The 130,005-nt window shown below is 52.7% G+C and overlaps 1 protein-coding gene across 6 annotated transcripts; it reads left to right on the plus strand.

Annotated features, from left to right (window-relative positions):
- Positions 1 to 35,452: 35,452 nt before the first annotated feature.
- TMEM63C (transmembrane protein 63C) lies at positions 35,453 to 116,981 on the plus strand. 6 transcript variants are annotated; one of them, XM_075330852.1, is made up of 24 exons: positions 35,453 to 35,544; positions 53,092 to 53,270; positions 53,356 to 53,435; positions 53,515 to 53,547; positions 54,028 to 54,115; positions 84,627 to 84,664; positions 89,789 to 89,931; positions 90,004 to 90,055; positions 90,301 to 90,409; positions 90,905 to 90,978; positions 91,285 to 91,365; positions 92,060 to 92,180; positions 94,441 to 94,574; positions 112,342 to 112,464; positions 112,534 to 112,687; positions 112,765 to 112,871; positions 114,404 to 114,490; positions 114,563 to 114,628; positions 114,736 to 114,898; positions 115,105 to 115,210; positions 115,278 to 115,445; positions 115,516 to 115,631; positions 116,262 to 116,333; positions 116,411 to 116,981. In XM_075330852.1, the coding sequence occupies exons 2-24, from the start codon at positions 53,130 to 53,132 to the stop codon at positions 116,585 to 116,587; spliced, it is 2,433 nt and encodes an 810-aa protein (XP_075186967.1). In that variant the 5' UTR covers positions 35,453 to 35,544; positions 53,092 to 53,129; the 3' UTR covers positions 116,588 to 116,981. The 6 variants fall into 6 exon arrangements, with proteins under 6 accessions (XP_075186967.1, XP_075186964.1, XP_075186965.1 ...); XM_075330849.1 differs by lacking the exon at positions 35,453 to 35,544 and adding an exon at positions 35,556 to 35,745; XM_075330851.1 differs by lacking the exon at positions 35,453 to 35,544 and adding an exon at positions 35,598 to 35,684.
- The last annotated feature ends 13,024 nt before the right edge of the window (positions 116,982 to 130,005 follow it).

The following is a 130,005-nucleotide window of genomic DNA, read 5'->3' on the forward strand; positions in this document are numbered from 1 at the left end:
AAAGCATAGATGAGTTTCAGTTCCTGGCGTAAGTGTATAACACAACTCTTATTGTCTTAGACTAGACACAGGTGTTATCGCTCTGTCCTTGGGTCCTGGAATGCGCTCTCAGAGTCTGTTACGTGCTCTTTGCAAAGAAGAATGAATTTCTATGATTTTTCTAACCATTAAAAAAAAGTTAACTTTTTCCTCACAATCCCCCCCTTTTGGCGTGAGTGATGGACGGGGGCCCATCGAGAAGCTGTATAGCAGGCTAGTCACCAGATACTATCCAATCCGCGGGTTGCTCGGGGAGTGTCGTCCACATCCGTCCTCCAGAAACTGCCTGCATACCTCCCGACAAGAGTCACATCATAATACGCCAAGGTGATTTCTAGAGGTAACAGCAGAGAAAAAAGGCATATTAGTGATTTCATACGGGTGCTGAATAATCATTGTATCTGCATTTCTTCAAGCAGCAGGAAAACAGCCATTAGCAACTTAAACACTAAATAGGCCACTAAGGCTACTTTCACACTTGCGTTGAACGGTATCCGTTGCATTGCGTTGTGTAACGGATGCAACGGATGTGTTGCATATAGTGGCACTATGGATGCAACGGATGCTGCAAAACAACGCAATTCGTTTTGATTTTTTTTTTTTTTTACAGTTTTACCAGCGGCAGACTATTGTAAACGATCAACTGATCGCTCCCAGTAGCCGGCCGCCGGGTGATCAGCTGATCGCTCCCAGTAGCCGGCCGCCGGGTGATCAGCTGATCGCTCCCAGTAGCCGGCTGCCGGGTGATCAGCTGATCGCTCCCAGTAGCCGGCCGCCGGGTGATCAGCTGATCGCTCCCTGCAGCCAACCGCCGGGTGATCAGCTGATCGCTCCCTGCAGCCGGCCGCCGGGTGATCAGCTGATCGCTCCCTGCAGCCGGCCGCCGGGTGATCAGCTGAGCGCTGTCACTTGCCGGCACCCGGGCATGCCGGCGGGCGGGCGCTCAGCTGAGCGCTGTCACTTGCCGGCGCCCGGACATGCCGGCGGGCGGGCGCTCAGCTGAGCGCTGTCACTTGCCGGTGCCCGGACATGCCGGCGGGCGGGCGCTCAGCTGAGCGCTGTGACTTGCCGGCGCCCGGACATGCCGGCGGGCGGGCGCTCAGCTGAGCGCTGTCGCTTGCCGGCGCCCGGACATGCCGGTGGCCGGTCGCTCAGCTGAGCGCTGTCGCTTGCCGACGGCCGGGCGCTCAGCTGAACGTTCGGCCACCGCGAGCCAAAATAAAGTTTGATTTAAAAAAAAAAAAAAAAGAGCATGCGCAGTGGAATCCAGAGGATTCCGCTGCTCAAAATAACGTTACATGCTGCGTTCCTCCCGCTGGGTGGAAGCAACGGAGCATCGCCCAGCGGAAGCAACGCAGGTCCTTTTGGTACAATCCGTCACCCATACAAGTCTATGGGAAACAGCGGAATCCGTTAACGGATTCCGCTGTTTTCCAAAAGGGCGGATTGTAACGGAAGGAAATAAACGCAAGTGTGAAAGTACCCTAAAAGAGTAACACTTGGAATACTGATTGCAGTATCCCCATGAACCATCCTCCTATTCCCTTAAACCAGTTTGCAGGGTTGAACATCGAGAAGGTATTGCTCCACCAAGCATCTGAGCTCCTGAGTACCTCCTCATCATGTTTTTTCCTCAGCTTTTGTATCTCAGTTAAACTGGCTTGGGCTTTTAAGGTTCCTTTTGGATCTATGTAGTGACAACAGCTGGGGCCTATTATTTGGCACATTCCCCCTTGGGCCGCAGTGAGGTAATCCAGTACCAAAGTATGTTGGTTGGTTACAATGATTAATTGTCTCTGTATGGCAATGGTACTATTTACTGCTTGGAGAACCTCAAAAATTTGATCATCAAGATAGTCGGTGCTGTCCACCAACTTATCATACATCTGCATTATCATGGGATAGAGGAAAAGAGAGCTGAAAAATTTGTTGACATGGCTCATTTGAACCACATGGGGTCGGCCACTAGGCCTGTCTTTGTTGTCTGCCGCTCTGTTTACCAGTAGGTGGAGAGGCATTTTCCCTGCCGGTATGTCAGTGGTATTGATAATGAAGGTGGCAGGAGTCACACGGGCCAAGGTGCAGGTGCCATTTACTCCTACTGGTAGCCATTTGTAGGCGTTGTAGCCACAGACCCAGTAGGTTTGCGGCGGGAGATCCCAGATGGCTGAATGTTGTAATATGAGTCTATGTACTATATCTATAAAGGCCGATATGTTTCTGAGTATACACCATCCGGGAAGTTGGCCTAGGGGACTACAATACCCTGCGGACGGTTCACCACAGGTTTCTCGGCCAGGCACATACGGGTCTGAATCATTGCACCATAAATTTCCGGGTTGGGAGTAACAAGTATCATTTGTGCCTTCTGGAAACAATGAATTGTATACCCACCCATGGTCATGCAGATGTCTCTCTAACAGCAAGGGTTTAAATGCATCTGTACTGTCAGAGGTTCGCCCAAAACTTATTTTGATTCCTTCTGTTGGAATCTTGCCCATAGTAGGTGTTTTTGTGTAATTACGGGGTACCCAGCTGCTTCCTTCAAAGGCTAAATATTGTTGGGTTCCGGAAAGGCCGGTAGTAAGGTTGCCTTGCCACCAGGGGAAATCTACCCACCCTACTATTATGGCCATCCCCTTATGGCAATACTATCATCTATATATGTTTATATTGATTGCATATTCCATTTTTTTGTTCTATTTTCATCTTCCTGATACATGAGGAGACTATATGTCTCCCTTTATATTCTGTCTTCATTCTGGTACTCACATATGATGATGGGCACTTGCTCTATGACTATGGACCAATTATTGGTCTATGCAATCTATATTTGGATAAGCCTAGGTCCATTGTCCTTATGATATCTAACTTATATTAACTACTTGGCCCCCCGATTCTGGTGTTCGTGACCAGGATGAATGTATTTGACTTATTTAGTGATTTTTTTGTTTTCGTTATACTAATCTGGGAATTGTGATAAACCTTGGGGATTTCCCATTATCTTTCATGGGGTTCCCCACTGGGGGCAGCTCCGTATGTATTGGCTGAATTTACCAACATCTAAGATGTCCGCGATGCTTCTGTCACCTGACCTTGACGCGATGTCTCCTTTATGTTATGGGCAAATCCTGCATTTACCTTTGGGGCGTTACCAGCATTTAAGATGGCCGCACGTGTTTCGCATGCCCTGTGCTGCCTGCGATCTCGCGCGCACTGAGGAGCTCCGTCCGACGGGAGATGACGTTCCCCTTGTGAGCGTCACTTCCGCCGGGAGACCCGGAAGTGACGCGCGGGACGCGAGCATTGCCACAGCGCATGCGGCGTTCAAACAGCGGCAATTACAAATTAATCACTGTGGGTATATATACATGGGGTACGCCATGCTGGGTCACACCGCCCCCCGAGGAAGCACTACAAGCGAAACGCGTCGTGGCTTCCCCCTTTTCTCACCGGACCTTTGACACGGCGATTGCACAGGCATCTAATATGGGTAAGCACTTGTCCTAATTTACACACAGCTAATGGCTTTTGTCCGTGATATACAATTTGGGCTCTACCATGTTACCTAACCTTGTAGACTGTGTACCAAGCTTTGCCTATATATACTTTTTATATATGCGCTGTTGAGGTCCTTAGATAGGAGATCTCTGATTGTTCTGTAACCAATCACTGTTTTTTTTATAATCTATCTTCATAACAGTACCCCTATCTGTATGTGATTTTGTCATAATAAATATTTATATACAATTTTGGGTGTACTAGCCATTCCTTTAATACTATGTTTGGCCATATGAAACTCAGTCTCTTCTATTTTTGTATTGCCTTATTGAGAGGCCTTTTATACTATACTGAATATCCATCTGTTACCCTGTTTAATCATCCACCCTACTATTGGTATGGGCACACTAGTGTTCCACAATTTTTGGTACTTGGTGTCATTGACTGATAGTCTATTGTAACAGCCTCCCCATTGGAACACTTTGTTTATTGGGACTGGTATGGCTAAGTATGGCATGGAAGAGGCTGTCACAGGTGCATGTGTACATATCCAGCAGTCTGAGATCCCAAGTTTTTCAGCTAACACTTCATGATGGGTCTCAAATGAATTCTGCCGTGGTGTAGAAGGCCCCAAAAAGGGAGTACACATAGAAATACTTATCAGCAGTATTAGGCCTTCTTGCAGCGGCTGGCATGGACCCATGTCGATCTCCCCTCTAATTTGACGGAGGTTGGAGTGGTCAGCTGGACAGTCAAAGGTCCTTCAAATCGTGGCTCGAGGGTCTTTCTCACGTGCTTCTTTAGGTAGACCTGGTCACCAGGCTTTAGGGAGTGGGTTCCTGGAACGGCATCAGGATCAGGTAGAGAAGAGTAGACCCTTTGGTGGGTTTCAGTTAGTCTCTTCTGCAGGGAGACAACATAAGACGTTAGGCTATCACATTGCAGGTGTAACTCCTGCGGGAAGTAGCATCCTAATCTGGGTGCACTTCCAAAAAGTATTTCAAAGGCTGAGAGCCTGTGCTTTCCCTGCGGGGTGGTCCTTACAGAGTAAAGAGCTATGGGGAGACATTCTGTCCATGGTCTACCAGTCTCCTCCACTGCCTTGGCTAGTTTGAGCTTTAGAGTGCTGTGAGGTAGCGCGGTCGGCTGCGCAGCAGAAGACACGGGATCCAGGCATCAAGGTTCACAGCACACGGTGTTTAATGTCCAAACAAAAAAGTCCATAACAAAATACATGTGCCTCTCCAGCAGAGGGCTCAGGAAGTTCTGGTCACTTCCCCCACACCCGGCACACCTGCCCTCGTTCCTGTTTCCTTTTAACCCTTCCTTAAGCCTGTAGGGAAACAGCATTAACCCTATAGTGGATTTACTTTCTATCATGGAGTGAGCACAACCTGGGCGAGACATACCGGCCGTCATAGATAACCCCGGTCACAGTCTCACATACCCCCCCCCTCAGTTCAAGCGTGCGGGGTTGAACTCCAGCCATCAAGCACGGGCCGCGGGACAAGGCATCGGCGTTGCCCTGCAACCTACCGGCCCGGTGTTCAACCGTAAACCGGAAGTTCCGCAGAGAAAGGAACCACCGGGTAACCCGGGCATTCCGTTCCTTGGCGGACCTCATCCAGACCAGTGGAGAGTGATCCGTCACCAAGCGAAACTGCCGTCCCAGCAGGTAATAGCGTAGGGACTCCAAGGCCCACTTGATCGCCAGGCACTCCTTCTCCACTACGCTATAATTCCGCTCGGGAGGGGTGAGCTTCCTACTCAAGAAGGTGACGGGGTGTTCCTCCCCCTGAACCACCTGAGACAGCACTGCCCCCAGGCCAACCTCCGAGGCGTCAGTCTGTACTATGAACTCCTTCCGGAAATCAGGGTTGACCAGAACGGGCTGTCCGCACAGGACCCCCTTCAGGGCCCGGAAGGAGTCCTCGGCCTGCGGAGTCCACCGCACCATGACGGACTTCTTGCCTTTGAGAAGGTCCGTCAAGGGGGCTGATAGTCCCGCAAAATCCTTTACAAACCTCCTGTAGTACCCCACGATACCCAGGAAGGCCCTAACCTGCTTCGTGGTCAGGGGTCTAGGCCACTTCTGGATCGCCTCAACCTTGTTAATTTGGGGCTTAATCACTCCTTGGCCTATCACGTAGCCCAAGTAGCGGGCTTCCGTGAGTCCCAATGCACATTTCTTGGGATTGGCTGTCAATCCGGCTGTTCGAAGCGCGTCCACCACCGCTTGTACCTGTTCCAAGTGGGTCTGCCAATCGGAGCTGTAAATAATGATGTCATCCAGGTACGCTGATGCATACGCCTGGTGGGGTTCCAGCACTAAGTCCATCAACCTCTGGAACGTGGCCGGAGCGCCATGTAACCCAAAAGGCAAGACAACATAGTGGAAGAGACCCTCCGGCGTAACAAAAGCTGTTTTCTCCTTGGCGGACTCCGTTAGTGGCACCTGCCAGTACCCTTTGGTCAGGTCGAGCGTGGTAAAATATCGCGCCTGTCCCAGCCTATCAATCAGCTCATCCACCCGGGGCATGGGGTAGAGATCGAACTTGGATATTTCGTTCAATCTCCTAAAGTCATTGCAGAACCTTAAGGAGCCATCGGGTTTTGGTATTAGGACAATCGGACTAGCCCATTCACTCCGGGATTTTTCGATGACCCCCAGGCGTAACATTGTCTTTACTTCCTCCGATATGGCTTGTCGTCGAGCCTCCGGCACCCGGTATGACTTCAGGCGTACCTTCAGGTGGGGCTCGGTGACAATATCATGTCGTATCAGACTGGTCCTACCGGGCAGCTCGGAGAAGACATCGGGGTTCTGCTGAACCAACCGTCTGGCCTCTCGCCTCTGTTGCTTGGTGAGGGCTTCTCCAATCCTTACTTCCGGTTCGTCCTCTCCGGAGGTCGCTGGAGCCGGATGTGAACGACCCGAAGAGGAGGGAGGTGGGGAAAAAACAGCCATCAGGCTTTCCCGTTCCTGCCAAGGTTTTAATAGGTTGACATGGTATATTTGTTCAGGTTTCCGCCTACCGGGCTGCAATACTTTATAGTTGACCACCCCGACTCTTTCCTTTATCTCGTAGGGGCCTTGCCACTGAGCCAGGAATTTACTCTCCGCCGTGGGGATTAATACCAACACCCGATCCCCGGGTTTAAAGGTCCGCACGGTGGCTTGTCTATTGTAGCGGCCGCTTTGCGCGGCCTGAGCCTCCTGTAAGTGCTCCTTCACAATTGGCATGACCGCGCTTATGCGGTTCTGCATACCCAAAATGTGTTCAATCACACTTTTATGGGGGGTGGGCTCTTGTTCCCATGTTTCCTTTGCCAGGTCCAACAATCCCCGGGGATGTCGCCCGTATAACAATTCAAAAGGCGAAAACCCCGTGGATGCCTGTGGCACCTCTCGTATGGCAAACATCAAATAGGGAAGCATCATATCCCAGTCTTTCCCGTCTTTTGAAATCACCCTTCTTAGCATGGTTTTCAGGGTTTTATTGAAACGCTCGACTAAACCATCCGTTTGCGGATGATACACAGACGTACGCAACTGCTTGATCTGGAGTAGCCGGCATAGCTCTTTGGTCACTTTAGACATGAATGGGGTCCCCTGATCCGTAAGGATCTCCTTGGGCAATCCCACCCGGCAGAACACAGCAAACAACTCCCGAGCTATAAGCTTTGCTGCAGTATGTCTGAGAGGTATCGCCTCGGGATACCGGGTGGCATAGTCAACGATCACTAGGATGTGTTGGTGCCCTCGAGCGGACTTTACGAGGGGCCCCACCAGATCCATCCCTATCCGTTCAAAAGGGACTTCTATAATGGGTAACGGTACCAACGGACTGCGAAAATGGGTCAGGGGTGCAGTAAGCTGACACTCCGGGCAGGTTTCGCAGAACCGTTTTACCTCCCCAAAGACCCCGGGCCAATAGAACCTTTGCAATATTCTCTCCTGCGTTTTCTTGACCCCTAGGTGGCCACTCATCAGGTGTTTATGAGCCAAGTCGAGGACCCGCCGGCGATGCGGCTGGGGCACCACCAACTGTTCTACCCCTACGCCCCGTATTTCATCTACCCGGTAGAGTAAATCCTGCTTAAGAGCGAAATGGGGGTACCTTACCTGGGCACCGGGCAGCTGTGCCACCCCGTCAACTACTGTCACCCGACTCCGGGCATGTATTAACGTAGGGTCCTGGAGTTGGGCTGTCCCAAACGTATCCGGGGACGCCTCCAACTCCGGGATGGGCTCGACCGTCTCAGCCTCTCCTGCCAATACCTCTAGGGGTGACCTATCGGGTTCACACTCTGTCCCTATCATCGTGACCCCTACGGCAGGTGTCCCGGATTCAGGATTGTAGGGCTCAGGTCCCGGACCGACCAATATCTGAGGGGACTTAGGGGGTCCCCTCCATAAAGTCCAAAAATAGGGCAGATCCCTTCCTAGGATCACGTCATAAGGAAGAGTGTTAAGAAGTCCCACCTCATGTTGCACCTGACCGCAAGGTGCTGTGATGGTGACAATCCCCGTGGGATAGTCGTGGCGGTCCCCATGTATGCAAACCACCCCCACAGTGCGTCCTGTGGCCTTTACTTTAGCTCTCAAGGTGGATCGCACAAGGGTCACTAAGCTTCCGGAATCCAACAATCCTGTAACCGGACATCCATTCACCTGTATTTGGCACAAGTGGGGCTCTGTCTCTGGGGAGACCAGGTCAGCGGTACACACCACCTGAGCATACATTGAACCCCGCCGGGTAACCCCACAATCCATGGGCTCCGTGGTGAGTGGACACTGGGCTTCCATATGTCCCACCCGCTGGCACCGCCAACATCTAATAGGGAAGGAAACCCCCTTGACAAGTTGTCGTTTAGGGTACATGGCCTTCCGGACCTCAGGAACGGCGGGCGCGGCCTCAGCCAGGATGGTAGCGGACTCCTGTACCGGTGTCGGCGGTGGGTCCTTGGCCCTAGGCTTGGAGGGGCCGGACCGACGGGCGGTACGCAAAGTCTCAGTGTCCCGTATCAAGTCCTGCGTAGCCACATGCCGCTCTACCAGGGACACTAATTGGTCCAGGGTACTCGGGTCACCCTGTCCTACCCACCGTTGAACGGTGACGGGTAAAGTGCGCACAAAACGATCCACTACTACCCTTTCCACCATTTGCGCCGGGCTCAGAGTGTCAGGCTGCAACCACTTTTTTACAAGATGTAATAAGTCATAGGCCTGGGAGCGTACGGGTTTGGCTTCCTCATAGAACCACTGATTTACCCGCTGAGCCCGTACATAGGTATTCACCCCCAACCGAGCCAGTATTTCGGCTTTCAGGGTCACATAGTCAATGGCGTCCTCGGTACCGAGGTCCAGGTACGCTTTTTGGGGTTCCCCCGTCAGATAGGGTGACAATACCTCAGCCCACTGCGGGGTCGGCAGCTTTTCCCGCTCGGCCACCCGCTCAAACACCGCCAGGAACGCTTCCACATCATCACCCGGGGTCATCTTTTGCAACGCTTGTCTCACCGCTTTCCGGACGCTGCCGTCGTCACCCGGTCCCGGGGTTGTTGCTGCCGGTCCGGCACGGATCGACTTGGCCAGGAGAACCATCTGTTCTTGGTGCCTTTTTTCCTGCAATTGTAAGGCTTGCTGCTGACGTGCATTGGCCTGCTCCATCTGTTCTTGGTGCCTTTTGTCCTGCACTTGCAAGGATTGCTGCTGACGTGCATTGGCCTGCTCCATCTGTTCTTGGTGCATTTTGACCTGCACTTGCAAGGATTGCTGCTGACGTGCATTGGCCTGATCCAACTGTTCTTGGAGTTTTTTTTCCTGCACTTGCAAGGATTGGAGCAGGTGTGCATTGGTTTGTAGCTGCTGTGCATTAGCCTGTTGCTGCTGTGCATTAGCCTGAGCCAAATGCTTTAGTATGTCCTCCATGGCGTCGCCGGGTTTGGGCTGTAGTATAGCCGCTCGAATCCAGGACATGCGCAGCTGGGTCACCAGGGATGGATGCTACACCTCACCGGCTGTCATGCCCGCCGATTCTCCACCATATGTGAGGTAGCGCGGTCGGCTGCGCAGCAGAAGACACGGGATCCAGGCATCAAGGTTCACAGCACACGGTGTTTAATGTCCAAACAAAAAAGTCCATAACAAAATACATGTGCCTCTCCAGCAGAGGGCTCAGGAAGTTCTGGTCACTTCCCCCACACCCGGCACACCTGCCCTCGTTCCTGTTTCCTTTTAACCCTTCCTTAAGCCTGTAGGGAAACAGCATTAACCCTATAGTGGATTTACTTTCTATCATGGAGTGAGCACAACCTGGGCGAGACATACCGGCCGTCATAGATAACCCCGGTCACAGTCTCACAGTGCCATTTAACCTTTCACTTTCCCTGATGACTGTGGGTGGTAAGGCGTGTGTAAGGCTGACTGAATGCCTAACAGGGCACAGGTGTTCTGGAAATCTTGTCCAGTGAAATGAGTACCTCGGTCTGACTCTATGACTTCAGGGAGTCCAAACCGAGGCACCAGCTCACAGGCCAATTTCTTTGCTGTGATTTTGGCCGTGGCTGAGCTTACAGGGTAGGCCTCTGGCCATCCTGAGAAGAGGTCTACACAGACAAGTACAAACTCGTAGATGCCATGTCTTGGCAGCTGAATATAGTCTATTTGTACTCTTTGAAATGGGGCAAACGTCTTTGGCATGTGTCTTTGCGGGGTTTTAGTTAGCTGGCCTGGATTATGCTGTTGACAGATGTAACAAGCTTTTATTCTCTGGGAGGCGTATTGTCTGAAGCCGGGGGCTACCCAATGAGGTTGCATCTGGTTCATGATTAAATTTGTGCTACCGTGCGTAGGGTAGTGGAGTATTTGGCAAATGGCAGGGAACCAACTGCGTGGCAGGACGGAAAGTCCGTTTAGGCGCCAGATCCCCTCCCCTTTTTGTGCCCCCTTGGCCCGCCATCCGGCCTTTTCTTCCTCAGAGGCGTTTTCCTGTGTCTCAGAGATGTTCTGCGTCTTTTCCTCCGTCGTTGACACTGTTTCCGTCTCCTTCAAAGGAAGTAGGGCTGCTTGTTTTGCTGTTTGGTCGGCCAAGCGATTTCCCCTTGCCTCGGGTGTTTGAGCCTTGGTGTGGGCAGCAACCTTTATGATTGCTAGCTGCTTTGGCTTCAAGGCTACTTCCATTAGTTTCTTCACTGAGGCTCCATGCCTGATGGGATTTCCTGTCACTGTGAGGAATCCTCTAGTCTGCCAGATAGTGCCAAAATCGTGCACAATGCCGTATGCATAGGCTGAGTCCATGTAGATGTTCGCTGTTCGGTCTTCCAGAAACTCAATTGCCCAGATAAGGTCGAGAAGTTCTGCTTCTTGGGCAGATATGTGCGGGGGTAGCGGTTGCTTGGTTATGACTTCATGTAGGGTTACTACCGCAAATCCAGTGTGGAACTTGCCTGTGTCATCGGCATATCTGCTACCATCCACAAAAAGTTCAAAGTCTGGATTTGTAAGCGGTGTTGCCTGAATATTGTGCAGGGGCTTTGCCTCATGTTGGATGAGTTCTTGACAATCGTGGTCAAATTGTGCGCTGGTACGTTTGTCACTCTCTTCCTCTGTCCCCCTTTCTAAACTTGTGAAGATCAGAAAGGTTTAGATTTGTAACTCGAGCGAATGAGATATTTGGGGGTAGCAGCAGCGCACATTGAAACCTGACTTGTCTTGCCATGGAGCGGTGTTTCAACTGCACTTGGTTGAGAACTGCATAGATGTCATGGCTGGTAAGGATGGTGGTCGGGAAATCCAGTGAGATTTCGGATGCTTTCTGTAGTATGTTCGAGACTGCTGTGACTGCACGGACATAGGTTGGTGCTGCTTTGGTGACATTGTCAAGTTGAGAGGAGTAGTACCCAATTATGTGATGTTTGCCCGTCTTCTGGGTGAGTACTCCCACGGCAAATCCTTGAAGCTCTGCTACGAACAGATAGAAGGTGAGATCATAGTTTGGTAGTGACGTATTGGGAATCCATTGTCTGCAGAATGATATTAGTCCCAAAAATCCTCTGAGCTGCTTGAGGTTTCTAGGAATGCTTGTTTTCCTGATAACTTCTTGTCTGTTCGGGCTGAGATGTTTTTGTCCTGCAGAGAGACAGTGACCCAGGAACGTGACCTTTGTCTTGCAGAATTGTAGCTTGTCTTTACTTGCTTTGCATCCTGATTCTGCAAGGAAGATAAGAAGACTTATTGAAGCCGTTTTACATTCTTCTTCGCTTGGGCAGCACAGTAGTAGATCATCCACGTACTGGAGAAGGACACAGCTGTCAGGGGGCTGCCAGCCTTGAAGAACGCTACTCATAGCCTGAGTTTACAGTGTAGGGGAATGCTGCATCCCTTGTGGCAGCCTTGTCCACGTGTATTGATTTTGCTTGTGCGTGAATGCAAAGAGATCTTGACATGCTGGGTCCAGTGGTACCGAGAAAAAAGGCATTAGCAAGATCTATGACCGTGTAATGGGTATATGTAGCCGGTACCTGTGTGAGCAGTGTATGTGGATTGGGAACAATGGGGGCTCCAGTATTGAGTTTACTGCCTTTAGATCCTTGTTGCCAATTTGAAGGGGGACGTGTATAAATGTACCTCTGGCATCCCTATCCCGTGCTGCCGCAAGTCAGGCAGTCTTTTCCTCCTGACTCTCGGGTTGGTTTTGAGTTTCCCTCTTTTTTTTTCTACAGTCTCTGATCACATGTCCTCTGACTCCACAATAGTAGCAGGTCGGTGCCTTCCTTCTTGTACCTTCTGGCTGACCGTCCACTGCCGCTATGACGACTTTCTTGGTCCTTTTATCCTTTGCATCGGTTTCTAAGCCACTTGCTTTGTTGACTAGAAGATCTATGTCTTCCATGTTTCTCCATTCGGGGCAGCACGCTTTTAACCTATCTGCCAGAGGTGCATGTATTCCATCCATGAAGGATCTTACCATGAGGCGACGTATTGCGCCTTCTTGTAAGTCCAGCCCTCCATCTGCGAATGACTGCATCAATCTGTAGTAAAATGAGCTGACATTCTCCACAGGACCTTGATGCACTGGAACCATTGTGCCCTTAGTTCTTTGCTCCTGGGCGCAGAAGAGATTGAGTGTTCTCATGAAGGCTTGGCCGGATGCCACAGTCCATGATCTATCTGCTATTACTCCTGCTCTGGTAGTTATTATTTTGTCCCATTTGTTGGGGTCTATGTTATGGAACCATGGAAGATCACTACAAATCATTGGCAAAAAGGTGACAAGAGCATTGGCAACTAATCTGGCCGCCATCCCCTTACTAACCAACACAACTAGAAGTAGCCGAGGGGTGAACTAACATCCTGTGCACCGCGAACCCAGCCGGAGAACTAACTATCCTAAAGGTAGGAAAGATGAATAACTCTCTGCCTCAGAAAATAGACAAGAATAGCAAGCCCCCCACATTCAAAGACTGTGGTGATATAGGAAAACACAATACACAGGTAGATGACAGGATTAGCAAAAGGTGATGCCCCACTGACTAACATAGGAAAAGACAGGAAAGGGACTGATGGTGGCCAGAGAAAAACCCTGCAAAATACCAACTTCCTGATAGTACAAAAAGGCCCTCAGATCGCTCGATCTGAACTCCGTCCTATACCAGGTGCCCTTGTCATACCAATGAACAGAAAACAAGAATTATAACAAATTCAACAAGCCATAAACACATGGACCCAAAGGAGCTATACTCCACACAGAACTGGAGGGAGTTCCTCAACAATCCACTGAGGGGGAAAATCCCTGGAAGGAAATAAACTGAAACCAACCACAACAAATGACAAACCCAGATAAGCAAAAGAACCAGACAATAAATAAAGAGCAAGCACTTATCTGGAGTGGATGTGATGTAGAGCAGGATTAAGCAGGCTGGAGATACAAAGGACAACTGACATCCGGCAACAGCCTGCAATCAGACCAGGACTTAAATAAGCAGAGAATTAGGAAAGGAAACACACACTGCACAACACACCTGGTCTCTATCCAAACCCTTCCTGGCCACCAGAGGGAGCCTCCCAGCAGCCAAGACATAACTAACATTCACAACAGGTCTAGTTGATCCTTTCCCTTCAATCCAAATGTCTTAAAAACTTCATTGGACTGACAGGCTGTTCTTTTTCCATGGTAACAAGTAATGAGATGCTGCAAGGTGCATCCAGCTCTGTCCTTTGATATTCCTTGCCCCATTCTTCGTCTATTTTCTTCAGCTTTTAGACCCTTGAACGTCCCTTGGACTAGCCCCACCTATCCTGGAAGTACCCGGAGACTGACTCCTTATCTGTATTCCTACTTTAAGGTGGTGTCCTAACTTTGTTCAGAGGCGGCTGAGTACGTTGAATGGTGGTGGGTTACCCTTCTTGTACCAGAGATATAATCTATATCCAAGAAAAATAGCAAACAGGGCACCTCCAACTAACACTAGGGCAGTGAATATCACATCCATTTAGACAGGACAGACCACAGAGGCAAAACGCAGAAAAGCAGACACACGGAGACAAAGCACAGAAAAAACATCTACTGGCAAAAGTTCTCTCAGAGTTCAGTGGTGACCCACCAATTACCCAGTTTCTACTCACAGTGTCCCTCTTGCAGCGGTGAGGAGAGAGAAGAACAGAGATGGGGAGCAAAAGAGCAGAAGAAGGTTCAGCTCTTACCTGGCCAGGTATTTTTGGTCCCCACGTCTGGTCCCCTCCTCCTCGGTATGGCAAGATGGTCCACTGGATGCTGGGCTAGACACGGGTCCCTGTTTGGGCGCCAGAAATGTTAGATTGACCAATAGGTCACAACAGTTGCCAGCGATGACCAAATGCGGAGGGAGTCCCGGGCCCCCCCCCTCAGCTTCCCTCAGCCCCAATGAGATACAGACAGACCCTGATATCTACACAGAAGGCAAGGGGCTGTGCGCTCCAAAGAAGACTAATTTATTTTCACACAGATGGGGTTTATCAACTTAATAGGGGCGTAACTGTGTCGTGTACAAAGGCATTTGTTTTGTTTCTCGTCATAAACATAAGTTTCCATTTTTCAGTAAAAGCATAGATGAGTTTCAGTTCCTGGCATAAGCGTAAAACACAACTCTTATTGTCTTAGACTAGGCACAGGTGTTATCGCTCTGTCCTTGGGTCCTGGAATGCGCTCTCAGAGTCTGTTACGTGCTCTTTGCAAAGAAGAATGAATTTCTAAGATTTTTCTAACCATTAAAAAATAGTTAACTCTTTCCTCACACTACCTGAATACACATAATTATATCACAACACTAACGGATCTCTTCTTGTCCCGTTTCCGTATCCTACGAGCAGAAGTTCTCTGACAGGATTCCCCTTACACATGGACCTCATTACATTTTTATATAACATAGAGTAGTACTTTTACGGCTACAAATACCAACAAACAGAACAATACCAGTTACATACAAGTGTGAGTTATCCATGAAAATCGCCCACTTATACTCTAAAACTAACTGGTTGGTTCAGGACGGAGAATGTTTCTCCCACCATGACTCCTTGTTTGCGTCGTGTTCCTGTAACCATTGTTCCCGTTATTTCCCATATATCAGCCCCAATCTGGATATTTCCCATAAGGTCCTATGTGAGATAGTCCAGCACTATGTGTGTTGTGACTCTCATGACTCTTTACAGTGACTGCTGTGTATCCAGATGGGTGTCCCTCGAGCTTCATGGACGTTTCTGTGGTCAGGAGAAGCTGGATCGGCCAATCTAGTCTTGGCTCTTGGCTCTTTCTCGCTCGTCTTTTTAGGATCAAGCTCCTGACACTGATTTAGGATCTGGAATTGGAGAATACACCTGCTCATCACACTATTTAGTCAATCATATAAGACTCATCACTGGTCACTATATCCTGCTGAATCTGAAGTATCTGTGGGAAATATAACCATGTTCTAGGACCTAAACCAAAAAATATCTTATATAGAGACCTATTTATGAACCCCTTCACGACCTCGGGCAGTAAAATTACGTCCTATTTTTACGTGACTTAACGACCAGGGACGTAACTTTACTGCCTAAAATTATTTTGATTGCCGCAGTCATAGCAACGGCTTTCAAATGATGTCCCCTGCTGTTTCTTACAGCAGGGGACCTTTGCTTGACCCCAGGGGGCGTGGCATCGCCACCCCCATCGATGATAGTTGTGATTGGCTGTTCAAATCTGAACCGCCAACCACATCGATGGCACTGAATTCAGCTAAAACAATGCCTGAATCAGTGCGATACTGTGAGATCCTGCTATGAGGTGCTGCAGCAGCTGCAGCAGATCATAGCTGGAGCTCAAACATGTCACCCCCCAGCCCCTGCAGCACTGATTGGAGCGATCGTGCTATGACGCGCAATCGCTCCATCAGCATGCAGTGGGGCGGTCTGATCTGCAGGTGACCGCCCTCCCCAGGCTGTGTGCTGGTCTGGGGACCCTCCCCCGGCATGTCTGCGGCATAAACCGGCTGATACTTGTAGTATCACACTACCGCTGCTTCTGCCGCCGCCACTGATGTCCGATCGCCGCTCCTGCTCCACGTGAGTATTGCGTGCTCCCCCTGATGGTCCCTGCGCGCTCCCATTATGGCCCCTGCGCACTCCCGTGATGTCCCCTGCCTGTGCCTATGTGCCCCCCGCCATGATCTCTATTCTGCTCCCATTCTCCTGCCTCTGCTTCTCCGGTCTCCCCCTCTCCATCTGCTCTCTTCCTCCGACGTCCCCTACCTGCCTCCACCGGGTCGTCCGAAGTCTGCACGCGCCCGAACACATCTGCTTCCATCACTGGGTCCTTCCTGGGTCTTCTGATGAGCTGTCCAACTTCCTGCCTGCTGCTCCTGTAAGAAACTGTCCACTTGCTGCCTTTCATTCCTCCTGAAGTTCCTCTGGTCAGTGATCCTCCTACTACTTCTCTGGGTACTGTGAGTATGATTTTTTTTCTTTTGTATCCCCTGTCCGTTTTTACACCTCATCCGTCCATGCATCCCGCTGAGTGCTGATCAGTGATGCAGATAACGTATCTGAATCCGTGGTCAATTTTCGGCGGGACTTTTTTTTTTGTCCATATCTTGCATAGTTTTTTGCATCTCATCCGTGTGTGGGTCCTGCAGCGGCCGAGCGCTGATCAGGGATGCACATAACAGATCGGCGTCCCTGCTCAATTTTCGGCGTGACTTTTTTTTTTCCGTATCCTCGACACTTTTTCTATCTCGTCTGACCGTGCGTCCTGCAGTGGCCCATCAGTGCACGGCGTCTGTGCGTTGGAAAAGTCAAATGGCGCTCCTTCTCTTCTGAGCCCCACCGTGCGCCCAAACAATTGATTTCCACCACATATGGGGTATCTGCGTACTCAGGAGAAACTGCACAATACGTTTTATGGTGCATTTTTTCCTGATACCCTTGTGAAAAAAAAAGCTACCTAGTTGAAGCAACAGTTTTGTGGTAAAAAGATTTTTTTTTTTCTTTTCACGGTTCAATGTTATAAACTTCTGTGAAGCCCCCAGGGGTTCAAAGTGCACACCAAACATCTAGAAAATTATTTGAGGGCTCTAGTTTCCAAAATGGGGTCACTTGTGGGGGCGCTCCATTGTTTAGGCACCTCAGAGGGTCTTCAAACCCGACATGGCGTCTGTTAATGAGTGCTGCTAATTTTGCGTTAAAAAATTCAAATGGCGCTCCTTCCCTTCCGAGCTCCGCCGTGCGCCCAAACAACTAATTTTTACCACATATGAGATATCAGTGTACTCAGGAGAAATTGCTCAATAAATTGTATGGCACACTTTTTCCTGATACCCTTGTGAAAATGCAAAATTTTATGGCTAAAGTAACATTTTTGTGTTAAAAAGTAAAATTTTCATTTTTTCCTTCCACATTGCTTTGGTTCCTGTGAAACATCTGAAGGGTTAATAAACTTCCTGGATGTGGTTTTGAGCAGAGTGAGGGGTGCAGTTTTTAGAATGGGGTCACTTTTGGGAACTTTCTGTCACCTCGGCCTCTCAAAGTCACTTCACATGTGATGTGGTCCCTAAAAAACTGATTTTGTAAATTTTGTTGGAAAAGTGAGAAATTGCTGATGAACTTTGACCCCTTCTAACTTCATAACGAAAAAAGAAATTTGTTTCGAAAATTGCGCTGATGTAAAGTAGACAAGTGGGAAAGTTTATTTAGCAACTATTTTGTGTGACATATCTCTCAGATTTCTGAGCATAAATTATTAATGTTTGAAAATTGCGGAATTTTAAAAATGTTTGCAAAATTTCTGAAATTTTCACAAATAAACGCAAAAAATATCGGCCTACATTTACCACTATCATAAAGTACAATTTGACACAAATAAACCATGTCAGAATCACTGGGATCCGCTGAAGCGTTCCAGAGTTATGACCTGTCAAAGTGACACTGGTCAGAATTGCAAAAAATGGTGCGGTCATTAGAGTGTTTTAGTGGCCGGGGGTGAAAGGGTTAAGAGAAGAAAACAAATCATGCATTCAGTCCACGCCTCGCCACTCTCCACCTTTCCCTTCTGTATTTTTCCTTTGACTGTCCCATTTAGCTTTTCCACCTTCCTATAATAAAGATGCACTTTTACCACTTCTGGAACCCCATTTTCTACACACCGCCTCCATCACGAGCTTTCCAGTAATAATGTTGTTTTCTGCACTGGAATGCCTCAGATCAAGCCTGGCAAGAAATGTACACAGCACGCACAAACTCATATAAACCTACTCGTGGTATACGTATATGATCAATCTCTCCAATGCAACTCTATGGGAGCATGTAAATAATCGGATGTCACGGGACGGCACTCACCATCCTAGTGACATTCGTTTTTCTAAATACATTTATCGCATGTTTCAGAAAAAACTGGAAATGAGTGAGGTCTCACAATGTCAGTCAAGCTCTATCTCTGTCAGTCGTTCTCTCCCTCTCGGTCTCTATTCTCTCTCTGTCCCTCTCTCTCTGTCCATGTCGGTCTATTCCTTTCCCCCCCTCTCTCATACTCACTGATCCCCGATCCCCGGCGCGGCGCTGCACGGCGTTCACACTGCTCCGGCAGCTTCTCCTCTTTTGAAAAAGCCGGCCGCTCATTAATCAATCTCGTATTCCCTGCTTTCCCCGTCCACTGGCGCCTATGATTGGTTGCAGTCAGACACGCCCCCACGATGAGTGACAGCTGTCTCACTGCACCCAATCACAGCTGCCGGTGGGCGTGTCTATATCATGCAGTATCATAAATAAATAAATAATTAAAAAAAAACGGCGTGCGGTTCCCCCCAATTTTGATACCAGCCAGGGTAAAGCCAAACGGCTGGAGGCTGGTATTGTCAGGATGGGGAGCCCCACGTTATGGGGAGCCAACCACCCTAACAATATCAGCCAGCAGCCGCCCGGAATAGCTGCATCCATTAGATGCGACAGTCCCGGGACTGTACCCGGCCATCCCGAATTGCCCTGGTGCGGTGGCAATCGAGGTAATAAGGAGTTAATGGCAGCAGCCCATAGCTGCCACTAAGTCCTAGATTAATCATGGCAGGCGTCTCCCTGATATACCTTCCATGATTAACCTGTAAGATAAAGAAAATGAAGACATACACCAAAAAATCCTTTATTTGAAATAAATAACAAAAAAAAACCAACCTCTTTCACCACTTTATTTAAGTCCACAAACACCCCTTCATGTCTGACGTAATCCACAGAGGTCCCTCGACGCTGTCAGCTCTGCTACATCGGAAGCTGACAGAGAGCGGTCACAGACCACGACCGCCCCCTGTGAGCTCCCCGCAGCTATTGAAGTGAGTCACGCTATCAGCGATGACGTCACTCAGGTTACCCGCGGCCAAAGATCTCAGCGGGAGGACTTCTGCTGTGGCCGCGGGTAACCTCAGTGACGGCACCGCTGATTGCGCGACTCACTGCGGTCACTCAGGGGATTTGCGGTCACCGGTGAGACCTTCACCGGTGACCGAAAATCAGGGGCCATGCCACACAGACAGAGCCGCGGGATGACAATGAAGTCGGGTGAAGTTCATCCGACTTCATTCTGATCGTGCGGCTCTGTCTGTGTCTGCTGTCAGCGGCCATTCAGCTCTGCTACATGGCTCTGTCTGTGTCTGCTGTCAGCGGCCATTCGGCTCTGCTACATGGCTCTGTCTGTGTCTGCTGTCAGCGGCCATTCAGCTCTGCTACATGGCTCTGTCTGTGTCTGCTGTCAGCGGCCATTCAGGTCTGCTACATGGCTCTGTCTGTGTCTGCTGTCAGCGGCTATGTAGCAGAGCTGAATGGCAGATGACATAGTAAAAACGGATCCCATACGCATCAAACACGCACTGCAATCATGAGAATTATCCCAGGCTTGCATTGCGGTTGCATTGCACACGGATCATAAAGTGAACTGAAATCTTCCGACTTTTTATCAGGCAACTCGGACCGATTTTACACGCACAAATGTGTTTCCAGCCTTATCCACAGACCGTCCTCCATCAGCTGGATCCCTGCATCTTACACTCCATTCCCTGTTGAGTCACTTGTTCCTGTAGGGATTTAAGAACATCAGAAGTGACAGGTGCCACTGAAGTGACAGGTGCCACTGAGGTGCTGGTCTATATTGGTAAAAGACTCTCAACTCTAGGCCTGTTTGCGGCTTCCTTGTCGGCTACATCTTTATGAACATCTCCTCTGGCTCCATCATTGTCAGCTCAGGTCTGAGCTTTGTCTTCACTATGCTGGGCTCACTTGATAACAGGAGAGCCTCGATCCGGGCTTGAATGCACTCTGGGGTCTTTATAGATTTCTCATGTGACATTAGGAAAGATCTAATGTATATAGAATCATAGAATGGCAGTTGCAAGAGACCTCAAGGGCCATCGGGTCCACCCCCTGTGAGTGCAGGCTTTCCTAAATCATCCCAGCTATATGTTTATCCAGTTTCCGCTTGAAGATTTCCATTGATGGAAAACTCACCACATCCCGTGGTCCCCTGTTCCACTCCCTGACTGCCCTCACTGTCTCCTGTGGTAGCCTGTTCCACTCCCTGACTGCCCCCACTGCCTCCCGTGGTCGCCTGTTCTACTCCCTGACTGCCCTCACTACCTCCCGTGGTCGCCTGTTCTTCTCCCTGACTGCCCTCACTGCCTCCCGTGGTCGCCTGTTCCACTCCCTGATTGCCCTCACTGTCTCCCGTGGTTGCCTGTTCCACTCCCTGATTGCTCTCACTGTCTCCCGTGGTTGCCTGTTTTACTCCCTGATTGCCCTCACTGCCTCCCGTGGTCGCCTGTTCCACTCCCTGATTGCCCTCACTGTCTCCCGTGGTCGCCTGTTCCACTCCCTTACTGCACTCACTGTCTCCCGTGGTCGCCTGTTCCACTCCCTGACTGCCCTCACTGTCTCCCGTGGTCGCCTCTTCCACTCCCTGACTGCTCTCACTGTCTCCCGTGGTCACCTGTTCCACTCCCTGACTGCCCTCACTGCCTCCCGTGGTCGCCTGTTCCACTCCCTGACTGCTCTCACTGCCTCCCGTGGTCGCCTGTTCCACTCCCTGACTGCTCTCACTGCCTCCCGTGGTCGCCTGTTCCACTCCCTGACTGCTCTCACTGTCTCCCGTGGTCGCCTGTTCCTCTCCCTGACTGCCCTCACTGTCTCCCGTGGTCGCCTGTTTCACTCCCTGACTGCTCTCACTGTCTCCCGTGGTCACCTGTTCCACTCCCTGACTGCCCTCACTGTCTCCCGTGGTCACCTGATCCACTCCCTGACTGCCCTCACTGTCTCCCATGGTCGTCTGTTCCACTCCCTGACTGCCCTCACTGCCTCCCGTGGTCGCCTGTTTTACTCCCTGATTGCCCTCACTGTCTCCCGTGGTTGCCTGTTCCACTCCCTGATTGCTCTCACTGTCTCCCGTGGTCGCCTGTTTTACTCCCTGATTGCCCTCACTGCCTCCCGTGGTCGCCTGTTCCACTCCCTGATTGCCCTCACTGTCTCCCGTGGTTGCCTGTTCCACTCCCTGATTGCTCTCACTGTGGTCGCCTGTTCCACTCCCTGATTGCCCTCACTGTCTCCCGTGGTCGCCTGTTCCACTCCCTGACTGCCCTCACTGTCTCCCGTGGTCGCCTGTTCCACTCCCTGACTGCTCTCACTGTCTCCTGTGGTCGCCTGTTCCACTCCCTGACTGCCCTCACTGTCTCCCGTGGTCGCCTGTTCCACTCCCTGACTGCTCTCACTGTCTCCCGTGGTCACCTGTTCCACTCCCTGACTGCCCTCACTGCCTCCCGTGGTCGCCTGTTCCACTCCCTGACTGCTCTCACTGTCTCCCGTGGTCGCCTGTTCCACTCCCTGACTGCCCTCACTACCTCCCGTGGTCGCCTGTTCTTCTCCCTGACTGCCCTCACTGCCTCCCGTGGTCGCCTGTTCCACTCCCTGATTGCCCTCACTGTCTCCCGTGGTTGCCTGTTCCACTCCCTGATTGCTCTCACTGTCTCCCGTGGTTGCCTGTTTTACTCCCTGATTGCCCTCACTGCCTCCCGTGGTCGCCTGTTCCACTCCCTGATTGCCCTCACTGTCTCCCGTGGTCGCCTGTTCCACTCCCTGACTGCCCTCACTGTCTCCCGTGGTCGCCTGTTCCACTCCCTGACTGCACTCACTGTCTCCCGTGGTCGCCTGTTCCACTCCCTGACTGCCCTCACTGTCTCCCGTGGTCGCCTCTTCCACTCCCTGACTGCTCTCACTGTCTCCCGTGGTCACCTGTTCCACTCCCTGACTGCCCTCACTGCCTCCCGTGGTCGCCTGTTCCACTCCCTGACTGCTCTCACTGCCTCCCGTGGTCGCCTGTTCCACTCCCTGACTGCTCTCACTGCCTCCCGTGGTCGCCTGTTCCACTCCCTGACTGCTCTCACTGTCTCCCGTGGTCGCCTGTTCCACTCCCTGACTGCCCTCACTGTCTCCTGTGGTCGCCTGTTTCACTCTCTGACTGCTCTCACTGTCTCCCGTGGTCACCTGTTCCACTCCCTGACTGCCCTCACTGTCTCCCGTGGTCACCTGATCCACTCCCTGACTGCCCTCACTGTCTCCCATGGTCGTCTGTTCCACTCCCTGACTGCCCTCACTGCCTCCCGTGGTCGCCTGTTTTACTCCCTGATTGCCCTCACTGTCTCCCGTGGTTGCCTGTTCCACTCCCTGATTGCTCTCACTGTCTCCCGTGGTCGCCTGTTTTACTCCCTGATTGCCCTCACTGCCTCCCGTGGTTGCCTGTTCCACTCCCTGATTGCTCTCACTGTGGTCGCCTGTTCCACTCCCTGATTGCCCTCACTGTGGTCGCCTGTTCCACTCCCTGACTGCCCTCACTGTCTCCCGTGGTCGCCTGTTCCACTCCCTGACTGCTCTCACTGTCTCCTGTGGTCGCCTGTTCCACTCCCTGACTGCCCTCACTGTCTCCCGTGGTCGCCTGTTCCACTCCCTGACTGCTCTCACTGTCTCCCGTGGTCACCTGTTCCACTCCCTGACTGCCCTCACTGCCTCCCGTGGTCGCCTGTTCCACTCCCTGACTGCTCTCACTGTCTCCCGTGGTCGCCTGTTCCACTCCCTGACTGCTCTCACTGTCTCCCGTGGTCGCCTGTTCCACTCCCTGACTGCCCTCACTGTCTCCCGTGGTCGCCTGTTCCACTCCCTGACTGCTCTCACTGTCTCCCGTGGTCGCCTGTTCCTCTCCCTGACTGCCCTCACTGTCTCCCGTGGTCGCCTGTTTCACTCCCTGACTGCTCTCACTGTCTCCCATGGTCGCCTGTTCCACCCCTGACTGCTCTCACTGTCTCCCGTGGTCGCCTGTTTTACTCCCTGACTGCCCTCACTGTCTCCCGTGGTCGCCTGTTTTACTCCCTGACTGCCCTCACTGTCTCCCGTGGTCGCCTGTTCCACTCCCTGAGTGCTCTCACTGTCTCCCGTGGTCGCCTGTTCCACTCCCTGACTGCCCTCACTGTCTCCCGTGGTCGCCTGATCCACACCTGACTGCCCTCACTGTCAGATAGTTTTTCCTAATGTCTAATCTGAATCTCCTTCCTTTAAGTTTCCTCTCATTGCTTCTTGTACTTCCTTGTACTATGAGAATAAGGTGGTTCCCTCTGTGACCTCCTTTCAGATATTTGTAGACCGCTATTAAGTCACCTCTCAGCCTTCTCTCTAGTTCTTGTAGCCGTTCTTCATAGGACATGGTCTGCAGACCTTCTACCATCTTGGTGGCTCTTCTCTGGACTTGCTCCAATATATCGATGTCTTTCTTGAATTGGGGGCACAGAACTGTACATGGTATTCCAGGTAAGGTCTGCCCAGGGCAGAGTATAGGGGAATAATCACCGCTCTTCATCTAGATTCAATGCTTGTCTTGATACATCCCAGAATGTTGTTGACTTTTTAGTTGCTGCTCCGCATTGTTGGCTCATGTTGAATGTGGGATCCACTATTCTGCCCCGGTCCGTTTCCCCGGTGCCATCACCTCGTTCTATTCCTCCCATACTACCATACTATATCTGCTCTTTACATTTCTGTTACCAGATGTAGGACTTTGCACTTGTCCCTGGTAAGCTCCATTCTGTTCTCCTCGGCCCATTGTTCAGTGTCTAGATCCTTTTGAATCCGCTCTTTCCTCTCTAGTGTTGGCTCCTTCTACTAACCCTAACCCTATCTTAGTATCATCTGCAAATTTTATGAGTTTCCCAATAATTCCATTATCCAGATCATGTATACAGATATTACACAGCACTGGGTCCAGGACAAAGCCCTGCAGATATTACACAGCACTGGGTCCAGGACAAAGCCCTGTAGATATTAAACAGCACTGGGTCCAGGACAGAGCCCTACGGATATTACACAGCACTGGCCCCAGGACAGAGCCTTGCGGATATTACACAGCACTGGGTCCAGGACAGAGCCTTGCGGATATTACACAGCACTGGCCCCAGGACAGAGCCTTGTGGATATTACACAGCACTGAGCCCAGGACAGAGCCCTGCGTATATCACACAGCACTGAGCCCAGGACAGAGCCCTGCTGACATCACACAGCACTGGCCCCAGGACAGAGCCCTGCGGATATTACACAGCACTGGCCCAGGACAGAGCCTTGCGGATATCACACAGCACTGGCCCCAGGACAGAGCCCTGCGGATATCACACAGCACTGGCCCCAGGACAGAGCCCTGCGGATATCACACAGCACTGGCCCCAGGACAGAGCCCTGCGGATATTACACAGCACTGGGCCAGGACAGAGCCTTGTGGATATTACACAGCACTGGGCCCAGGACAGAGCCCTGCGGATATCACACAGCACTGGCCCCAGGACAGAGCCCTGCGGATATTACACAGCACTGGGCCAGGACAGAGCCTTGTGGATATTACACAGCACTGGGCCAGGACAGAGCCCTGCGGATATTACACAGCACTGGCCCCAGGACAGAGCCCTGCGGATATTACACAGCACTGGCCCAGGACAGAGCCTTGCGGATATCACACAGCACTGGCCAGGACAGAGCCCTGCGGATATTACACAGCACTGGGCCCAGGACAGAGCCTTGCGGATATTACACAGCACTGGGCCCAGGACAGAGCCTTGCAGATATTACACAGCACTGGCCCCAGGACAGAGCCCTGTGGATATTACACAGCACTGGGCCCAGGACAGAGCCTTGTGGATATTACACAGCACTGGGCCCAGGACAGAGCCTTGCAGATATTACACAGCACTGGCCCCAGGACAGAGCCCTGCTGACATCACACAGCACTGGCCCCAGGACAGAGCCCTGCGGATATTACACAGCACTGGGCCCAGGACAGAGCCCTGCTGACATCACACAGCACTGGCCCCAGGACAGAGCCCTGCGGATATTACACAGCACTGGGCCAGGACAGAGCCTTGCGGATATTACACAGCACTGAGCCCAGGACAGAGCCTTGCGGATATTACACAGCACTGAGCCCAGGACAGAGCCTTGCGGATATCACACAGCACTGGCCCAGGACAGAGCCCTGTGGATATCACACAGCACTGGCCCAGGACAGAGCCTTGCGGATATTACACAGCACTGGGCCCAGGACAGAGCCTTGCAGATATTACACAGCACTGGCCCAGGACAGAGCCCTGCCGATATTACACAGCACTGGCCCAGGACAGAGCCTTGCGGATATTACACAGCACTGAGCCCAGGACAGAGCCCTGTGGATATTACAAAGCACTGGGCCCAGGACAGAGCCTTGCGCATATTACACAGCACTAGGCCCAGGACAGAGCCCTGCCGATATTACACAGCACTGGCCCAGGACAGAGCCTTGCAGATATTACACAGCACTGAGCCCAGGACAGAGCCCTGTGGATATTACACAGCACTGGGTCCAGGACAGAGCCCTGCTGACATCACACAGCACTGGCCCCAGGACAGAGCCCTGCGGATATTACACAGCACTGGCCCCAGGACAGAGCCCTGCTGACATCACACAGCACTGGCCCCAGGACAGAGCCCTGCGGATATTACACAGCACTGGGCCAGGACAGAGCCTTGCAGATATTACACAGCACTGGCCCAGGACAGAGCCCTGCCGATATTACACAGCACTGGCCCAGGACAGAGCCTTGCGGATATTACACAGCACTGAGCCCAGGACAGAGCCCTGCGGATATTACACAGCACTGGCCCAGGACAGAGCCCTGCCGATATTACACAGCACTGGCCCAGGACAGAGCCCTGCCGATATTACACAGCACTGGCCCAGGACAGAGCCTTGCGGATATTACACAGCACTGAGCCCAGGACAGAGCCTTGCGGATATTACACAGCACTGAGCCCAGGACAGAGCCTTGCGGATATCACACAGCACTGGCCCAGGACAGAGCCCTGTGGATATCACACAGCACTGGCCCAGGACAGAGCCTTGCGGATATTACACAGCACTGGGCCCAGGACAGAGCCTTGCAGATATTACACAGCACTGGCCCAGGACAGAGCCCTGCCGATATTACACAGCACTGGCCCAGGACAGAGCCTTGCGGATATTACACAGCACTGAGCCCAGGACAGAGCCCTGTGGATATTACAAAGCACTGGGCCCAGGACAGAGCCTTGCGCATATTACACAGCACTAGGCCCAGGACAGAGCCCTGCCGATATTACACAGCACTGGCCCAGGACAGAGCCTTGCAGATATTACACAGCACTGAGCCCAGGACAGAGCCCTGTGGATATTACACAGCACTGGGTCCAGGACAGAGCCTTGTGGATATTACACAGCACTGGGTCCAGGACAAAGCCTTGCAGATATTACACAGCACTGGCCCAGCACAGAGCCTTGCGGATATCACACAGCACTGGCCCAGGACAGGGCCTTGTGGATATTACACAGCACTGAGCCCAGGACAGAGCCTTACGGATATTACACAGCACTGGCCCAGGACAGGGCCCTGCAGATATTACACAGCACTGGCCCAGGACAGAGCCTTGCGGATATTACACAGCACTGGCCGAGGACAGAGCCCTGCGGATATTACACAGCACTGGGCCCAGGACAGAGCCTTGCGGATATTACACAGCACTGGGCCCAGGACAGAGCCTTGCAGATATTACACAGCACTGGCCCCAGGACAGAGCCCTGCGGATATCACACAGCACTGGCCCCAGGACAGAGCCCTGCGGATATTACACAGCACTGGGCCAGGACAGAGCCTTGTGGATATTACACAGCACTGGGCCCAGGACAGAGCCTTGCTGATATCACACAGCACTGGCCCAGGACAGAGCCCTGCGGATATCACACAGCACTGGCCCAGGACAGGGCCTTGTGGATATTACACAGCACTGAGCCCAGGACAGAGCCTTACGGATATTACACAGCACTGGCCCAGGACAGAGCGCTGCAGATATTACACAGCACTGGCCCAGGACAGAGCCTTGCGGATATTACACAGCACTGGCCAGGACAGAGCCCTGCGGATATTACACAGCACTGGGCCCAGGACAGAGCCTTGCGGATATTACACAGCACTGGGCCCAGGACAGAGCCTTGCAGATATTACACAGCACTGGCCCCAGGACAGAGCCCTGCGGATATCACACAGCACTGGCCCCAGGACAGAGCCCTGCGGATATTACACAGCACTGGGCCAGGACAGAGCCTTGTGGATATTACACAGCACTGGGCCCAGGACAGAGCCTTGCAGATATTACACAACACTGGCCCCAGGACAGAGCCCTGCGTATATCACACAGCACTGGCCCCAGGACAGAGCCCTGCGGATATCACACAGCACTGGCCCCAGGACAGAGCCCTGCGGATATTACACAGCACTGGCCCAGGACAGAGCCTTGCGGATATCACACAGCACTAGCCCAGGACAGAGCCCTGCGGATATCACACAGCACTGGCCCCAGGACAGAGCCCTGCGGATATTACACAGCACTGAGCCCAGGACAGAGCCCTGTGGATATTACACAGCACTGGGTCCAGGACAGAGCCTTGCGGATATTACACAGCACTGGGCCCAGGACAGAGCCTTGCGCATATTACACTGCACTAGGCCCAGGACAGAGCCCTGACGATATTACACAGCACTGGCCCAGGACAGAGCCTTGCGGATATTACACAACACTCGGCCCAGGACAGAGCTCTGCGGATATTACACAGCACTGAGCCCAGGACAGAGCCTTGCGGATATTACACAGCACTGGCCCCAGGACAGAGCCCTGAGGATATTACGCAGCACTGAGCCCAGGACAGAGCCTTACAGATATTACACAGCACTGGGCCAGAACAGAGCCTTGTGGATATTCCACAGCACTGGCCCAGGACAGAGCCTTGCAGATATTACACAGCACTGGCCCCAGGACAGAGCCTTGCGGATATCACACAGCACTGGCCCAGGACAGAGCCCTGCGGATATCACACAGCACTGGCCCAGGACAGGGCCTTGTGGATATTACACAGTACTGAGCCCAGGACAGAGCCTTACGGATATTACACAGCACTGGCCCAGGACAGAGCCTTGCGGCAATTACACAGCACTGGCCAGGACAGAGCCCTGCGGATATTACACAGCACTGGGCCCAGGACAGAGCCTTGCGGATATTACACAGCACTGGGCCCAGGACAGAGCCTTGCAGATATTACACAGCACTGGCCCCAGGACAGAGCCCTGCGGATATCACACAGCACTGGCCCCAGGACAGAGCCCTGCGGATATTACACAGCACTGGGCCAGGACAGAGCCTTGTGGATATTACACAGCACTGGGCCCAGGACAGAGCCTTGTGGATATTACACAGCACTGGCCCCAGGACAGAGCCCTGCGTATATCACACAGCACTGGCCCCAGGACAGAGCCCTGCGGATATCACACAGCACTGGCCCCAGGACAGAGCCTTGCGGATGTTACACAGCAATGGGCCAGGACAGAGCCTTGCAGATATTACACAGCACTGGCCCAGGACAGAGCCTTACGGATATCACACAGCACTGGCCCAGGACAGAGCCCTGCGGATATCACACAGCACTGGCCCAGGACAGGGCCTTGTGGATATTACACAGCACTGAGCCCAGGACAGAGCCTTGTGGATATTACACAGCACTGGCCCAGGACAGAGCCTTGCGGATATTACACAGCACTGGCCCGGGACAGAGCCTTACAGATATTACACAGCACTGAGCCCAGGAGAGAACCTTACAGATATTACACAGCACTGGCCCAGGACAGAGCCTTACAGATATTACACAGCACTGAGCCCAAGACAGAGCCTTACAGCTATTACACAGCACTGGCCCAGGACAGAGCCTTACAGATATTACACAGCACTGGCCCAGGACAGAGCCTTACAGATATTACACAGCACTGGCCCAGGACAGAGCCTTACAGATATTACACAGCAATGGCCCAGGACAGAGCCTTACAGATATTACACAGCACTGAGCCCAGGACAGAGCCTTACAGATATTACACAGCACTAGCCCAGGACAGAGCCTTACAGATATTACACAGCACTGGCCCAGGACAGAGCCTTTCAGATATTACACAGCACTGAGCCCAAGACAGAGCCTTACAGATATTACACAGCACTAGCCCAGGACAGAGCCTTACAGATATTACACAGCACTGGCCCAGGACAGAGCCTTACAGATATTACACAGCACTGGCCCAGGACAGAGCCTTACAGATATTACACAGCACTGGCCCAGGACAGAGCCTTACAGATATTACACAGCAATGGCCCAGGACAGAGCCTTACAGATATTACACAGCACTGAGCCCAGGACAGAGCCTTACAGATATTACACAGCACTGGCCCAAGACAGAGCCTTACAGATATTACACAGCACTGGCCCAGGACAGAGCCTTTCAGATATTACACAACACTGGCCCAGGACAGAGCCTTACAGATATTACACAGCACTGGCCCAGGACAGAGCCTTACAGATATTACACAGCACTGGCCCAGGACAGAGCCTTACAGATATTACACAGCAATGGCCCAGGACAGAGCCTTACAGATATTACACAGCACTGAGCCCAGGACAGAGCCTTACAGATATTACACAGCACTGGCCCAGGACAGAGCCTTACAGATATTACACAGCAATGGCCCAGGACAGAGCCTTACAGATATTACACAGCACTGGGCCAAGGACACAGAATTGTGGATATTTTTTTCTCTATCTCGTTCCGTTTTCGAGATAAAAACGCTAACTCCGTTTTTTTCCACCAGGTGGCGCTATAGGTGGTTTCATTGCGTAGCGCATGGCTACCTTACTATACCTAGACACCACTTCTATGCCTATAGCTGCCGCCGTTCTCAAGTTAATGGAGGTGGACAGGATATGGGTGGACACACTGTATAGGTGGTAGCCTGAATATATAGGTGGCAGCCCCACATATAGGTCGTAGCCCCTTTATATAGGCAAGAATCCCTGTATATAGGTGGCAGCCCCTGTATATAGGTGGCAGCCCCTGTATATAGGCGGCAGTCCCTGTATATAGGTGATTGTCCCTGTATATAGGCGGCAGTCCCTGTATATAGGTGATTATTCCTGTATATAGGCGGCAGCCCCTGTATATAGGTGATAGTCCCTGTATATAGGCGGCAGTCCCTGTATATAGGTGATTATCTCTGTATATAGGCGGCAGCCCCTGTATATAGGTGATAGTCCCTGTATATAGGCGGCAGTTCCTGTATATAGGTGATAGTCCCTGTATATAGGCGGCAGCCCCTGTATATAGACGGTAGTCCCTGTATATAGGTGGCAGCCCATGTATATAGGCGGCAGCCCCTGTATATAGGTGATTGTCCCTGTATATAGGCGGCAGCCCCTGTATATAGACGGTAGTCCCTGTATATAGGTGGCAGCCCATAGGTGGCAGTCCCTGTATATAGGTGAGTGTCCCTGTATATAGGCGGCAGCCCCTGTATATAGGTGATTGTCCCTGTATATAGGTGGCAGCCCCTGTATATAGGTGATTGTCCCTGTATATAGGCGGCAGCCCCTGTATATAGGTGATTGTCCCTGTATAAAGGCGGCAGCCCCTGTATATAGGTAATTGTCCCTGTATATAGGTGGCAGCCCCTGTATATAGGTGATTGTCCCTGTATATAGGCGGCAGTCCCTGTATATAGGTAATTGTCCCTGTATATAGGTGGCAGCCCCTGTATATAGGTGATTGTCCCTGTATATAGGCGGCAGCCCCTGTATATAGGTGATTGTCCCTGTATATAGGCGGCAGCCCCTGTATATAGGTAATTGTCCCTGTATATAGGCGGCAGCCCCTGTATATAGGTGATTGTCCCTGTATATAGGCGGCAGTCCCTGTATATAGGTAATTGTCCCTGTATATAGGTGGGAGCCCCTGTATATAGGTGATTGTCCCTGTATATAGGCGGCAGCCCCTGTATATAGGTGATTGTCCCTGTATATAGGCGGCAGCACCTGTATATAGGTGATTGTCCCTGTATATAGGTGGTAGCCCCTGTATATGTGATTATCCCTGTATATAGGTGATTGTCCCTGTATATAGGTGATAGTCCCTGTGTATAGGCGGCAGCCCCTGTACATAGGTGATAGTCCTTGTATATAGGCGGCAGCCCCTTTATATAGGTGATTGTCCCTGTATATAGGCGGCAGACCCTGTATATAGGTGATAGTTCCTGAATATAGGTGGCAGTCCCTATATATAGGTGGTAGCCCCTGTATATAGGTGATAGTCCCTGTATATAGGCGGCAGTCCCTGTATATAGGTGATTGTCCCTGTATATAGGCGATTGTCCCTGTATATAGGCGGCAGTCCCTGTATATAGGTGATTGTCCCTGTATATAGGCGGCAGCCCCGGAATATAGGTGATTGCCCCTGCATATAGGCGGCAGCCCCTGTATATAGGTGATAGTCCCTGTATATAGGTACCAGTCCCTGTATATAGGTGATTGTCCCTGTATATAGGTGATTGTCCCTGTATATAGGCGGCAGCCCCTGTATATAGGTGATAGCCCCTGTATATAGGCGACAGTCCCTGTATATAGGTGACAGCCCCTATATATAGGTGATTATTCCTGTATATAGGCGGCAGCCCCTGTATATAGGTGATCATCCCTGTATATAGGTGGCAGTCCCTGTATATAGGTGATTGTCCCTGTATATAGGCGGCAGCCCCTGCATATAGGTGATTGTCCCTGTATATAGGCGGCAGCCCCTGTATATAGGTGACAGTCCCTGTGTATAGGTGGCAGTCCCTGTATATAGGTGATTGTCCCTGTATATAGGCGGCAGCCCCTGTATATAGGTGATAGTCCCTGTATATAGGCGGCAGCCCCTGTATATAGACGGTAGTCCCTGTATATAGGTGGCAGCCCATGTATATAGGCGGCAGTCCCTGTATATAGGTGATTGTCCCTGTATATGGGCGGCAGTCCCTGTATATAGGTGATTGTCCCTGTATATAGGCGGCAGCCCCTGTATATAGGTGATTGTCCCTGTATATAGGCGGCAGCCCCTGTATATAGGTGATTGTCCCTGTATATAGGCGGCAGCCCCTGTATATAGGTGATTGCCCCTGCATATAGGCGGCAGCCCCTGTATATAGGTGATTGCCCCTGCATATAGGCGGCAGCCCCTGTATATAGGTGATAGTCCCTGTATATAGGTGCCAGTCCCTGTATATAGGTGATTGTCCCTGTATATAGGTGATTGTCCCTGTATATAGGCGGCAGCCCCTGTATATAGGTGATAGCCCCTGTATATAGGCGGCAGTCCCTGTATATAGGTGACAGCCCCTATATATAGGTGATTATTCCTGTATATAGGCGGCAGCCCCTGTATATAGGTGATCATCCCTGTATATAGGCGACAGTCCCTGTATATAGGTGATTGTCCCTGTATATAGGTGATTGTCCCTGTATATAGGCGGCAATCCTGTATATAGGTGATTGTCCCTGTATATAGGCGGCAGACCCTGTATATAGGTGATTGTCCCTGTATATAGGTGGAAGCCCCTGTATATAGGCGGCAGTACCTGTATATAGGTGATTATCCCTGTATATAGGCGGCAGCCCCTGCATATAGGTGATTGTCCCTGTATATAGGTGGCAGCCCCTGTATATAGGTGATAGTCCCTGTATATAGGTGGCAGTCCCTGTATATAGGCGATTGTCCCTGTATATAGGCGGCAGCCCCTGTATATAGGTGATAGCCCCTGTATATATGCGGCAGTCCCTGTATATAGGCGGCAGCCCCTATATATAGGTGATTATTCCTGTATATAGGTGGCAGTCCCTGTATATAGGTGATTGTCCCTGTATATAGGCGGCAGCCGCTGCATATAGGTGATTGTCCCTGTATATAGGCGGCAGCCCCTGTATATAGGTGATAGTCCCTGTATATAGGTGATAGTCCCTGTATATAGGTGGCAGTCCCTGTATATAGGTGATAGTCCTTGTATATAGGCGGCAGCCCCTGTATATAGACGGTAGTCCCTGTATATAGGTGGCAGCCCATGTATATAGGTGGCAGCACCTGTATATAGGCGGCAGTCCCTGTATATAGGTGATTGTCCCTGTATATAGGCGGCAGTCCCTGTATATAGGTGATTATCTCTGTATATAGGCGGCAGCCCCTGTATATAGGTGATAGTCCCTGTATATAGGCGGCAGTTCCTGTATATAGGCGGCAGCCCCTGTATATAGACGGTAGTCCCTGTATATAGGTGGCAGCCCATATATATAGGCGGCAGCCCCTGTATATAGGTGATTGTCCCTGTATATAGGCGGCAGCCCCTGTATATAGGTGATTGTCCCTGTATATAGGCGGCAGCCCCTGTATATAGGTGATTGTCCCTGTATATAGGCGGCAGCCCCTGTATATAGGTGATTGTCCCTGTATATAGGCGGCAGCCCCTGTATATAGGTGATTGTCCCTGTATATAGGCGGCAGCCCCTGTATATAGGTGATTGCCCCTGCATATAGGCGGCAGCCCCTGTATATAGGTGATAGTCCCTGTATATAGGCGGCAGTCCCTGTATATAGGTGATTGTCCCTGTATATAGGCGGCAGCCCCTGTATATAGGTGATTGCCCCTGTATATAGGCGGCAGCCCCTGTATATAGGTGATAGTCCCTGTATATAGGTGGCAGTCCCTGTATATAGGTGATTGTCCCTGTATATAGGTGATTGTCCCTGTATATAGGCGGCAGCCCCTGTATGTAGGTGATAGCCCCTGTATATAGGCGGCATTCCCTGTATATAGGCGACAACCCCTATATATAGGTGATTATTCCTGTATATAGGCGGCAGCCCCTGTATATAGGTGATAGTCCCTGTATATAGGTGGCAGTCCCTGTATATAGGTGATTGTCCCTGTATATAGGTGATTGTCCCTGTATATAGGCGGCAGCCCCTGTATGTAGGTGATAGCCCCTGTACGTAGGTGATAGCCCCTGTACATAGGCGGCAGTCCCTGTATATAGGTGATTATTCCTGTATATAGGCGGCAGCCCCTGTATATAGGTGATGATCCCTGTATATAGGCGGCAGTCCTTGTATATAGGTGATTGTCCCTGTATATAGGCGGCAGTCCCTGTATATAGGTGATTGTCCCTGTATATAGGCGGCAGCCCCTGTATATAGGCGGCAGCCCCTGTATATAGGTGATAGTCCCTGTATATAGGTGGCAGTCCCTGTATATAGGTGATTGTCCCTGTATATAGGTGATTGTCCCTGTATATAGGCGGCAGCCCCTGTATGTGATAGCCCCTGTATATAGGCGGCATTCCCTGTATATAGGCGACAACCCCTATATATAGGTGATTATTCCTGTATATAGGCGGCAGCCCCTGTATATAGGTGATAGTCCCTGTATATAGGTGGCAGTCCCTGTATATAGGTGATTGTCCCTGTATATAGGTGATTGTCCCTGTATATAGGCGGCAGCCCCTGTATGTAGGTGATAGCCCCTGTATATAGGCGGCAGTCCCTGTATATAGGCGACAGCCCCTATATATAGGTGATTATTCCTGTATATAGGCGGCAGCCCCTGTATATAGGTGATGATCCCTGTATATAGGCGGCAGTCCTTGTATATAGGTGATTGTCCCTGTATATAGGCGGCAGACCCTGTATATAGGTGATTGTCCCTGTATATAGGCGGCACCCCTGTATATAGGTGATTGTCCCTGTATATTGGCGGCAGCCCCTGTATATAGGTGATTGTCCCTGTATATAGGTGGCAGCCCCTGTATATAGGCGGCAGCCCCTGCATATAGGCGATTGTCCCTGTATATAAGCGGCAGCCCCTGTATATAGGTGATTGTCCCTGTATATAAGCGGCAGCCCCTGTATATAGGTGATTGTCCCTGTATATCGGTGATTGTCCCTCCTTCCCGCCGCTCGGCGCTGATGTCAGGAGGCGGCGCCGGGATCGCTGGGGGTCGGCGGAGGCTCCGGTGCTGCGGCGGGTGTCAGGTGAGGGGGGGATGTTTGTGTTTTGGGCGGATGCTCTGAGCCTTGTTCCGCCTGTGACACATTATAGCGACTGCACCTGCCGTAATGTCTGGAGTGCGAGCGCCCGGGCCCGGAGCACAGGAACCGGGGCCCCACCGCGTGTAAGAGCGGGAGCCACCGGGGAGAGGACGGTACAGAGGAGCCACAGAGGGAGAGAGGACGGTACAGAGGGAATACCGGGGAGAGGACGGGACAGAGGGAATACCGGGGAGAGGACGGGACAGAGGGAATACCGGGGAGAGAGGACGGTACAGAGGGAATACCGGGGAGAGAGGACGGTACAGAGGGAATACCGGGGAGAGAGGACGGGACAGAGGGAATACCGGGGAGAGGACGGGACAGAGGGAATACCGGGGAGAGAGGACGGTACAGAGGGAATACCGGGGAGAGAGGACGGTACAGAGGGAATACCGGGGAGAGAGGACGGGACAGAGGGAATACCGGGGAGAGGACGGTACAGAGGGAATACCGGGGAGAGGACGGTACAGAGGGTCCACAGACAGAGAGGACGGTACAGAGGGGCCACCGGGGAGAGAGGACGGGACAGAGGGAATACCGGGGAGAGAGGACGGTACAGAGGGAATACCGGGGAGAGGACGGTACAGAGGGAATACCGGGGAGAGAGGACGGTACAGAGGGAATACCGGGGAGAGAGGACGGTACAGAGGGAATACCGGGGAGAGAGGACGGTACAGAGGAGCCACAGACAGAGAGGACGGTACAGAGGAGCCACAGACAGAGAGGACGGTACAGAGGGGCCACAGACAGAGAGGACGGGACAGAGGGAATACCGGGGAGAGGACGGGACAGAGGGAATACCGGGGAGAGGACGGTACAGAGGGGCCACAGAGGGAGAGAGGACGGTACAGAGGGGCCACAGACAGAGAGGACGGTACAGAGGGGCCACAGAGGGAGAGAGGACGGTACAGAGGGAATACCGGGGAGAGAGGACGGTACAGAGGGAATACCGGGGAGAGAGGACGGTACAGAGGGAATACCGGGGAGAGAGGACGGTACAGAGGGAATACCGGGGAGAGAGGACGGTACAGAGGGAATACCGGGGAGAGAGGACGGTACAGAGGGAATACCGGGGAGAGAGGACGGTACAGAGGGAATACCGGGGAGAGGACGGTACAGAGGGAATACCGGGGAGAGAGGACGGGACAGAGGGAATACCGGGGAGAGAGGACGGTACAGAGGGAATACCGGGGAGAGAGGACGGTACAGAGGGAATACCGGGGAGAGAGGACGGTACAGAGGGAATACCGGGGAGAGAGGACGGTACAGAGGGAATACCGGGGAGAGGACGGTACAGAGGGAATACCGGGGAGAGAGGACGGTACAGAGGGAATACCGGGGAGAGAGGACGGTACAGAGGGAATACCGGGGAGAGAGGACGGTACAGAGGGAATACCGGGGAGAGAGGACGGTACAGAGGGAATACCGGGGAGAGAGGACGGTACAGAGGGAATACCGGGGAGAGAGGACGGTACAGAGGGAATACCGGGGAGAGAGGACGGTACAGAGGGAATACCGGGGAGAGAGGACGGGACAGAGGGAATACCGGGGAGAGGACGGTACAGAGGGAATACCGGGGAGAGGACGGTACAGAGGGTCCACAGACAGAGAGGACGGTACAGAGGGGCCACCGGGGAGAGAGGACGGGACAGAGGGAATACCGGGGAGAGAGGACGGTACAGAGGGAATACCGGGGAGAGGACGGTACAGAGGGAATACCGGGGAGAGAGGACGGTACAGAGGGAATACCGGGGAGAGAGGACGGTACAGAGGGAATACCGGGGAGAGAGGACGGGACAGAGGAGCCACAGACAGAGAGGACGGTACAGAGGAGCCACAGACAGAGAGGACGGTACAGAGGGGCCACAGACAGAGAGGACGGTACAGAGGGAATACCGGGGAGAGGACGGGACAGAGGGAATACCGGGGAGAGGACGGTACAGAGGGGCCACAGAGGGAGAGAGGACGGTACAGAGGGGCCACAGACAGAGAGGACGGTACAGAGGGGCCACAGAGGGAGAGAGGACGGTACAGAGGGAATACCGGGGAGAGAGGACGGTACAGAGGGAATACCGGGGAGAGAGGACGGTACAGAGGGAATACCGGGGAGAGAGGACGGTACAGAGGGAATACCGGGGAGAGAGGACGGTACAGAGGGAATACCGGGGAGAGAGGACGGTACAGAGGGAATACCGGGGAGAGAGGACGGTACAGAGGGAATACCGGGGAGAGGACGGTACAGAGGGAATACCGGGGAGAGAGGACGGGACAGAGGGAATACCGGGGAGAGAGGACGGTACAGAGGGAATACCGGGGAGAGAGGACGGTACAGAGGGAATACCGGGGAGAGAGGACGGTACAGAGGGAATACCGGGGAGAGAGGACGGTACAGAGGGAATACCGGGGAGAGGACGGTACAGAGGGAATACCGGGGAGAGAGGACGGTACAGAGGGAATACCGGGGAGAGAGGACGGTACAGAGGGAATACCGGGGAGAGAGGACGGTACAGAGGGAATACCGGGGAGAGAGGACGGTACAGAGGGAATACCGGGGAGAGAGGACGGTACAGAGGGAATACCGGGGAGAGAGGACGGTACAGAGGGAATACCGGGGAGAGAGGACGGTACAGAGGGAATACCGGGGAGAGAGGACGGTACAGAGGGAATACCGGGGAGAGAGGACGGGACAGAGGGAATACCGGGGAGAGGACGGTACAGAGGGAATACCGGGGAGAGGACGGTACAGAGGGTCCACAGACAGAGAGGACGGTACAGAGGGAATACCGGGGAGAGGACTGGACAGAGGGGCCACAGACAGAGAGGACGGTACAGAGGGGCCACAGACAGAGAGGACGGTACAGAGGGAATACCGGGGAGAGGACGGTACAGAGGGTCCACAGACAGAGAGGACGGTACAGAGGGTCCACAGACAGAGAGGACGGTACAGAGGGGCCACAGACAGAGAGGACGGTTCAGAAGGTCCACAGACAGAGAGGACGGTACAGAGGGGACACCGGGGGGAGAGGACGGTACAGAGGGGACACCGGGGGGAGAGGACGGTACAGAGGGGACACCGGGGGGAGAGGACGGTACAGAGGGTCCACAGACAGAGAGGACGGTACAGAGGGTCCACAGACAGAGAGGACGGTACAGAGGGGCCACAGACAGAGAGGACGGTACAGAGGGGCCACAGACAGAGAGGACGGTACAGAGGGGCCACAGACAGAGAGGACGGTACAGAGGGGCCACAGACAGAGAGGACGGTACAGAGGGAATACCGGGGAGAGGACTGGACAGAGGGGCCACAGACAGAGAGGACGGTACAGAGGGGCCACAGACAGAGAGGACGGTACAGAGGGAATACCGGGGAGAGGACTGGACAGAGGGGCCACAGACAGAGAGGACGGTACAGAGGGGCCACAGACAGAGGACGGTACAGAGGGAATACCGGGGAGAGGACGGTACAGAGGGTCCACAGACAGAGAGGACGGTACAGAGGGTCCACAGACAGAGAGGACGGTACAGAGGGTCCACAGACAGAGAGGACGGTACAGAGGGGCCACAGACAGAGAGGACGGTACAGAGGGTCCACAGACAGAGAGGACGGTACAGAGGGGCCACAGACAGAGAGGACGGTACAGAGGGTCCACAGACAGAGAGGACGGTACAGAGGGTCCACAGACAGAGAGGACGGTACAGAGGGTCCACAGACAGAGAGGACGGTACAGAGGGGCCACAGACAGAGAGGACGGTACAGAGGGTCCACAGACAGAGAGGACGGTACAGAGGGTCCACAGACAGAGAGGACGGTACAGAGGGGCCACAGAGGGAGAGAGGACGGTACAGAGGGTCCACAGACAGAGAGGACGGTACAGAGGGGCCACAGACAGAGAGGACGGTACAGAGGGTCCACAGACAGAGAGGACGGTACAGAGGGGCCACAGACAGAGAGGACGGTACAGAGGGGCCACAGACAGAGAGGACGGTACAGAGGGTCCACAGACAGAGAGGACGGTACAGAGGGGCCACAGACAGAGAGGACGGTACAGAGGGGCCACAGACAGAGAGGACGGTACAGAGGGTCCACAGACAGAGAGGACGGTACAGAGGGTCCACAGACAGAGAGGACGGTACAGAGGGGCCACAGACAGAGAGGACGGTACAGAGGGGCCACAGACAGAGAGGACGGTACAGAGGGGCCACAGACAGAGAGGACGGTACAGAGGGGCCACAGACAGAGAGGACGGTACAGAGGGTCCACAGACAGAGAGGACGGTACAGAGGGGCCACAGAGGGAGAGAGGACGGTACAGAGGGAATACCGGGGAGAGGACGGGGCAGGGGAGCCACAGAGGGAGAGAGGACGGTACAGAGGGGACACCGGGGGGAGAGGACGGGACAGAGGGAATACCGGGGAGAGGACGGTACAGAGGGAATACCGGGAAGAGAGGACGGGACAGAGGGAATACCGGGGAGAGGACGGGACAGAGGGAATACCGGGGAGAGGACGGGACAGAGGGAATACCGGGGAGAGGACGGGACAGAGGGAATACCGGGGAGAGGACGGGACAGAGGGAATACCGGGGAGAGGACGGTACAGAGGGTCCACAGACAGAGAGGACGGTACAGAGGGTCCACAGACAGAGAGGACGGTACAGAGGGTCCACAGACAGAGAGGACGGTACAGAGGGTCCACAGACAGAGAGGACGGTACAGAGGGTCCACAGACAGAGAGGACGGTACAGAGGGTCCACAGACAGAGAGGACGGTACAGAGGGTCCACAGACAGAGAGGACGGTACAGAGGGTCCACAGACAGAGAGGACGGTACAGAGGGTCCACAGACAGAGAGGACGGTACAGAGGGTCCACCGGGGAGAGGACGGTACAGAGGGTCCACCGGGGAGAGGACGGTACAGAGGGTCCACCGGGGAGAGGACGGTACAGAGGGTCCACCGGGGAGAGGACGGTACAGAGGGTCCACCGGGGAGAGGACGGTACAGAGGGTCCACCGGGGAGAGGACGGTACAGAGGGTCCACCGGGGAGAGGACGGTACAGAGGGTCCACCGGGGAGAGGACGGTACAGAGGGTCCACCGGGGAGAGGACGGTACAGAGGGTCCACCGGGGAGAGGACGGTACAGAGGGTCCACCGGGGAGAGGACGGTACAGAGGGTCCACCGGGGAGAGGACGGTACAGAGGGTCCACCGGGGAGAGGACGGTACAGAGGGTCCACCGGGGAGAGGACGGTACAGAGGGTCCACCGGGGAGAGGACGGTACAGAGGGTCCACCGGGGAGAGGACGGTACAGAGGGTCCACCGGGGAGAGGACGGTACAGAGGGTCCACCGGGGAGAGGACGGTACAGAGGGTCCACCGGGGAGAGGACGGTACAGAGGGTCCACCGGGGAGAGGACGGTACAGAGGGTCCACCGGGGAAAGGACGGTACAGAGGGAATACCGGGGAGAGGACGGTACAGAGGGGCCACGGACAGAGAGGACGGTACAGAGGGACCACCGGGGGAGAGGACGGTACAGAGGGGCCACCGGGGGAGAGGACGGTACAGAGGGGCCACCGGGGGAGAGGACGGTACAGAGGGGCCACCGGGGGAGAAGACGGTACAGAGGGGCCACCGGGGGAGAGGACGGTACAGAGGGGCCACCGGGGGAGAGGACGGTACAGAGGGGCCACCGGGGGAGAGGACGGTACAGAGGGGCCACCGGGGGAGAGGACGGTACAGAGGGGCCACCGGGGGAGAGGACGGTACAGAGGGGCCACCGGGGGAGAGGACGGTACAGAGGGGCCACCGGGGGAGAGGAAGGTACAGAGGGGCCACCAGGGAGAGGAAGGTACAGAGGGGCCACCAGGGAGAGGAAGGTACAGAGGGGCCATAGAGAGAGAGGACGGTACAGAGGGTCCACCGGGGAGAGGACGGTACAGAGGGGCCACCAGGGAGAGGAAGGTACAGAGGGGCCATAGAGAGAGAGGACGGTACAGAGGGGCCACCGGGGGGAGAGGACGGTACAGAGGGGCCACCGGGGGGAGAGGACGGTACAGAGGGGCCACCGGGGGGAGAGGACGGTACAGAGGGGCCACCGGGGGGGAGAGTACGGTACAGAGGGTCCACCGGGGGAGAGGACGGTACAGAGGGTCCACCGGGGGAGAGGACGGTACAGAGGGTCCACCGGGGGAGAGGACGGTACAGAGGGTCCACCGGGGAGAGGACGGTACAGAGGGTCCACCGGGGAGAGGACGGTACAGAGGGTCCACCGGGGAGAGGACGGTACAGAGGGTCCACCGGGGAGAGGACGGTACAGAGGGTCCACCGGGGAGAGGACGGTACAGAGGGTCCACCGGGGAGAGGACGGTACAGAGGGTCCACCGGGGAGAGGACGGTACAGAGGGTCCACCGGGGAGAGGACGGTACAGAGGCTCCACCGGGGAGAGGACGGTACAGAGGGTCCACCGGGGAGAGGACGGTACAGAGGGTCCACCGGGGAGAGGACGGTACAGAGGGTCCACCGGGGAGAGGACAGTACAGAGGGTCCACCGGGGAGAGGACGGTACAGAGGGGCCACCGAGGACAGGACAGTACAGAGGGGCCATAGACAGAGAGGACGGGACAGAGGGGCCACAGGGCGAGCCACAGAGGGAGAAATGATGGTACAGATGGGCCACAGGGTGAGAGACACCAGGGGAGAGAGGACGGTACAGGCGGGCCACAGGAAGGAGGACGGTACAGAGGGGCCACAGAGGGAGAGAGGATGGTACAGATGGGCCACAGGGAAGGAGGACGGTACAGAGGGTCCACCGTGGGAGAGGACGGTACAGAGGGTCCACCGTGGGAGAGGACGGTACAGAGGGGCCACCGAGGACAGGACGGTACAGAGGGGCCATAGACAGAGAGGACGGACAGAGGGGCCACAGGGCGAGCCACAGAGGGAGAAATTGATGGTACAGATGGGCCACAGGGTGAGAGACACCAGGGGAGAGAGGACGGTACAGGCGGGCCACAGGAAGGAGGACGGTACAGAGGGGCCACAGAGGGAGAGAGGATGGTACAGATGGGCCACAGGGAAGGAGGACGGTACAGAGGGTCCACCGTGGGAGAGGACGGTACAGAGGGTCCACCGTGGGAGAGGACGGTACAGAGGGTCCACCGTGGGAGAGGACGGTACAGAGGGTCCACCGTGGGAGAGGACGGTACAGAGGGTCCACCGTGGGAGAGGACGGTACAGAGGGTCCACCGTGGGAGAGGACGGTACAGAGGGTCCACCGTGGGAGAGGACGGTACAGAGGGTCCACCGTGGGAGAGGACGGTACAGAGGGGCCACCGTGGGAGAGGACGGTACAGAGGGGCCACCGTGGGAGAGGACGGTACAGAGGGGCCACCGGGGGAGAGGACGGTACAGAGGGGCCACCGGGGGAGAGGACGGTACAGAGGGGCCACCGGGGGAGAGGACGGTACAGAGGGGCCACCGGGGGAGAGGACGGTACAGAGGGGCCACCGGGGGAGAGGACGGTACAGAGGGGCCACCGGGGGAGAGGACGGTACAGAGGGGCCACCGGGGGAGAGGACGGTACAGAGGGGCCACCGGGGGAGAGGACGGTACAGAGGGGCCACCGGGGGAGAGGACGGTACAGAGGGGCCACCGGGGGAGAGGACGGTACAGAGGGGCCACCGGGGGAGAGGACGGTACAGAGGGGCCACCGGGGGAGAGGACGGTACAGAGGGGCCACCGGGGGAGAGGACGGTACAGAGGGGCCACCGGGGGAGAGGACGGTACAGAGGGGCCACCGGGGGAGAGGACGGTACAGAGGGGCCACCGGGGGAGAGGACGGTACAGAGGGGCCACCGGGGGAGAGGACGGTACAGAGGGGCCACCGGGGGAGAGGACGGTACAGAGGGGCCACCGGGGGAGAGGACGGTACAGAGGGGCCACCGGGGGAGAGGACGGTACAGAGGGGCCACCGGGGGAGAGGACGGTACAGAGGGGCCACCGGGGGAGAGGACGGTACAGAGGGGCCACCGGGGGAGAGGACGGTACAGAGGGGCCACCGGGGGAGAGGACGGTACAGAGGGGCCACCGGGGGAGAGGACGGTACAGAGGGGCCACCGGGGGAGAGGACGGTACAGAGGGGCCACCGGGGGAGAGGACGGTACAGAGGGGCCACCGGGGGAGAGGACGGTACAGAGGGGCCACCGGGGGAGAGGACGGTACAGAGGGGCCACCGGGGGAGAGGACGGTACAGAGGGGCCACCGGGGGACAGGACGGTACAGAGGGGCCACCGAGGACAGGACGGTACAGAGGGTCCACCGGGGAGAGGACGGTACAGAGGGTCCACTGGGAAGGAGGACGGTACAGAGGGGCCACTGGGGGGAGGACGGTACAGAGGGGCCACTGGGGGGAGGACGGTACAGAGGGGCCACCGAGGACAGGACGGTACAGAGGGGCCACCAGGGAGAGGAAGGTACAGAGGGGCCACCAGGGAGAGGAAGGTACAGAGGGGCCATAGAGAGAGAGGACGGTACAGAGGGTCCACCGGGGAGAGGACGGTACAGAGGGGCCACCAGGGAGAGGAAGGTACAGAGGGTCCACCGGGGGAGAGGAAGGTACAGAGGGGCCACCAGGGAGAGGACGGTACAGAGGGGCCACCGGGGGAGAGGACGGTACAGAGGGGCCACCGGGGGACAGGACGGTACAGAGGGGCCACCGAGGACAGGACGGTACAGAGGGTCCACCGGGGAGAGGACGGTACAGAGGGTCCACTGGGAAGGAGGACGGTACAGAGGGGCCACTGGGGGGAGGACGGTACAGAGGGGCCACTGGGGGGAGGACGGTACAGAGGGGCCACCGAGGACAGGACGGTACAGAGGGGTCACCGAGGACAGGACGGTACAGAGGGGCCACCAGGGAGAGGACGGTACAGAGGGGCCACCAGGGAGAGGAAGGTACAGAGGGGCCACCAGGGAGAGGAAGGTACAGAGGGGCCATAGAGAGAGAGGACGGTACAGAGGGTCCACCGGGGAGAGGACGGTACAGAGGGTACATAGACAGAGAGGACGGTACAGAGGGGCCATCGGGGGGAGAGGACGGTACAGAGGGTCCACCGGGGAGAGGACGGTACAGAGGGTCCACCGGGGAGAGGACGGTACAGAGGGTCCACCGGGGAGAGGACGGTACAGAGGGTACACCGGGAAGAGGACGGTACAGAGGGTCCACCGGGGAGAGGACGGTACAGAGGGTCCACCGGGGAGAGGACGGTACAGAGGGTCCACCGGGGAGAGGACGGTACAGAGGGTCCACCGGGGAGAGGACGGTACAGAGGGTCCACCGGGGAGAGGACGGTACAGAGGGTCCACCGGGGAGAGGACGGTACAGAGGGTCCACCGGGGAGAGGACGGTACAGAGGGTCCACCGGGGAGAGGACGGTACAGAGGGTCCACCGGGGAGAGGACGGTACAGAGGGTCCACCGGGGAGAGGACGGTACAGAGGGTCCACCGGGGAGAGGACGGTACAGAGGGTCCACCGGGGAGAGGACGGTACAGAGGGTCCACCGGGGAGAGGACGGTACAGAGGGTCCACCGGGGAGAGGACGGTACAGAGGGTCCACCGGGGAGAGGACGGTACAGAGGGTCCACCGGGGAGAGGACGGTACAGAGGGTCCACCGGGGAGAGGACGGTACAGAGGGTCCACCGGGGAGAGGACGGTACAGAGGGAATACCGGGGAGAGGACGGTACAGAGGGGCCACGGACAGAGAGGACGGTACAGAGGGACCACCGGGGGAGAGGACGGTACAGAGGGGCCACCGGGGGAGAGGACGGTACAGAGGGGCCACCGGGGGAGAGGACGGTACAGAGGGGCCACCGGGGGAGAGGACGGTACAGAGGGGCCACCGGGGGAGAGGACGGTACAGAGGGGCCACCGGGGGAGAGGACGGTACAGAGGGGCCACCGGGGGAGAGGACGGTACAGAGGGGCCACCGGGGGAGAGGACGGTACAGAGGGGCCACCGGGGGAGAGGACGGTACAGAGGGGCCACCGGGGGAGAGGACGGTACAGAGGGGCCACCGGGGGAGAGGAAGGTACAGAGGGGCCACCAGGGAGAGGAAGGTACAGAGGGGCCACCAGGGAGAGGAAGGTACAGAGGGGCCATAGAGAGAGAGGACGGTACAGAGGGTCCACCGGGGAGAGGACGGTACAGAGGGGCCACCAGGGAGAGGAAGGTACAGAGGGTCCACCGGGGGAGAGGAAGGTACAGAGGGGCCACCAGGGAGAGGACGGTACAGAGGGTCCACCGGGGAGAGGACGGTACAGAGGGTCCACCGGGGAGAGGACGGTACAGAGGGTCCACCGGGGAGAGGACGGTACAGAGGGTCCACCGGGGAGAGGACGGTACAGAGGGTCCACCGGGGAGAGGACGGTACAGAGGGTCCACCGGGGAGAGGACGGTACAGAGGGTCCACCGGGGAGAGGACGGTACAGAGGGTCCACCGGGGAGAGGACGGTACAGAGGGGCCACCGGGGGAGAGGACGGTACAGAGGGGCCACCGGGGGAGAGGACGGTACAGAGGGTCCACCGGGGAGAGGACGGTACAGAGGGTCCACCGGGGAGAGGACGGTACAGAGGGTCCACCGGGGAGAGGACGGTACAGAGGGTCCACCGGGGAGAGGACGGTACAGAGGGTCCACCGGGGAGAGGACGGTACAGAGGGTCCACCGGGGAGAGGACGGTACAGAGGGGCCACCGGGGGAGAGGACGGTACAGAGGGGCCACCGGGGGAGAGGACGGTACAGAGGGGCCACCGGGGGAGAGGACGGTACAGAGGGGCCACCGGGGGAGAGGACGGTACAGAGGGGCCACCGGGGGAGAGGACGGTACAGGGGGGCCATCGGGGGAGAGGACGGTACAGAGGGGCCACCGGGGGAGAGGACGGTACAGGGGGGCCACCGGGGGAGAGGACGGTACAGGGGGGCCACCGGGGGAGAGGACGGTACAGGGGGGCCACCGGGGGAGAGGACGGTACAGGGGGGCCACCGGGGGAGAGGACGGTACAGAGGGGCCACCGGGGGAGAGGACGGTACAGAGGGGCCACCGGGGGAGAGGACGGTACAGAGGGGCCACCGGGGGAGAGGACGGTACAGAGGGGCCACCGGGGGAGAGGACGGTACAGAGGGGCCACCGGGGGAGAGGACGGTACAGAGGGGCCACCGGGGGAGAGGACGGTACAGAGGGGCCACCGGGGGAGAGGACGGTACAGAGGGGCCACCGGGGGAGAGGACGGTACAGAGGGGCCACCGGGGGAGAGGACGGTACAGAGGGGCCACCGGGGGAGAGGACGGTACAGAGGGGCCACCGGGGGAGAGGACGGTACAGAGGGGCCACCGGGGGAGAGGACGGTACAGAGGGGCCACCGGGGAGAGGACGGTACAGAGGGGCCACCGGGGGAGAGGACGGTACAGAGGGGCCACCGGGGGAGAGGACGGTACAGAGGGGCCACCGGGGGAGAGGACGGTACAGAGGGGCCACCGGGGGAGAGGACGGTACAGAGGGGCCACCGGGGGAGAGGACGGTACAGAGGGGCCACCGGGGGAGAGGACGGTACAGAGGGGCCACCGGGGGAGAGGACGGTACAGAGGGGCCACCGGGGGAGAGGACGGTACAGAGGGGCCACCGGGGGAGAGGACGGTACAGAGGGGCCACCGGGGGAGAGGACGGTACAGAGGGGCCACCGGGGGAGAGGACGGTACAGAGGGGCCACCGGGGGAGAGGACGGTACAGAGGGGCCACCGGGGGGAGAGGACGGTACAGAGGGGCCACCGGGGGAGAGGACGGTACAGAGGGGCCACCGGGGGAGAGGACGGTACAGAGGGGCCACCGGGGGAGAGGACGGTACAGAGGGGCCACCGGGGGAGAGGACGGTACAGAGGGGCCACCGGGGGAGAGGACGGTACAGAGGGGCCACCTGGGGGAGAGGACGGTACAGAGGGGCCACCGAGAACAGGACGGTACAGAGGGGCCACCGAGGACAGGACGGTACAGAGGGTCCACCGGGGAGAGGACGGTACAGAGGGTCCACTGGGAAGGAGGACGGTACAGAGGGGCCACTGGGGGGAGGACGGTACAGAGGGGCCACCGGGGGGGAGGACGGTACAGAGGGGCCACCGAGGACAGGACGGTACAGAGGGGGTCACCGAGGACAGGACGGTACAGAGGGGGCCACCGAGGACAGGACGGTACAGAGGGGCCACCAGGGAGAGGACGGTACAGAGGGGCCACCAGGGAGAGGAAGGTACAGAGGGGCCACCAGGGAGAGGAAGGTACAGAGGGGCCATAGAGAGAGAGGACGGTACAGAGGGTCCACCGGGGAGAGGACGGTACAGAGGGTACATAGACAGAGAGGACGGTACAGAGGGGCCATCGGGGGGAAGAGGACGGTACAGAGGGTCCACCGGGGAGAGGACGGTACAGAGGGTCCACCGGGGAGAGGACGGTACAGAGGGTCCACCGGGGGAGAGGACGGTACAGAGGGTCCACCGGGGAGAGGACGGTACAGAGGGTCCACCGGGGAGAGGACGGTACAGAGGGTCCACCGGGGAGAGGACGGTGCAGAGGGGCCACCGGGGGGGAGAGGACGGTACAGAGGGGCCACCGGGGGAGAGGACGGTACAGAGGGGCCACCGGGGGGAGAGGACGGTACAGAGGGGCCACCGGGGGAGAGGACGGTACAGAGGGGCCACGGGGGAGAGGACGGTACAGAGGGGCCACCGGGGGAGAGGACGGTACAGAGGGGCCACCGGGGGAGAGGACGGTACAGAGGGGCCACCGGGGGGGAGAGGACGGTACAGAGGGGCCACCGGGGGGAGAGGACGGTACAGAGGGGCCACCGGGGGGAGAGGACGGTACAGAGGGTCCACCGGGGGGGAGAGGACGGTACAGAGGGTCCACCGGGGGGGAGAGGACGGTACAAAGGGTCCACCGGGGGAGAGGACGGTACAGAGGGTCCACCGGGGGAGAGGACGGTACAGAGGGGCCACCGAGCACAGGACTGTACAGAGGGTCCACCGGGGAGAGGACGGTACAGAGGGGCCACCGAGGACAGACGGTACAGAGGGGCCATAGACAGAGAGGACGGGACAGAGGGGCCACAGGGCGGGCCACAGGGCGAGCCACAGAGGGAGAAATGATGGTACAGATGGGCCACAGGGTGAGAGACACCAGGGGAGAGAGGACGGTACAGGGGGGCCACAGGAAGGAGGACGGTACAGAGGGGCCACAGAGGGAGAGAGGATGGTACAGATGGGCCACAGGGAAGGAGGACGGTACAGAGGGTCCACCGTGGGAGAGGACGGTACAGAGGGTCTACCGGGGGAGAGGAAGGTACAGAGGGTCTACCGGGGGAGAGGACGGTACAGAGGGTCCACCGGGGGAGAGGACGGTACAGAGGGGTCCACCGGGGGAGAGGACGGTACAGAGGGTCCACCGGGGGAGAGGACGGTACAGAGGGTCCACCAGGGGAGAGGACGGTACAGAGGGTCCACCGGGGGAGAGGACGGTACAGAGGGTCCACCGGGGGAGAGGACGGTACAGAGGGTCCACCGGGGGAGAGGACGGTACAGAGGGTCCACCGGGGGAGAGGACGGTACAGAGGGTCCACCGGGGGAGGAGGACGGTACAGAGGGTCCACCGGGGGAGAGGACGGTTACAGAGGGTCCACCGGGGAGAGGACGGTACAGAGGGGCCACCGAGGACAGGACGGTACAGAGGGGCCATAGACAGAGAGGACGGGACAGAGGGGCCACAGGGCGAGCCACAGAGGGAGAAATGATGGTACAGATGGACCACAGGGTGAGAGACACCAGGGGAGAGAGGACGGTACAGGGGGGCCACAGAGGGAGAGAGGACGGTACAGAAGGGCCATAGGGAAGGAGGACGGTACACAGGGGTCACAGGGTGAGAGACGCCAGGGGGGAGGACAGTACAAAGGGGCCATAGAGGGACGGAGGACGGTTCAGAGGGGCCACAAGATGAGCAACAGTGGAGGCCACAGGACAGGAGATGACTGCACAGAGGGGCCACAGGGGGAGCAACCGCAGGGGAGAGGGGCTAAAGGGCGATCGCGAGCAATAGCGGAGGGAGTGGGAGACCCCTCAGATCAGTATGGTTGGCGGAGACCCCCCCCCCATCAGTATGGTTGGAGGAGACACCCCCCCTCCCTCATCAGTATGGTTGGAGGAGACCCCCCCCCTCATCAGTATGGTTGGAGGAGACCCCCCCCCCCTCATCAGTATGGTTGGAGGAGACCCCCCCCCCCCCCTCATCAGTATGGTTGGAGGAGACCCCCCCCCCCTCATCAGTATGGTTGGAGGAGACCCCCCCCTCATCAGTATGGTTGGAGGAGACCCCCCCCCTCATCAGTATGGTTGGAGGAGACCCCCCCCTCATCAGTATGGTTGGAGGGAGACCCCCCCCCCCCTCATCAGTATGGTTGGAGGAGACCCCCCCCCCCCCCTCATCAGTATGGTTGGAGGAGACACCCCCCCCCCCTCCCTCATCAGTATGGTTGGAGGAGACCCCCCCCCCCTCCCTCATCAGTATGGTTGGAGGAGAACCCCCCCCCCTCCCTCATCAGTATGGTTGGAGGAGACCCCCCCCCTCCTCATCAGTATGGTTGGAGGAGACCCCCCCTCCCTCATCAGTATGGTTGGAGGAGACCCCCCCCTCCCTCATCAATATGGTTGGAGGAGACCCCCCCCTCCCTCATCAGTATGGTTGGAGGAGACCCCCCCTCATCAGTATGGTTGGAGGAGACCCCCCCCCTCATCAGTATGGTTGGAGGAGACCCCCCCCCCTCCCTCATCAGTATGGTTGGAGGAGACCCCCCCCTCCCTCATCAGTATGGTTGGAGGAGACCCCCCCCCCTCCCTCCCTCCCTCATCAGTATGGTTGGAGGAGACCCCCCCTCCTTCATCAGTATGGTTGGAGGAGACCCCCCCTCCCTCATCAGTATGGTTGGAGGAGACCCCCCCCCCTCCCTCATCAGTATGTTTGGAGGAGACCCCCCCCCCCCTCCCTCATCAGTATGGTTGGAGGAGACCCCCCCCCCCCTCCCTCATCGGTATGGTTGGAGGAGACCCCCCCCCTCCCTCATCGGTATGGTTGGAGGAGATCCCCCCCCCTCCCTCATCGGTATGGTTGGAGGAGATCCCCCCCCTCCCTCATCGGTATGGTTGGAGGAGACCCCCCCCCCCTCCCTCATCGGTATGGTTGGAGGAGACACCCCCCCCCTCCCTCATCGGTATGGTTGGAGGAGACCCCCCCCCCTCCCTCATCGGTATGGTTGGAGGAGACCCCGCCCCCCTCCCTCATCGGTATGGTTGGAGGAGACCCCCACCCCCCTCCCTCATCGGTATGGTTGGAGGAGACCCCGCCCCCTCCCTCATCGGTATGGTTGGAGGAGACCCCGCCCCCTCCCTCATCAGTATGGTTGGAGGAGACCCCCCCCCCTCATCAGTATGGTTGGAGGAGACCCCCCCCCCTTCCCTCATCAGTATGGTTGGAGGAGACCCCGCCCCCTCCCTCATAGGTATGGTTGGTGGAGACCCCCCCCCCCCCTCCCTCATCAGTATGGTTGGAGGAGACCCCCCCTCCCTCCCTCATCAGTATGGTTGGAGGAGACCCCCCCCCCCTCATCAGTATGGTTGGAGGAGACCCCCCCCCCTTCCCTCATCAGTATGGTTGGAGGAGACCCCCCCCCTCCCTCATCAGTATGGTTGGAGGAGACCCCCCCCCTCCCTCCCCTCCCTCATCAGTATGGTTGGAGGAGACCCCCCCCCTCCTTCATCAGTATGGTTGGAGGAGACCCCCCCCTCCCTCATCAGTATGGTTGGAGGAGACCCCCCCCTCCCTCATCAGTATGGTTGGAGGAGACCCCCCCCTCCCTCATCAGTATGGTTGGAGGAGACCCCCCCCCCCCTCCCTCATCAGTATGGTTGGAGGAGACCCCCCTCCCTCATCGGTATGGTTGGAGGAGATCCCCCCCCTCCCTCATCGGTATGGTTGGAGGAGACCCCCCCCCCCTCCCTCATCGGTATGGTTGGAGGAGATCCCCCCCCTCCCTCATCGGTATGGTTGGAGGAGACCCCCGCCCCCTCCCTCATCGGTATGGTTGGAGGAGATCCCCCCCCTCCCTCATCGGTATGGTTGGAGGAGACCCCGCCCCCTCCCTCATCGGTATGGTTGGAGGAGACCCCGCCCCCTCCCTCATCGGTATGGTTGGAGGAGACTCCGCCCCCTCCCTCATCGGTATGGTTGGAGGAGACCCCGCCCCCTCCTTCATCGGTATGGTTGGAGGAGACCCCGCCCCCTCCTTCATTGGTATGGTTGGAGGAGACCCCGCCCCCTCCTTCATTGGTATGGTTGGAGGAGACCCTGCCCCCTCCCTCATTGGTATGGTTGGAGGAGACCCCGCCCCCTCCCTCATTGGTATGGTTGGAGGAGACCCCGCCCCCTCCCTCATTGGTATGGTTGGAGGAGACTCCGCCCCCTCCCTCATTGGTATGGTTGGAGGAGACCCCGCCCCCTCCCTCATTGGTATGGTTGGAGGAGACCCCGCCCCCTCCCTCATTGGTATGGTTGGAGGAGACCCCGCCCCCTCCCTCATTGGTATGGTTGGAGGAGACCCCGCCCCCTCCCTCATTGGTATGGTTGGAGGAGACCCCGCCCCCTCCCTCATTGGTATGGTTGGAGGAGACCCCGCCCCCTCCCTCATTGGTATGGTTGGAGGAGACTCCGCCCCCTCCCTCATTGGTATGGTTGGAGGAGACTCCGCCCCCTCCCTCATTGGTATGGTTGGAGGAGACCCCGCCCCCTCCCTCATTGGTATGGTTGGAGGAGACCCCGCCCCCTCCCTCATTGGTATGGTTGGAGGAGACCCCGCCCCCTCCCTCATTGGTATGGTTGGAGGAGACCCCGCCCCCTCCCTCATCGGTATGGTTGGAGGAGACCCCGCCCCCTCCCTCATAGGTATGGTTGGTGGAGACCCCCCCCCCCCTCCCTTATTGGTATGGTTGGAGAAGACACCCCCTCCCTCATCAGTATGGTTGGAGACCCCTTGTCAGTCCCTCATTGGTATGATTGGAGGAGACACCACCCCCCCCTCCCTCATCAGTATGGTTGGAGGAGACCCCTTGTCCCTCCCTCATCGGTATGGTTGGAGGAGACCCCCCCCCTCCCTCATCGGTATGGTTGGAGGAGACCCCTTGTCCCTCCCTCATCAGTATGGTTGGAGAAGACCCCCCCCTCCCTTATCAGTATGGTTGGAGGAGACCCCTTGTCCCTCCCTCATCGGTATGGTTGAGGGTTGGCATTCATCCCTTTCCTTTGTGCTCCACTACTCTAAATTATGGGGGGCTATGCTGTCCCCATTCTGTCACCACCTTGATCTGTCTGGCTCCTTGAATCTCGACTCATTGCTTCTTTCTTCAGGTTATGATCTGGACACCTTACTGGAGTCCACCTCCTCCATGGAGCCCCTCATGCCTGAGGACCCCCAGGCTAATGTGACCGATCGGTGTTACAGCGCTCGTTCGCACAGTACGGTCCTGCAGGGACTGCCATTCGGGGGTGTTCCAACCGTCCTGGCTATCAACTTCCTGGTGTGGCTGGTAAGACTGGTCCGGGGTTGTGAGGGTCCTTCCTCCCTGTGGCCGGGCCGTGGAAGACGCTCATTGTTCTCATCTCTGATTCCAGCTGCTGCTTCTCGTCTTCTCATGTCTGAGGAAGGCGGCCTGGGATTACGGGCGATTGGCGCTCCTCATAGACAATGACAGGTGAGATTGCGGTGCACGGCGCTGCCTGACTGACCTCCGCCTTATTCTGCACATACTCACCTCTGCATTTTCTCCTCAGCCCGGTCATGCGACGCAGATGGACATCATATGAGTAATGGTCACTATAGTTGGGCTGGTGGTGGGGAGCTTCCTGCATGTACTATATGTGAGCCCCCGCACCTCCTCACCGCACTGCGTAGACTGTGGCCCCTCGTCCTCATTCAGTGGAGGAGCAATGATAACAACTGAGTGTTGTAGATGGATGCCCCATATGGACACCTTACGTGGCACCATGTTTATCATGAGGGTGCATGCATTTTATGTCCACTTCTGTGGTGATGGCTGCTCAGAGCAATGTTGTGGAGCGGCTTGGAGTTGGGCCGTGGTGGCTCTGAGCAGGGCAGTGGTGGTGGCTCTGAGCAGGGCCGCGGAGGTGGTGGCTTGGAGGAAGGCTATGGTGGTGGTGGCTTGGAGGGAGGCCATTGAGGTGGTAGGTCGGAGGGGGAGTTGTGGTGGTGGAGGCTCGGAGGGAGGCTGTAGAGGTGGCTCTGTGCCTTAATGGCTCTTTATTCTGTCTGTCTCCATTTTGCAGCCTGACTTCACTTTTTTATGGAGAGCCGAGTGACAAGGAGAAGTCGCCCTGTGAGACGAGCCCCTCGGACCTGAACAGTAAAGATGGGGTGAGAGATTGGGGTCAGACTTCCATAAATCAATTAACTAATGGCAAAGTGCAAATCCACCGATAGCCACCGGAGCAGACCCCACTAGTCTATGTCGGTGTGCGCATCTACAGAGGGAATAGCGGGGTCTGCTCCAGTGGCTATGTCGGTGTGCGCATCTACAGAGGGAATAGCGGGGTCTGCTCCAGTGGCTATGTCGGTGTGCGCATCTACAGATGGAATAGCGGGGTCTGCTCCAGTGGCTATGTCGGTGTGCGCATCTACAGAGGGAATAGCGGGGTCTGCTCCAGTGGCTATGTCGGTGTGCGCATCTACAGAGGGAATAGCGGGGTCTGCTCTGGTGGCTATGTCGGTGTGCGCATCTACAGAAGGAATAGCGGGGTCTGCTCTGGTGGCTATGTCGGTGTGCGCATCTACAGAAGGAATAGCGGGGTCTGCTCCGGTGGCTATGTCGGTGTGTGCATCTACAGAGGGAATAGCGGGGTCTGCTCTGGTAGCTATGTCGGTGTGCGCATCTACAGAGGGAATAGCGGGGTCTGCTCCAGTGGCTATGTCGGTGTGTGCATCTACAGAAGGAATAGCGGGGTCTGCTCCGGTGGCTATGTCGGTGTGTGCATCTACAGAGGGAATAGCGGGGTCTGCTCTGGTGGCTATGTCGGTGTGTGCATCTACAGATGGAATAGCGGGGTCTGCTCTCGTGGCTATGTCGGTGTGCGCATCTACAGAGGGAATAGCGGGGTCTGCTCTGGTGGCTATGTCGGTGTGTGCGTCTCACCTGTACATTGCCCTGTGCTGCACATTGTCAGACGTTCTCGGGGTCAGTGATGACCGCCGCTGTCTCTTCATGATTTTCACCTCCTGAATTCAAATATGAAAGTTTTAAACAAAGTCCAAGGATAAAAGAGGAGTGGGGGCTCCCTGAAGTAGAAAACAATTCTTCTTTATTTCTTCATACAGTAGTCAGTGGGTGTGGGCACAGAGCGGACGATTGCTGTTTTAGACAGACACATTGCTCAACAGCATGTGCTCATTTTTTTTCGGTGAAACCCCCCCCCTTACCGGAGGTCCCGTATGGGCTCCTTCCTTTTACCGGAGGTCCCGTATGGGCTCCTTCCTTTTACCGGAGGTCCCGTATGGGCTCCTTCCTTTTACCGGAGGTCCCGTATGGGCTCCTTCCTTTTACCGGAGGTCCCGTATGGGCTCCTTCCTTTTACCGGAGGTCCCGTATGGGCTCCTTCCTTTTACCGGAGGTCCCGTATGGGCTCCTTCCTTTTACCGGAGGTCCCGTATGGGCTCCTTCCTTTTACCGGAGGTCCCGTATGGGCTCCTTCCTTTTACCGGAGGTCCCGTATGGGCTCCTTCCTTTTACCGGAGGTCCCGTATGGGCTCCTTCCTTTTACCGGAGGTCCCGTATGGGCTCCTTCCTTTTACCGGAGGTCCCGTATGGGCTCCTTCCTTTTACCGGAGGTCCCGTATGGGCTCCTTCCTTTTACCGGAGGTCCCGTATGGGCTCCTTCCTTTTACCGGAGGTCCCGTATGGGCTCCTTCCTTTTACCGGAGGTCCCGTATGGGCTCCTTCCTTTTACCGGAGGTCCCGTATGGGCTCCTTCCTTTTACCGGAGGTCCCGTATGGGCTCCTTCTTTTTACCGGAGGTCCCGTATGGGCTCCTTCCTTTTACCGGAGGTCCCGCATGGGCTCCTTCCTTTTACCGGAGGTCCCGCATGGGCTCCTTCCTTTTACCGGAGGTCCCGCATGGGCTCCTTCCTTTTACCGGAGGTCCCGCATGGGCTCCTTCCTTTTACCGGAGGTCCCGCATGGGCTCCTTCCTTTTACCGGAGGTCCCGCATGGGCTCCTTCCTTTTACCGGAGGTCCCGCATGGGCTCCTTCCTTTTACCGGAGGTCCCGCATGGGCTCCTTCCTTTTACCGGAGGTCCCGCATGGGCTCCTTCCTTTTACCGGAGGTCCCGCATGGGCTCCTTCCTTTTACCGGAGGTCCCGCATGGGCTCCTTCCTTTTACCGGAGGTCCCGCATGGGCTCCTTCCTTTTACCGGAGGTCCCGCATGGGCTCCTTCCTTTTACCGGAGGTCCCGCATGGGCTCCTTCCTTTTACCGGAGGTCCCGCATGGGCTCCTTCCTTTTACCGGAGGTCCCGTATGGGCTCCTTCCTTTTACCGGAGGTACCTGTGGCTAAATCTTGGACTGGCCGGCCTCTTTTAGGGATTTTTTCCTGCATGACTATCTGCCCTGGAGACCAAGTAAGAGGATAGTCACCTGCAGGTCACCACTGAGGGGCCACAAATGTTGGCCATCATTCAGGCCCCTCAGCAGCTGCTTCATGGTGTCATTGGTTTCCTACATGTGGACGGCAGAAGCAACTGGAACTGAAGGCAGCACATCGCCATTGTGCAAGAAGACAGCGTCTGGGCTTTTTTTGCATGAATCGATGAAGAGGCTCCATTCCTCTGGATTCTGACTTCTCTTCAGGGCTTCCATTAAATGGTTGATGATGTTGCCACAAGATTGCCCTCCAGGATGAGGTGTTGGTTGAGATCTTTATCACAAACAAATCCAACTATCGCCGGTGAGGAGCTTCCACTTCTGTAACCGGGATCCTAGGAGCTCGGCCTTACCCCGGGGCAGATCCATATCTGGTTCAGGTCACCTTGTGTTATCAGATGGGGATCAGTTGAGGCTACTGTCAGAAGTCACAGAGGAAGACGCTTCATGACACCAGGCACCCTCCTCTTCTTTCTCACGTGACTCGTCTGAAGATGTTTCTGGTGTTTTGGAGCCGGCAGATCTTCTGTATGTGGTGCGGGGCTTATGGCAGATGGATAGTTTGGGGACTGTAAAGTCCACGTGTTCTTCCTTGAAACTCCTTTCCTTATGGGGGGGCACAATTCAGAAATAGCAGTTGGCAGTGTGATGTTTGGGACTGTGGAAGCCATAGATGGCCTCTTCCCATGCCATCACTGGGTGTGGAGCCCACTCTGGTCCTGATCTCCTATTCTGCAGACACAATACAGGTTGTCCCTTTCCTTATCGTGGTAGACAAGTTTTACCTTTCTGACGAAAAAGTGACTTCTCCGCTTATATAGGAAAACCAATCCGCTTTATAATGCAGGAAAGAGGCAGATCTGAAAAAGCACATGTCAATATGCTAAGAAATCCTAACACTGTATACCTTACTCAGAGAGCATTTATAGAAGTAGGTGATGTCACCGTTTAGGATGGCATCATCGGAGCGGAGTTGGCGTCTTTTGATTGGTCGCCCTAAGATGACAGAATACTGAAGGCTCAATAGACTAAATGGAGGATGTCATAGACTAGATACTAACAATGCAGTAATGAGGATGAAGTAATGAAGAGGACATGTTTCTATAATCCTGCATGAGAAGTGTCAGAAGCAATTACAATCTCCTCTGGATCTTTAAATGTAGCCACAATCGGGAAATGTAACCTTCATATTCGTTTTCAGCTCCAGAAAATGACTTCAGTTCAACTGTTCTTGTCTCTGAACTAAGTCGTCTGTAGAACCGTGAATTGGTGTAAAGGTTATTATGTATTTCATATGATTCCCGTATATTACCAGTGGGGGGTGATTCCTGTATATTACCAGTGGGGGGTGATTCCCGTATATTACCAGTGGGGGGTGATTCCCGTATATTACCAGTGGGGGGTGATTCCCGTATATTATCAGTGTGGGGGGTGATTCCCGTATATTATTGGTGTGGGGGGTGATTCCCGTATATTATCAGTGGGGGTGATTCCTGTATATTACCAGTGGGGGGTGATTCCCGTATATTATCAGTGTGGGGTGATTCCTGTATATTACCAGTGGGGGGTGATTCCCGTATATTATCAGTGTGGGGTGATTCCTGTATATTACCAGTGGGGGGTGATTCCCGTATATTATCAGTGTGGGGGGTGATTCCTGTATATTATTGGTGTGGGGGGTGATTCCCGTATATTATCAGTGGGGGGTGATTCCTGTATATTACCAGTAGGGGGTGATTCCCGTATATTACCAGTGGGGGGTGATTCCCGTATATTATCAGTGTGGGGTGATTCACGTATATTATCAGTGTGGGGGGTGATTCCTGTATATTATTGGTGTGGGGGGTGATTCCCGTATATTACCAGTGGGGGGTGATTCCCGTATATTATTAGTGTGGGGGGTGATTCCCGTATATTATCAGAGGGGGGTGATTCCCGTATATTATCAGTGTGGGAGGTGATTCCTGTATATTATTGGTGTGGGGGGTGATTCCCGTATATTATCAGTGGGGGGTGATTCCCGTATATTACCAGTGGGGGGTGATTCCCGTATATTATCAGTGTGGGGTGATTCCCGTATATTATCAGTGGGGGGTGATTCCCGTATATTACCAGTGGGGGGTGATTCCCGTATATTATCAGTGGGGGATGATTCCCGTATATTATCAGTGGGAGTGATTCCCGTATATTATCGCTGGGGTGATTCCTGTATATTATCAGTGGGGGGTGATTCCTGTATATTATCAGTGGGGGGTGATTCCCGTATATTATCAGTGGGGGGTGATTCCCGTATATTATCAGTGGGGGGTGATTCCTGTATATTATCAGTGGGGGGGTGATTCCTGTATATTATCAGTGTGGGGGTGATTCCTGTATATTATCAGTGGGGGTGATTCCCATATATTATCAGTGGGGGGTGATTCCTGTATATTATCAGTGGGGGGTGATTCCTGTATATTATCAGTGGGGGGTGATTCCCGTATATTATCAGTGGGGGGTGATTCCCGTATATTATCAGTGGGGGGTGATTCCCGTATATTATCAGTGGGGGGTGATTCCTGTATATTATCAGTGGGGGGTGATTCCTGTATATTATCAGTGGGGGGGGTGATTCCCGTATATTATCAGTGGGGGGTGATTCCTGTATATTATCAGTGGGGGTGATTCCCGTATATTATCAGTGGGGGGTGATTCCTGTATATTATCAGTGGGGGGGGTGATTCCCGTATATTATCAGTGGGGGGTGATTCCTGTATATTATCAGTGGGGGGTGATTCCTGTATATTATCAGTGGGGGGTGATTCCTGTATATTATCGCTGGGGGTGATTCCTGTATATTATCGCTGGGGGTGATTCTTGTATATTATCAGTGTGGGGGGTGATTCCCGTATATTATCAGTGGGGGTGATTCCCGTATATTATCGCTGGGGGTGATTCCTGTATATTATCAGTGGGGGGGTGATTCCTGTATATTATCAGTGGGGGTGATTCCCGTATATTATCGCTGGGGGTGATTCCCGTATATTATCAGTGGGGGGTGATTCCTGTATATTATCAGTGTTAGGGTGATTCCTGTATATTATCAGTGGCGGGTGATTCCTGTATATTATCGCTGGGGGTGATTCCCGTATATTATCAGTGGGGGGTGATTCCTGTATATTATCGCTGGGGGTGATTCCTGTATATTATCGCTGGGGGTGATTCTTGTATATTATCAGTGTGGGGGGTGATTCCCGTATATTATCAGTGGGAGTGATTCCCGTATATTATCGCTGGGGGTGATTCCCGTATATTATCAGTGGGGGGTGATTCCTGTATATTATCGGTGTGGGGGGTGATTCCCGTATATTATCAGTGGGGGGTGATTCCCGTATATTATCGCTGGGGGTAATTCCCGTATATTATCAGTGTTGGGGTGATTCCTGTATATTATCGCTGGGGGTGATTCCCATATATTATCAGTGGGGGGTGATTCCCATATATTATCAGTGGGGGGTGATTCCTGTATATTATCGCTGGGGGTGATTCCTGTATATTATCGCTGGGGGTGATTCCCATATATTATCAGTGGGGGGTGATTCCTGTATATTATCTCTGGGGGTGATTCCTGTATATTATCAGTGGGGGTGATTCCCGTATATTATCAGTGAGGGGTGATTCCCGTATATTATCGCTGGGGGGTGATTCCCGTATATTATCAGGGGGGGTGATTCCCGTATATTATCAGTGGGGGGTGATTCCTGTATATTATCAATGGGGGGTGATTCCGGTATATTATCAGTGTGGGGAGTGATTCCTGTATATTATCGCTGGGGGTGATTCCTGTATATTATCAGTGGGGGGTGATTCCTGTACAGTCAGGGCCAGAAATATTTGGACAGTGACACAAGTTTTGTTATTTTAGCTGTTTACAAAAACATGTTCAGAAATACAATTCTATATATAATATGGGCTGAAAGTGCACACTCCCAGCTGCAATATGAGAGTTTTCACATCCAAATCGGAGGAAGGGTTTAGGAATCATAGCTCTGTAATGCATAGCCTCCTCTTTTTCAATGGACCAAAAGTAATTGGACAAGGGACTCTAAGGGCTGCAATTAACTCTGAAGGCGTCGCCCTCGTTAACCTGTAATTAATGAAGTAGTTAAAAGGTCTGGGGTTGATTACAGGTGTGTGGTTTTGCATTTGGAAGCTGTTGCTGTGACCAGACAACATGCGGTCTAAGGAACTCTCAATTGAGGGGAAGCAGAACATCCTGAGGCTGAAAAAAAAGAAAAAATCCATCAGAGAGATAGCAGACATGCTTGGAGTAGCAAAATCAACAGTCGGGTACATTCTGAGAAAAAAGGAATTGACTGGTGAGCTTGGGAACTCAAAAAGGCCTGGGCGTCCACGGATGACAACAGTGGTGGATGATCGCCGCATACTTTCTTTGGTGAAGAAGAACCCGTTCACAACATCAACTGAAGTCCAGAACACTCTCAGTGAAGTAGGTGTATCTGTCTCTAAGTCACCAGTAAAGAGAAGACTCCATGAAAGTAAATACAAAGGGTTCACATCTAGATGCAAACCATTCATCAATTCCAAAAATAGACAGGCCAGAGTTAAATTTGCTGAAAAACACCTCATGAAGCCAGCTCAGTTCTGGAAAAGTATTCTATGGACAGATGAGACAAAGATGAACCTGTACCAGAATGATGGGAAGAAAAAAGTTTGGAGAAGAAAGGGCACGGCACATGATCCAAGGCACACCACATCCTCTGTAAAACATGGTGGAGGCAACGTGATGGCATGGGCATGCATGGCTTTCAATGGCACTGGGTCACTTGTGTTTATTGATGACATAACAGCAGACAAGAGTAGCCGGATGAATTCTGAAGTGTACCGGGATATACTTTCAGCCCAGATTCAGCCAAATGCCGCAAAGTTGATCGGACGGCGCTTCATAGTACAGATGGACAATGACCCCAAGCATACAGCCAAAGCTACCCAGGAGTTCATGAGTGCAAATAAGTGGAACATTCTGCAATGGCCAAGTCAATCACCAGATCTTAACCCAATTGAGCATGCATTTCACTTGCTCAAATCCAGACTTAAGACGGAAAGACCCACGAACAAGCAAGACCTGAAGGCTGCGGCTGTAAAGGCCTGGCAAAGCATTAAGAAGGAGGAAACCCAGCGTTTGGTGATGTCCATGGGTTCCAGACTTAAGGCAGTGATTGCCTCCAAAGGATTCGCAACAAAATATTGAAAATAAAAATATTTTGTTTGGGTTTGGTTTATTTGTCCAATTACTTTTGACCTCCTAAAATGTGGAGTGTTTGTAAAGAAATGTGACAATTCCTACAATTTCTATCAGATATTTTTGTTCAAATCTTCAAATTAAACGTTACAATCTGCACTTGAATTCTGTTGTAGAGGTTTCATTTCAAATCCAATGTGGTGGCATGCAGAGCCCAACTCGCCAAAATTGTGCCACTGTCCAAATATTTCTGGACCTAACTGTATATTATCAGTGGGGGGTGATTCCCGTATATTATCAGTGGGGGGTGATTCCCGTATATTATCAGTGGGGGGGTGATTCCCGTATATTATCAGTGGGGGGTGATTCCTGTATATTATCGCTGGGGGTGATTCCTGTATATTATCAGTGGGGGTGATTCCTGTATATTATCAGTGGGGGTGATTCCTGTATATTATCAGTGGAGGGTGATTCCTGTATATTATCAGTGGGGGTGATTCCGGTATATTATCAGTGTGGGGTGATTCCCGTATATTATCAGTGGGGGTGATTCCTGTATATTATCGCTGGGGGTGATTCCTGTATATTATCAGTGGGGGGTGATTCCTGTATATTATCAGTGGGGGTGATTCCCGTATATTATCAGTGGGGGTGATTCCTGTATATTATCGCTGGGGGTGATTCCTGTATATTATCAGTGGGGGGTGATTCCCGTATATTATCAGTGTGGGGGGCGATTCCTGTATATTATCAGTGGGGGTGATTCCTGTATATTATCGCTGGGGGTGATTCCTGTATATTATCAGTGGGGGTGATTCCTGTATATTATCGCTGGAGGTGATTCTTGTATATTATCAGTGGGGGTGATTCCTGTATATTATCGCTGGGGGTGATTCCTGTATATTATCAGTGGGTGTGATTCCCATATATTATCAGTGGGGGGTGATTCCCGTATATTATCAGTGTGGGGGGCGATTCCTGTATATTATCAGTGGGGGTGATTCCTGTATATTATCGCTGGAGGTGATTCTTGTATATTATCAGTGGGGGGTGATTCCCGTATATTATCAGTGTGGGGGGTGATTCCCGTATATTATCAGTGGGTGTGATTCCCATATATTATCAGTGGGGGGTGATTCCTGTATATTATCAGTGGGGGTGATTCCTGTATATTATCAGTGGGTGTGATTCCCGTATATTATCAGTGTGGGGGGCGATTCCTGTATATTATCAGTGGGGGGGTGATTCCTGTATATTATCGCTGGAGGTGATTCTTGTATATTATCAGTGGGGGGTGATTCCCGTATATTATCAGTGTGGGGGGTGATTCCCGTATATTATCAGTGGGGGTGATTCCCGTATATTATCAGTGTGGGGGTGATTCCTCTATATTATCGCTGGAGGTGATTCTTGTATATTATCAGTGGGGGGTGATTCCCGTATATTATCAGTGTGGGGGGTGACTCCCGTATATTATCAGTGTGGGGGGTGATTCCCGTATATTATCAGTGGGGGGGGTGATTCCCGTATATTATCAGTGTGGGGGGTGATTCCCGTATATTATCAGTGTGGGGGGTGATTCCTGTATATTATCAGTGGGGGGGTGATTCCCGTATATTATCAGTGGTGGGTGATTCCCGTATATTATCAGTGGGGGTGATTCCTGTATATTATCAGTGGGGGGGTGATTCCCGTATATTATCAGTGTGGGGGGTGATTCCCGCATATTATCAGTGTGGGGGGTGATTCCCGTATATTATCAGTGGGGGGTGATTCCCGTATATTATCAGTGGGGGGTGATTCCCGTATATTATCAGTGGGGGTGATTCCCGTATATTATCAGTGGGGGGGGTGATTCCTGTATATTACCAGTGTGGGGGGTGATTCTTGTATATTATCAGTGTGGGGGGTGATTCCTGTATATTATCAGTGGGGGGTGATTCCTGTATATTATCAGTGTGGGGGGTGATTCCTGTATATTATCAGTGGGGGGGTGATTCCCGTATATTATCTGTGGGGGCTGATTCCTGTATATTATCAGTGGGGGGTGATTCCTGTATATTATCAGTGTGGGGGGGTGATTCCCGTATATTATCAGTGGGGGTGATTCTTGTATATTATCAGTGTGGGGGGTGATTCCTGTATATTATCAGTGGGGGGTGATTCCTGTATATTATCAGTGTGGGGGGTGATTCCTGTATATTATCAGTGGGGGGGTGATTCCCGTATATTATCTGTGGGGGCTGATTCCTGTATATTATTAGTGGGGGGTGATTCCTGTATATTATCAGTGGGGGGTGATTCCCGTATATTATCAGTGGGGGGTGATTCCCATATATTATCAGTGGGGGGTGATTCCCGTATATTATTGCTGGGGGTGATTCCTGTATATTATTGCTGGGGGTGATTCCTGTATATTATCGCTGGGGGTGATTTCTGTATATTATCAGTGGGGGGCGATTCCTGTATATTATCAGTGGGGGTGATTCCTGTATATTATCGCTGGGGGTGATTCCTGTATATTATCAGTGGGGGGTGATTCCTGTATATTATCGGTGGGGGGTGATTCCCGTATATTATCAGTGGGGGTGATTCCCGTATATTATCAGTGGGGGGTGATTCCCGTATATTATCAGTGGGGGGTGATTCCTGTATATTATCGCTGGAGGTGATTCTTGTATTTCTTCGTCGCTCCATTGGGAGACCCAGACGATTGGAGACCCAGACGATTGGGTGTATAGCTACTGCCTCCGGAGGCCACACAAAGCATTACACTAAAAAGTGTAAGGCCCCTCCCCTTCTGGCTATACACCCCCAGTGGGATCACTGGCTCACCAGTTTTCGGCTTTGTGCGAAGGAGGTCAGACATCCACGCATAGCTCCACTGTTTAGTCAGCAGTAGCTGCTGACTATATCGGATGGAAGAAAAGAGGACACATATAGTGTCCCCAGCATGCTCCCTTCTCACCCCACTTGTGGTTTGTAAGGTTGAGGTACCCATTGCGGGTACGGAGGCTGGAGCCCACATGCTGTTTTCCTTCCCCATCCCCCTGAGGGGCTCTGAGGAAGTGGGATCTTACCGGCCCCAAAGCCCTGAGGCCGTGCTCCATCCACAGACCCATTGAACCTGCTGGATGTGGAGCGGGAGTGCCGTTCAGGGACATGGCCCTGCACCATTCAGGTACTCTGTGTCCCCGTACACACAGGCACAGCACACTCCAGACTTGCTGGGTGTGCTAGTGCGCCGGGGACAGTAAAGGGTTACAGTCACTGCAGCCTAGCTGAGTGACTTTATTTATTGGGAACTACCGCGCCGGACGCTCCGGGAGCGGCGGCGCGGCTGGGACTTGTAGTGCGCCGGGGACTTAGCGCCGACCGCGCTTTTACGGCGGCGGCGCTTATAAATCCAGTCCCCGGCTTTTGCGGCCTAGCTCAGCTTCGTTCCCGCCCCCACCCTGTCAATCAGGGTAGGGGAGAGACGCTGTACAATCAGCAGCGCCGAGGGCTGGAGCCTTATTTACATGCTCCAGCCCTCTCACTAGACACTGTGGGACGCCGGTTTCCCGCTCTGACTTGGGGCACGCCCACGGCCCGCCCCTACTCATACGAGCTGGAGAAGGACGCCGGCAGCCATTCCTGCAGCCCGAGCTGAGAGAACGGACTCTGGGCAAACAACAGGACTAGGGCGACCACACACCCGCTTATAGGCGGGCGGTAAGCGGCACCTGGGGTGCTGACACTAAATACCGCAGTTTGTCTATTTGTATTTTAAGTACACTGCATAGGTCGCTATTTTTGGCTATATGCCCTCTTAGATGGCGACACATCAGCAGCAGGAAAGCAGGTGTGCTAAGGCACAGGCTTTCCATGCTGCTTGTATTGCATGTACTGAAGTGTTCATGTGTATTTATGCTTGTATGCTATACACTGCACTGTACGGTCGCTAGTCTTGGCTATATTCGCCATAGAATGGCTAGACTACAGCAGCAGAAAAGCAGGGGTGCTGAGGCACAGGTTTTTTTCTATGCTGCTTGTATTGCAGGGGTTGCAGTGTTCATTTGTACTTATGCTTGTATGCTATACATTGCACTGTATGGTCGCTATTCTGGGCTATATTCCCCTAGATGGCTAGTCTACAGCAGCAGAAAAGCAGGGGTGCCAGGGCACAGGCTTCTATGCTGCTTGTATTGCATGTGCTGCAGTGTTCATTTGTACTTTATGCTTGTATGCTATACATTGCACTGTACGGTCGCCATTCTTGGCTCTATAAGTCGGCAGCAGCATATAAACAACACAGGCTTTCGATGCTGTTTTTGCTGCATGTGATACTGTTCCACGGCACTGCTCCCCATTGGGTGCAATGCTCCCCTGTAGCACTTGGTCAGCCGGGGTCTCTACTTGACGTGGCCAAAAGAACCACCTCTCAACCCTGTCCAAGGACAGGGACGGAGTTGCAAGGGGATAGAGACTTGCAGTCCGGACAGGCCATGGGCAATCTGGATCATTGCTCCCTGGCCACCCTCACTTGGAATAAAATCGGTGCTCCGGGGGGGTCCCAGGAGGCTCTCTGTATGATGAGGCAGACGTAGCTCATCAGGACTTTGATCCTGACACCGCTCTCAATCCGGATACACCGGATGGTGACGCCATAAGGAATGATCCTATAGCGTCCATCAATGGAATGTTGGATCTTTCTCCCTCAGCTCCCCCAGCGGAGGAGTCAGCTTTACAGCAGGAGAAGTCCCATTTCAGTAGCTCAAACGTATTTTGAGTTTTTTTCTGGCCACGCTGACTTCAGAGAAGCAGTCCAGGAACACCACGCTTACCAGATAAGCGTTTTCTCCAAACGTATTAAGGATACACGTTATCCTTTTCCCCCTGACGTGGTAAAGCGCGGGACCCAGGGTCCAAAGGTGGATTCTCCAATCTCCAGGCTTGCGGCTAGAGCATAGTTGCAGTGGAGATGGGACTTCACTTAAAGATGCCAGACAGATGGACTCTGGTTGAAATCTGTCTATGAGGCTATCGGCGTGTCGGTTGCTCCGGCATTTACAGCCGTGTGGGCACCCTAAGCTTTTCAGCTGTTCTTGCACAGCTGGTCTTGAGCATATGTACATTTGTGCCGCAGGGGCGTCCGTAACCTCGCAATGTCTGCATTGCGACTTACACTATTAATGCTGTCCTGGAAGGACAGTCGAGGTTTCGGTCCTTCCCAAGCTCGGGCAGGTCCCAATTGTCCTCGTCCAAAAGAGCTGAAAAGCCTCAGAGGGGCTCAGCTTCCGGGGGCTCAATCACGCCCAAGGAAGGCAGCCGGAGGAACCGCTGCCAAGGCGGTCTCCTCATGACTCTCAGCTCTCTCATATCTCCGCATCCGCGGTTGATGGCAGACTCGCTCGCCTTTGGCGACATTTAGCTGCCACAGGTCACAGACCGGTGGGTGAGGGACATTGTGCCCACGTGCACAGGACAGAGTTCTGTTCTCGTCCTCCGACTCGATTCTTCGGAACGTCCCCACCTCCCCACCGAGCCGATGCTCTTCTGCAGGCAGAAAGAGTGGTAATCCCTGTTCCTCTTCAGGAACAAGACACGGTTTTCCTCCAATCTGGTTGTGGTGCCAAAAAAGGACGTCTCTTTCCGTTCCGTTCTGGACCCAAAACTGCTCAACAAGCACGTGGAGGCCAGGCGGTTCCGGATGAAACCCTCCGCTCCGTCATTGCCTCAATGTCTCAAGGAAATTTCCTAGCATCAATAGACATCAAAGATGCTTATTTACACGTGCCAATTGCTACAGAGCACCAACGTTTTCTACGTTTTGTGATAGGAGACGAACATCTCCAGTTCGTAGCTCTGCCATTTGGTCTGGCGACAGCCCCACGGGTGTTCACCAAGGTCATGGCGGCAGTGGTAGCAGTCTTGCACTCACAGGGACACTCTGTGATCCCTTACTTGGACGATCTACTTGTCAAGGCACCCTCTCAAGAGGCATGCCAACTCAGCCTGAATGTTGCGCTGGAGACTCTCCAGACGTTCGGGTGGATCATCAACTTCTCAAAGTCAAACCTGTCACCGACCCAATCACTAACGTATCTTGGCATGGAGTTTCATACCTTCTCAGCGCTAGTGAAGCTTCCGCTGGACAAGCAGCGGTCACTACAGACCGGGGTGCAGACTCTCCGTCACGGTCAGTCGCACTCCTTAAGACGCCTCATGCACTTCCTCGGGAAGATGGTGGCGGCAATGGAGGCAGTTCCGTTTGCGCAGTTTCCTCTGCGTCCTCTTTATTGGGACATTCTCCGCCAATGGGACGGGAAGTCAACATCCCTGAACAGGAAAGTATCCCTTTCACAGACGGCCAAGGACTCTCTGCAATGGTGGCTTCTTCCCACCTCATTATCACAGGGAAGATCCTTCCTACCACCGTCTTGGGCGGTAGTCACGACAGACGCGAGTCTGTCAGGGTGGGGAGCAGTTTTTCTCCACCACAGGGCTCAGGGTACGTGGACTCAGCAGGAGTCCACCCTTCAGATCCATGTTCTGGAAATCAGAGCAGTGTATCTTGCCCTACTAGCCTTCCAGCAGTGGCTGGAAGGAAAGCAGATCCGAATTCAGTCGGACAACTCCACAGCGGTGACATACATCAATCACCAAGGAGGGACACGCAGTCGGCAAGCCTTCCAGGAAGTCCGGCGGATTCTGACGTGGGTGGAAGCCACGGCCTCCACCGTATCCGCAGTTCACATCCCCGGCGTAGAAAACTGGGAAGCAGACTTCCTCAGCCGCCAGGGCATGGACGCAGGGGAATGGTCCCTTCACCCGGACGTGTTTCAGGAAATCTGTAGCCGCTGGGGAAGGCCGGACGTCGTCCTAATGGCGTCCAGGCACAACAACAAGGTCCCAACCTTCATTGCGCGGTCTCGCGATCACAGAACTCTGGCGGCAGACGCCTTAGTGCAAGATTGGTCGCAGTTCCGGCTCCCTTATGTGTTTCCACCTCTCGCACTCTTGCCCAGAGTGCTACGCAAGATCAGATCCGACTACAGCCGCGTCATACTCGTCGCCCCAGACTGGCCAAGGAGGGCGTGGTATCCGGATCTGTGGCATCTCACGGTCGGCCAACCGTCGGCACTACCAGACCGACCGGACTTACTGTCCCAAGGGCCGTTTTTCCATCGGAATTCTGCGGCCCTGAACCTGACTGTGTGGCCATTGAGTCCTGGATCCTAGGGTCTTCAGGATTATCCCAAGGGGTCGTTGCCACCATGAGACAGGCTAGGAAGCCCACGTCCGCTAAGATCTACCACAGAACGTGGAAGATATTCTTATCCTGGTGCTTGCTCAGGGAGTGTCCCCCTGGCCATTTGCATTGCCTACCTTTCTTTCTTTCCTGCAATCTGGGTTAGAAAAAGGTTTGTCGCTCGGCTCCCTTAAAGGGCAAGTCTCGGCGCTATCCGTCTTTTTTTCAAAAGCGTCTAGCACGGCTTCCTAAGGTGCGCACGTTCCTGCAGGGGGTTTGTCATATTGTACCCCCGTACAAGCGGCCGTTAGATCCATGGGATCTGAACAGGGTACTAGTTGCCCTCCAGAAGCCGCCCTTCGAGCCTCTGAGGGAGGTCTCACTTTCTAGACTATCACAGAAAGTGGCTTTACTGGTAGCGATCACATCTCTTCGGAGAGTGTCTGAGCTAGCAGCGCTGTCATCCAAGGCTCCTTTCCTGGTCTTCCACCAGGACAAGGTAGTGCTGCGCCCCATTCAGGAGTTTCTCCCGAAGGTGGTATCCTCTTTTCATCTTAATCAGGATATCTCTTTGCCTTCTTTTTGTCCTCATGCAGTTCATCGGTATGAGATGAATTTACATTTGTTAGATCTGGTGAGAGCACTCAGAATCTACATTTCCCGCACGGCGCCCCTGCGCCGTTCCGATGCACTCTTTGTCCTTGTCGCTGGTAAGCGCAAAGGGTCGCAGGCTTCCAAAGCCACCCTGGCTCGATGGATCAAAGAACCAATTCTTGAAGCCTACCGTTCTGCTGGGCTTCCGGTTCCATCAGGGCTGAAGGCCCATTCTACCAGAGCCGTGGGTGCGTCCTGGGCATTACGACACCAGGCTACGGCTCAACAGGTGTGCCAGGCAGCTACCTGGTCGAGTCTGCACACTTTCACCAAACATTATCAGGTGCATACCTATGCTTCGGCAGACGCCAGCCTAGGTAGAGGAGTCCTGCAGGCGGCGGTTGCCTCCTCGTAGGGGAGAGCTGTTTTGCAGCTCTAACATGAGGTATTTCTTTACCCACCCAGGGACAGCTTTTGGACGTCCCAATCGTCTGGGTCTCCCAATGGAGCGCCGAAGAAGAAGGGAATTTTGTTACTTACCGTAAATTCCTTTTCTTCTAGCTCCTATTGGGAGACCCAGCACCCGCCCTGTTGTCCTTCGGGATTTTTGGGTTTTTTCGGGTACACATGTTGTTCATGTTGAACGGTTTTTCAGTTCTCCGATGTTACTCGGAGTGAATTTGTTTAACCAGTTATTGGCTTTCCTCCTTCTTGCTTTTGCACTAAAACTGGTGAGCCAGTGATCCCACTGGGGGTGTATAGCCAGAAGGGGAGGGGCCTTACACTTTTTAGTGTAATTGCTTTGTGTGGCCTCCGGAGGCAGTAGCTATACACCCAATCGTCTGGGTCTCCAATCGTCTGGGTCTCCCAATAGGAGCTAGAAGAAAAGGAATTTACGGTAAGTAACAAAATTCCCTTCATTATCAGTGGGGAGTGATTCCTGTATATTATCAGTGGGGGGTGATTCCTGTATATTATCAGTGGGGGGTGATTCCCGTATATTATCAGTGGGGGGTGATTCCTGTATATTATCAGTGGGGGGTGATTCTTGTATATTATCAGTGTGGGGGGTGATTCCCGCATATTATCAGTATGGGGGGTGATTCCCGTATATTATCAGTGGGGGGTGATTCCTGTATATTATTGCTGGGGGTGATTCCTGTATATTATCGCTGGGGGTGATTCCTGTATATTATCAGTGGGGGGTGATTCCCGTATATTATCAGTGGGGGGTGATTCCTGTATATTATTGCTGGGGGTGATTCCTGTATATTATCGCTGGGGGTGATTCCTGTATATTATCAGTGGGGGGTGATTCCCGTATATTATCAGTGGGGGTTGATTCCCGTATATTATCAGTGGGGGTGGTGATTCCTGTATATTATCGCTGGAGGTGATTCTTGTATATTATCAGTGGGGAGTGATTCCTGTATATTATCAGTGGGGGGTGATTCCTGTATATTATCAGTGGGGGGTGATTCCCGTATATTATCAGTGGGGGGTGATTCCTGTATATTATCAGTGGGGGGTGATTCCCGTATATTATCAGTGTGGGGGGTGATTCCTGTATATTATCAGTGGGGGGTGATTCCTGTATATTATCAGTGGGGGGTGATTCCTGTATATTATCAGTGGGGGGTGATTCCCGTATATTATCAGTGGGGGGTGATTCCTGTATATTATCAGTGGGGGGTGATTCCTGTATATTATCAGTGTGGGGGGTGATTCCTGTATATTATCAGTGGGGGGTGATTCCTGTATATTATCAGTGTGGGGGGTGATTCCTGTATATTATCAGTGGGGGTGATTCCTGTATATTATCAGTGGGGGGTGATTCCTGTATATTATCAGTGGGGGTGATTCCTGTATATTATCGCTGCGGGTGATTCCTGTATATTATCACTGCGGGTGATTCCCGTATATTATCGCTGGGGGTGATTCCCGTATATTATCGCTGGGGGTGATTCCTGTATATTATCAGTGGGGGTGATTCCTGTATATTATCCCTGGAGGTGATTCTTGTATATTATCAGTGGGGGGTGATTCTTGTATATTATCAGTGGGGGTGATTCCCGTATATTATCAGTGGGGGTGATTCCCGTATATTATCAGTGGGGGTGATTCCCGTATATTATCGCTGGGGGTGATTCCCGTATATTATCGCTGGGGGTGATTCCTGTATATTATCAGTGGGGGTGATTCCTGTATATTATCCCTGGAGGTGATTCTTGTATATTATCAGTGGGGGGTGATTCTTGTATATTATCAGTGGGGGTGATTCCCGTATATTATCAGTGGGGGTGATTCCCGTATATTATCAGTGGGGGTGATTCCCGTATATTATCAGTGGGGGTGATTCCCGTATATTATCAGTGGGGGGGGGTGATTCCTGTATATTATCAGTGGGGGGTGATTCCCGCATATTATCAGTGGGGGGGGGGTGATTCCCGTATATTATCAGTGGGGGGGTGATTCCCGTATATTATCAGTGGGGGTGATTCCCGTATATTATCTGTGGGGGGGGTGATTCCTGTATATTATCAGTGGGGGGTGATTCTCGCATATTATCAGTGGGGGGGGTGATTCCCGTATATTATCAGTGGGGGTGATTCCCGTATATTATCAGTGGGGGGTGATTCCCGCATATTATCAGTGGGGGGGGGTGATTCCCGTATATTATCAGTGGGGGGGGTGATTCCCGTATATTATCAGTGGGGGTGATTCCCGTATATTATCTGTGGGGGGGGTGATTCCTGTATATTATCAGTGGGGGGTGATTCCCGCATATTATCAGTGGGGGGGGTGATTCCCGTATATTATCAGTGGGGGGTGATTCCCGTATATTATCAGTGGGGAGTGATTCCCGTATATTATCAGTGGGGGGTGATTCCCGCATATTATCAGTGGGGGGGGGTGATTCCCGTATATTATCAGTGGGGGGGGTGATTCCCGTATATTATCAGTGGGGGTGATTCCCGTATATTATCTGTGGGGGGGGTGATTCCTGTATATTATCAGTGGGGGGTGATTCCTGTATATTATCAGTGGGGGGTGATTCCCGCATATTATCAGTGGGGGGGGGTGATTCCCGTATATTATCAGTGGGGGGGGTGATTCCCGTATATTATCAGTGGGGGTGATTCCCGTATATTATCTGTGGGGGGGGTGATTCCTGTATATTATCAGTGGGGGGTGATTCCCGCATATTATCAGTGGGGGGGGTGATTCCCGTATATTATCAGTGGGGGGTGATTCCCGTATATTATCAGTGGGGAGTGATTCCCGTATATTATCAGTGGGGGTGATTCCTGTATATTATCACTGGGGGTGATTCCCTTATATTATTAGTGGGGGTGATTCCCGTATATTATCAGTGGGGGTGATTCTTGTATATTATCAGTGTGGGGGGTGATTCCCGTATATTATCAGTGGGGGTGATTCCCGTATATTATCAGTGGGGGGGGGTGATTCCTGTATATTATCAGTGGGGGGTGATTCCCGTATATTATCAGTGGGGGGTGATTCCCGTATATTATCAGTGTGGGGGGTGATTCCCGTATATTATCAGTGGGGGGTGATTCCTGTATATTATCAGTGGGGGGTGATTCCTGTATATTATCGCTGCGGGTGATTCCTGTATATTATCACTGTGGGTGATTCCCGTATATTATCAGTGTGGGGGGTGATTCCCGTATATTATCAGTTGGGGTGATTCCCGTATATTATCAGTGGGGGTGATTCCCGTATATTATCAGTGGGGGTGATTCCCGTATATTATAAGTGGGGGTGATTCTTGTATATTATCAGTGTGGGGGGTGATTCTGTATATTATCAGTGGGGGGGTGATTCCTGTATATTATCAGTGGGGGGGGTGATTCCTGTATATTATCAGTTGGGGTGATTCCCGTATATTATCAGTGGGGGTGATTCCCGTATATTATCAGTGGGGGTGATTCCCGTATATTATAAGTGGGGGTGATTCTTGTATATTATCAGTGTGGGGGGTGATTCCTGTATATTATCAGTGGGGGGGTGATTCCTGTATATTATCAGTGTGAGGGGTGATTCCCGTATATTATCAGTGGGGAGTGATTCCCGCATATTATCAATGGGGGTGATTCCCGTATATTATCAGTGGGGGGTGATTCCCGTATATTATCAGTGGGGGTGATTCCCGTATATTATCAGTGGGGGTGATTCCCGTATATTATCAGTGGGGGGTGATTCCTGTATATTATCAGTGGGGGTGATTCCCGTATATTATCAGTGGGGGTGATTCTTGTATATTATCAGTGTGGGGGGTGATTCCCGTATATTATTAGTGGGGGGGGGTGATTCCTGTATATTATCAGTGGGGGGTGATTCCCGCATATTATCAGTGGGGGTGATTCCCGTATATTATCAGTGGGGGTGATTCCCGTATATTATCAGTGGGGGTGATTCCCGTATATTATCAGTGGGGGTGATTCCCGTATATTATCAGTTGGGGTGATTCCCGTATATTATCAGTGGGGGTGATTCCCGTATATTATCAGTGGGGGTGATTCCCGTATATTATAAGTGGGGGTGATTCTTGTATATTATCAGTGTGGGGGGTGATTCCTGTATATTATCAGTGGGGGGGTGATTCCTGTATATTATCAGTGGGGGGTGATTCCTGTATATTATCAGTGGGGGGTGATTCCCGTATATTATCAGTGGGGGGGGGGTGATTCCTGTATATTATCAGTGGGGGGGTGATTCCTGTATATTATCAGTGGGGGGGGGTGATTCCTGTATATTATCGCTGGGGGTGATTCCTGTATATTATCGCTGGAGGTGATTCCTGTATATTATCACTGTGGGTGATTCCTGTATATTATCAGTGGGGGGGTGATTCCTGTATATTATCAGTGTGGGGGGTGATTCCTGTATATTATCAGTGGAGGGTGATTCCTGTATATTATCAGTGGGGAATGATTCCTGTATATTATCAGTGGGGGGTGATTCCTGTATATTATCAGTGGGGGGTGATTCCTGTATATTATCAGTGGGGGGTGATTCCTGTATATTATCAGTGGGGGGTGATTCCTGTATATTATCAGTGGGGGTGATTCCTGTATATAATCAGTGGGGGTGATTCCTGTATATAATCAGTGGGGGTGATTACTGTATATTATCAGTGGGGGTGATTCCTGTATATAATCAGTGGGGGTGATTCCTGTATATAATCAGTGGGGGGTGATTCCTGTATATTATCAGTGGGGGGTGATTCCTGTATATTATCAGTGGGGGGGTGATTCCTGTATATTGTCGCTGGGGGTGATTCCTGTATATTATCGCTGGGGGTGATTCCTGTATATTATCGCTGGGGGTGATTCCTGTATATTATCGCTGGGGGTGATTCCTGTATATTATTGGTGGGGGGTGATTCCTGTATATTATGAGTGGGGGGTGATTCCTGTATATTATCATTGGGGGGTGATTCCTGTATATTATCACTGTGGGTGATTCCCGTATATTATCGCTGTGGGTGATTTCTGTATATTATCGGTGGGGGGTGATTCCTGTAGATTATCGCTGCGGGTGATTCCCATATATTTTCACTGGGGGTGATTCCTGTATATTATCGGTGGGGGGTGATTCCTGTATATTATCGGTGGGGGGTGATTCCTGTATATTATCGGTGGGGGGTGATTCCTGTATATTATCGGTGGGGGGTGATTCCTGTATATTATCGCTGGGGGTGATTCCTGTATATTATCAGTGGGGGTTGATTCCTGTATATTATCAGTGTCGGTGATTCCTGTATATTATCGCTGCGGGTGATTCCTGTATATTATCGCTGTGGGTGATTCCCGTATATTATCAGTGGGGGGTGATTCCCGTATATTATCGCTGGGGGTGATTCCCGTATATTATCAGTGGGGGGTGATTCCCGTATATTATCGCTGCGGGTGATTCCCATATATTTTCACTGGGGGTGATTCCTGTATATTATCGGTGGGGGGTGATTCCTGTATATTATCAGTGGGGGGTGATTCCTGTATATTATCGCTGGGGTTGATTCCTGTATATTATCGCTGGGGGTGATTCCTGTATATTATCAGTGGGGGGGTGATTCCTGTATATTTTCACTGCTGGTGATTCCTGTATATTATCAGTGTGGGGGGTGATTCCTGTATATTATCAGTGGGGGATGATTCCTGTATATTATCAGTGGGGGGGTGATTCCTGTATATTATCAGTGGGGGGTGATTCCTGTATATTATCAGTGGGGGATGATTCCTGTATATTATCAGTGGGGGGGATTCCCGTATATTATCAGTGGGGGGTGATTCCTGTATATTATGAGTGGGGGGTGATTCCTGTATATTATGAGTGGGGGGTGATTCCTGTATATTATCAGTGGGGGTGATTCCTGTATATTGTCGCTGGGGGTGATTCCTGTATATTATCGCTGGGGGTGATTCCTGTATATTATCGCTGGGGGGTGATTCCTGTATATTATTGGTGGGGGGTGATTCCTGTATATTATGAGTGGGGGGTGATTCCTGTATATTATGAGTGGGGGGTGATTCCTGTATATTATCATTGGGGGGTGATTCCTGTATATTATCGCTGTGGGTGATTTCTGTATATTATCGCTGTGGGTGATTTCTGTATATTATTGGTGGGGGGTGATTCCTGTATATTATGAGTGGGGGGGTGATTCCTGTATATTATCATTGGGGGGTGATTCCTGTATATTATCACTGTGGGTGATTCCCGTATATTATCGCTGTGGGTGATTTCTGTATATTATCGGTGGGGGGTGATTCCTGTAGATTATCGCTGCGGGTGATTCCCATATATTTTCACTGGGGGTGATTCCTGTATATTATCGGTGGGGGGTGATTCCTGTATATTATCGGTGGGGGGTGATTCCCGTATATTATCGGTGGGGGGTGATTCCTGTATATTATCGGTGGGGGGGTGATTCCTGTATATTATCGTGGGGGGTGATTCCCGTATATTATTGGTGGGGGGTGATTCCCGTATATTATTGGTGGGGGGTGATTCCTGTATATTATCGGTGGGGGGTGATTCCTGTATATTATTGGTGGGGGGTGATTCCCGTATATTATTGGTGGGGGGGTGATTCCTGTATATTATTGGTGGGGGGTTGATTCCTGTATACTATTGGTGGGGGGTGATTCCCGTATGTTTTCAGTGGGGGGTGATTCCTGTATATTATTGGTGGGGGGTGATTCCCGTATATTATTGGTGGGGGGGTGATTCCCGTATGTTTTCAGTGGGGGGTGATTCCTGTATATTTTTGGTGGGGGGTGATTCCTGTATATTATCGGTGGGGGGTGATTCCCGTATATTATTGGTGGGGGGTGATTCCCGTATATTATCAGTGGGGGTGATTCTTGTATATTATCAGTGTGGGGGGTGATTCCTGTATATTATCAGTGGGGGGGTGATTCCTGTATATTATCAGTGGGGGGGTGATTCCCGTATATTATCAGTGGGGGGGGTGATTCCTGTATATTATCAGTGGGGGGGTGATTCCTGTATATTATCAGTGGGGGGGTGATTCCTGTATATTATCGCTGGGGGTGATTCCTGTATATTATCGCTGGAGGTGATTCTTGTATATTATCAGTGTGGGGGGTGATTCCCGTATATTATCAGTGTGGGGGCTGATTCCTGTATATTATCAGTGGGGGGTGATTCCTGTATATTATCAGTGGGGGGGTGATTCCTGTATATTATCAGTGGGGGGGGTGATTCCTGTATATTATCACTGTGGGGTGATTCACGTATATTATCAGTGGGGAATGATTCCTGTATATTATCAGTGTGGGGGTGATTCCTGTATATTATCAGTGGGGGGTGATTCCCGTATATTATCAGTGGGGGTGATTACTGTATATTATCAGTGGGGGTGATTACTGTATATTATCAGTGGGGGTGATTCCTGTATATAATCAGTGGGGGTGATTCCTGTATATTATCAGTGGGGGGTGATTCCTGTATATTATCAGTGGAGGGTGATTCCTGTATATTATCAGTTGGGGTGATTCCTGTATATTATCAGTGGGGGTGATTACTGTATATTATCAGTGGGGGTGATTACTGTATATTATCAGTGGGGGTGATTCCTGTATATAATCAGTGGGGGTGATTCCTGTATATTATCAGTGGGGGGTGATTCCCGTATATTATCAGTGGGGGTGATTACTGTATATTATCAGTGGGGGTGATTCCTGTATATAATCAGTGGGGGTGATTCCTGTATATTATCAGTGGGGGGTGATTCCCGTATATTATCAGTGGAGGGTGATTCCTGTATATTATCAGTGGGGGGTGATTCCTGTATATTATCAGTGGAGGGTGATTCCTGTATATTATCAGTTGGGGTGATTCCTGTATATTATCAGTGGGGGGTGATTCCCGTATATTATCAGTGGAGGGTGATTCCTGTATATTATCGCTGGGGGTGATTCCCGTATATTATCAGTGTGGGGGGCGATTCCTGTATATTATCAGTGGGGGTGATTCCTGTATATTATCAGTGTGGGGGGTGATTCCTGTATATTATCAGTGGGGGGGAGATTCCTGTATATTATCAGTGGGGGGTGATTCCTGTATATTATCAGTGGGGGGTGATTCCTGTATATTATCAGTGGGGAGTGATTCCTGTATATTATCAGTGGGGGGCGATTCCTGTATATTATCAGTGTGGGGGGTGATTCCTGTATATTATCGCTGGGGGTGATTCCCGTATATTATCAGTGGGGGGGTGATTCCTGTATATTATCAGTGGGGGGTGATTCCTGTATATTATCAGTGGGGGGTGATTCCTGTATATTATCAGTGGGCGGTGATTCCTGTATAATATCAGTGGGGGGTGATTCCCGTATATTATCAGTGGGGGGTGATTCCTGTTTATTATCAGTGGGGGGTGATTCCCGTATATTATCAGTGGGGGGTGATTCCTGTATATTTTCAGTGGGGGGTGATTCCTGTATATTATCAGTGGGGGTGATTCCCGTATATTATCAGTGGGGGGTGATTCCTGTATATTATCAGTGGGGGGTGATTCCTGTATATTATTGCTGGGGGTGATTCCTGTATATTATTGCTGGGGGTGATTCCTGTATATTATCGCTGGGGGTGATTCCTGTATATTATCAGTGGGGGTTGATTCCTGTATATTATCAGTGTCGGTGATTCCTGTATATTATCGCTGTGGGTGATTCCTGTATATTATCGCTGTGGGTGATTCCCGTATATTATCAGTGGGGGGTGATTCCCGTATATTATCGCTGGGGGTGATTCCCGTATATTATCAGTGGGGGGTGATTCCCGTATATTATCGCTGGGGGTGATTCCTGTATATTATCGCTGGGGTTGATTCCTGTATATTATCGCTGGGGGTGATTCCTGTATATTATCAGTGGGGGGGTGATTCCTGTATATTATCAGTGGGGGGTGATTCCTGTATATTTTCACTGCTGGTGATTCCTGTATATTATCAGTGTGGGGGGTGATTCCTGTATATTATCAGTGGGGGATGATTCCTGTATATTATCAGTGGGGGGTGATTCCTGTATATTATCAGTGGGGGGTGATTCCTGTATATTATCAGTGGGGGATGATTCCTGTATATTATCAGTGGGGGGGATTCCCGTATATTATCAGTGGGGGGTGATTCCTGTATATTATGAGTGGGGGGTGATTCCTGTATATTTTCACTGGGGGTGATTCCTGTATATTATCGGTGGGGGGTGATTCCCGTATATTATCGGTGGGGGGTGATTCCTGTATATTATCGGTGGGGGGTGATTCCTGTATATTATCGGTGGGGGGTGATTCCCGTATATTATTGGTGGGGGGTGATTCCCGTATATTATTGGTGGGGGGTGATTCCTGTATATTATCGGTGGGGGGTGATTCCTGTATATTATTGGTGGGGGGTGATTCCCGTATATTATTGGTGGGGGGTGATTCCTGTATATTATTGGTGGGGGGTGATTCCTGTATACTATTGGTGGGGGGTGATTCCCGTATGTTTTCAGTGGGGGGTGATTCCTGTATATTATTGGTGGGGGGTGATTCCCGTATATTATTGGTGGGGGGTGATTCCCGTATGTTTTCAGTGGGGGGTGATTCCTGTATATTTTTGGTGGGGGGTGATTCCTGTATATTATCAGTGGGGGGTGATTCCCGTATATTATCGATGGGGGGTGATTCCCGTATATTATCGGTGGGGGGTGATTCCCGTATATTATCGGTGGGGGGTGATTCCCGTATATTATCGGTGGGGGGTGATTCCTGTATATTATTGGTGGGGGGTGATTCCCGTATATTATCAGTGGGGGGTGATTCCCGTATATTATCAGTGGGGGGGTGATTCCTGTATATTATCGGTGGGGGGTGATTCCCGTATATTATTGGTGGGGGGTGATTCCTGTATATTATCAGTGGGGGTTGATTCCCGTATATTATCGGTTGGGGGTGATTGCTGTATATTATCGGTGGGGGGTGATTCCTGTATATTATCGGTGGGGGGTGATTCCTGTATATTATCGGTGGGGGGTGATTCCTGTATATTATCGGTGGGGGGTGATTCCCGTATATTATTGGTGGGGGGTGATTCCTGTATATTATCAGTGGGGGGTGATTCCCGTATATTATTGGTGGGGGGTGATTCCCATATATTATCAGTGGGGGGTGATTCCTGTATATTATTGGTGGGCGGTGATTCCCGTATATTATCAGTGGGGGGTGATTCCCGTATATTATTGGTGGGGGGCGATTCCTGTATATTATTGGTGGGGGGTGATTCCCGTATATTATTGGTGGGGGGTGATTCCTGTATATTATTGGTGGGGGGTGATTCCTGTATACTATTGGTGGGGGGTGATTCCCGTATGTTTTCAGTGGGGGGTGATTCCTGTATATTATTGGTGGGGGGTGATTCCCGTATATTATTGGTGGGGGGTGATTCCCGTATGTTTTCAGTGGGGGGTGATTCCTGTATATTATTGGTGGGGGGTGATTCCTGTATATTATCAGTGGGGGGTGATTCCCGTATATTATTGGTGGGGGGTGATTCCCGTATATTATCAGTGGGGGGTGATTCCTGTATATTATCAGTGGGGGGTGATTCCTGTATATTATCAGTGGGGGGTGATTCCTGTATATTATCGCTGGGGGTGATTCCTGTATATTATCAGTGGGGGTTGATTCCTGTATATTATCAGTGTCGGTGATTCCTGTATATTATCGCTGCGGGTGATTCCTGTATATTATCGCTGCGGGTGATTCCTGTATATTATCGCTGTGGGTGATTCCCGTATATTATCAGTGGGGGGTGATTCCCGTATATTATCGCTGGGGGTGATTCCCGTATATTATCAGTGGGGGGTGATTCCCGTATATTATCGCTGGGGGTGATTCCTGTATATTATCGCTGGGGTTGATTCCTGTATATTATCGCTGGGGGTGATTCCTGTATATTATCAGTGGGGGGGTGATTCCTGTATATTATCAGTGGGGGGTGATTCCTGTATATTTTCACTGCTGGTGATTCCTGTATATTATCAGTGTGGGGGGTGATTCCTGTATATTATCAGTGGGGGATGATTCCTGTATATTATCAGTGGGGGGTGATTCCTGTATATTATCAGTGGGGGGTGATTCCTGTATATTATCAGTGGGGGATGATTCCTGTATATTATCAGTGGGGGGGATTCCCGTATATTATCAGTGGGGGGTGATTCCTGTATATTATGAGTGGGGGGTGATTCCTGTATATTATCAGTGGGGGTGATTCCTGTATATTGTCGCTGGGGGTGATTCCTGTATATTATCGCTGGGGGTGATTCCTGTATATTATTGCTGGGGGTGATTCCTGTATATTATTGGTGGGGGGTGATTCCTGTATATTATCGTTGGGGGGTGATTCCTGTATATTATCACTGTGGGTGATTCCCGTATATTATCACGGTGGGTGATTTCTGTATATTATCGGTGGGGGGTGATTCCTGTAGATTATCGCTGCGGGTGATTCCCATATATTTTCACTGGGGGTGATTCCTGTATATTATCGGTGGGGGGTGATTCCCGTATATTATCGGTGGGGGGTGATTCCTGTATATTATCGGTGGGGGGTGATTCCCGTATATTATTGGTGGGGGGGTGATTCCCGTATATTATTGGTGGGGGGTGATTCCCGTATATTATTGGTGGGGGGTGATTCCCGTATATTATTGGTGGGGGGTGATTCCTGTATATTATCGGTGGGGGGTGATTCCCGTATATTATTGGTGGGGGGTGATTCCTGTATATTATTGGTGGGGGGTGATTCCTGTATACTATTGGTGGGGGGTGATTCCCGTATGTTTTCAGTGGGGAGTGATTCCTGTATATTTTTGGTGGGGGGTGATTCCTGTATATTATCAGTGGGGGGTGATTCCCGTATATTATTGGTGGGGGGTGATTCCCGTATATTATCGGTGGGGGGTGATTCCTGTATATTATTGGTGGGGGGTGATTCCCGTATATTATCAGTGGGGGGTGATTCCTGTATATTATCGGTGGGGGGTGATTCCCGTATATTATTGGTGGGGGGTGATTCCTGTATATTATCAGTGGGGGGTGATTCCCGTATATTATTGGTGGGGGGTGATTCCCGTATGTTTTCAGTGGGGGGTGATTCCTGTATATTTTTGGTGGGGGGGTGATTCCTGTATATTATCAGTGGGGGGTGATTCCCGTATATTATTGGTGGGGGGTGATTCCCGTATATTATCAGTGGGGGGTGATTCCTGTATATTATTGGTGGGGGGTGATTCCCGTATATTATTGGTGGGGGGTGATTCCCGTATATTATCAGTTGGGGGTGATTCCTGTATATTATCGGTGGGGGGTGATTCCTGTATATTATCGGTGGGGGGTGATTCCCGTATATTATTGGTGGGGGGTGATTCCTGTATATTATCAGTGGGGGGTGATTCCCGTATATTATTGGTGGGGGGTGATTCCCATATATTATCAGTGGGGGGTGATTCCTGTATATTATTGGTGGGGGGGTGATTCCCGTATATTATCAGTGGGGGGTGATTCCCGTATATTATCAGTGGAGGGTGATTCCTGTATATTATCGGTGGGGGGTGATTCCTGTATATTATCGGTGGGGGGTGATTCCTGTATATTATCGGTGGGGGGTGATTCCCGTATATTATTGGTGGGGGGTGATTCCCGTATATTATCGGTGGGGGATGATTCCCGTATATTATTGGTGGGGGGTGATTCCCGTATATTATTGGTGGGGGGTGATTCCTGTATATTATTGGTGGGGGGTGATTCCTGTATATTATTGGTGGGGGGTGATTCCCGTATATTATTGGTGGGGGGTGATTCCTGTATATTATTGGTGGGGGGTGATTCCTGTATACTATTGGTGGGGGGTGATTCCCGTATGTTTTCAGTGGGGGGTGATTCCTGTATATTATTGGTGGGGGGTGATTCCCGTATATTATTGGTGGGGGGGTGATTCCCGTATGTTTTCAGTGGGGGGTGATTCCTGTATATTATTGGTGGGGGGTGATTCCTGTATATTATCAGTGGGGGGTGATTCCCGTATATTATTGGTGGGGGGTGATTCCCGTATATTATCAGTGGGGGGTGATTCCTGTATATTATCAGTGGGGGGTGATTCCTGTATATTATTGGTGGGGGGTGATTCCCATATATTATCAGTGGGGGGTGATTCCCGTATATTATCAGTGGGGGGGTGATTCCTGTATATTATCAGTGGGGGGTGATTCCTGTATATTATCAGTGGGGGGTGATTCCTGTATATTATCAGTGGGGGTGATTCCTGTATATTATCAGTGGGGGGTGATTCCTGTTTATTATCAGTGGGGGGTGATTCCCGTATATTATCAGTGGGGGGTGATTCCTGTATATTATCAGTGGGGGGTGATTCCCGTATATTATCAGTGTGGGGGGTGATTCCCGTATATTATCAGTGGGGGGTGATTCCCATATATTATCAGTGGGGGGTGATTCCCGTATATTATCAGTGGGGGGTGATTCTCGTATATTTTTGCTGGGGGTGATTCCTGTATATTATTGCTGGGGGTGATTCCTGTATATTATCGCTGGGGGTGATTCCTGTATATTATCAGTGGGGGCTGATTCCTGTATATTATCAGTGGGGGGTGATTCCTGTATATTATCAGTGGGGGGTGATTCCTGTATATTATCGCTGGGGGTGATTCCTGTATATTATCAGTGGGGGTTGATTCCTGTATATTATCAGTGTCGGTGATTCCTGTATATTATCGCTGCGGGTGATTCCTGTATATTATCGGTGGGGGGTGATTCCCGTATATTATTGGTGGGGGGTGATTCCCGTATATTATCAGTGGGGGGTGATTCCTGTATATTATCAGTGGGGGGTGATTCCCGTATATTATCGCTGGGGGTGATTCCTGTATATTATCGCTGGGGTTGATTCCTGTATATTATCGCTGGGGGTGATTCCTGTATATTATCAGTGGGGGGGTGATTCCTGTATATTATCAGTGGGGGGTGATTCCTGTATATTTTCACTGCTGGTGATTCCTGTATATTATCAGTGTGGGGGGTGATTCCCGTATATTATTGGTGGGGGGGTGATTCCCGCATATTATCAGTGGGGGGTGATTCCTGTATATTATTGGTGGGGGGTGATTCCTGTATATTATCGGTGGGGGGTGATTCCCGTATATTATTGGTGGGGGGTGATTCCCGTATATTATTGGTGGGGGGTGATTCCTGTATATTATTGGTGGGGGGTGATTCCTGTATATTATCGGTGGGGGGTGATTCCCGTATATTATTGGTGGGGGGTGATTCCCGTATATTATTGGTGGGGGGTGATTCCTGTATATTATTGGTGGGGGGGTGATTCCTGTATATTATTGGTGGGGGGTGATTCCCGTATGTTTTCAGTGGGGGGTGATTCCTGTATATTATTGGTGGGGGGTGATTCCCGTATATTATCGGTGGGGGGTGATTCCTGTATATTATCACTGGGGGGGATTTCTGTATATTATCACTGGGGGGGATTTCTGTATATTATTGGTGGGGGGTGATTCTTGTAGTATTGGGGTTGATCGGCGTCTTCTCTCTTTCAGGGCTACTGTTCCTGGCTGACTTCCATTTATCAGATGAAGTAAGGAGGATTTGGGGCTCTGGGGGTTTTGGGGAGAGGACGGGTCGTAGCCCAGAGATATCTTTTGATCTGCTGATTTAGCGGTTTCTCGCGGTTTCGATGGGGCAGGAGGAATTCTGGAGGCCGGTAGTTACAGGGGTTGTGGTCAGCAGTCCAGGGGGCAGCAGACTGTGTCCGAGGACACTTAAGTGGGATACAAAGTGGTGGGGGGCAGGATGAAATATGACGGGGGGTAGATTGGATAAATGAAATGTTAAGGATGTTGGGATTAATGTGGTAGCGGAGCTGCAGGATCAGTGATGTCAGAGGGGGACACAGTGAGGATGATGGGGTGATGTGGTGAGGATGATGGGGGTAGTAGGCGGTGACTGGGTAAGGATGATGTGGATGGTAGGGGGGACATAGTGAGGAAGATGGGGTGGAAGGAGGGACATAGGATGAGGGGGTGGTAGGGGGTTACGTAGTGAGGATGATGGTGGTAAGGGTTGATGTGGTGAGGATGATGGTGGTAGGGGGTTACGTAGTGAGGATGATGGTGGTAAGGGTTGATGTGGTGAGGATGATGGTTGTAGGGGGTGATGTGGTGAGGATGATGGTGGTAGGGGGTGATGTAGTGAGGATGATGGGGGTGGTAGGGGGTTATTTGGTGAGGATGATGGGGTAGTAGGGGGTTACGTGGGGAGGATGATGATGGTGGTAGGGGGTGATGTGGTGAGGATGATGGTGGTAGGGGGTGATGTAGTGAGGATGATGGGGGTGGTAGGGGGTGATGTAGTGAGGATAATGGGGTGGTAGGGGGTTACGTGGTGAGGATGATGATGGTGGTAGGGGGTGATGTGGTGAGGATGATGGTGGTAGGGGGTGATGTAGTGAGGATGATGGGGGTGGTAGGGGGTTATGTAGTGAGGATGATGGGGGTGGTAGGGGGTTATGTGGTGAGGATGATGGGGGTAGTAGGGGGTTACGTGGTGAGGATGATGATGGTGGTAGGGGGTGATATGGTGAGGATGATGGGGGTGGTAGGGGGTGATATGGTGAGAATGATGATGGTGGTAGGGGGTGATGTGGTGAGGATGATGGTGGTAGGGGGTGATGTGGTGAGGATGATGATGGTGGTAGGGGGTGATATGGTGAGAATGATGATGGTGGTAGGGGGTGATGTGGTGAGGATGATGGTGGTAGGGGGTGATGTGGTGAGGATGATGGTGGTAGGGGGTGATGTAGTGAGGATGATGGGGGTGGTAGGGGGTGATGTAGTGAGGATGATGGGGGTGGTAGGGGGTTACGTGGTGAGGATGATGATGGTGGTAGGGGGTGATGTAGTGAGGATGATGGGGGTGGTAGGGGGTGATGTGGTGAGGATTATGGGGGTAGTAGGGAGTTACGTGTTGATGATGATGATGGTGGTAGGGGGTGATGTAGTGAGGATGATGGGGGTGGTAGGGGGTTACGTGGTGAGGATGATGGGGTAGTAGGGGGTTACGTGGTGAGGATGATGATGGTGGTAGGGGGTGATATGGTGAGGATGATGATGGTGGTAGGGGGTGATGTGGTGAGGATGATGGTGGTAGGGGGTGATGTAGTGAGGATGATGGGGGTGGTAGGGGGTGATGTAGTGAGGATGATGGGGGTGGTAGGGGGTTACGTGGTGAGGATGATGATGGTGGTAGGGGGTGATGTAGTGAGGATGATGGGGGTGGTAGGGGGTTACGTGGTGAGGATGATGATGGTGGTAGTGGGTGATTTGGTGAGGATGATGGTGGTAGGGGGTGATGATGATGGTGGTAGGGGGTGATGTAGTAAGGATGATGGGGGTGGTAGGGGGTGATGTAGTGAGGATGATGGGGGTGGTAGGGGGTTACGTGGTGAGGATGATGATGGTGGTAGGGGGTGATGTAGTGAGGATGATGGTGGTGGTAGGGGGTTATGTGGTGAGGATTATGGGGGTGGTAGGGGGTTATTTGGTGAGGATGATGGGGGTAGTAGGGGGTTACGTGGTGAGGATGATGATGGTGGTAGGGGGTGATATGGTGAGGATGATGGTGGTAGGGGGTGATGTGGTGAGGATGATGGTGGTAGGGGGTGATGTAGTGAGGATGATGGGGGTGATGTGGTGAGGATGATGGGGGTGGTAGGGGGTTATGTAGTGAGGATGATGGGGGTGGTAGGGGGTTATGTGGTGAGGATGATGGGGGTAGTAGGGGGTTACGTGGTGAGGATGATGATGGTGGTAGGGGGTGATATGGTGAGGATGATGGGGGTGGTAGGGGGTGATGTGGTGAGGATGATGGGGGTGGTAGGGGGTTATGTGGTGAGGATGATGGGGGTAGTAGGGGGTGATGTGGTGAGGATGATGGTGGTAGGGGGTGATGTAGTGAGGATGATGGGGGTGGTAGGGGGTGATGTAGTGAGGATGATGGGGGTGGTAGGGGGTTACGTGGTGAGGATGATGATGGTGGTAGGGGGTGATGTGGTGAGGATGATGGTGGTAGGGGGTGATGATGATGGTGGTAGGGGGTGATGTAGTGAGGATGATGGGGGTGGTAGGGGGTTATGTGGTGAGGATTATGGGGGTAGTAGGGGGTTACATGTTGAGGATGATGATGGTGGTAGGGGGTGATGTAGTGAGGATGATGGGGGTGGTAGGGGGTTACGTGGTGAGGATGATGATGGTGGTAGTGGGTGATTTGGTGAGGATGATGGTGGTAGGGGGTGATGATGATGGTGGTAGGGGGTGATGTAGTGAGGATGATGGGGGTGGTAGAGGGTGATGTAGTGAGGATGATGGGGGTGGTAGGGGGTTACGTGGTGAGGATGATGATGGTGGTAGGGGGTGATGTAGTGAGGATGATGGTGGTGGTAGGGGGTTATGTGGTGAGGATTATGGGGGTGGTAGGGGGTTATTTGGTGAGGATGATGGGGGTAGTAGGGGGTTACGTGGTGAGGATGATGATGGTGGTAGGGGGTGATATGGTGAGGATGATGGTGGTAGGGGGTGATGTGGTGAGGATGATGGTGGTAGGGGGTGATGTAGTGAGGATGATGGGGGTGATGTGGTGAGGATGATGGGGGTGGTAGGGGGTTATGTAGTGAGGATGATGGGGGTGGTAGGGGGTTATGTGGTGAGGATGATGGGGGTAGTAGGGGGTTACGTGGTGAGGATGATGATGGTGGTAGGGGGTGATATGGTGAGGATGATGGGGGTGGTAGGGGGTGATGTGGTGAGGATGATGATGGTGGTAGGGGGTGATATGGTGAGAATGATGATGGTGGTAGGGGGTGATGTGGTGAGGATGATGGTGGTAGGGGGTGATGTGGTGAGGATGATGGTGGTAGGGGGTGATGTAGTGAGGATGATGGGGGTGGTAGGGGGTGATGTAGTGAGGATGATGGGGGTGGTAGGGGGTTACGTGGTGAGGATGATGATGGTGGTAGGGGGTGATGTAGTGAGGATGATGGGGGTGGTAGGGGGTGATGTGGTGAGGATTATGGGGGTAGTAGGGAGTTACGTGTTGATGATGATGATGGTGGTAGGGGGTGATGTAGTGAGGATGATGGGGGTGGTAGGGGGTTACGTGGTGAGGATGATGGGGTAGTAGGGGGTTACGTGGTGAGGATGATGATGGTGGTAGGGGGTGATATGGTGAGGATGATGATGGTGGTAGGGGGTGATGTGGTGAGGATGATGGTGGTAGGGGGTGATGTAGTGAGGATGATGGGGGTGGTAGGGGGTGATGTAGTGAGGATGATGGGGGTGGTAGGGGGTTACGTGGTGAGGATGATGATGGTGGTAGGGGGTGATGTGGTGAGGATGATGGTGGTAGGAGGTGATGATGATGGTGGTAGGGGGTGATGTAGTGAGGATGATGGGGGTGGTAGGGGGTGATGTAGTGAGGATGATGGGGGTGGTAGGGGGTTACGTGGTGAGGATGATGATGGTGGTAGGGGGTGATGTAGTGAGGATGATGGGGGTGGTAGGGGGTTACGTGGTGAGGATGATGATGGTGGTAGTGGGTGATTTGGTGAGGATGATGGTGGTAGGGGGTGATGATGATGGTGGTAGGGGGTGATGTAGTGAGGATGATGGGGGTGGTAGGGGGTGATGTAGTGAGGATGATGGGGGTGGTAGGGGGTTACGTGGTGAGGATGATGATGGTGGTAGGGGGTGATGTAGTGAGGATGATGGTGGTGGTAGGGGGTTATGTGGTGAGGATTATGGGGGTGGTAGGGGGTTATTTGGTGAGGATGATGGGGGTAGTAGGGGGTTACGTGGTGAGGATGATGATGGTGGTAGGGGGTGATATGGTGAGGATGATGGTGGTAGGGGGTGATGTGGTGAGGATGATGGTGGTAGGGGGTGATGTAGTGAGGATGATGGGGGTGGTAGGGGGTGATGTAGTGAGGATGATGGGGGTGATGTGGTGAGGATGATGGTGGTAGGGGGTGATGGGGTGAGGATGATGGTGATAGGGGGTGATGTGGTGAGGATGATGGGGGTGATAGGGGGTGATGTGGTGAGGATGATGGTGATAGGGGGTGATGTGGTGAGGATGATGGTGGTAGGGGGTGATGTAGTGAGGATGATGGGGGTGGTAGGGGGTGATGTAGTGAGGATGATGGGGGTGATGTGGTGAGGATGATGGTGGTAGGGGGTGATGGGGGTGAGGATGATGGTGATAGGGGGTGATGTGGTGAGGATGATGGGGGTGATAGGGGGTGATGTGGTGAGGATGATGGTGATAGGGGGTGATGTGGTGAGGATGATGGTGGTAGGGGGTGATGTAGTGAGGATGATGGGGGTGGTAGGGGGTGATGTAGTGAGGATGATGGGGGTGATGTGGTGAGGATGATGGTGGTAGGGGGTGATGGGGTGAGGATGATGGTGATAGGGGGTGATGTGGTGAGGATGATGGGGGTGATAGGGGGTGATGTGGTGAGGATGATGGTGATAGGGGGTGATGTGGTGAGGATGATGGTGGTAGGGGGTGATGTAGTGAGGATGATGGGGGTGGTAGGGGGTGATGTAGTGAGGATGATGGGGGTGATGTGGTGAGGATGATGGTGGTAGGGGGTGATGGGGTGAGGATGATGGGGGTGGTTGGTCACTTGTACCTGTCATTACAGGGATGAGGAAATCCAGAGTAAATGTGGTCTGGACGCCATCTTGTATCTGTCCTATCAGCGCCATCTGCTGGTTCTGCTGCTCCTCGTCTGCGTTCTCTCGGTCTCCATCATCTTACCAGTGAACTTCTCTGGAGATTTGTTGGGTGAGTTGTTGTTCCTGCTGTCGCTTGTCCTGTGTCGCCCGTCACTATTACCCGGCGTCTCTCTTCCTGTAGGCGATGGTCCGGCCCAGTTTGGACGCACGACAATCGTCAATGTCCCTACACAGTGAGTGCTGGATGTGTGTGGGAGGGGTGTCGCGATGCTGGGGGAGGGTTGTGACGCTGGGGGGGGGGTCGCAACGCTGGGGGAGGGTTGTGACGCTGGGGGGGGGTCGCGATGCTGGGAGGAGTTGTGACGCTGGGGGGGAGGTTGGGGGGGGGGGTTGTGACGCTGGGGGGGGGAGGGTTGTGACGCCGGGGGGGAGGGGGGGTCGTGACGCTGGGGCCACTGACTGCTCGTTTGTCTTCCAGGGACCGTTTCCTGTGGCTGCACAGCGTGTTTGCTCTGCTTTACTTTTTAATGACCGTTCTGTGTGTGCGCCATCACTGCGCCTCCTTACACTACCGCGAAGACGATAAGGTGAGAGAAAGGAGATCCCGTCCCCCTGCTCACCACCCGGTGCCCATCCACCGCCTCGCCACACGGCACCCATCTCCTGCCTCACCACCTGGTGCCCGTCCCTTGCTCACCACCTGGCGCCCGTCCCTTGCTCACCACCCGGTGCCCAGCCCCCGCCTCACCACCCAGTGCCCACCCCCCGCCTCGCCACCCAGTTCCTGTCCATCCCTCGCCACCCGGCGCCCGTCTCTCGCTTGTCACTTAGCGCCCACCCATCCCCCCCCCCTCGCCAGCTGGCGCCTGTCCATGGCAACATCACCTGTCCCTTGTGCACTGCCCAAAATCCAAACTACACGCACCCTCAACCAGAATTTGTACACCACCTGGAGCCCGGCCTCCGCACTGAGCTTGTCCCAGACAGGCTGCTCGGGGTCCGACTCCCGCTCATCTCTTGCCCCATGCACAGAACTAGTCCACAGCTTGTGTATTGACCTTCTCTGCTTTTTTTGTTGCCAGGTGGCGCGTACCCTCATGGTGACACACATTCCCCGAGAGATCTCTGACCCCTCACTCATCACCAAACATTTCCAGTAAGTGTAACCTAAGAGATGCATGGCTCTGCCAGGAGAGCCAACAGAACGTTGTATGTACCGTATGTAGTGGGTGCCTCCATCTTAAGGGGCTTTTTGGACGGAGGACGCCTCCGTCTGAGGGATTGGGTGGACGCCTCCGTCTGAGGGATTGGGTGGACGCCTCCGTCTGAGGGATTGGGTGGACGCCTCCGTCTGAGGGATTGGGTGGACGCCTCCGTCTGAGGGATTGGGTGGACGCCTCCGTCTGAGGGATTGGGTGGACAGTGCTGCGTACCTCACACCTGTCTCTCTTTTGTGTTTCAGTGAGGCCTACCCCAGCTGCACCGTCACAGACGTCCAGTTCAGCTATGATGTCCGCAGACTAATGAAGTTGGACACCGAAAGGTGAGGGACCTGGTGGGTGGGCACAGCGCTCCCTTCAGGAGAGTGTGCACGTGTCATTTCCATCATCGGGCACAAAACACCCGACTGGAACTGACACACGTACAGGGAGGAGCATGAAGGTGCGTGCACTTGTACAGGGAGGAGCATGAAGTCGCGTGCATTTGTACAGGGAGGAGCATGAAGGCGCGTGCACTTTTACAGGGAGGAGCATGAAGGCGCGCGCACATGTACAGGGAGGAGCATGAAGGCGTATGCAGTGGTACAAGCAGGAGCATGAAGGCGCGCGCACATGTACAGGGAGGGCATGAAGGCGCATGCAGTGGTACAAGCAGGAGCATGAAGGCGCGCGCACATGTACAGGGAGGGCATGAAGGCGCATGCAGTGGTACAAGCAGGAGCATGAAGGCGCGTGCACACGTAGAGGATAGTTTCATGCATCACTAATGTATATAATTATGGGCAGGGTGGGCTCGGATATGACCTGACTTTTAGCAGGTGTAATAGCAGCAGCTATGGGTGTTCCTGGCTCCTCCCGTGCCCACGTGTCTACACTGGAGACCACATTGGGGGTTACAGGGGACATGGCTGTGTCACATTCCGGAGGGGCGGAGGGTGCGCTGGGGAGACAAGTCACAGCCATACATCTCTTGAACTCCCCATCATCTCGAGTCTTCCCGTGTTATTGTCTTTGTAGGCGTCGCGCTATGAAGGGTCGTCTGTACTTTGCTGGAAAATCCCAGAAGGAAGGCAGAATCATGATTAAAACGCACCCGTGTGCTAGGCTGTGTCCCTGCGACTGCTGCGGCTTCCCAAAGGTAAAAGATCATTGATCATAACACAATTCCACCATTATTCCCCCCCTACGACAGTGGAGCTGCCAGGACCTGACAGAATTTCCCTCATTTTACCCCAGGTCCTCCAGTGTCAAAGGCTCACAAATAATTAGAGCGTTAACGGATGAAAGCTTCACTGTGCGGGGCAGCCTCTGGCCTTGGCCCGCCTCCTCTCCAGCGTCCCCCTCTTTGCCCCGTCTTCTCTTCTTCGACGTCCCCCTCCTCTCCCTGCCTCCTCCTCTCCGGTGTCCCCCCCCCCCCTCGGCCCGTCTCCTCCTCTCCGGTGTCCCCCCCCCTCCTCGGCCCGTCCCCTCCTCTCCGGTGTCCCCCCCCCTCCTCGGCCCGTCTCCTCCTCTCCGGTGTCCCCCCCCCCCCCCTCCTCGGCCCGTCTCCTCCTCTCCGGCGTCCCCCCTCCTCGGCCCGTCTCCTCCTCTCCGGCGTCCCCCCTCCTCGGCCCGTCTCCCCCTCTCCGGCGTCCCCCCTCCTCGGCCCGTCTCCCCCTCTCCGGCGTCCCCCCTCCTCGGCCCGTCTCCTCCTCTCCGGCGTCCCCCCTCCTCGGCCCGTCTCCTCCTCTCCGGCGTCCCCCCTCCTCGGCCCGTCTCCTCCTCTCCGGCGTCCCCCCTCCTCGGCCCGTCTCCTCCTCTCCGGCGTCCCGTTCCGCGGCTTGTCTCCTCTCTGGCGTCCCGTTCTGCACCCCGTCTCCTCTCTGGCGTCCCGTTCTGCACCCCGTCTCCTCTCTGGCGTCCCGTTCCACACCCATTCTCCTCCTGTCCGGCGTCGTCCTCCTCGCCCCGTCTCCTCTCCGGCGTCCTCTTCCGCGCCCAGTCTCCTCCTCTCTGGCGTCCCATTCCGCGCCCAGTCTCCTCCTCTCTGGCGTCCCGTTCCGCAGCCCGTCTCCTTCTCTCTGGCGTCCCGTTCCGCGGCCCGTCTCCTTCTCTCTGGCGTCTCGTTCCGCAGCCCGTCTCCTTCTCTCTGGCGTCCCGTTCCGCGGCCCGTCTTCTTCTCTCTGGCGTCCCGTTCCGTGCCCCGTCTCCTTCTCTCTGGCGTCCCGTTCCGCGCCCCGTCTCCTTCTCTCTGACGTCCCGTTCCGCGCCCCGTCTCCTCTCTGGCGTCCCGTTCCGTGCCCCGTCTCCTTCTCTCTGGCGTCCCGTTCTGCACCCCGTCTCCTCCTTTCTGGCGTCCCGTTCCGCACCCATTCTCCTCCTGTCCGGCGTCCTCCTCCTCGCCCCGTCTCCTCCTCTCCGGCGTCCTCCTCCTCGGCCCGTCTCCTCCTCTCCGGCGTCCCGTTCCGCGGCCCGTCTCCTCCTCTCCGGCGTCCCGTTCCGCGGCCCGTCTCCTCCTCTCCGGCGTCCCGTTCCGCGGCCCGTCTCCTCCTCTCCGGCGTCCCGTTCCGCGGCCCGTCTCCTCCTCTCCGGCGTCCCGTTCCGCGGTCCGTCTCCTCCTCTCCGGCGTCCCGTTCCGCGGTCCGTCTCCTCCTCTCCGGCGTCCCGTTTCGCGGTCCGTCTCCTCCTCTCCGGCGTCCCGTTCCGCGGTCCGTCTCCTCCTCTCCGGCGTCCCGTTCCGCGGCCCGTCTCCTTCTCTCCGGTGTCCCATTCCGCGGCCCGTCTCCTTTTCTCTGGCGTCCTGTTCCGTGCCCCGTCTCCTTTTCTCTGGCGTCCCGTTCCATGCCCCGTCTCCTTCTCTCTGACGTCCCGTTCCGCGCCCCGTGTCCTTCTCTCCGGCATCCCCCCTCCTCGCCCCGTCTCCTCCTCTCCGGCGTCCTCCTCCTCGGCCCGTTTCCTCCTCTCTGGCGTCCCGTTCCGCGGCCCGTCTCCTCCTCTCTGGCGTCCCGTTCCGCGGCCCGTCTCCTCCTCTCTGGCGTCCCGTTCCGCGGCCCGTCTCCTCCTCTCTGGCGTCCCGTTCCGCGGCCCGTCTCCTCCTCTCTGGCGTCCCGTTCCGCGGCCCGTCTCCTCCTCTCTGGCGTCCCGTTCCGCGGCCCGTCTCCTCCTCTCTGGCGTCCCGTTCCGCGGCCCGTCTCCTCCTCTCTGGCGTCCCGTTCCGCGGCCCGTCTCCTCCTCTCTGGCGTCCCGTTCCGCGGCCCGTCTCCTCCTCTCTGGCGTCCCGCTCCGCGCCCCGTTTCCTTCTCTCTGGCGTTCCGTTACGCACACCATCTCCTCCTCTTCCTGCTTCTGATCCTTTTTTTTTTTTCTCCGGTGTCCCGCTTCTCATCTGTCCTTTTCTCTCCGGTGTCCTGCATGCTCAGGTAGATGCAGAGCAGTATTACGCAGAGTTGGAGGAGAAGCTGACCGATGAGTTCACTGCTGAGAGGAACCGCATTCCGCTGAAGAGGCTTGGCACCGCATTTGTAACCTTCCAGGATGAGCGGATGACGGCAGTGTGAGTGACCTCGCTTTTCTTCTGGGTGTAGTGATGGACGTCAGCAGGGGGTGCTATTGTGACCGAAATACACTTTTCCTATGCCTCTTGAACTCCAAATTAATAAAATTTGTTGAACGAGCGCTCGGGAAATCAATTCAGCGCACACTTAGTATGGTGAAATGGCTTGTATCGTCTCACAATCCCCCCTTTTATGACTAAACCTGTGCATATCAGGAGGTATATAGGAGCGCACTCCCCGCGTCCTCAGATTCTGGGTATATGGGGAGGTATATAGGAGCGCGCTCCCCGCGTCCTCAGATTCTGGGTATATGGGGAGGTATATAGGAGCGCGCTCCCAGCGTCCTCAGATTCTGAGTATATCAGGAGGTATATAGGAGCGCTCTCCCCGCGTCCTCAGATTCTGGGTACATCGGGAGGTATATAGGAGTGCGCTCCCCGCGTCCTCAGATTCTGGGTATATCGGGAGGTATATAGGAGTGCGCTCCCCGCGTCCTCAGATTCTGGGTATATCAGGAGGTATATAGGAGCGCACTCCCCGCGTCCTCAGATTCTGGGTATATGAGGAGGTATATAGGAGCGCGCTCCCAGCGTCCTCAGATTCTGAGTATATCAGGAGGTATATAGGAGCGCTCTCCCCGCGTCCTCAGATTCTGGGTACATCGGGAGGTATATAGGAGTGCGCTCCCCGCGTCCTCAGATTCTGGGTATATCAGGAGGTATATAGGAGCGCGCTCCCCGCGTCCTCAGATTCTGGGTATATCGGGAGGTATATAGGAGCGCTCTCCCCGCGTCCTCAGATTCTGGGTACATCGGGAGGTATATAGGAGTGCGCTCCCCGCGTCCTCAGATTCTGGGTATATCAGGAGGTATATAGGAGCGCACTCCCCGCGTCCTCAGATTCTGGGTATATGAGGAGGTATATAGGAGCGCACTCCCTGCGTCCTCAGATTCTGAGTATATCAGGAGGTATATAGGAGCGCGCTCCCAGCGTCCTCAGATTCTGAGTATATCAGGAGGTATATAGGAGCGCTCTCCCCGCGTCCTCAGATTCTGGGTATATCGGGAGGTATATAGGAGCGCTCTCCCCGCGTCCTCAGATTCTGGGTATATCGGGTGGTATATAGGAGCGCGCTCCCCGCGTCCTCAGATTCTGGGTATATCGGGAGGTATATAGGAGCGCACTCCCTGCGTCCTCAGATTCTGGGTATATCAGGAGGTATATAGGAGCGCGCCCTGCGTCCTCAGATTCTGGGTATATCAGGAGGTATTTAGGAGCGCGCTCCCTGCGTCCTCAGATTCTGGGTATATCGGGAAGTACAGTATATAGGAGCGCTCTCCCTGCGTCCTCAGATTCTGGGTATATCAGGAGGTATATAGGAGCGCGCTCCCTGCGTCCTCAGATTCTGGGTATATCGGGATGTATATAGGAGCGCACTCCCTGCGTCCTCAGATTCTGGGTATATCGGGTGGTATATAGGAGCGCGCTCCCCGCGTCCTCAGATTCTGGGTATATCGGGAGATATATAGGAGCGCGCTCCCCGCGTCCTCAGATTCTGGGTATATCAGGAGGTATATAGGAGCGCGCCCTGCGTCCTCAGATTCTGGGTATATCAGGAGGTATTTAGGAGCGCGCTCCCCGCGTCCTCAGATTCTGGGTATATCAGGAGGTATATAGGAGCGTGCTCCCCGCATCCTCAGATTCTGGGTATATCAGGAGGTATATAGGAGCGCACTCCCCGCGTCCTCAGATTCTGGGTATATCGGGAGGTACAGTATATAGGAGCGCTCTCCCTGCGTCCTCAGATTCTGGGTATATCGGGAGGTATATAGGAGTGCTCTCCCCGCGTCCTCAGATTCTGGGTATATCAGGAGGTATATAGGAGCGCTCTCCCTGCGTCCTCAGATTCTGGGTATATTGGGAGGTATATAGGAGTGCTCTCCCCGCGTCCTCAGATTCTGGGTATATCAGGAGGTATATAGGAGCGCGCTCCCCGCGTCCTCAGATTCTGGGTATATCAGGAGGTATATAGGAGCGCGCTCCCCGCATCCTCAGATTCTGGGTATATCGGGAGGTATATAGGAGCGCGCTCCCCGCATCCTCAGATTCTGGGTATATCGGGAGGTATATAGGAGCGCGCTCCCCGCGTCCTCAGATTCTGGGTATATCGGGAGGTATATAGGAGCGCGCTCTCCGCGTCCTCAGATTCTGGGTATATCGGGAGGTATATAGCAGCGCGCTCCCCGCGTCCTTAGATTCTGGGTATATCAGGAGGTATATAGGAGCGCGCTCCCCGCGTCCTCAGATTCTGGGTATATCGGGAGGTATATAGGAGCGCGCTCCCCGCGTCCTCAGATTCTGGGTGTATCAGGAGGTATATAGGAGTGGGCTCCCCGCGTCCTCAGATTCTGGGTATATCAGGAGGTATATAGGAGTGGGCTCCCCGCGTCCTCAGATTCTGGGTATATCGGGAGGTATATAGGAGCGTGCTCCCCGCGTCCTCAGATTCTGGGTATATCAGGAGGTATATAGGAGCGTGCTCCCCGCGTCCTCAGATTCTGGGTATATCAGGAGGTATATAGGAGCGCTCTCCCCGCGTCCTCAGATTCTGGGTATATCGGGAGGTATATAGGAGCGTGCTCCCCGCGTCCTCAGATTCTGGGTATATCAGGAGGTATATAGGAGCGCACTCCCCGCGTCCTCAGATTCTGGGTATATCGGGAAGTATATAGGAGCGCGTTCCCCGCGTCCTCAGATTCTGGGTATATCGGGAGGTATATAGAAGCGTGCTCCCCGCGTCCTCAGATTCTGGGTATATCGGGAGGTATATAGGAGCGCACTCCCCGCGTCCTCAGATTCTGGGTATATCGGGAGGTATATAGGAGCACGCTCCCCGCGTCCTCAGATTCTGGGTATATCGGGAGGTATATAGGAGCGCGCTCCCCGCGTCCTCAGATTCTGGGTATATCAGGAAGTATATAGGGGCGCGCTCCCCGCGTCCTCAGATTCTGGGTATATCGGGAAGTATATAGGAGCGCGTTCTCCGCGTCCTCAGATTCTGGGTATATCAGGAGGTATATAGGAGCGCGCTCCCTGCATCCTCAGATTCTGGGTATATCGGGAGGTATATAGGAGCGCGTTCCCCGCGTCCTCAGATTCTGGGTATATCGGGAGGTATATAGGAACGCGCTCCCTGCGTCCTCAGATTCTGGGTATATCAGGAGGTATATAGGAGCGCTCTCCCCGCGTCCTCAGATTTTGGGTATATCAGGAGGTATATAGGTGCCCGCTCCCCGCGTCCTCAGATTCTGGGTGTATCGGGAGGTATAGAGGGGTGTGCTCCCCGTATCCTCAGGTTTCTGGGTATATCGGGAGGTATATAGGAGCGCGCTCCCCACGTCCTCAGATTCTGGGTATATCGGGAGGTATATAGGAGCGCGTTCCCCGCGTCCTCAGATTCTGGGTATATCGGGAGGTATATAGGTGCCCGCTCCCCGCGTCCTCAGATTCTGGGTATATCGGGAGGTATATAGGAGCGCGCTCCCCGTATCCTCAGATTCTGGGTATATCAGGAGGTATATAGGTGCCCGCTCCCCGCGTCCTCAGATTCTGGGTATATCGGGAGGTATATAGGAGCGCGCTCCCCGTATCCTCAGATTCTGGGTATATCGGGAGGTATATAGGTGCCCGCTCCCCACGTCCTCAGATTCTGGGTATATCGGGAGGTATATAGGGGTGTGCTCCCCGTATCCTCAGATTCTGGGTATATCGGGAGGTTATATAGGAGCGCGCTCCCCGCGTCCTCAGATTCTGGGTATATCAGGAGGTATATAGGGGTGCGCTCCCCGCGTCCTCAGATTCTGGGTATATCGGGAGGTATATAGGGGTGTGCTCCCCGTATCCTCAGGATTCTGGGTATATCGGGAGGTATATAGGAGCGTGCTCCCCGCGTCCTCAGATTCTGGGTATATCAGGAGGTATATAGGGGTGCGCTCCCCGCGTCCTCAGATTCTGGGTATATCGGGAGGTATATAGGGGTGTGCTCCCCGTATCCTCAGATTCTGGGTATATCAGGAGGTATATAGCAGCGCGCTCCCCGCGTCCTCAGATTCTGGGTGTATCAGGAGGTATATAGGAGTGGGCTCCCCGTGTCCTCAGATTCTGGGTATATCGGGAGGTATATAGGTGCACTCCTTGCGTCCTCGGGACTTTCTTCGCTGCTTCACTTCAGTTCTCTACCTGAATACAGATAATTATATCACAGCACTAATGGATCTCTTCTTGTCTCGGGGCTGTAATCTACCACCAGGAGATCTTTATAGGATTCCCTTTACACATGGACCTGATTACCTTTTGTATAACATATAGCAATTTTACAGCTACAAATACCAACAAACAGAACAATACTAGTTGTATCCAGGTGTGTCTTATCCACGCTTGACTAATTGGTTGGTTCAGGACGGAGAATGTTTCTCCCACCATGACTCCTTGTTTGCGTCGTGTTCCTGTAACCATTGTTCCCTTATTTTGGCTATTTCCTGTATATGAGCCACAATCTGGAGATTTCCCATAAGGTCCTATGTGAGATAGTCCAGCACTATGTGTGTTGTGACTCTTATTCTGCTGGAGCTGTGACTCTTTACAGCAGGGGTGGGGAACCTTTTTACTGCCGGGGGCCATTTGAAATTTCCTACTAACCTTTGGGGGCCGCACAACATTATCAACCTGAAAAATAACCCTGCTATATTTGGTCAAACGATTAATTAACTCACCCCTATTGTGGTGGCCGGAGCTGCTTCTCTTTGGTGCGATTGTGATGTTCGGTGATATTGATCATCTTGTTTCTCACAGCTGCTTTTCCAGGTTTGTCTCTGTCTGGAGATGCTGGGGGCATACACATCACAGGAGGGGCCAGGGCGCATAAATTACAGGAGACACTGGGAGTACACATCACAGGAGACACTGGGAGTACACATCACAGGAGGGGCTGTGGCATATACATTACAGGAGGGGCTGGGGCATATACATCAGTAGGGGGCATGGACAGCCCTGGCGGTGGCACAGACATGACTGGGGACACGCACAGCACTGGGTGGCAGCACGCACTGCACTGGGTGGCAGCACGCACTGCACTGGGTGGCAGCACTAGGGAGACAGATAGGTCTGGGGGAACATAGACATCAACAGGAGAGCACGGACTGGGGAGCATAGAAAGCAGTGGGAGGGTACAGACAGCAGTAGCGAGTTAAGAGCACTGAGGGGTGGCACACAGCACTGGGGAGCATGGACAGCATAAGGGGGGCACAGGCAGCACTCAACGTGGCATGGACAGCACTGGTGGCAGCATGGACAGCATTAGGTGGTGCGGACAGCACTGGTGGGGGGGCATAGACATCACCCAGGGGGTACAGACAGCACTAGGGGGGGCACGGACAGCAGTGAGGGGTTACACCGCGCTGAGGGGGTACACAGCACTGGGGTGTACACAGCATTAGGGGGTACACACAGCACTAGGGGGTACACACAGCACCTGGGGGTACACAGCACTGGGGGGTACACACTGTACTAGGAGGTACACAGCATGAGGGGGTACACACAGCACAAGGGGGTACACACAGCACGAGGGGGTACGCACAGCACGAGGGGGTACACAGCACAAGGGGGTACACACAGCATTAAGGGGTACACAGCATTAGGGGGTACTCACTGTACTAGGGGGTACACACTGCACTAGGGGGTACACACTGCACTAGGGGGTACACACTGCACTAGGGGGTACATACAGCACGAGGGGGTACACACAGCATTGGGGGGTACATACAGCACGAGGGGGTACACAGCACGAGGGGGTACACACAGCATTGGGGGGTACATACAGCACTGGGGGGTACACACTGTACTAGGAGGTACACAGCACGAGGGGGTACACACAGCACGAGGGGGTACACACAGTACGAGGGAGTACACAGCACTGAGCGGGGGGGGGGGCAGCGATGGGTTGAGTACTCGCAGTGAGGGGGAGGGAGAGTCACACACACACAGCAGGTCCGGGAGGCTGGTAAACCTGCTGCAGCTCTTCTGTGTGACTTTATCGCAGCGTGCTGCTTACCCGCCCACCAGAGCACACAGGCCGGGGATAAGCCTAGAATGTATGGGCTGCAGTCAGGTCCTGGAAGTCAGGATCTGGAGAGAGCCCGTACATTCTAGCATCTACCCACAGGGCATAAGGCAGTGGGATTTAAAGGGCCGGCAGCCGGGAAAAGCGCGGCTGCCACCAAAGCACAATGGTCCCCGGGAATGTGCCCGGGGGCCGCATAAAAAGTCGTCACGGGCCGTATACGGCCCGCGGGCCGGAGGTTCCCCACCCCTGCTTTACAGTGACTGATGTGTATCCAGATGGGTTTTCTCTCAAGCTCCATGGAAGTTTCTGTGGTTAAGAGAAGCTGGATCGGCCCATCTAGTCTTGGCTCATTGCTCTTTCTCGCTTGTCTTTTTAGGATCAGCCTCCTGGCTGGAGACTATGTGCTCCTGACACAGATTTAGGATCTGGAATTGGAGAATACACCTGTTTATTACACTATTTAGGCAGTTATATGCTGATAAGTTTTTGGCTTTACCCAGAAAGAAACGAGATAGGATGATGAAACTTTCCATTTCTTCCACATTCTCTCCACTGATGTGAACACTTCTTACATCGGGATTCCAAGTTCAGTAAGCCTAGCAAAAATTAGCATAATCGTTGTGCCTGAAACCAGGCATCCGTAGCAGCCGTGGCATCAGAAATGGTGTGAAATTTGGTACCTTGAGGTGTTTCTTCAAGTTTGGAAACAGATGATATTCGGAGGGAGCTAGATCTGGTAAATAAGGTGGTTGGTCACCAGCTGGAAGCCCGGCTCTGCCAGTTTTGCCGTGGTCACTTGTGCAGTGTGTGTGGAGGCGTTGTCTTGCAGGAACATGATTCCTTTGGACAGCTTGCGTCTCCTTTTGGCCTTCAGAGCTGCCTTCAATTGTTCAAAATTTCAATGTAATAGTTTGCATTGATGGTGGAACCCTTTTGAAGGTAGTCCACTAGCAGCACACCCTCCTTATCCCAGAACACAGATGTCATCACCACAGTGGCTGATTTTTGCACCCTGAACTTCTTTGGACGGGGAGAACCACTGTGCCTCCACTCTTTTGACTGCTCCTTGTTTTCAGGGTCAGACAAATAAATCCAGGTCTCATCCATAGTGATCATAGTCGCTCCAGGAAGTTCTTATCAGTCCACAAACACTGACAAATGGACCGGGAAGTTTTCACTCCCTGCTTCTCTGATCTGTTGTCAGACATTTGGGGATCCATTTTGAAGATCGCTTCCTCATGTCCAAATGTTCATGGATAATGACACAAACCCGTTCACGGGAAATCGCCATGATGTCTGCTATTGCTTTAGCTGACATTCGTGGATTCTCCAGTACGAGGTTGTGCACAGCATCAACGATCTCCGGAACAACAACCACTCTCTGGCGTCCAGGACGTTCCTCATCATTGGGGCTGAAGCGGCCCGGTTTACATTTGGCATCCCAGTTCTAATCTGTGTAATATGAAGGGCATTGATCCCCCAATGTCTGCGACATATCACCATGAATATCCGCCGCCGACTTTCCCTGCAGAAACAAGAATTTTGTCCCTCGTCTGCTCTCAGTTGTAGTGAATATCGCATTAGACTCCGACATTTTGTTTTCCCGCGTGTGTAGAACACTGTTGCTATAAGCAACAAACACAACATTTTGAAAACATATATTAGACACATAAGACTTTCATGTGATGTAACATTCGTTACCATAAACAAAAAAGATCACAAAGTCAAAAACTTCTCAGCAGTCCCTCGTATAAGGCTCATACATCACTGGTCACGCTATCATAGTGTAACTATATATGGGGAATATAATCCTGTTCTAGGCGCTAAACCAAAAAATATCTGATGACTTATTTATTAAGGAAAGAAGAGCGAGCAGTCGGTCCAGGACTTGGTCCACCTTCACCTTCTGGATTGGTACATGTTAATGTCCCATTCAGCCTTTCCACCTTCCCTCTGCCCTGTGGACGGTGAGGAGTGGACAGCGGCTAATCCCGATACTGACCGCTCTAGAATGACCTCTGCTATAGAATATGCACTTTACCACTTCAGAGCCCCATCTTTACACACCGCATCCATCGTGAGCGTTTCAGAAATAGCGCCACTGTCTGCTCTGCATAGGCCTCAGATCAAGCCTGGAAAGAAATGTACACCACAAAAACAATGTCTGTGGGCTTCTATACCGTAATTTCTTCAGCGCTCTATTGGGAGACCCAGACGATTGGGGTATAGCTACTGCCCTCCGGAGGCCACACAAAGCACTACACTAAAAAGTGCAAGGCCCCTCCCCTTCTGGCTATACCCCCCCGTGATATCACGGGTTCTCCAGTTTTTAGCTTTGTGTGCGAAGGAGGTCAGACATCCATGCATAGCTCCACAGATTTTAGTCAGCAGCAGCTGCTGACTATGTCGGATGGAAGAAAAGAGGGCCCATGTAGGGCCCCCAGCATGCTCCCTTCTCACCCGTGGATGGTGTTGTAAGGTTGAGGTACTTATTGCTAGTACAGAGGCCGGAGCCCACATGCTGTTTTCCTTCCCCATCCCCATGAGGGGCTCTGGGTGAAGTGGGATCTTACCGGTCTCCAGGCACAGAGACCGAGCTCCATCCACAGACCCAAAAGAACCTGCTGGATATGGAGCTGAGTATCGTCAGGGACAGGGCCCTGCTACATCAAGGTACTCTGTGTTCCCATGCACATCGCGCCCACACACACCAGCATTGCTGGGAGTGTTAGTGCGCCGGGGACAACAGCGCGGAGCGCTGGTGCTATTATTCACTGCAGCTTTGCTGAGTGAATTTATGTATTGAAAACGGCCGCGCCGGCCGCTGCTGGTTGTTTTTTACATTGTGGCGCGGCTGGGACTTGTGGTGCGCCGGGGGACTTCGGCGTCGGCCGTGCACATAGGACGGCCGCGCTTATTACTAGAGTCCCCGGCTTTGCGGCCTAGTTTTCGTTTCGTTCCCGCCCCAGCCCTGCCAGTCAGAGGAGGGGCGGGACGCTGTACAGTAGCTCAGCGCAGGGAGCTGGAGTCTGCTTTGCATTCTCCAGCCCCCTCTCACTGAACACAGTGAGACGCCGGGTTCCCGCTCTTGGCTGGGGCTCGCCCACGGCCCGCCCCTCTGCACAGGACGGGGAAGAGAAGCCGGCAGCCATTATGGTTTCCACTCTGGGAGAACGGAACCAGTCACAGGTTTTTGGGCGACCTCGCACCCGCTCTTGTGCGGGCGGTAAGCAACTGACACCACTAATGCTGAAGTGGGTTTTTGGGCTGTGTGCTGATATGCTATGCACTGTACTGTACTGTCGCTATTCTGGGCAACAGCAGCAAATAAGCAATGCTGCTGAGGCACAAGCTTTCAATGCTTCTTCGTTTGCATGTGCTGCAGTGTTTACTGTCAGATTGGGCAACAGCAGCAGTAGAGCAATTTGTGCTAAGGCACAAGCTTTCAATGCTGCTTCGCTTGCATGTGCTGCACGGCTTATTGTTATGATATACATTCACTGTATGTCGCTATTCTTGGCTAATGCGCCCAGATAAACAGACAAAAGCAGCAGTAGAGCAATGGTGCTACGGCACAAGTTTTCAATGCTGCTTGACTTGCATGGGCTGCAGTGTTTACTGTCATGCTGTATGCTATACATTCACTGTATGTCGCTATCCTTGGCTAATGTTCCTGGATAAATAGACAACAGCAGCAGAAAGGCTAGGGTGCTAACGCGCAAGCTTTCAATGCTGCTTGGATTGCATGGGCTGCAGTGTTTACTGTCATGCTGTATGCTATACATTCACTGTATGTCGCTATCCTTGTCTCATGCTCCTAGATAAATAGACAACAGCAGCAGAAGAGCAAATGTGCCAAGCCACAAGTTTTCAATGCTGCGTGTACTACATGTGCTGAAGTGTTTATTTGTACTTCATGCTTGTATGACTATTCACTGTACGGTCGCTATCCTCGGCTAGGCTCTTAGATAGCTAGACAACAACAGCAGAAAAAGACAAGTTGCCAATGCACGGGCTTTCTATGCTGCTTGTACTGCATGTCATACGGTTCCAGGACCCGCAGTGCGTGCAATTGCTCAACCGGGGTCTCTGCTATATGTGGCCAAAGGAACCACCTGTGATCTCTGTCCAGAGACAGGGACGAAGTTGCAGTTTTTCCGCTGATATATTGTCTGTGACTATGACTGACATCTTACAGACTTTGCACCCCAAGCAGACCGTGGGCAATATGGTTGCAATGACCCTGGCCGCCCTGATCTGGAGCATCTCAAGGCGCCAGAGTGATTCCAGGCATCCCAGAGAGCAGGCATCCGACACGGTCGACAGTCCCAGATGGCCTAAGCGGGCTCGCTGGCATTAGCCCTCGACTACATCACTGGGCAAGGTCCCAGCGGGAGTACTCTCTGTACGATGAGGCAGACGTAGCTGTTCAGGACTCTGTTCCTGAGACCGCTCTCAATCCGGATACACCGGATGGTGACGCTATAGTGAATAATCTTATTGCGTCCATCAACGAAAGGTTGGGTATTTCTCCCTCAACTCCTCCAGTGGAGGGGTCAGCTTCACAGCAAGAGAAATCTCTATATATTGAGTACTTGTTTAGCACTCTGACTCCAGAGACGCAGTCCAGAAACGACACGCTTATCACGATAAGCGTTTCTCCGACCGTATTAATGAGACACGTGTCGCTCCCCCTGACGTGGTCAAGCGCTAGACCCAGTATCCAAATGTGGATCCCCCAATCTCCATGCTTGCAGCTAGATCTATAGTTGTAGTGGTGGATAGGACTTCACTTCAAAATGCCATTGACAGGCAGATTGGCCTCTGGTTGCAATCTGTCTATGAAGCTATCGGCAGGTCGGCTGCTCCGGCAGTCGCAGCCGTGAAGGCACTCCAAGCTATTTCAGCTAGTATTGCGCAGAGGGTCGCTGTCACAGGTACTCTCGGTCCCAGCAGCGTCTTTAACTCGCAATGTCGGCATGGCGAATCATGCTGTTATTGCTGTCCGAGACTCTACGAGCCGGACGTCAGTGGCATCCGCCAACTCCGTGTTTTTACGCAGAGGCTAGTAGTTGAGAGATTGGAACAGAGGCTGCTTCCAACGAAGTGCTTAACCAGGTTGCCTTTATCTAGTGATAGTCTGTTGGTAAGGGTTGAATGAAATCATTCAACTATCCAAGACGACTCAAAAAGCCCAGAAGGGCATAGATTCCTAGCGGGCTCAATTCACGCCCGGGGAAGGCAGCCGGAGGATCCGCTACCAAAGCGTTTTCCTCATAATTTTCAGCCCTCTCACTCTGCAACCGCGGGGGGGCAGACTCCCCCGCTTTAGCGGCATTTACCTACCGCAGGTTGAGGGCCTGTGAGTGAGAGTCAGTTTGTTTTCAAACTACCGCACCGACCGAGCCGAGGCTCTTCTGCAGGCGGAAAGAGCGGTAATCCCTGTTCCTCTTCAGGAACCAGATACGCATTTTGCCCCGACCTGGTCGTGGTGCCAAAATAGGACGGCTCCTTCCGTCCCGTTCTGGACTTTATACTGCTTAACGAGCACGTGAAAACCAGGCGGTTCCGGATGGCATCACTCCGCTCCGTCATTGCCTCTCTGTCTCAAGGAGTTTTCCTAGCTTCAATAGACATCAGGATGCTTATCTACACGTGCCGATTGCTCCGAGGAACCGGCGTTGGCTACGATTCGTTATTAAAGACGAGAATATTTCGTTTCGTAGCCATACCCTTTGGCTGGCGACAGCCCCACGGGTGTTCACCAAGTTCGTGGCAGCAGAGGGAGCAGTCCCGCGCTCTCACGGTCACTCTGTGATCCTTTACTTGGGCAATCTACTGGTCAAGGCACTCTCCTTTACAAGCATGCCAACACAACCTGAACATGGCGCTGGACCCTTCCCAGAGTTTCGGGTGGGTCTTCAACTTTTCAAGGTTGAACCCAATCGCTGGCATCTCCTGGAGAGTTTTCACACTCTCTCAGCGATAGTGAAGCTTCCGCTGGACAAACAGCGTTCACTACAGACGAGGGGACAGTCTCTCCTTCAAGGAGGCGCCTCATCCAGAGGCGAGTTTTAGCTTTTCCAGACGGTCAAAGACCATCTTCAGAGGAGTCCACTCTTCAACTCAGTGGTCTGGAGCTCTGGGCAGTGTATCTTGCACTGCAAGCCTTCCTGCAGTGGCTGGAATGCAAATAGATCCGAATTCAGTCGGACTATCCACAGCGGTGGCATACACCAACCACCAAGGCGGACTACGCAGTCGACAAGACTCCCAAGAGGTCCGGCGGATTCTGCTATGGGTAGAAGACAGAGCATACACCATATCAGCTGTTCACATCCCGGGCGTACGACACTAGGAAGCAGACTTCCTCAGTCGCCAGGGCGTGGACGCAGGGGAATGGGCTCTGCACCCGTTTGTTTGCAAGAATTCTGTAGACGCAGGATGAAGACGGACGTCGACGTCATGGCTTCTCGGCAACAACAAGGTCCCGATTTTCATGACGCGGTCTTACGATCAAAGAGCTCTGGCGACAGGCGCCTTGGCTCAGGATTGGTCACAGTTCCAGCTACCGATTGCTGCCACACCATCCTCGTCGCCCCAGACTGGCCGGGGAGGTCGTGGTACCGTGATCTGTGGCATCTCACCGTCGGTCGACCGTGAGCACGACGTCATTGCCACCATGAGACGGGCTAGCCAGCCGCGGTCTGCCAAGATCTACCACAACTCGTGGAAGATATTCTTATCTTAGTGTTCTGCTCAGGGAGGGTCTCCCTGGCCATCGGCATTGCCTACTTTGCCTTCCCTCCTGCAATCTGGTTGGGAAAGAGGTTGGTCGCTCGGCTCCCTTTAAGGGCAAGTCTCGGCACTATCCGTGTTCTTTTCAGAAGCGTCTAGCACGTCTTCCTAAGGTGCGCACGTTACTACAGGGGGTTTGTCATATTGTGCCCCCGTACAAGCGGCCGTTAGATCCATGGGATCTGAACAGGGTACTAGTTGCTCTCCAGAAGCCGCATTTCGAGCCTCTGAGGGAAGTTTCCCTTTCGCGCCTGTCACAGAAAGTGGCCTTTCTGGTTGCGATCACGTCGCTTCGGCGAGTGTCTAAGCTGGCGGCTCTGTCATTCAAGGCTCCCTTCCTAGTGTTCCACCAGGACAAGGTAGTGCTGCGCCCTATTCAGGAGTTTCTCCCTAAGGTTGTATCCGCGTTTCTTCTTAATCGGGATATACCCTTTCCTTCCTTTTGTTCTCATCCGGTTCTCCGGTATGAAAAGGATTTACAGTTGTTAGTTCTGGTGAGAGCACTCAGAATCTACATTTCCCGCACGGCGCCCATGCGCCGCTCTGATGCATTTTTTGTCCTTGTCGCTGGTACGCGCAAGGGGTTGCAGGTTTCTAAAGCCACCATGGCTCGATGGATCAAAGAACCAATTCTTGAAGACTACCGTTCTGCGGGGCTTCCGGTTCCTTCAGGGCTGAAGGTCCATTCTACCAGAGCCGTAGGTGCGTTTTGGGCATTACGACACCAGGCTACGGCTCAACAGGTGTGCCAGGCAGCTACCTGGTCGAGCCTGCACATTTTTCACCAAACATTATCAGGTGCATACCTATGCTTCGGCGGACGCCAGCCTAGGTAGAAGAGCCCTGCAGGTGGCAGTGGCTTCCCCATAGGGGAGGGCTGTCTTGCAGCTCTAACATGAGGTATTTCTTTACCCACCCAGGGACAGCTTTTGGACGTCCCAATCGTCTGGGTCTCCCAATAGAGCGCTGAAGAAGAAGGGAATTTTGTTACTTACCGTAAATTCCTTTTCTTCTAGCTCTTATTGGGAGACCCAGCACCCGCCCTGTTGTCCTTCGGGATTTTTTTGTTGTTTGCGGGTACACATGTTGTTCATGTTGAACGTTTTTTCAGTTCTCCGATGTTACTCGGAGTTAATTTGTTTAAACCAGTTATTGGCTTTCCTCCTTCTTGCTTTGGCACTAAAACTGGAGAACCCGTGATATCACGGGGGGGTATAGCCAGAAGGGGAGGGGCCTTGCACTTTTTAGTGTAGTGCTTTGTGTGGCCTCCGGAGGGCAGTAGCTATACCCCAATCGTCTGGGTCTCCCAATAAGAGCTAGAAGAAAAGGAATTTACGGTAAGTAACAAAATTCCCTTCCTTTCTCTCCTCTGTGATACTAATGTCTAGTGACAGATCTGTAGATTGTCCTCTGCTGGGAAATAAAAAAGGAAAATAGATGACTCCTGACATCAGATGTGAAATAGACAGCCAGAAATGATCTATATACTGTAAACTAAAGCAACAGTATACATTATCAGTGAATTGTGGGCACTTTGTGATTAATAATAATATATAATAATAATATATTTATTCATTTATATAGCACTGTTCATTCCACAGCGCTTTACATACAATGGCAACACTGTCCCCATTGGGGCTCACAATCTCGGTTCCCTATCAGTATGTTTTGGGTTTTTTTTGGAGTAACACTGTTCATGTATACTGTAACCTCTTTATGCCCATGAAGGGAGAAAAACTAATAAATACTGGCAGTCTGGGAGCAGAGGCATGGGATAAAAATGAATTTTCCAAATAAATCACCATAAAATGCTTTGATGACTTCCCAAAGAAAATCACTATTTTCATACACAACATATTTCCCGGCTCCAGTATTTATTAAGAAATCTAAGGTTCTTTCCAAAATTAATTTATTCATTGGGGTAGGATCAGTAAAATTTAAATATTGCTAACTACTTTTTCAAATATCCTAAGGTGAGGAAAATATATTACCATAAATTGTTAAATGTAGACCTTGTGTGCACGCTGCTTTTTTTTGCCGCTTTTTCGCTGCAGTTTTGGGTGCTGTGGTCTTAAACGGCATATATAACCTTCCCCAGCAAAGTCTACTAGAAATCCGAAAGGCTGTGCGCACATTGCTTTTCTTTTGTCTGAGGTTTTGGTTGCAGAAAAAATAAGCCGCGTGTCAATAGTTTCTGCATTTTTCCCTGCGTTTTGCTATTGACAATGTTAAAAAAATGCAGGGGCATAAACGCGGCAAAAATGCACCAAAAACACAGCACAAACGCATGCGCTTTTTGGTGCATTTTTTTCTGCCAGAGGTGCGTTTTTTGCTGGAGAAACAAAACTACAGTGTGCGCACATGCCCTAAAGGGTATTTATTTTTTTTTTCTCTTCTGCAGTTTTTTAGGTTGCAATAGAACATGTGCTTTTAGCCATGTTAGTTGGTGGGGGTTACTTTTTTTTTTTTTTTTCCTCCCTGTAAGGTAAAAACCAAAAACTTACTGTGTCTTGCTCCAGAAGTTTTAATCGCATCTTGCTCCCCCCTCAGCCAATTGCAAAAAGGTCTTTTAAAATCTTCCCTATTCAGGACACAAGTTAACAAGCTGCTCCCTTTTAGTGTTTTTTTTTTTCATTCACAACGTACGTTTCGCAGATTTATTAAATTAATCTACAAATGGCAAAATATTATTTTTATGCTCATTTCTTTCAGAGGCGTCATTTAAGGTTTTTGGATTGTTCCATCTATTCTGTCAGATCCAATGCTGCAGGATGGTAAAATCCTGATCCCTGAGTCTCACATCTGCAAATAGTCTCATATCTACTAATTAGATATCTTCATTACTGTCTAATTACTTCTTTAGTAATGTGTGCTGTCACCTCTTTCACTTCATTTTTGTAAATTCCTCGGTTTTTACCCTACAGCTATATCTGACCTGTATATTGGATTTGTCTGAATAAGGGAACAGGCGTCTGATCTTTCGTCACAGTCTCAGTGTAATGACTTATCATTTAGTGTTCAGTCTTTTAGAAGAGGCCGCACCTCATGTCTCGTTTAATGGTTGGAGTTCCTCAGCCCTGACCTATTATATTCCTCACCACAAGTCTACAGATGTGGAGAAATGGCTCCTCCAGATACCGCAGGGTTCTTTGTTAGAGGATGGTCGGAGCATGTGGGGAACCTTACATCTGATCACGCTACAAGCTGAACAGTTATCTTTCCCGCCTATATACTGTACTATATATGTATATATAATATATACTGTACTTCATATACTGTACATGTCCACGGTCCTGATCTATTATGAGTAGAAGGCACGAATGGTTCTGTCTACGTCCGTCCAGTCCATTTCACACACGTGGTTTCTGGTTCCTTCACACCTCCCCCCTCACGTAATCACATTATTTCAGGGTCCTTTGTCTTCATGCTTGTTATAATGGACGGCAGCCATTTTACTGAACACTGAGCATCCAGACACCCCCATCTAGGGGAATCTCCGCATTTACCATGCTTCTGCAGTCCATTTCTTCACATTATCTGAACACTCTTCTCTTTGTCTTTCCTATGGTTTTCTGTACCCATTTACTATAACAAGTCTCCACACTTCCCCACAAGCTTCCTCAGCGCTTGTATCAGTTTTTTTACTGCACTATTCTAAGTCCTGTTGTGTATAAATACGTGACTCTTCAGATTTTGTGTTATACCATGCCTGATGAAGAGACCTGAGTAGTCTCGAAAGCTTGCAATTATTACCATCTTTTCAGTTAGCCATTAAAAGGTATCAACCACTGAGGACTCTCTGTTCTTTTAAACAATTTTTTTATCTCTACTGGCTAACACGGTACAAAGATATATTTTACTTGTATCAGTTCTAGCACACATATTCCTATGTAGGCACCACAGCCAAGATTATATTCATAAAAATATTATATACAAGTCACCTAAGCCACTTTAAAACCCTACAAAAACCCAGTAAATGGATTACAAGATGCCCCTCTGTTGAGTTAATCATCCTCCACAGCCTAACAAGACACAGCGAATCTATGAATCATCCAATTAGGAGTACCATGATGTTCCACACTTACACACTGATCACATGCCATGCACACAGGTCACAAAGGCATAGGTAAATTCTCTCAGTTCCTGGACCAAACTAATGCAAAATAAGTCACTCAGAGTTGAGATTGACCAAACTCACAAAAAAGTAGGGCAAGAGCATACTAATAAGTTTCTTGCCTTTTATGCTGCTGCTTTTAGAATTACTTTTTCTAAAGGGTCAATTCTCACTTGAGATCTGGATCATATAGTACAGTGTGTCTGGCAACTTTCGGTACCAAATTCTGTGAGTGAAATACACTTTTTCTATGTCTCTTGAACTCCAAATTAATAAGATTTGTTTTACATGTGCTCGGGAAATCAATACAGCACACACACTTAATATGGTGTAGTCAGAGAATTCTCCTTTATTAGTACATGTGACCAGCTTATATAAGGTCACAGACAAAAAGGAAAATTTCCCTCTGAACTATGCACCAGTAGGAACAATAGGGACATGAACGGAAATGTGAAACATACCCCTCCCATCAGTGTTAGCTGAGCCCTATGGCGACATTCGCTATAAGACAAGATGGACACTATGAGAACAAAATGGATACTATTCTCACACTATGTACTGGTACAGTTTCTGAGACGTGATTGGATGATTCTGGCTAGTTTGTTGGTGTTAGTTGTTTTCCCATCATGCAATATATGCATGAGTCATGGGACATAGTAGGAGGAGCCTATAGTAAAGGGTCCGCAAACCTGGTGCCAATGTGCTGAGAATGATCGGAATCTCTTCTCATCAGAATCATCCAGGACTACAGCCGGCCACGGTGTCACAGAGTGCCCCAGCAGTCCTCCGTCACCCCAATACTCCATTCTCACAATTGGGGAGTGCGCTATGCACCTGCACCCAATGACATTATCTGGTAAGTTACTGTCTGCTGTCACATGTCTGTACCCTGCCCAGTGGCTTCTCATACTCCTGCTGCTGACAGGGAGAATCTGGCGGTGTCTGGACCCAAATGGTGGTTGAGACTTCTGGCCCTAAACCTGGCTCTGTTCATCCTGCTCTTCTTCCTGACCACACCGGCTGTGGTGGTCAGCACCATGGACAGATTCAATGTCACCTACCCGGTGGAAAACCTACAGGTGAGTGGCTCCAGGTCTGTGCCCCCCTGCCCATTCTTAGAGCAGAGTGACCTCCCCACCATCTGCTGTCTCTCCAGAACCCAGTTATTACCCAGTTTCTGCCAACCCTACTGCTGTGGGTGTTCTCCGTGTGTCTACCCTTTCTGGTGTATTACTCTGCCTTCCTGGAATGTCATTGGACCAGGTAAGAGCTCATTCCCCCTGTATGGGTGATTACTGCCCCCTCCTGTGTATGTCCCTCCTGTATGGGTGATTACCGCCCCCTCCTGTGTATGTCCCCCCTGTATGGGGTGACTACCACCCCCTCCTGTGTACGTCCCTCCTATATGGGGTGATTACCGCCCCCTCCTGTGTATGTCCCTCCTGTATGGGGTGATTACCGCCCCCTCCTGTGCACGTCCCTCGTGTATGGAGGGATTACCGCCCCCTCCTGTGTATGTCCCTCCTGTATGGAGGGATTACCGCCCCCTCCTGTGTACGTCCCTCCTGTATGGGGGATTACCGCCCCCTCCTGTGTACGTCCCTCATGTATGGGTGATTACCGCCCCCGCCTGTGTATGTCCCTCCTGTATGGGGTGACTACCGCCCCCTCCTGTGTACGTCCCTCCTGTATGGGGGGATTACCGCCTCCTCCTGTGTATGTCCCTCCTGTATGGGGTGACTACCGCCCCCTCCTGTGTACGTCCCTCCTGTATGGGGGGATTACCGCCTTTTCCTGTGTATGTCCCTCCTGTATGGGGTGACTACCGCCCCCTCCTGTGTACGTCCCTCCTGTATGGGGAGATTACCGCCCCCTCCTGTGTATGTCCCTCCTGTATGGGGGGATTACTGCCCCTTCCTGTGTACGTCCCTCCTGTATGGAGGGATTACCGCCCATTAATGTGTACGTCCCTCCTGTATGGAGGGATTACCGCCTCCTCTTGTGTATGTCCATCCTGAAGGGGCGGATTGCCGCCCCCTCCTGTGTATGTCTCTCCTGTATGGGGAATTACCGCCCCTTCCTGTGTACGTCCCTCCTGTATGGGGGGATTACCGCCCCTTCCTGTGTACGTCCCTCCTGTATGGGGGGATTACCGCCCCCTCTTGTGTATGTCCCTCCTGTATGGGGGGGATTATTGCCCCTCCGGTGTACGTCCCTCCTGCATGCCCTCGTGGTCTTGCCCCCGCCATCCTGCCCTTGCGCTCTCGCCCCGTGCTCTTGTCCCTCTCATCCTGACCTTGCACTTATGCTCCCGCCATCCTGCCCTTGTGCTATCTCGCCTCCATCACACTGCCCCTTGTGCTCTCGCCTCCGCCATTCTGCTCTCGCCCCCACTCTCTTGCCTCTGCCATCCTGCCCTCGCGCTCTCGACCCCGCCATCCTGCCCTTGCACTCTCGCCCCTGCGCTCTTACCTCTGTCATCCTGACCTTGCGCTCTTGCTCCCGCCATCCTGCCCTTGCACTCTCGCCCCTGCTCTCTTACCTCTGTCATCCTGACCTTGCGCTCTTGCTCCCGCCATCCTGCCCTTGCACTCTCTTGCCTCCGTCACCCTGCCCCTAACGCTCTTGCCTCCGTCACCCTGCCCCTAAAGCTCTTGCCTCCACCACCCTGCCCTCGCACTCTTGCCTCCACCACCCTGCCCTCGCATTCTCGCTCTCGCCTCTGTCTCCCTGCCCATGCGCTCTTGCCTCTGTCATCCTCTATGACTTACTGTACACAATGTTTTGCTTTTCAGGTCTAATGAGAACCAGCTAACGATGCACAAGTGCTTCCTTTTCCTGGTCTTCATGGTGATCGTGCTGCCCTCTCTGGGGCTGACCAGGTACTGGAAGCATCTCACATGGGGCACTGGTGTAGACTTGTCTGCAGAGCTCACACTCTCCTCTCTCCATAGCCTGGATCTCTTCTTCCGATGGCTTTTTGATATTCACTTTCTGGATTCAGCAAATGTAAAGTTCCAGTGAGTAAGGAACCCGAATCAAGACGCCCCCTACCCTTATCCCATGATACCCCCTGCCCCCACACTGTCTGTATGGCGCTTGCTGATCACATGATTTCTTCACACAGGTGCGTATTTCTACCTAACAATGGCGCGTTCTTCGTTAACTACGTCATCACTGCCAGTCTGATTGGCACGGCTATGGAGTTGCTGCGTATTCCCGGCCTCACTGTTTATGCCACCCGTCTGTGCTTGGCCAAGTCCATCCCGGAGCGGCTTCATGTGAAGCGGGTAACTGTTCAGCTCTGGTGGAGGGTGGTCCAAGCTCAGGGGGAGTGAGGTGATCCATGCTCGTAGGGGGGGTGATCCCAGCTCGGAGGGGGTTGGTTCAAGCTCTGAGGGGGAGGGGTGGTCCCAGTCCGGTAACGTGGGTGGGCCCAGCTCGGTGGTGTGGGTGGGCCCAGCCCTGACTGAGGACCTCATGTTTCTCATTCCAGAGTCAGGCTTATGAGTTCCAGTTTGGCCTGGAGTACGCCTGGAGCACGTGTGTCTTCTCTGTGGTGATGACGTACAGCATCACATGCCCCATCATCGCTCCATTTGGTGAGTGCTTGGGAGACCCTGTGCCCTCCTGTTTGGTGCAGACCCCTCATCACTCCTCCGCCCACAGGTCTTCTCTATCTGCTCCTGAAGCACATGACCGACCGCTACAACATCTACTATGCCTACATTCCTGCCCAACTTAGCCCCCGCCTGCACACTGCTGCGGCCCGCCAGCTGTTGGCCGCCCCCATCCTCTGCATCTTCTGGCTGCTGTTCTTCTCCGTTCTGCGGTTGGGTAAGTGTGAGACCCCCGGCTCATGTACCTATAGAGGAGTGCATATCCTGAGTATCACCTTCTCCTGTAGGCTCCATCCATCCGGTTACTCTGTTCACCTTTGCTACGCTTTTATGCTGTTTGCTCTTCTCTATTTTTGGTCTTTGTCTGAGAAAACTGCGACCAAAAAGACCATCGAGCTATCAGGTAAGACTGGGACCCCACCCCCCAACTCAGAGACCTCCCCCACCCCCCAGCTCTGAAATTCCCCAAACACACGAGGAATAAACCCTGGTGCAATGGACTCCGCCCCCAAACACAACCTGACTATCATACTCCGCCCTCTAACTCGATAACCCAACGATCTGACTCCACCCCACACAACCTGTTTATTAGACTCCGCCCCCTGGTGGCATAATGATTAGACTCTGAGACTCTGCCTTCTTGTGGCATGGCGATCAGACTCCGTCCCCTGGTGGCGAGACGATCACACTACTTTATCTAATAGAGTAGCGATGGGACTGGGGCCCCCTGGTGGCGTGGCGATGGGACTGGGGCCCCCTGGTGGCGTGGCGATGGGACTGGGGCCCCCTGGTGGCGTGGTGATGGGACTTGGGCTCCCTGGTGGCGTGGCGATGGGGCTGGGGCCCCCTGGTGGCGTGGCGATGGGACTGGGGCCCCCTGGTGGCGTGGCGATGGGACTGGGGCCCCCTGGTGGCGTGGCGATGGGACTGGGGCCCCCTGGTGGCGTGGCGATGGGACTGGGGCCCCCTGGTGGCGTGGCGATGGGACTGGGGCCCCCTGATTAACATGTGCCTTTCTAATTGTCTCCCACAGATGTCTGAGCAGGGGGAAGGGATTCTGCAGGACACGGAGAGCAGCAGTATGTCGTCCACGCTGCAGTCCACAGTGAGTGTCCGCTGCTGCTTCAGGACCCTTGAACTGCGCCCATCACCTTCTTATTGGGGTCTTCTTTCTGCCTCCAGGTTTTCGTGGCTGCTGTATTACAGGAGCAGGAGCTGTCGCCTCTGGCCTCCCCGGCACACCCCTCATATGGTGCCCTGGAGACGTGCACCCACAGCCCGTCAGAGGCCTCAGACGCAGAGCACCCACAGGACAGCCATGTACAGGGGCCGAGCTGCAGCCAGCAGGGGTCACCCTGAGCCCCTTTAAGACTCTTAAGAGGTCAGAAATTAACAAGCCCCCAAGCACCTCAGAAGATGGAGTTCCTGTGATGTGCAGGATAGAGCAGGCTGCATTGTGGGTACTGGGCCCCGCTGTGATTCCGGGCCCTGCCAGTGTATGAAGAGCCAGCAGATTGTCACATATAGGGGATTGGCTTCTTTAAGCCCCGCCCTCAGCACCTCTGTGCGGCGTCGCTCCCTCAGCACCTCTGTGCGGCGTCGCTCCCTCAGCACCTCTGTGCGGCGTCGCTCCCTCAACACCTCTGTGCGGCGTCGCTCCCTCGCTCTATTTTTCTGCTTGCATGGGAACCGCGCATCGTGCACCCAAAAAAGCTGAATCAGCCAAATAAAAGACCACGATGTATTATGATGTGCAAGTGGAGCAGATTGTGTTGTGTGGTTTAGTTGTTCGGTGTGCAGGTGGAGCAGATTGTGTTGTGAGATTCCATTGTTTGGTGTGCAGGTGGAGCAGATTGTGTTGTGTGGTTTAGTTGTTCGGTGTGCAGGTGGAGCAGATTGTGTTGTGTGGTTTAGTTGTTTGGTGTGCAGGTGGAGCAGATTGTGTTGTGAGATTCCATTGTTTGGTGTGCAGGTGGAGCAGATTGTGTTGTGTGGTTGTGTGGTTCAGTGTGAGGTGGAGCAGTCACTACTGTGGATCCCTCCTCCTGCTACGTGAGTCCAGAGTTGGATTCGTAGTCACTGCTTTTATGGAGCCTTCCTCCCACCGCGTTCTCTAATAGCTACCCACCAGGGTGAATCTGTCCCCCTCTATCAGGAGGGCCACATACAGCAATGTGAGGAGAGACCAGAGATCAGCCGCCAATAACCACTCACCAGGGTGGAGCTGTCCCCCGGCTATCGGGAGGGACAGTCACGGGTGACAGACAGTCCTGTGGTCCCCGGCAATAGAAGGTCACAGCATTTGGCTAGACATGTTGCTCCCTGACCTTCTATCATTCCTGCTGAATGTATTGGAGCATACGACTACTCATATAGTGACATCCTATTCTTTACAATATCCTCTTCATGCGAGGGAAGAACAGCGCTGGAAAAATCATCAGCGTCACCATCAACGTCATCATCAGCGTCAGCATAAGCATAAAAGTTATCATTAGCATCAGTGTCAGCATCGTCATCAACGTCAGCAGAATCGATATTGGTATCGGCATCAGCGTCATCATTAACGTCCGCATCATCAGTGTTCTCGGTATCTGCGTCAGCGTCATTATTGGTGTTAACATCGTCAGTGTCCTCTGTATTGGCGTCAGCGTCATCAGCTTTAGCATCGTCAGTGTCCTCGGTATCTGCGTCAACGTCATTATCGGTGTCAGCATCGTCAGTGTCCTCGGTATCGGTGTCAGCATCAGTGTCTTTGGTATCGCCGTCAGCATCAGTGTCCTCGGTATCGCCGTCAGCATCAGTGTCCTCGGTATCGCCGTCAGCATCAGTGTCCTCGGTATCGCCGTCAGCATCAGTGTCCTCGGTATTGGCGTAAGCGTCAATATCGGTGTCAGCATTGTCCGAGTCCTCGGTATCGGCGTCCGCATCAGTGTCCTCGGTATTGGTGTCAGTGTCATCATCGGCATCAGCATAGTCAGTGTCCTCGGTTTCGGCATCAGCATAGTCAGTGTCCTCGGTTTCGTCATCGTCACTGTCCTCGGTATCGGCGTCGGCATCAGTGTCCTCGGTATTGGCGTCAGCGTCATTATCGGTGTTCGCATCGTCAGTGTCCTCGGTATCGGCGTCAGCGTCATTATCGGTGTCAGCATCATCCGTGTCCTCGGTATCGGCGTCAGCGTCATCATCGGTGTCAGCATAGTCAGTGTCCTCGGTATCGGCGTCATTATCGGTGTCAGAATTGTCCGTGTCCTCTGTATCGACGTCAGCATCAGTGTCCTCGGTATTGGCGTCAGTGTAATCATCAGCATCAGCATAGTCAGTGTCCTCTGTTTCGGTGTCAGTGTCCTCAGTATCAGCATCAGTGTCCTCGGTATCTGCGTCGTCAGTGTCCTCGGTATCGGCGTCATTGGTGTCAGCATTGTCCGTGTCCTCGGTATCGGCGTCAGCATCAGTGTCCTCTGTATTGGTGTCAGCGTCATTATCGGTGTCAGCATCGTCGGTGTCCTCGGTATCGGCGTTGTCAGTGTCCTTGGTATTGGCGTCAGCGTCCTTATCGGTGTCAGCATTGTCCGTGTCCTCGGTATTGGTGTCAGCATAATTATCAGCATAGTCAGTGTCCTCGGTATCGGCGTCAGCATCATCAGTGTCCTCGGTGTCAGCATCATCAGTGTCCTCGGTGTCAGCAGCATCGGTGTCCTCGGTATCGGCGTCAGCGTCATCATCAGTGTCGGCATCATCAGTGTCCTCGGTATCGGCGTCATTATCGGTGTCAGCATTGTCCGTGTCCTCAGTATCTGCGTCAGCGTAATCATCGGCATCAGCATAGTCAGTGTCCTCGGTATTGGCGTCAGCGTCATTATCAGTGTCAGCATCGTCAGTGTCCTCGGTATCGGCGTCAGTGTCCTCTGTATCGGCGTCAGCATCAGTGTCCTCGGTATTGGCGTCAGCGTCTATTTCGGAGTCAGCATCGTCAGTGTCCTTGGTATCAGCGTCAGCATCATCGGTGTCCTCGGTATCGGTGTCAGCGTCATCATCGGTGTCTGCATCATCAGTGTCCTCTGTATCGGCGTCATTATCGGCGTCAGCATTGTCCGTGTCCTCAGTATCGGCGTCAGCATCAGTGTCCTCGGTATCGGCGTCAGCGTAATCATCGGTATCAGAATTGTCAGTGTCCTCAGTATCGTCGTCGGCATCAGTGTCCTCGGTATCGGCGTCAGCGTCATTATTGGTGTCAGCATCGTCAGTGTCCTCGGTAACGGCGTCAGCATCTTCGGTATCGGCGTCAGCATCGTCTGTGTCCTCGGTATTGGCGTCAGCGTCAATTTCGGTGTCAGCATCGTCAGTGTCCTCGGTATCGGCGTCATCAGCGGTGTCAGCATTATCAGTGTCCTTGGTATCGGCGTCAGCGTCATCATCATAGTCAGTGTCCTCGGTATCGGCGTCACCGTCATCATCATAGTCAGTGTCCTCGGTATCGGCGTCACCGTCATCATCATAGTCAGTGTCCTCGGTATCGGCGTCACCGTCATCATCATAGTCAGTGTCCTCGGTATCGGCGTCACCGTCATCATCATAGTCAGTGTCCTCGGTATCGGCGTCAGCGTCATCATCATAGTCAGTGTCCTCGGTATCGGCATCAGCATAGTCAGTGTCCTCGGTATCTGCATCAGTGTCTTCGGTATCGGCGTCATCGTCAGTGTCCTTGGTATCTGCGTCGGCGTCATCATCGGCATCAGCATAGTCAGTGTCCTCGGTATCGGCGTCAGTGTCCTTGGTATCGGCGTCAGCATCGTCAGTGTCCTCGGTATCGGCGTCAGTGTCCTTGGTATCGGCGTCAGCATCGTCAGTGTCCTCGGTATCGGCGTCAGTGTCCTTGGTATCGGCGTCAGCATCGTCAGTGTCCTCGGTATCGGCATCAGCATAGTCAGTGTCCTCGGTATCGGCGTCGGTGTCCTCGGTATCGGCGTCAGCGTCAATGTCAGCCCTGCCCTGTACAGCAGTATTCCTGGCTTCCTCTGGCAGTTCACAGCCGCATTCACAGGACGATCATCGTGATAGTGATCGGTCATCGGCTGACCCCTGGCTGTCATGACAAACCCTCTGCGCCTCATGTCACGGGGCCTCCATGACAGCGGGATTTAACTAGTTAACAGCCGCAGGTGGATCTCCGATCAGCTAATGTGCAGGGACAGATGCGGCTCAGTGTGTGACACCGCATCAAAGGCAGGGATCCGACATAGGAGGCAGCAGGGTATCCCGTCTGTGAGGGGCTATTGTCTCTCAGTTGTAAGACGCAGTCCACATTCAAGGTGTTTTGAGCAGTTTCTGGGGGTAAAAGTGGATGATTAATACGTTTTCGATACAGAGCTTCAATAGGAGATAAAGGGCCTCATGGTGCGGTCCTCATACACATGAACACTAAAGGCAGAGCATCCGGCCGTTTCTTGCCTCGAATCATTTGTCCAATATCTCCTGCATTGTTTCATTATACATTTTATATCTTCCCACGAGCCTTTGGGCAGCAGAGAGCGTGGAGCTGTGTAGTATACAGTCGTGTGTATCCTTATATATCGCGCTCTAGGCGGTGTTTGTGGGTGTAGTATACAGTCGTGTGTATCCTTATATATCGCGCTCTAGGTGGTGTTTGTGGTTGTAGTATACAGTCGTGTGTATCCTGATATATTGCGCTCTAGGCGGTGTTTGTGGGTATAGTATACAGTCGTGTGTATCCTGATATATGGCGCTCTAGGCGGTGTTTGTGGGTGTAGTATACAGTCGTGTGTATCCTGATATATCGCGCTCTAGGCGGTGTTTGTGGTTGTAGTATACAGTCATGTGTATCCTGATATATGGCACTCTAGGCGGTGTTTGTGGGTGTAGTATACAGTCGTGTGTATCCTGATATATTGCGCTCTAGGCGGTGTTTGTGGGTGTAGTATACAGTCGTGTGTATCCTTATATATTGCGCTCTAGGCGGTGTTTGTGGGTGTAGTATACAGTCGTGTGTATCCTGATATATCGCACTCTAGGCGGTGTTTGTGGGTGTAGTATACAGTCGTGTGTATCCTGATATATGGCGCTCTAGGCGGTGTTTGTGGGTGTAGTATACAGTCGTGTGTATCCTGATATATCGCGCTCTAGACGGTGTTTGTGGGTGTAGTATACAGTCGTGTGTATCCTGATATATTGCGCTCTAGACGGTGTTTGTGGGTGTAGTATACAGTCGTGTGTATCCTGATATATTGCGCTCTAGGCGGTGTTTGTGGGTGTAGTATACAGTCGTGTGTATCCTGATATCGCACTCTAGGCGGTGTCGGTGTTTGTGGGTGTAGTATAAAGTCGTGTGTATCCTGATATATCGCACTCTAGGCGGTGTTTGTGGGTGTAGTATACAGTCGTGTGTATCCTGATATATCGCGCTCTACGCGGTGTTTGTGGGTGTAGTATACAGTCGTGTGTATCCTTATATATCGCGCTCTAGGCGGTGTTGGTGTTTGTGGGTGTAGTATACAGTCATGTGTATCCTGATATATCGCGCTCTAGGCGGTGTTTGTGGGTGTAGTATACAGTCGTGTGTACCCTTATATATCGCGCTCTAGACGGTGTTTGTGGGTGTAGTATACAGTCGTGTGTATCCTGATATATCGCGCTCTAGGCGGTGTTGGTATTTGTGGGTGTAGTATACAGTCGTGTGTATCCTGATATATTATACTCTAGGCGATGTCTGTGTTTGTGGGTGTAGTATACAGTCGTGTGTATCCTGATATATCGCGCTCTAGGCGGTGTCTGTGTTTGTGGGTGTAGTATACAGTCGTGTGTATCCTGATATTTTATACTCTAGGCGGTGTCTGTGTTTGTGGGTGTAGTATACAGTCGTGTGTATCCTGATAGATCGCGCTCTAGGCGGTGTCGGTGTTTGTGGGTGTAGTATACAGTCGTATGTATCCTGATATATTGCGCTCTAGGCGGTGTCTGTGTTTGTGGGTGTAGTATACAGTCGTGTGTATCCTGATATATCGTGCTCTAGGCAGTGTCGGTGTTTGTGGGTGTAGTATACAGTTGTGTGTATCCTGATATATTGCGCTCTAGGCGGTGTCGGTGTTTGTGGGTGTAGTATACAGTCGTGTGTATCCTCATATATCGTGCTCTAGGCAGTGTCGGTGTTTGTGGGTGTAGTATACAGTCGTGTGTATCCTGATATATTGCGCTCTAGGCGGTGTCTGTGTTTGTAGGTGTAGTATACAGTCGTATGTATCCTGATATATCGCGCTCTAGGCGGTGTAGGTGTTTGTGGGTATAGTATACAGTCCTGTATATCCTGATATATCGTCCTCTAGGCGGTGTCGGTGTTTGTGGGTGTAGTATACAGTCGTATGTATCCTGATATATCGCGCTCTAGGCGGTGTCGGTGTTTGTAGTATACAGTCGTGTGTATCCTTATATATCGCGCTCTAGGCGGTGTCGGTGTTTGTGGGTGTAGTATACAGTCGTGTGTATCCTGATATATCGTGCTCTAGGCGGTGTCGGTGTTTGTGGGTGTTGTATACAGTCGTATGTATCCTGATATATCGTGCTCTAGGCGGTGTCGGTGTTTGTGGGTGTAGTATACAGTCGTGTGTATCCTGATATATCGTGCTCTAGGCGGTGTCGGTGTTTGTGGGTGTAGTATACAGTCGTATGTATCCTGATATATCGTGCTCTAGGCAGTGTCGGTGTTTGTGGGTGTAGTATACAGTCGTATGTATCCTGATATATTGCGTTCTAGGCGGTGTCGGTGTTTGTGGGTGTAGTATACAGTCGTGTGTATCCTGATATATTGCGCTCTAGGCGGTGCCGGTGTTTGTGGGTGTAGTATACAGTCGTGTGTATCCTGATATATTGCGCTCTAGGCGGTGTCGGTGTTTGTGGGTGTAGTATACAGTCGTGTGTATCCTGATATATTGCGCTCTAGGCGGTGCCGGTGTTTGTGGGTGTAGTATACAGTCGTGTGTATCACACAGTCACACTGGAATTTGCCAAACTACATGTTGAAAAGCCACAAAGTTTCCGGGAGAATGTCCTATGGGCATAGGAGACAAAAATAGAACTTTGTGGCAAGGCACATCAGCTCTATGTTCACAGACGGAAAAATGAAGCATATCATGAAAAGAGCACTGTCCCTACTGTGAAGCATGGAGGAGGCTGTTATGTTCTGGGGCTGCTTTGCTGCATCTGGCACAGGGGGTCTTGAATCTGTGCAGGGTACAATGAAATCTCAAAACTATGAAGGGAAGAGAAATGTGCTCCCCAGTGTCTGAAGGCTTCGTCTCAGTCGCAGGTCATAGGTCTTGCAAAAGGATAATGACTCAAAACACACAGCTAAAAACACCCAAGAATGGCTAAGAGGAAAACACTGGACTATTCTGAAGTGGCTTCTATGAGCCCTGACCTAAATCCTATTAAGGATCTTTGGAAAGAGCTGAAACGTCTGGAAAAGGCGACCTTCACACACCAGACACAAGGAGCAGTTTGCTCTGGAAGGGGGGAAGGAAGGAAGGAAAGCAGCAATGTCTGACTGTCATCTTTCCATTTTCATAGATTTTTTTTTTATTTATTATTACTTTTTTCAGATTCAAGTTATTTCTGTGACCATTGTGGGTTTTTTTCTTCATTAAATGAAGGGCGAGGGGTACTGACAATTTTGACAACGGATGTATATAGCGCTGCGGGCGGTGTCTGGGTTAGTGAGTGTAGTATACAGTCGTGGCTATCCTTATATATCGCGCTCTAGGCGGTGTGTGTTTTTGGGTGTAGTATACAGTCGTATGTATCCTGATATATCGCGCTCTAGGCGGTGTTTGTGGGTGTAGTATACAGTCGTGTGTATCCTTATATATCGCGCTCTAGGCGGTGTTGCTATTTGTGGGTGTAGTATACAGTCGTGTGTATCCTGATATATCGCGCTCTAGGCGGTGTTTGTGGGTGTAGTATACAGTCGTGTGTATCCTGATATATCGCGCTCTAGGCGGTGTTTGTGGGTGTAGTATACAGTCGTATGTATCCTGATATATCGCGCTCTAGGCGGTGTTTGTGGGTGTAGTATACAGTCGTGTGTATCCTTATATATCGCGCTCTAGGCGGTGTTTGTGGGTGTAGTATACAGTCGTGTGTATCCTTATATATCGCGCTCTAGGCGGTGTTTGTGGGTGTAGTATACAGTCGTGTGTATCCCTATATATCGCGCTCTAGGCGGTGTTTGTGGGTATAGTACACAGTCGTGTGTATCCCTATATATCGCGCTCTAGGCGGTGTTTTTGGGTGTAGTATACAGTCGTGTTTAACCTTATATATCGCGCTCTAGGTGGTGTTGGTATTTGTGGGTGTAGTATACAGTCGTGTGTATCCTTATATATCGTGCTCTAGGCCTCTAGGCGGTGTTGGTATTTGTGGGTGTAGTATACAGTCGTGTGTATCCTGATATATTGCGCTTTAGGCGGTGTTTGTGGGTGTAGTATACAGTCGTGTGTATCCTGATATATCGCGATCCCGGTGTCGGTGTTTGTAGTATACAGTCGTGTGTATCCTGCTATATCGTGCTCTAGGCGGTGTAGGTGTTTGTGGGTGTAGTATACAGTCGTGCGTATCCTGCTATATCGTGCTCTAGGCGGTGTCGGTGTTTGTGGGTGTAGTATACAGTCGTATGTATTCTGATATATTGCGCTCTAGGTGGTGTCTGTGTTTGTGGGTGTAGTATACAGTCGTATGTATCCTGATATATTGTGCTCTAGGCGGTGTCGGTGTTTGTGGGTGTAGTATACAGTCGTGCGTATCCTGATATATCGTGCTCTAGGCGGTGTCTGTGTTTGTGGGTGTAGTATACAGTCGTGCGTATCCTGATATATCGTGCTCTAGGCGGTGTCTGTGGGTGTAGTATACAGTCGTGTGTATCCTGATATATTGCGCTCTAGGCGGTGTCGGTGTTTGTGGGTGTAGTATACAGTCGTATGTATCCTGATATATGGCGCTCTAGGCGGTGTCGGTGTTTGTGGGTGTAGTATACAGTCGTGTGTATCCTGATATATCGTGCTCTAGGCGGTGTCGGTGTTTGTGGGTGTTGTATACAGTCGTATGTATCCTGATATATCGTGCTCTAGGCGGTGTCGGTGTTTGTGGGTGTAGTATACAGTCGTGTGTATCCTGATATATCGTGCTCTAGGCGGTGTCGGTGTTTGTGGGTGTAGTATACAGTCGTATGTATCCTGATATATCGTGCTCTAGGCAGTGTCGGTGTTTGTGGGTGTAGTATACAGTCGTATGTATCCTGATATATTGCGTTCTAGGCGGTGTCGGTGTTTGTGGGTGTAGTATACAGTCGTGTGTATCCTGATATATTGCGCTCTAGGCGGTGCCGGTGTTTGTGGGTGTAGTATACAGTCGTGTGTATCACACAGTCACACTGGAATTTGCCAAACTACATGTTGAAAAGCCACAAAGTTTCCGGGAGAATGTCCTATGGGCAGAGGAGACAAAAATAGAACTTTGTGGCAAGGCACATCAGCTCTATGTTCACAGACGGAAAAATGAAGCATATCATGAAAAGAGCACTGTCCCTACTGTGAAGCATGGAGGAGGCTGTTATGTTCTGGGGCTGCTTTGCTGCATCTGGCACAGGGGGTCTTGAATCTGTGCAGGGTACAATGAAATCTCAAAACTATGAAGGGAAGAGAAATGTGCTCCCCAGTGTCTGAAGGCTTCGTCTCAGTCGCAGGTCATAGGTCTTGCAAAAGGATAATGACTCAAAACACACAGCTAAAAACACCCAAGAATGGCTAAGAGGAAAACACTGGACTATTCTGAAGTGGCTTCTATGAGCCCTGACCTAAATCCTATTAAGGATCTTTGGAAAGAGCTGAAACGTCTGGAAAAGGCGACCTTCACACACCAGACACAAGGAGCAGTTTGCTCTGGAAGGGGGGAAGGAAGGAAGGAAAGCAGCAATGTCTGACTGTCATTTTTCCATTTTCATAGATTTTTTTTTAATTTATTATTACTTTTTTCAGATTCAAGTTATTTCTGTGACCATTGTGGGTTTTTTTCTTCATTAAATGAAGGGCGAGGGGTACTGACAATTTTGACAACGGATGTATATAGCGCTGCGGGCGGTGTCTGGGTTAGTGAGTGTAGTATACAGTCGTGGCTATCCTTATATATCGCGCTCTAGGCGGTGTGTGTTTTTGGGTGTAGTATACAGTCGTATGTATCCTGATATATCGCGCTCTAGGCGGTGTTTGTGGGTGTAGTATACAGTCGTGTGTATCCTTATATATCGCGCTCTAGGCGGTGTTGCTATTTGTGGGTGTAGTATACAGTCGTGTGTATCCTGATATATCGCGCTCTAGGCGGTGTTTGTGGGTGTAGTATACAGTCGTATGTATCCTGATATATCGCGCTCTAGGCGGTGTTTGTGGGTGTAGTATACAGTCGTGTGTATCCTTATATATCGCGCTCTAGGCGGTGTTTGTGGGTGTAGTATACAGTCGTGTGTATCCTTATATATCGCGCTCTAGGCGGTGTTTGTGGGTGTAGTATACAGTCGTGTGTATCCCTATATATCGCGCTCTAGGCGGTGTTTGTGGGTATAGTACACAGTCGTGTGTATCCCTATATATCGCGCTCTAGGCGGTGTTTTTGGGTGTAGTATACAGTCGTGTTTAACCTTATATATCGCGCTCTAGGTGGTGTTGGTATTTGTGGGTGTAGTATACAGTCGTGTGTATCCTTATATATCGTGCTCTAGGCCTCTAGGCGGTGTTGGTATTTGTGGGTGTAGTATACAGTCGTGTGTATCCTGATATATTGCGCTTTAGGCGGTGTTTGTGGGTGTAGTATACAGTCGTGTGTATCCTGATATATCGCGATCCCGGTGTCGGTGTTTGTAGTATACAGTCGTGTGTATCCTTATATACTGCGCTCTAGGCGGTGTAGGTGTTTGTGGGTGTAGTATACAGTCGTGCGTATCCTGCTATATCGTGCTCTAGGCGGTGTCGGTGTTTGTGGGTGTAGTATACAGTCGTGCGTATCCTGATATATCGTGCTCTAGGCGGTGTCGGTGTTTGTGGGTGTAGTATACAGTCGTATGTATCCTGATATATCGCGCTCTAGGCGGTGTCGGTGTTTGTGGGTGTAGTATACAGTCGTGTGTATCCTGATATATCGTGCTCTAGGCGGTGTCGGTGTTTGTGGGTGTAGTATACAGTCGTATGTATTCTGATATATTGCGCTCTAGGTGGTGTCTGTGTTTGTGGGTGTAGTATACAGTCGTATGTATCCTGATATATTGTGCTCTAGGCGGTGTCGGTGTTTGTGGGTGTAGTATACAGTCGTGCGTATCCTGATATATCGTGCTCTAGGCGGTGTCTGTGTTTGTGGGTGTAGTATACAGTCGTGCGTATCCTGATATATCGTGCTCTAGGCGGTGTCTGTGGGTGTAGTATACAGTCGTGTGTATCCTGATATATTGCGCTCTAGGCGGTGTCGGTGTTTGTGGGTGTAGTATACAGTCGTATGTATCCTGATATATGGCGCTCTAGGCGGTGTCGGTGTTTGTGGGTGTAGTATACAGTCGTGTGTATCCTGATATATCGTGCTCTAGGCGGTGTCGGTGTTTGTGGGTGTTGTATACAGTCGTATGTATCCTGATATATCGTGCTCTAGGCGGTGTCGGTGTTTGTGGGTGTAGTATACAGTCGTGTGTATCCTGATATATCGTGCTCTAGGCGGTGTCGGTGTTTGTGGGTGTAGTATACAGTCGTATGTATCCTGATATATCGTGCTCTAGGCAGTGTCGGTGTTTGTGGGTGTAGTATACAGTCGTATGTATCCTGATATATTGCGTTCTAGGCGGTGTCGGTGTTTGTGGGTGTAGTATACAGTCGTGTGTATCCTGATATATTGCGCTCTAGGCGGTGCCGGTGTTTGTGGGTGTAGTATACAGTCGTGTGTATCACACAGTCACACTGGAATTTGCCAAACTACATGTTGAAAAGCCACAAAGTTTCCGGGAGAATGTCCTATGGGCAGAGGAGACAAAAATAGAACTTTGTGGCAAGGCACATCAGCTCTATGTTCACAGACGGAAAAATGAAGCATATCAGGAAAAGAGCACTGTCCCTACTGTGAAGCATGGAGGAGGCTGTTATGTTCTGGGGCTGCTTTGCTGCATCTGGCACAGGGGGTCTTGAATCTGTGCAGGGTACAATGAAATCTCAAAACTATGAAGGGAAGAGAAATGTGCTCCCCAGTGTCTGAAGGCTTCGTCTCAGTCGCAGGTCATAGGTCTTGCAAAAGGATAATGACTCAAAACACACAGCTAAAAACACCCAAGAATGGCTAAGAGGAAAACACTGGACTATTCTGAAGTGGCTTCTATGAGCCCTGACCTAAATCCTATTAAGGATCTTTGGAAAGAGCTGAAACGTCTGGAAAAGGCGACCTTCACACACCAGACACAAGGAGCAGTTTGCTCTGGAAGGGGGGAAGGAAGGAAGGAAAGCAGCAATGTCTGACTGTCATTTTTCCATTTTCATAGATTTTTTTTTAATTTATTATTACTTTTTTCAGATTCAAGTTATTTCTGTGACCATTGTGGGTTTTTTTCTTCATTAAATGAAGGGCGAGGGGTACTGACAATTTTGACAACGGATGTATATAGCGCTGCGGGCGGTGTCTGGGTTAGTGAGTGTAGTATACAGTCGTGGCTATCCTTATATATCGCGCTCTAGGCGGTGTGTGTTTTTGGGTGTAGTATACAGTCGTATGTATCCTGATATATCGCGCTCTAGGCGGTGTTTGTGGGTGTAGTATACAGTCGTGTGTATCCTTATATATCGCGCTCTAGGCGGTGTTGCTATTTGTGGGTGTAGTATACAGTCGTGTGTATCCTGATATATCGCGCTCTAGGCGGTGTTTGTGGGTGTAGTATACAGTCGTGTGTATCCTGATATATCGCGCTCTAGGCGGTGTTTGTGGGTGTAGTATACAGTCGTATGTATCCTGATATATCGCGCTCTAGGCGGTGTTTGTGGGTGTAGTATACAGTCGTGTGTATCCTTATATATCGCGCTCTAGGCGGTGTTTGTGGGTGTAGTATACAGTCGTGTGTATCCTTATATATCGCGCTCTAGGCGGTGTTTGTGGGTGTAGTATACAGTCGTGTGTATCCCTATATATCGCGCTCTAGGCGGTGTTTGTGGGTTTAGTACACAGTCGTGTGTATCCCTATATATCGCGCTCTAGGCGGTGTTTTTGGGTGTAGTATACAGTCGTGTTTAACCTTATATATCGCGCTCTAGGTGGTGTTGGTATTTGTGGGTGTAGTATACAGTCGTGTGTATCCTTATATATCGTGCTCTAGGCCTCTAGGCGGTGTTGGTATTTGTGGGTGTAGTATACAGTCGTGTGTATCCTGATATATTGCGCTTTAGGCGGTGTTTGTGGGTGTAGTATACAGTCGTGTGTATCCTGATATATCGCGATCTAGCCGGTGTCGATGTTTGTAGTATACAGTCGTGTGTATCCTTATATACTGCGCTCTAGGCGGTGTAGGTGTTTGTGGGTGTAGTATACAGTCGTGCGTATCCTGCTATATCGTGCTCTAGGCGGTGTCGGTGTTTGTGGGTGTAGTATACAGTCGTGCGTATCCTGATATATCGTGCTCTAGGCGGTGTCGGTGTTTGTGGGTGTAGTACACAGTCGTGTGTATCCTTATACACACGTGGTCAAAATTGTTGTTGCCCCTT

Source organism: Anomaloglossus baeobatrachus, chromosome 12 (assembly GCF_048569485.1).
Source record: "Anomaloglossus baeobatrachus isolate aAnoBae1 chromosome 12, aAnoBae1.hap1, whole genome shotgun sequence".
Lineage (NCBI taxonomy): Eukaryota > Metazoa > Chordata > Amphibia > Anura > Aromobatidae > Anomaloglossus > Anomaloglossus baeobatrachus.

What these genes read in the sequence shown, in the direction of transcription:
- TMEM63C (XM_075330849.1), top strand. Translation starts at nt 35,556, where the DNA reads ATGTTTGTGTTTTGGGCGGATGCTCTGAGCCTTGTTCCGCCTGTGACA. An exon ending in CTCCTCATAGACAATGACAG is followed by an intron (nt 53,436 to 53,514) that starts GTGAGATTGCGG and finishes TTTTCTCCTCAG; the next exon opens with CCCGGTCATGCGACGCAGAT. An exon ending in AAAGACCATCGAGCTATCAG is followed by an intron (nt 115,632 to 116,261) that starts GTAAGACTGGGA and finishes TGTCTCCCACAG; the next exon opens with ATGTCTGAGCAGGGGGAAGG.